This window comes from Emydura macquarii, unplaced genomic scaffold (genome assembly GCF_026122565.2).
Source record: "Emydura macquarii macquarii isolate MOO-44397 ecotype Brisbane River unplaced genomic scaffold, CSIRO-AGI_Emac_v2 contig_1790, whole genome shotgun sequence".
NCBI lineage: Eukaryota > Metazoa > Chordata > Testudines > Chelidae > Emydura > Emydura macquarii.
In genome coordinates, this window is record NW_027131927.1 from 6,680,070 (window position 1) to 6,797,799 (window position 117,730).

Sequence of the window (117,730 nt, forward strand, 5' to 3'; positions counted from 1 at the left end):
TGGCCTCCCCTCAGCTTTCCCAGTGCTCCCGCGTCATTTCTGCAGGGCGGGGCCCTGGCGGCACGCTGGCAGCCGCAGGGTAGCACAGACCCAGCAGAAGGCTGGCTGGACTTGCCCCAGGTGACAGGGACTCATCAGCACTGGCCCCCCCAGCAAGAATGCTGGGAACTGGAGCGGGGAGCAAGGGCGGTTCCATAAATCCTCGCGTCTCCACCTGCTAAAGTAAAGGGCTCCCCCGGCTTTATTTAATGGTCACTTCTTGCTTCCTCATCTCGCTGCTGCTCTAACCATCAGCCACACTCCCTCTCCTTGCAGGGAATGGAGCCCAGGAGTCCTGATTCCCAACCTCCATGGTGCTAGCGCCACAGTTGGGGCTAGAATCAGGAGCCAGACGTCCCAGCCCTGCCACTCTAACCATCCGATCCATTCCCCTCCTCGAGCTGGGGAGAGAACCCAGGAGTCCTGGCTCCCCGCCCCAGCCGCTCTAACCGCTAGACCCCACTCACTCCACAGAGCCAAAAAGAGAACCCAGGAGTCCTTTGCCTAAAACCACAAAGCCACCCCAAAACACTTCTATATCTCACTACCCCCATACACACCTCGCTCTCCAGCCAACTGAGCCAGACACTCACAGGCTTCCCTGTGTGATTCCCCGACTGCCTCCTGCACCCTCCCTTCCAGCTCACCTTGGCCTGCAGAAGCTGCCTATGGCTGAGTCGACCGGCCTGGAGGGTGAGCGGCTACAACCAGAAATACTCCCGTGAGCGCGGGGGTGGATCTTGATGGAGTCACTGAGTTACTGCTGGCCTGTGGAAAACATCTCAGCACTGGAGCCAGCCGGAAGGGGCAGCCACGGGGCTCAGTGCGCCTTCCCCCACCTCCCAGGAGCCTGGGCCTGGCTGCCACCGTCCCACCCGCCAGGGGGAACACCTGCCAGTAGAGCCGCAGCCCAGCCTGATGTGAAACACTTGCAGAGCACAAGGGACCCCTACACATCTAGCTGCCCCTCTGTATAGCCCAGGCCATTCCATCCCTGCTTTCCTCCCCTTTGTATAGCCCAGGCCATTCCATCACCCCACCACCCATGTATAGCCCAGGACATTCCATCCATCCTGTCGCCCTCTGTATCGTCCAGGCCATTCCATCCCCCCACTGCCCATGTATAGCCCAGGCAATCCCAGCCTCCCTGTAGAACCCAGGCCATTCCATTGCTTCCCCCCCGTATAGCTCAGGCCATGCCATCCCCCCCCCAGCCCTCCTGTACTGAGCTAAAGCAGCTTCCAGCCAAGCTGGATTTGGAGCCGTCAAGAGATGGAGAAGCCACCACTTTCCCGGGCAGCTTGTGCCACTGGTTTGTCACCCTCATCATTACAAATCAGGCCTGTATTTCTATTTGGTCTTTGTCTGGGTTACATGCCTACTACTAGACGTCAGTTGAGCGTTGGGGTTTGGGAACCCTGGCCGAGCTCCCTGGAGGGCAGGGTGGTGGAGTGGTCACAGCTAGGGGGGAATGAAAGCCCATAGATGTGGAGCATGGAGTGTGAAATGCAGCAGCGGTGGGCCAATAAGCTGTGGGTCTGGGGTCTAGTCCCAACTGGGCCTCAAGTCACTTTGGGTCACTCTTTTGACAAGTTATTTGTAAAAAGGAGGGGGCAGCTCATCTTCTAGGGAGCCGGGGCCAGGGCTGCTGATAGCGATAGTGAAAGGCAACCCCCACTCAGTAGAGGTGAGATATGAGCTTCTCACTTGTTAGAGTTTCTGCCCTGCAGGCTAGGAGGGGTATCCAGGGCTAGCTTTGTTCTGGGGGGCAGCTGGAAACACGGTGTCACAAGCACGTAATGTGCCAGCATCACGATGACAGTGCCCCATCAGAGCGGAACAAATCACCTCGGGAGGTGCGGGAATCTCCTTCACTGGAGAATTTTAAGAACAGACCCCTGCCAGGGATGGTCTTACGTGGTCTGCCTTGAGTGCGGGGGACTGAACTAGATGACCCACTGAGGTCCCTTCCGGGCCTATACTTCTATGACTCTGTGATATATTAAAAAAAATGGAAGAAAACCGAAGTAAATGAAAAACTGAAGGGTCCGCTGCTGCGAACTGGCATCTTCCTAATTATTAATAATAATCTCAGCTAGCGCTTTTCATCAATAGCTTTCAAAGTGCTTTACAAGCATCATTATCCCCATTGCAAAGCTGGGGAAACTGAAGCACAGGTCAGGGAAGTGAATTGTCCAAGGTCACCCCCCAAGCCAGGCCAGCACTCTATCCACTAGACCACTGTCCTCCTCTCTCTACACTGGTTCCCCGTAGAGGGGTCATGGGGCAGGGCCTGGGTATGGAGAAGAGCTGAAAGCGCTGGGGTGAGCCAGCTCTGCTCCTCTGGCCCAGTGGGACTCTCCACTGTCAAAGTGAAGCTTGTCTGTGTGGGAGCAGAGCGTCCTCAGGGGCCGGTCCCAGCCCATGGCATGAATTCCCCTAGGAGCTAAGAACCATCCCAGACCCCCACCTCTTGTTCCCAGGCATGCTCCTTCCACTGGCCTCCTCTGATATCCACACAGTGCAGTGTGTACATCTAAACCCAAGTACCCTAGCAAAACAACCCACTCCACAACACGCACAATTCTGCCCCTGGGATGGGAACAAACCCCCCAGGGCAGATGTCAGTCACATTGCTGACATTAATGATCTGGAGGATGGGGTAGATTGCACCCTCAGCAAGTTTGCAGATGACACTAAGCTGGGGGAGTGGTAGATACACTCACTGGAGGGCAGGGATAGGATACAGAGTGACCTAGACAAATTGGAGGATTGGGCCAAAAGAAATCTGATGAGGTTCAACAAGGACACGTGCAGAGTCCTGCACTTAGGACAGAAGAATCCCATGCACAGCTACAGACTGGGGACCGACTAGCTAGGCAGCAGTTCTGCAGAAAAGGACCTGGGGGTTACAGTGGACAAGAAGCTGGATATGAGTCAGCAGTGTGCCCTGGTTGCCAAGAAGACTAATAGCATATTGGGCTGCATTAGTAGGACCATTGCCAGCAGATCGAGGGAAGTGATTATTCCCCTCTATTCGGCACTAGTGAGGCCATATTTGGAGTATTGTGTCCAGATTTGGGGCATCCACTACAGGAAGGATGTGGACAAACTGGAAAGAGTCCAGCAGAGGGCAATGAAAATGATTAGGGGCTGGAGCACATGGCTTATGATCAGAGGCTGAGGGAACTAGGCTTGTTTAGTCTGCAAAAGAGAAGAATGAGGGGGTATTTGATAGCAGCCTTTAACTACCTGAAAGGGGGTTCCAGGGAGGATGGAGCTCGGCTGTTCTCAGTGGTGGCAGATGACAGAACTAGGAGCAATGGTCCCAAGTTGCAGTGGGGAAGGTCTAGGTTGGATATTAGGAAAAGCTTTTTCCCTAGGAGGGTGGTGAAGCACTGAAATGGGTTACCTAGGGAGGTGGTGGAATCTCCATCCTTAGAGGTTTTTAAGGCCCAGTTTGACAAAGTACTGGCTGAAAGGATTAGTTGGGGTTGGTCCTACTTTGAGTAGGGGTTGGAGTAGATGACCTCCTGAGGTCCCTTCCAACCCTCATCTTCTATGATTGCTCAGGGCATGACAGGGAGGCGCCCAGATGCTAGGATGATGGGGGATGCATAAGAACCTGGGAGAGCATGAAAGAAATTTAAGATAAAATTTAAGATTTTGCAAGAAAAATACAACAACCAGCCCCTGATTTATGAAGCCTCCTAGACAGCATTTGCTGGAGCGTTTTGCCTGCCGGTTGGGATTGCTATACCTAGAGTGGCAGGCATCTAATGCTGGGGTATCCCAGTGTAAAATGGACAAGAAATAGGAAGTGCCACTGACCAGCAAGCAGGTGCAGAGATGCTGCAATGTCTTGCTGATTCTCCTTTTAGTTACCAGTTCCGCCAGTGACTCCAGTAGAGTTACTCCAGATTCACACCTGGGTCAGTGAGAGGGGTAGCAGCCTCATTGTCTCCAACGAGGTTACTCTGCATTTACACCAGGTTGAATGAGAAGGCTCCAGTGGAGTTACTCCTGATTTATGCCGGGAGAGTGAGAGGAAACATGGAGGGCCAGGGCGGGGTTGACGGAAAACGGCTTTTCTGACCAAATGGAAATCTTCATTAATCACGTTTGGTTTTGCCAGAAATTTTTGATTTCTCGTCAAGAACTGAAAATATTGCAATGGCCCCGCCAGCCCTGCCACCAGCGGCCCACCTCCATGACACCAAGAGGTGTGTTCTGCCTGTCGTTTTACCCACCCTGGCTAGTCCAGGACTCCTACACCTTGCCCTACCATTGCAGGGAATCCAAGGCCATATTGGAGCCAATGGGACCACCCACTTGTCTGAAAGTGTTTCCTAAATCAAGCCCCAAACAGACACTAACAATACCTGAGATCGTTAAAAGGGAAAATCTACTAAAATCCAGTTCACTTCTCACAGTTAACACCCTTCATTTCCCTTTTCTTCTTTAGCATATCCTTGTTAACACCCATGAACTTTCCATACTAGTGTTTCATTCATACCCTCCTCTGTCACCTATAAAGGACCTATGCGTGTCCAGGTACTAACTTGATGACAGAGATACCAACCTTGCTTTCTAAAATCTACCAGACCATGCTGTGAAGCTGTTTGTCATTTTTTTCTCAGTGAAAGGGTTTCCCCATATTTTATTTCACCAGCCTATTGGTGTTGGAGAATCAGGACCATTCCAAAAGTGAGTTAACATACATCTGGCTACTAGCAGTGCTTGATCAGTTAGGCCTTTCCCATGTCAACAGCGTGTTTATGATCCGTTTCACCTACAGGGTCCTTATTACTGCAGGGCATGGGTGTCGGGCACTCCCAGGGATGGGTGTCCACACTTTTGGGGATGGGTGTCGGGCACTCCCGAGGATGGGTGTTGGGTACTCACAGGGATGGGCATCACACACTCCAGGGGATGGGTGTCGGGCACTGCTGGGGATGGGTATCCTCACTCCCGGGGGTGGGTGACGACCAGTCCACGGGATGGATATCAGGCATTCCCGGGAATGGGTGTCTTTACTCCCAGGGAGGTGTCCTCACTCTCAGAGTTGGGTGTCAGTTACTCCGAGGGATGGGTGTCGGGAACTCCCAGGGATGAGTGTTGGACACTCCCAGGGCTGGGTGTCAGGCATTCCTGGGGTTGGATGTCCTCTCTCCCAGGGATGGGTGTTGGGCACTCCAGGGGATGTGCATCCTCACTCCTGAGGATGGGTGTCAGGAACTGCAGGGGATGGGTGTCCTCAGTTTTAAGACATTGCTTTTCGCTGTTTTGGTTTGGTTTTTGTTTTTAAATCATAGAAATATTTTCTGCTAGGTCAAGATTCTATTAACAACATCAAAATATTTGGTGGCATGAAAGTTATCGAAACCCTCAATGTAGAGGAAGAACTACGCGAGGCATTGGATAGATAGATGGATAGATAGATCGATAGAAGAACTGTGTAATCTTGAAACATTGTCTCTCTCATCAACAGGTGTTGGTCCAATAAAAGATATTACCTCCTCCACCTCTCTAATATCCGGGGACCAAAATGGCTACAACAACATTGCAGAGATAGAGGAGGTGGAAAGAGGTGTATGAGGATGGATGGATAGGGATGTATGGTGATAGATAGATTGGGGTGTATAGAGAACGCATAGATGGACTGGGATGTTTTTGGTGGATAGATAGAATGGGGTGTATGAGGATGGATGGGTTGGGATGGGTGGCTGTTTGGGGTGTATATACGGGTGAGTTGGGCTGTATATGAGGGTGGGTGGGAAGGGGTGTACATAGGGATTGGTGGATGGTTGGGGTGCATATAGAGGTAGGTGGGTTGGGGTGTATTTTGGGGGAGCTGGGGTGCACATAGGGCTGGTGCATATTTTGGAGTAGGCTGGGGTGTATTTAGGGCTGGGTGGATGGTTGGGGTGATATTTTGTAGGTGGGTTGAGGTGTATTTTGGGGGTGGGTTGGGGTGTATTTTGGGGAAGATCAGGGTGTATTTTGTGGTGTATATGGGGTGGGTGGATGGCTGGGGTGTATATAGGCATAGGTGTATGGGGTGTATGGGGTGTATTTTGGGGAGAGTTGGGGTGTATTTTGGGGTGGGATGGGGTGTATATAGGGGTAGGTAGATTGGGGTCAGAGCTGTCCCTAGGGTACAGTGAATCAGAGTGACCGCCTGGGTCCTGCGCTTTGGGAGGACCTGAGCTTTGGGGGTCCCCATGCTTTGTGCCAGGACCGGTCGGGAAGTGAGCAGTTGCTGCCATGTAGGCTACAGCTGCCCTTCATCTTCACTGTAACTAGATTTCACCTGTATAAAAATGTTAAGGGTTCATACACAGTGTGATTTGCCCTGGGCCCCACATCCCACTAGGGACAGCCTTGGTTGGGGGTGTATTTTGGAGTGGATTGGGGTGTATATGGGGTAGGTGGGGATGCATTTAGGGGTAGATTGGGGTGTATTTAGAGCTGGGTGGATGGTTGGAGTGCATATAGGGTAGGTGGGTTGGGATGTATTTTGGGGGAGCTGGGGTGCATATAGGGCTGGTGTATATTTTGGGGTGGGTTGGGATGTATTACGGCTGGGTGGGGTGCATAGAGGGGTAGGTGGGTTGAGGTGTATTTTGGGAGTTGGTTGGGGTGTATTTTGGGGAAGATCAGGGTATATTCTGAGGTGTATACAGGGATGGGTGGATGGCTGAGGTGTATGTAGGGTAGGTGTGTTGATCTATTTTTGGGGTGGGTGGTTGGTTGGGGTGTAGATGGGGTAGTGGGTCAGGGTGTATTTTGGGGAGGGTTTGGCTGTTTTTTGGGGTGGGTGGTTGGTTGGGGTGTAGATGGGGTAGTGGGTCGGGGTGTGTTTTGGGGAGGGTTTGGCTGTTTTTTGGGGTGGTTGATTGGGGTGTAGATGGGGGTAGTGGGTCGGGGTGTATTTTGGGGAGAGCTGGGGTGTATTTAAGGGTACAGGGGGGTTGATGCCAGGCAGGGAGGAGAGAGGGATGTTTCGGGGCAGAGAGATGACAGCTGCCCACGCCCCAATATCCTATGCTCTTGCCCCCTGTCCCAGCCCAGCCCGGCCTGGCCCCCCCGACACTCCCCTCCGGCCCCCAGCCGCCTGCCCCAGCTCTGCGGCGCCCCGGACGGGCAGGGACTGTCCCGGCTCGGCCCCTCCGCAGCTGGGCCCGGCTGGCAGCCAATCGGCGGGGCGGGGCGGGGCGGGGGCGTCTCTCCGACGTCAGGCTGGGCTCGGCCGAGCCGAGCCGGCAGCTGGGGCGAGGATGCTGCGCTGGGGACCGGCGGCCGCGCTCTCCGCCTCCGGCTGCAGCGATCGGGAGGGATTTTAGCCCTTCGCATGTGCCCGCGGCCAGCCCCTTCGGCCCAGTCCCCTCCTGAGCTGCTCAACCCCTCCCCCGCCTTTCCCCCCGCCTGTCCCCGGGGGGCTGCCCCGTGAGCCCTCCTGCCTGGGGGAGCGGAGGGTCCTTTGCTCTCTTCCCCGCCGTCTCCATCCTTCCCGGCGCCCTTTGTGCTGTTCCTGCCCAGGCCCCCGCCGCCCACCTTGCAGGCCGGCCTTCCCTCGGGGAGGGGGCGGGAGGGAAGCGGGGGGACCCGGTGCCACCGCTCGTGAGCCCGCCGGCTGGAGCTGCCTCCTTTGTGCACTGCATCAGGAGACTCCTCCCCCCGTGCCCCCTCTGCCCCCCGGGACCCCCTTCTGCCCCCACCCCGTATCCCCCCTTCTGCCCCCCTGGGTCCCCTTCTGCCCCCGCCCTGTGTTCCCCCTTCTGCCCCCCGTTCACCCCCATACATCCCTCCTTTAGCCCCCCCATCCGTGCATCCCCCTCCCCCTCTCTTCTCTACTCCCCCCCCCGCCTGTGCATCCTCCCTCTTCCTCCTCCTCCTGCTGGCGAGCCGGCCGGACCCGGGTTCTCGACTCCGAGCAGGGAGATTTGTCTGAGGATGAAGATGATGGCAGGCGGCTCGGTGCACCAGAACGGCATCTTCTCCGCCTCCCACCAGCAGCCCCAGCAGCCGCCGCCCCCCCACATGGAATCGGACCCCCCCGACTCCAGGAAGAGGCCCCTGGAGACCCCCACCGAGGCCATCAGCACCAAGCGCAGCAACACGGGAGGTGAGCGGCCGGGGGGGGGGGGGGCGAAAGGGGGGTCTGCACCGCCCCACTTCCCACTGCGGAGCCCCCACCAGTGCTACCACAGCAGATTTGCAGCCGGGGGAGTTCTCCATCCCCCCAGCACCCCAACCTGCCCCCTACTGCTCCTTCCCCACCCCAAGGACAGGAGTTGCCTGCTTCTCTCCCCCCAACGTAATCTATCCCCCAACTGTCCCTCCGACCCGCCCACCTGGAGAGGGGGATTCCCACCCATCATCCTGCCCCCCGGGGATGTTGATACCTCCATCCTGCCCCCACCCAAGATGGGGATCCCACCCTCCATCCTGCGCCCGCGGGGATGGAGATTCCCCCCCATCCTGCCCCTCCACCCCATAGATGGAGATGTCCCTCTAGCATTTAAACCCTAATGCTCTGATTCCCCACCTGGAGCTGAGGCCCCTCTGGCCCCCTCCAATCCTAGCGTTAAAAATAATAATGCGGTTGCCCTGAAATGCTGGGTACAGGCAGAATCTGCAGCCTCCAAGCCAGGGGGAGAGATGTGGAATCCCACCCCTCCCCCCCCAAAAAAAATTGCAACAGACATATCTATCTCCAGCTGCAGTGTCAAAATGGAGGCGAAAATAACTGTCCATTTGATAGCGACTTGGTGGGGGAAGATGGGAGGGGGTCACACACACACACACACACAGGCAAAGCTGTCAGATCTCCCCAGCCTTTGCTGGAGGATGTGAAGGGGGCAGAGGGCAGGAAGGAAGCAGCATGGATGCTGGCAGCTGGGGTATTTGAAAGACACTGCGTGCGTGGGGGGGTGGAGAGGGAAGGATGGGCAAACAATACGTGTCCATCGAGAACATCGCTCTTTGGAAAGGGCCAAGGTGCCGGAGCTTTCGCTCTTCCCCCACCAGGGACACCGTGCAAACAGCAAGTGCCCCGCCGGGGAGCTGCAATTTAGCTCGCCACTAGCCCAACCCAAATAGCCCTTTCTCCAAAGCCACCCCGAGCAGGGCTCTTTCGAACATGTTTTCCAAAGCGAAGGAGGAAACTCTCGGGGTTTCTTTTGAAACCCGCTGCACTGGGCGAAGGATGGTGCTGAAATTTCAGGCCCTGCCAGCCTGAGTCGAAACCGAGGGTAATGTCGCTTGCCAGCATTGGGCCAGCACCAGATCCTTTAGATAATTGAGGTGTCTTTGTTGCATGGGATGGGGCAGGTCTTCGTGCGTGTGTGTGTGCGTGCGTGTGTGTCCATCTGTCTGTCTGTGTGTGATCACATCCACGCACACCCACCATAACCCTCATGATGTAATTAACATTTAGAGCTGTTTGCATTTGGCCTCTTGGCAGGGAGCGATAAATATTGCATCTGAACGCAGATTCCTCTAGGGACTCGGCCCGGCGTATTATCATCGCTGTACTGATGGGGCTAATGTGCTGGCAGGGAGGAGATTTCCCAAAGAGGGGCGTGAATTCTAGAGATAAAAGAACAGACACCAGGGTAAAAGAACTGGGGCATCTTGGCTCTGTGGGATGGGCTGGAATGACTGGAGGAGGAGGAAAACGAGACTTTAAGGAATGATCTGAGCTGTTCCCCGGATATTTGGCTGTTGGTTTTTCAGTCCATTTTGGGCTGGTTGCTCTGTTCTTTAGCCGAGGATGGATGTGGGGGGGTCGCATTGATCATGATGGTGCTGAGGGGAGGGAGGGGGGGCTCTTTGGGGATCTGTGATTGGGGGACGTGATGGAGAGAAGGGTGGGATTGTTAGAATCTGGCCTGCGTTGCCAAAAAGACACGGGTTGCCGGGGCAATGCGCAAGAGCGGAGGAGGGGGAGGGATCCCAGCCACGCAGCCAGGGTTAGCTCCCGCGTCAAGCCAGCTGGGATGGGGGTTGCAAGGACAGGTGGAGAGTCCTGGCTCTGAGTGGAAGATGGAGCTGGGAGAGCGGAAATTGGGGGAGGGAGGGTTTGGTATTGTAGAGCCTCGGCCTATTTGGGGAGAGGGCCCCTGCAAACTCAGCCGCTGTGGGGAGAGGGCCCCCCCTCAAAACCAAGTTCCGTTGTAGCTGAACCCCTCGAAGCTCCTGGGTGGCTCTTGGCCCTGGCTGCTGCCAGGCCGGGGGATGGGGAATCAGGATGCCTTCTCGCCCATGGGTCTTCGCTTCCGCAGGGTGGGCGGGGAAGCCATCTTTGCATGATGGGGAAGGGATATTGGCCTGGTTTGCAGTAAGGACATCATCTTGGGGGGCCAGGGCTGATAACAGGACCACAGCCAAAGGCAGGGCAATAAGCAAAGTAGGAGCAGGACCCTGGAGCCAGGATGAAGCAAGGATCCCACAGGCCAGCTGCTGCCCCAGAGGCCAGGAGCATTGGCCTCCTGCCACCCCTGGTGCTAAGGGATTAGCCAGGGCTCCTGGTTCCCATCCCCCAGAGCTAAGACCACTCGGCCGACAGAACAATTGTGGCAGCCTTGAACTTGGATCCATCCAGACTGACTGGGAGGTCCATGTGGCACAGCTGGGCTGGGAGCCAGGGCACAGGAATAGGGGGCTAGGAGCCTGGGGGGATGGGCCTGGTAGCCTGGTGGGGGGCAGCGGCTGGAAACTCAGGGGGGCAGAGTTCCCCCTGGAATGACCAGGATGTTCACCCACCTTGTTGGAAAATCCCTTCCTGACCAGAGGGGGTCCCCCTCAAATTAATTCTGGCTCAGGGATGGTCCCTTGCCTCTCGCCTGCCCCCCAGAGAGGCTCCAGGCATCTCACCGGAGGAGGTAACAGCTAGCTGGCAGCGTAGCGCTTGAGCTGGGATTTTATGGGGGGCAGCCGGCGGGAAGGATGGACGGACTGAGATGTCTGGTTTAGCAATCCGAGATCTGGGGAGAGGGAGCGTATGGCAATCAAAAGGGGCTACTATCAGACCTGCTGGGTACTGGTCCCTGTCCCCATCTTTGGGAACATCTGTGGCAGGGGTGCCAGGGGCTGGGGGACTCCAGTGGACCCAAACCTAACCTACTTACCACCCCCTTCCCTGAGCGGTGCCTGCATGAACCATTCCTTAAAGGAGCAAAATGCTGGGACTGGCAATGAAGAATCTGTGTTTCCAGCCCAGAGACCCCACAACAACAAATTGGAGCTCACAGGTGACTCTCCAATAATAAACTGAGGCTCACAAGACACCCCTAAGTTAACAAGCTGACAAGCAACCCTACCATAACAAACCATTGTGCCCAAACCAGAGCTTGGGAGCTAAACCAGAGGTTATGTGTCACCCTACAATAACAAACCAGTGTTTTCAGAATTTAGGAGCGACCCCGTGATAATAAATTGGAGCTCAGGGGTGATCCTACAATAACAAACCTGTGGGCGCGCCCCAGGAACACTACAATAATAAATCAGAGCTCGCCACTACAATGGAGGGGATAAAAGCCCTACTACTGCTGCAGTTAGTAGCGGAGAGTCCTCGTAAGGACAGACCCTGGGGCAGGAAGCAGAGCGTCATTTCTGTTGAAGGCCGTGGGAGGTGGGATGCAGGTCAGCTGACAGATGTACTGTCTGTGTGTCTTGCATAAAGCCAGGGACTGGTTACTAGGGGTTTTCGAAAGGAGCGCTCCTGAGTGACCCTACAATAACACACCGGTATCCAGGAGAGACTCTACAATTATAAACAGTGTGCATATGGAAAGGGACCATCGGACGTCAGTCTGAAAATGGATTTTGGGAATGGGATCGCAGGGGTCTGTGAGTTGGGATGGTGGGGCAGTGGCAAAACTGGGTGTGGGGAGCCCAGGGCTGGGGTAACAGGGGGCTGTGGGTCGGCATTGAAGGGCACCAGCAGAGCTGGGGCGGGAGTGACCTGGTGCTGCAGGTCAGGACTGAGACAGAAGCTTCCAGGGAATCATTATAAATGATCAGCTCCAAGGCAAACATTCCTTTAGCGCCTCGCAGCTGACACCGCAGGCACCTGAGGAGCTGGGGTTGGGGAGGTGATGGGGGCACCGGCCCCTCATGGGCATCTGTGCTGCTGGGCATGGGAACCCCCAGAGCCTGGTCTCCATCTGGGCAGGGACGTGGGGTTGAGTGATATAAATGCCGCGTTGGTGAAAGAAGTGGAGAGACACGAGAGCTCCCTCACCAGGGCAGGCTGGCTATTCACCTGCTGTGCCGGTGCCCCTCAGTCCTGACCTGCGGCCCCCTGCTAGCCCAGCGCTGCCCCCCCAGCTCTGCCGGTGCCCCTCAGTCCTGACCTGCGGCCCCCTGCTAGCCCAGCGCTGCCCCCCAGCTCTGCCGGTGCCCCTCAGTCCTGACCTGCAGCCCCCTGCTAGCCCAGCGCTGCCCCGCACCCATCCCAGCAGTGCCAGCGCCCATCAGTCCCAACTCACAGCCCCCTGCAAGCCCAGCCCTGAGTTTCTCCTATGCAGACCCTACCAGTCACCCTGAGGGGTGCTAAGCTGACAGCTGAGAATGGCAAATTCATTTCATTTGTGACTCTGCCTGGCATCTAGAGATGACTGGTCGATGCCGAGCCCTCAGACCCTGCACCCCTGGTCTGTTCTCTTCACCAGGGTCCCCAGCTCTGGGGAGGAACTGGGTGGAAGTCAGGATGGCTGGGTCTGTCAGTCTGTCCCAGTAGATAGCAGGGAGTGAGGAGGATCCTCAGGTGAAGATTTGTGGGGCCCTGATCTCTGTCACTGTGTGTCTGGGCAGCGCCCGGTGCGATGGGGTCCTGATCTCTAGGTTCTATTGTAATGGATCGAATTAATAATGAGCAGGAACCGCAGCCCACTGCCCCACATACGGATGCACTTTCCTCATGTGAGTGGAATGTGGGACCTTTGCTTACGACAAATTGAGAGGGGCTGAAAACTCTTAGGGTGGGAGGCAACCTGCACAGCGGCAGGGAATGGGAATAGGACCCTGGAGTTCTGACCTGAAAGTTGTTTCGCGGGATGTCCCTCGCTCACCCAGCAGGGTGCGGGCCCATACTTTCGGGGACATTAGCCCTGATCTGTCACCCCCGCCTCTAGGACTACGCACTGCCTTTCTTAAGGCCTCAGTGCTGAGTGTGGTTCTGAGGCCCTCCCACTGACTGGGCTGGTGTCTGTGCTTTCCATGGGGTCCCAACAATACTGACTTAGGATCCCTGACCCACCATGGCAGAACCCCGATCAGGAGGCCCCAAAGTCCTGGGAGGGATTCAGGTTCAAGTCTCCCAGCGATCAGGAACACAGAGTGGGGACCTGGCGGGGGTCTGGTCTGTGGTCAGGTCTGTAGCAGATGCTGATGCTTTGGGAGGATCAGCTTGGAATCCATTGCCTCCTGTAATGACTTAACTGGCTTAATCAACCCCAGAGGTGCCTCTTTAAGTGGATTTGGGCTGAGAAGCCTCCTTGTCAAGCCTGCTCCAAGGCAGCTCAGGGAGGCTGGAGCTGGAGACATGCCAGCATCTTAGGGTGGGGCATACACCCTGTTGGGAGATGGGCAACGTTGGTCTGCATCTGCTCCCGCCATGGGCACTGGAGTCCCAGCTCTGAGTGGCTTCCTGGACGGGGCTGATGTGAAGCAGCATGGGCCCTGCAGGTGGCTGGGAGATGGACAATCGCAGCCCTGGGGGCATCTGGGGCTCGGTAGAAGGGCTACGCCATTCTCCTGCTGCTTCCAAGTAGCAGAACTAGGAGGCACCGACCATATGAAGGGGAAAAATAGGGGTGACATCACAATAGGGGTTTACTATAGACCTCCAGATAAGGAAGAGGGGGTGGCTGTGGTGATTGTAGAACAAAGGACAGAAATATCCAATACACAAGACCAGGTGGTACGGGGGACTTTAACTACCCAGACATTTGCTGGGGAAGTCACGCTACAAAACTCAAACTCTCCAATAAATTTCTGGAGTGTAGTGGGGACAGCTTCTTGTTTCAGAAAGTGGAGTGCATCTATTTTGGACTGGATTCTGACCAACGGGGAGGAACTGGTAGCAAATCTGAAGCGTGGGTGAAAGTGACCATGAAACGAGAGATTTCATGATTCTAAGGAAGGCAGGGCAGGGAGTGAGAGTGGCAGAATAAGGACAATAAACTTCACAAAAGCAGACCTTAACCAGCACCGAGAACTGGTAGGTGAGATCCCTTGGGAAGTAAATCTAAGGGATAAAGGATTTCAGACGAGATGGCAGTTTCTCAAGGAGACAATATTAAAGGCACAACTGCCAACTACAGCTCTGTGAAGGGAAGATAGGAAGAACAGTAAGAAGCCAATATGGCTCTATCGGGAGTGCTTTAATGACCTGAAAATCAAAAAGGAAACCTACAAAAGGTGGGATTGCTAAGGATGAGTACGAAAGAATAGCACAAGCATGTGGGATAAAATCAGAAAGGCTGAGGTACAAAATGAGTTACACCTAGCAAGGGACGTAAGAGGCACGAAGAGGAAGTTCTTTAAATACATGAGGAGCAAGAGAAAGATGAAGGAAAGTGCAGGTCCTCTACTTAGAGAAGAAGGAGAGCTAGTATCTGATGACTGGTGGATGATGATGATGATGATGGGTGAGGTGTTTAATGCCTATTTTGCTTCCGTGTTCACTAAAAAGGTTAATCATGACCAGATACTCAACACAATTAATAAACCAATAGGGGGGAAGGTACACAAGTCAAAACAGGGAAAGAACAGGTTAAATAATATTTAGCTAAGTTAGATGTATTCAAGCTGGCAGGGCCTGATGAAATTCATCCTTGGGTAATTAAAGAACTAGCTGAAGCAATCTCAGAACTGTTGGCAATTATCTTAGAGAACTCCTGGAGGACGGGTGAGGTCCCAGAGGACGGGAGAAGGGCAAACATAGCACCTATCTTTAAAAAGGGGAACAAAGAGGATCCGGGGAATTATAGACCAATCAGTCTAGCTCTGAAAGATACTGGAACCAATTATTAAACAATAAGTTTGTTCAAACCCGGAGGATAATAGGGTAAGAAGGCACAGCCAGCATGGATTTGTCAAGAACAGATCATGCCAAACAAATCTAATTTTCTTCTTTGGCAGGGTTACTGGCCTAGCGGATGGGGGAAGAAATAGATGTGATATAGCTTGGTTGAATAAGGCTTTTGACACACTTCCTTCATGGCTTTCTCATAAGCAAACTAGGTCTAGATGAAATGACTATAAGGCGGGTGCATAACCGGTTGACGGATCATAGTTCGCTTCCAAACTGGGAAGGTGTATCTAATGGGGTTCCACAGGTATCTGTCCTGGGTCTGGTCTGGTACTAGTCAATATTTTCCTTACTGACTTGGATAATGGCATGATGAGGATGCTTATAAAATTTGCAATTGGCACCGAGCTGGGAGAGGTTGCAAGCACTTTGGAAGACAGGATTAGAATTCAAAATAATCTTGACAAATTGGAGAATTGGTCTGAAATGAACAACATGAAATTCAATCCAGACACATGCAAAGTACTTCACTTGGGAAGGAAAAATCAAATGCACAAATACAATTTGGGGAATAACTGGCTAGGGGACAGTATTGCTGGAAAGGTGCTGGGGTGATATGAGCCAACGATGTGATGCATCTGTGAAAAAGGTTAATATCATTCTGGGTGTATTAACAGGAGTGTCATATGTCAGACATGGGAGATAATTGTCCCGCCCTCCTCAGCACTGGTGAGGGCTCAGCTGCAGTACTGGATCCAGTTCTGGGTACTGCACTTCAGGTAAGATGTGGACAAATTGGAGAGAGTCCAGAGGAGAGCTAGGGCCAGGAGACCCTGGCAACAAAATGAGTGACCGGGCAACAAAATGGCAGATGAAATTCAATGTTGAGAAATGCAACGTAATGCCCATTGGACAACATCATCCGAACTATACATACAAATGATGGGGACTAAATTAGCTGTTACCACCCAAGAAAGAGATCTTGGAGTCATTGTGGATAGTTCTCTGAAAACATCCAGCAGCAGTCAAAAAAGCTAACAGACTGTTAGGAACCATTAGGAAAGGGATAGATGATAAGATAGAAAATATCATAATGCCACTAGATAAATTCATGATGTGCCCACACCTTGAATACTGCCTGCAGATCTGGGCACCCCATCACAAAAAATATATATGAGAATTGGAAAAGGTGCAGAAAAGGGCAACAAAAATTATTAGGGGGCTGGAACGGCTTCCATTTGAGGAGAGATTAAAAAGCCTGAGTCTGTTCAGCTTGGAAGAGAGATGATTAAGGGGGGATATGACAGAGGACTGTAAAATCCTGGCTGGTGTGGAGAGAGTGAAAAAAAAAAAGTGTTATTTACCCCTTCACATAACACGAGAGCCAGGGGTCACCCGATGAAATTCACAGACAGCAGGTTTAAAACAAACACAAGGCAGTAATTCTTCACCCAGCGCACAGTCAGCGTGGGGAACTCTTAGCCAGGGGATGTTGTGAAGGCCAAAACTGTAACAGGGTCCAAAAAGGAACGAGCTAAGTTCCTGGAGGACAGGTCCATCAAAGGCTGTTAGCTAGGATAGTCAGGGATGCAGCCCCCGCTCTGGGTATCCCTAAGCCTCTGACTGTCAGAAGCTGGGGCTGGAGGACGGGATGGATCGTGCAATAATTGCCCTGTTCCGTTCATTCCCTCTGAAGCACCTGACACCGGCCACTGTCAGAAGATAGGACACTGGGCTACGTGGCCCATTGGTCTGACCCACTATGGCCAACCTTATGTTCTAACTGGAGGCTCAGTGGGGCTAAGAGAACAACAGAGCTTTGACCTACCAGCTTGCAGCATGTGTCTCTGTCCATCTCTGTGTCCATCAGTCCTTCCCTCCCTCTATCTGTGGAGCTCCCTGCCACTGGATGCAGTTGGGGATAGGAGTGCGGCAGGATTCCAGATGTTGGTCTGGGTAATGGGAACAGTCCGAGTTTGGTTAATTGGGGAAAAGCCCATCCCTCTTCCTGGGGCATGAGCCCTGACCTGTATCTGACAGGGTTCAGGGTATCTCACAATTGCCCACTAGCTGCAGGTGGTGGCCACTGTGGGTGACAGGACGCCAAGCTAGATGGGCCTATGGCAGGCCATTGATTCCTGTACTCCCTGACAGTCCATTTTGGGTTTCAGTGGTTGTACTGGCGTGGCCGATGCCCAGGATCGCCACTGCTCCTGTAGCAGGCGCCCCACCACGCACTCACTGTGGTGGATGAGGCCTTGAATGAGCTTTGGGCCTGGATAGCCCAGACTTTAGCTGGAGTGTGGGCCTCATCTCCAAAGAGATGTCATGGTAGGCCACATGGCCGCGCCTCACCTGCCCTCCCATTGGTGGCCTCGTGGCAATATCCACTGTCCCGTTGGTGGATCTTATGGCCACATCTCCCCTCCCATGAGTTGTGGAGCGATTCCCTTACCTGAAGTGGCAGAGGGCCGTGTTGTGGCCCCCAAATTCGAAGCCTGCTGACGACTCGGAGGGGGAGAGGGGTCATTGTGCTAGCCTGGAATAGTAACGAGGAAATTATTTAATGTGTAGCTGGGATGATGGGTGTGGAGTTGGCACCATGGAAGCAGCCCACTCTGCCCAGGCCATCAGGTCTGGAAGCTGGGAGGATGCCCAGGCGGACCTGGGGGACAATGGCAGTCCTAGCTGTGTCGTGGGGCTGATGGGCCTCGTTAATGAGGAGTGCACCAGGCCGGCCACTCGGGGACTTTCCATTGTCCTAGGCCTCAAAGCTGAGCAGGGCCAAGCCCGGGACAGTGCTAGTCAATTGGATTGCACGGGCAGATGGCGACATCCTGACTGGGTCCCCAGTAGCCAATAATAGAGTTATGTGAAGTCAAGTAGCAAAATATGCAGATCTCTGCATTGTGATTGGCTCATCAGATGTCTTGTATAAAAATATACACACACAATGTACGCACAATATATCACACTCAATACACAGGTATACAATCACATGCAATGTACTCTCAGTATACACACCCTGCCCACACAATACACACAATCAAAACACACGTATACGATCACATGCAATATACACTCACCACCCACACACTCAGTACGCACACGCACACTCACTCAATACATATGCACACTCGTGCACTGAATACCCACATAGGCTGCAATTTCCCTTGAACTAGGAGAGTAACCCCACTACAGTGAATATGAATTGGAAGTTCAAATCCCTATGCTGCTTTGCAGAATTTGAATGCTAGATGCCAGGTGGCCTGCACCGGCTGTGTGTGGATGGGTTGTGGTCTGTGTTATAACTGACAATGGCAGAGTGGCTGGAGCTGAAGCGAAGGAAATTCAGACTGGAAATAAGATGCATCCTTTTTCCAGGGAGGGGAATTAACTATTGTAACAGCAGAACCAGGAACAGGGCGATTTCTCCATTGCTTGGAAGCTGGGTGTCTCTGCTGTGGCTCGACCAGCAGATTTGGGCTCAATGCAGGAATCACTGGCTGGATTCTCTGGCCTGCATAAAGCAGGTGATCAGATAAGATGATCCGAATGGTCCCTTTTGGTCTTCCAACCTATAATGACACCCCCAATATACACATGTGGGTATAACTGCATCATTTACAGCCACATGCTTATGTGATGAGAATACATCTGTGTATGTATTATACATCTCATCACACACACGTGCATTGCACACACAGTCTACAGGGGGGCTGCAAAAAAGAGAGTTATTTGCATGTGGCACCTCAGTCATTCGCCCCAGCACCAGCTGCCTCAGCAGCCTTGGATTTGCTGCTATTTAAGAGAGCCACATGGAAAAAAGCAACCATGGAGCAGCTAAGGCTGAAATGTTCACGAGCACAACGGCGAGGCAGGGACTGCGTCCAGTTCTGGTCCCCCGTGTTCAAGAGAGAGGAGTTCCAACTGGAGCATGTGCAGAGCAGGGCTGCTGGCTGAGCAGGGGAACAGAGAGCCGATCTCATGAAAGAAGACAGAAACAGCTGGACTTGTTTATCCTAAACACAGGCCAAAAGGGGATCGGGTTGCTCTCTAGAAATATATTGGGGGGCTGGTCTCGATGAATCATAGAATCATAGAAGAGGAGGGTTGGAAGGGACCTCAGGAGTCATCAAGTCCAACCCCCTGCTCAAAGCAGGACCAAACCCAGCTAAATCATCCCAGCCAGGGCTTTATCAAGGCAAGCCTTAAAAACCTCTAAGGATGGAGATTCCACCACCTCCCTAGGTAACCCATTCCAGTGCTTCACCACCCTCCTAGGGAAAAAGTTTTTCCTGATATCCAATTTAGACCTCCCCTGCTGCAACTTGAGACCATTGCTCCTAGTTCTGGAATCTTTTACCACTGAGAACAGCCTAGCTCCATCCTCCCTGGAACCCCCTTCAGGTAGTTAAAGGCTGCTATCAAATCCCTCCCCCCCATTCTTCTCTTCTGCAGACTAAACAAGTGTAATTCTCTGTCTCTCCTCTTAAGACGTGCTCCAGCCCCCTAATCATTTTTGTTGCCATCCGCTGGACTCTCTCCAATTTGTCCACATCCTTTCTGAGTGTGGGGCTCAAAATTGGAAACAATACTCCAAACTTTGCCTCACGAGTGCTGAACAGAGGAGAATAATCACTTCCCTCTATCTGCTGGCAATGCTCCTACTAATGCAGCCCAATACGCCGTTAGCCTTCTTTGCAACAAAGGCACACTGCTGACTCATATCCAGCTTCTTGTCCATTGTAACCCCCAGGTCCTTTTCTGCAGAATTGCTGCCTAGCCACTCAGTCCCCAGTCTGTAGCTGTGCATGGGATTCTTGTGTCCTAAGTGCAGGACCTCATCACTTGTCCCTGTTGAACCTCATCAGATTTCTTTTGGCCCAATCCTCCAATTTGTCTAGGTCACTCTGTATCCTGTCCCTGCCCTCCGGTGTATCTACCACTCCCCGCAGGCTAGTGTCATTTGCAAACTTGCTGATGCTGCAATCTACCCCATCTTCCAGATCATTAATGAAGATGTAGAACAAAACCATCCACAGGACTGATCCCTGGGGCACTCCGCTTGTTACCGGCTGCCCAGTTGATCACTACCCGTCGATCCTGATGATCCAGCAGGCTTTCTAGCCACCTTCTAGTCCATTCATCCAACTCATTCTTCTTTAATTTGCTGGCAAGAATATTGTGGAAGACCATATCAAAAGCTTTGGTAAAGTCAAGATATATCATATCAACCGCTTTCCCCACATCCGCAGAGCCAGTCATCTCATCATAGAAGGCAGTCAGGTTGGTCAGGCATGACCTGCCCTTGGTAAATCCATGCTGACTGTTCCTTATCATCTTCCTCTCTTCCAAGTGCCTCAAAATGGATTCCTTGAGGAACTGCTCCATGATTTTTCCGGGGACTGAGGTGAGGCTGCCCAGTCTGTAGTTCCCTGGATCTACCTTCTTCCCTTTTTTGAAGATGGGCACTAGATTTGCCTTTTTACAATGATCCGGAATCTCCCCCAATCACCACGAGTTTTCAAAGATAATGGCCAATGGCTCTGCAATCACATCAGCCAACTCCCTCAGCACCCTCGGATGCATTGCATCCAGCCCCATGGACCTGTGCATGTCCAGCCTTTCTAAATAGTCCTGATCCTGTTCTTTCAGCTCTGAGGGATGTTCACCTCCTCCCCATTCTGTACTGCCCAGTGCAGTAGTCTGGGAGCTGACCTTGTCTGTGAAGACAGAGGCAAAAAAAAGGCATTGAGTACCTCAGCTTTTTCCACATCCTCTCTCACTAGGTTGCCTCCCCCATTCTGTAAGGGGCCCACACTTTCCCTGACCTTCTTCTTGTTGCCAATATACCTGTAGAAACCCTTCTTGTTACCCTTCATGTCCCTTGCTATCTGCAACTCCAATTGTGCTTTGGCCTTCCCGATTTCACTCCTGCATGATCAAGCAGTATCTTTATACTCCTCCCTGGTCATCTGACCAAGCTTCCATTTCTTGTAAGCTTCCTTTTTGTGTTCAAGCTCACTGAAGATTTCTTTGTTAAGCCAAGCTGGTCACCTGCCATATTGCTATTCTTTCTGCACATGGGGATGACCCAGAAGGCCCCTTCCAGTTCTGTGTCCTAAATTCCTAGGTAGTTTTAGCTTTTTATTACATGTTGGTTTCATTTGTTTCCCCCACGTCCACCCCCTTTGTGTCCTTCATAAATGAGTCCCCATGCCTCAGTTTCCCCATCTCTACAATGCGGATGATTCTACTGACCTCCTTGTAAAGCAGTTTGAGATCTACTGATGAAAGAGCTAGGGATCGTATTCTGTACTTGGGATCATGCCCCACCCCCACACTGGGAAGCAGCACCTCTGTTTGTGATGTGTTTGTACAGCACTGAGTGAGATGACCAATCTTGGGCCCAAAGGCAACATGTGGGTTAAGTGCATGGGATATGTCTCCCACTAGTGACCAGGTGCTGCAACTGCATCTGTCTGCTGCTAACTGCTGGCTCCAGTAATGTCCATTCTATTCTTATCCAGCGCCCATTACTGTGACACCTGACCTTCCAGTTGTGCATTAAGTGGTGTGACTGACAGCTGTCACATGTAGTTCTTTCTCTCCCCTGGGGGTCATTGGATAAGGCCCTGGGGAGGTTTGAATAAGCCTGTCCATGTAACTCAGGCAATGTTTTTTCTTCTTAGCAGTGCAGCAGAGCCAAGGAGCCCCAGTCTTGGACCATGACCCCATTGTGTTGGGTGCTCTACAAACCCAGAAGAGGACTGGGAACCAGGACTCCTGGGTTCTTTCCCCAGCTCTGGGCGGGGAGTGGAGTCCAGTGGTTAGAGCAGCAGGGGCTTGGAGTCATGGCTCCTGGGTTCTCTCCCCAGGTCATGGAGGGGAGGGGAGTCTATTGATTAGAGCAGAGGAGTCTGGGACTCAAGGCATCTGGATTCTATCCCCAGCTCTACCACTGATTTTGGGCAGGTCCCTCCCGGTGGTCATGGTACTGTTGTTTCTTTGTGGAGTATTTTGCAATTGACAGATGAAAAGCCTGGGGAGGGACTAAGCACTGTTGGCATTATTACTCTAGTACTGCAGAGTAATGGCCTGATACTCTGCAGGGTCAGGCAGATGCTGCAATACCCTTTCAGGGAATACTCGGTGGGCAGGCTGGGAAAAATGAGGGGCCTCTAGAAGAGGTGGCTAGCCCCACAGAGCTCTGGTTGCAGTGCTAACTCCCTCCTCTTCCCCCCAATCCTGGCACGGCATTGCTAATGGGTCACTTATCTCCTTTCTGTCCTCCAGAAGAGGGCGAGTATTTCCTCAAGGTGCTGATCCCCAGCTATGCGGCCGGCTCCATCATCGGGAAAGGGGGGCAGACCATTGTCCAGCTGCAGAAAGAGACGGGCGCCACCATCAAGCTTTCCAAGTCTAAGGACTTCTACCCAGGTGAGACTGGCGAGGGGTTCACTCCCGCCTGCAGATCTGAGGGTTGATAACTGGTGGGGAGGAGGGAGGTCAAGACCTTCTCCCCCAATGATATTCCCCTGCTGTGGTGGCTGGATGGGGGAGGACCAGGTTTGCCTTGACGCCTAGGTTCTGGACCCTTGCAGTCTGTCCTGGGGAGATGGGCAAAGGGTGCTGGCCGGGGCAGACTCATGCCATCTGGGTGAGCAGCCTATGCCTGGATTTGGGAGGCCAGGGGGAAAATGCTGAGTACGTAACAGCCTAGCACAGGTCGTACATCTCGAGGCCAGGCTGCCAGTCGTGCTTGCAAGACAGGGGACTGCGTCCTGGCAAGACAGGGGACTGCGTCCTGGCAAGCAGCAGCTCTGGGAAGGGCTCAGGGTACTGGCGGAAGCAAGCTGAGTGTGACCTCCCAGTGTGATGCTGTAGCTACGAGGGGAATGTGGCCGTGGAGAATGTGATCAGGGGATGTCGAAGGGAGCAGGGCATGGCACTGCTGAGACTATTACTGGTTACTGCAGTCAGTTCTGGGATCCACCATTCTCCAAGGATTACGACATCTCGGCCAGGGGTCAGAAAAGGATGATAGGACCAAGCTGGGTGCTGAAAACCTGCCTCAGAGCCAGAGACTGAAGGAGCTGGCTCTAGTTCAGTTATCCCAGAGAAGGTTCAGAGGTGACTGGATCCCAGCACCGGCCTGGGGAAGAGGTTTCTGAGAGCAGAGGCAGATCAATAGCCAACGGCTGGAGCTGAGGCAAGAAATTCAGACTGGAAATAAGGTGCTGACGTTTGACAGGGCTGGGAATTAACCATTGGAATGACTGACCCAGGGATGGAGGTGGATTTCCCATCACTGGGAGTCTTTACACTGAGGTTGGACATCTCTGCTGTAACTTGACTGTCAGATCTGGGCTGCATGCAGGAACGACTGGGGGGATTCTCTGGCCTGAGCAACGCAGGAGGCCGGATTGGTCCCTCTGGCCTTATCATCTCTGACTCTCTGACCATTCAGCAGCTTGCGGGCAGCCAGGCTTGCATCCCCGCCCAGGTGATGGAGGCCCCTGGCCTTCCCCATTCATCCCCCTGCCATGAACGGGGCTCCCTAGTGTGCTGAGCAGCGGGATCCTGGCTGGAGTGCAGCAGGGCACATGGGATCCCCATGTTTGTGTGTGTCAAGGGCCCCCACACACTATGGGGAGGAGACCTCAGAAATGGAGGGCGGAGAGAGTAGTGCAGATGGTGGGAACGATGGCTAGGGACACGGCTGCTGGGTGGGAGGACGGGTGGATGGACAGATGGACAGACGGATGGATGGGAGGGATCAAGGATGCTGAGAAACCCAGCAGTCAAACCTGGAAAATAAATTGCGGTTCACCCTTAAGCTCCGCCTCCAAACCATGCCCCGTCCACTCATGAGGCTGAAAGGAGAAGCTCCTTTGGCCCAGATCCCTCTGAAACCCTCCTCTGTCGCCTTCTTTGTGTGATTTGATCCAGGGTGAGACAGTAAATAGTGTTGGCACAGAAATGGCTGTCGCAAGGCTCCAGAGATAACACCTCCCTCAGGAGAATGGGAGAATTCAGCCCCCTCGGAGCAATTGGCTCAGGCTCTCTGCAGACTCAGGCAGTGTCACTGTGTCAGATACACCTGGCACAGCCCCCCTCTCCCCCAGTGACAGGCTTGGGCTGGCTGTGGACTCAGGCAGTGTCGCTGCGTCAGATAAACCCAGCACAGCCCCTCCCCGACAGCGACAGACTCAGGCTCTCTGCAGACTCAGGCAGCGTTGTTGTCTGTCACAGTTGTAACCCAACCTGACCCTGCTGGGCACCCGTCCAACACTCAGCCACAGCTCATGCATGGCCTTTGGTGCTGGAGCCCATGGCACTGGAGGGATGGGATCACATCTCCTGGGCTCACCCAGCCTTCCCCTTTGCCAAAGCCTTTGGGATCACTAGTTTCTTATCAGGGTGGCAGGGGGCTTCACCAGTGCTGTGCCCCTTGGCCTGGCGCAGTCCTGGGCCCAAGTCCTGCTGTGGGGCCCAGTCCGTGGCTGAGGTGAGGCAAGAATGCTGAAGGAGGTGCAAGGAAGTGGCAACAGGACCCCACCCCAGGACAAGGTGTGAGCAGCCCCCACCTTCCCTCTGGTGGGGGGTGGGGTTAACCCTGGGTCAGCCCCCCGTGAGATACAGGAGGCTGTTTGGACAAGGGGATGAGGGAGCTGGACCTCCCCTCCACCTGGACCAGCATAGGACCACAGCCCCACAGCCAGGCCATATTGGGGTCAACCCCCTTTGGGGGTAGTGGGCCACCTCCCCCATATCTGACGGGGGCCTGCCCAACTGCCTTGCCCCACTGCCCACTGAGTGGGGGCGGGCTAATTCCTCCAGACCTATGATTCCTGGATTCTCCTTCTGGCTTTGGGAGGGGAGTGGTGTCTAGTTGTTAGAGCAAGGTGAGCTGGGAAGCAGGACTCCTGGTTCCATTCCGGGGTCTGGAAAGGGGACTTCATCCTGCCCCTGGGGGGGGCTCTGCTGGGAAGCAATGACATTAAAAAGAGACTTAGGGGTTGTGGTGGTTAATCAGCTGAACATGAATAACCCGTGTGACGCTGTGAGCAAAAGGGCTAACGCCATCCTGGGATGCATCCATAGGGGATCTCGAGGACGAGCAGAGAGGTTATTTTCCCTCTGGATTTGGTGCTGGCATGACCGGTGCTGGGATCCTGGGTCCAGGAGGATGTTGATAAATTGCCGAGAAGAGCCAGGAGAATGATCAATGGGTTAGAAAACCTGCCTTAGAGACACCAGGAGCTCAGTCTATTTAGCTTAACAAAGAGAAGGTGAAGGGGTGACCCATCTATCTGTACGGACATGGGGAACAAATATTTAATAACGGGCTCTTCAGTCTAGTAAAGGTCTAACACTGTCCAATGGCTGGGAGTTGAAGCTGGACAAATTCAGACTGGAAATAAGGCGTCAGTTTTTAATAGTGAGTATGATTAACCCTGGGAACTATTGACCGAGGGTCGTGGTGGATTCTCCAGCACTGGAAGCGTTTAAATCCAGATTGGATCTGTGCTAAAGATTTGCTCTAGTTCAAACAGGCATTGTTTCAGGGCAGCTCTCTGGCCTGTGGTATCCAGGAGGTCAGACTAGATGATCATGGCGGTCCCTTCTGGCCTTGTAATCTATAAATCTGCGAAGGGAGTGGTGTATAGTAGTTAGAGTGGGGTGGGAGGAGGGAGCCAAGACTCCTAGCTTTCTGTTCCCTGCTTTGGGAGGGGAGGGGGATGTAGTGGTTTCAGCAGCGCTGTGGGGAGCCAGGACTCCTGGGTTCTGTTCCGAGTTCTGGGAGAGGAGTGGGGTGTACTGCTTTCAGTGGGGGGCCAGGACGCCTAGGTTCTGTTCTGCAGCACTTAATCACAGCCCCTTTGCATGCACTGTGCCAGCCCTGATAGGTTTCATTTTCAGGTCAAGCAGGAAAGATTAGAGGGCGGTGCTGGGTGGCGGGCAGGGGGGCCGACAGCCGCGGCCCAGCCATAATCTGTGCCCTGATTGCGGGGCGTACAAAGCCAGACCGTTCTGGCTAATCCGCTTTTCTCTGCATTTCCCGCTCTTCACTGGGGGATTATTGGGTGGCAAATCCCCTGGAAAGCTGCTGCTGGGGGTGGGGGGCATGTTGCCAAGGGGCTGGGGAGGGCAGGGACCAGCTTTTCACTTGATAACTGTCCTGGGAGAAAAGGGGTTGGTCCAATCCCTCAGGAAAGGGAGAGGCAACATCCTCTGCCACTATGATGTGGAGGGAGGGGGAGTCTGGGGTCTGGGGCCCCAGGGTTTCCTAACCGTGAAGGCATGAAGGGCTTGATCAGGACTGCATAGAGAAGGCTGAGGCTCCTGGGACTGTGGGATGGCATCCTAGTGGTGAGAGGAGGGAGCGGGGGGCCTGGGACTCAGGACATCTGGGTTCTCTTCTCCGTTCTGGGAGCGGAGTGGGGTCTACTCATGAGAGCTGCCCGGGAGAAGCTGGGAGCTAGGACGCCTGGGTTCTCTCCCCAGTTCTGGGAGGGGAATGAGATCTAGCAGTTAGTGCTGCAGGGAATAGGGCTGTCTCCTCTCAGGTACAAAAATACCATGACATCCTGGGTGGTCTGAGCCTTGACACCTGGCCAGCTGGCTGCGTGCACTGAATAGCACAGCTAGTTCAACAAAGTGATGAGACCAGGAAAAGCTGGACAGGTGACAACCCTGACTGGGAGCCAGGGCTCCTGGGTTCTAGCCCTAGCTGTGGGAGGTGCATGGGGTCTAATGGTTAGAGTGGGAGCTGGGTCCCAGGACTCCTGGGTTTGATTCCCTATCAGTTAGCAATGGCTTCTTGCGAGTCACATCCAACAATTAAGCCTCGAGAACTGATCTCAAGAGATGGGACTTTTAACTGAATGAAGCCTGGTCCCCGATCTCGCACTAGAACTCTCCAATGCCAGGATTTCAGCAGAGGCTGAAAAAAACTCCTGACGTTTGAGAGTTTTTAGTTGAAAGTTGCTGTCAGCCCCGGGCTGCGGGCTCCCCAGATTGCTCAGCTTGCACCAGCACATCCTTCTCATTCCCCGGGATTTTCCTTCCTGCTCTGGGCATTGCTGTTGCTTCTGACCAGGAGCAAGGCAAAGCTAAGAATCCATCATCTTCCTTTGCACTCCCCAGTCCTGTGTGAGGGCTTCCTGCTGGGCAGCAGCTGGATATGAGGCAATCGTAGGGCACAAAAGGCATGGGGCATTCATTGACTTTGTGGGGGGGGGGGAAGGGTGGTAAAGTTTGTGCAGCTCCATGCGTGATGTTCCTCATCAGTGAGCGAGTCTGTGATGTTCTGTGTGGGGCTGCCCCCACCTCCCCCAAACAGTAGCAGGGGACCATATAGGGGAGACTAGTGACTTTCACACCGCTGCAAAATGTCCTGCACAGAGCTGCACAGACGTTGGAAGCTAGGGAAGAGGTGACTGCAATGCCTGCCTGCAGGCCCTGCTCCATAATGGCTCGCAGGTGAGAGAGCTCCTGCAGTGGGACCAGAATCCTTGTCCTCGTCCTTGCCACAGAGACGCAAGAGCCGCCAGCTCCGTACTAGTCACACCTGCGCCAGAAGGCGGCAGGGGGGATCAGAAATCAGAAGGTGACCTGAAAAATCAGGGGGTTAATCTTTTATAAGGATCTCATGAATTTTGAACTATTGGGATTGGCGCTGGTTACCACTATTGGTGGTACTGCACATCCTCGCCCGTTTCTTCACTGGGGTCATTGGCTGAACGCCCGGCCTGGCCTGCCCAGGATGCCTGCAGGGGGGGAAGGGCACTTCCAGGCCACTCAAAGGCTCACAGAGGGGGTGGCCATGTCCCCCTGCCTGCTCCCAGCTGTGGGGGGAGAGATCCCATAACCCCCTGGCAGGGGCTGGTGGGACTGATCCCAGGGGCCTGGAGATAGAGGAGAGAGCAACATGGACACCACAGCAGCTCTCTGCAGTCTGCAGGGCCCTGGGCGCCCCCCACCCTTGTGGCAGCTGCAGGGCTGCGGGAGGAAGCAGGAAGCTGGGCAGGGCTGAGCCAGGCTGAGAGGGAAACAGCTTCAATGGCAGGAAACGCTCCCCTTGATAAGTCAGGCCAGAGCTGCACAGGCTGGTCCTTCCCCCCTCCCCAGCTCTGTCCTGGGACTCCCTGCCCCAGCCCCCTGGCTCTGTCCTGGGACAAATGCCCAAACCTTCCCCCACTGATAGTCCTGTTGCACTGGCACAGCCCCCACACACACCTGCTTGTGCCCTGCTTACATTCCCAGAATCGAGTTTCAGCCTGTGGAAATGCCACGTCCCCTCGGACGCCTGCCCTCTGCCTCCCCAGCCCTTGTGCCCTGGCCCCCACACGCCTTCGTGGTCCCATGTGCTCCTGCTCCCTTGTGCAACCAGCGCTGTCATCCACCGCTGCCCGGGAACTCTCCGCTATGCTTCGCCCCCGCCCCGATCACAACCCCCTCCTGCTGGGGTAACCCCAGCTCGGCTGGGGGAGAGGGGAGCGTCTGCTACCAAGAAGGCAACAAACAGCCCCCTAGGATAGAACAAAGATTCCCAGAAGCAGCTCCCCAGCCCCATGCGGCTGCCTGTGAGCTCTGTCCCAGCCCCTGGCCAGGGGCCAGCAGTCCCCACACCCTTTCCTATTTATCTAGCGTTGATTAGGCCTTGGCTGGGACAAGCTCTATTGTTTTCAGGGAAGCCAGTGGGGCTTTGTCTCAGTCAGGGGAAGCCTGATCCTGGGGTGAGCCGAGCACTGAGGTGGGGGTGGGGACAGCGGGGGAGTGTGGTCTTCCCAAACCCCTGCCCGATGGACAGACTGTGGGATGGATGCTCCCAGCAGCTCATAAAGCCTTCCTCAGCCCCTTGAGCACCACAATGGCCCCCCTCCCTCATATGAGGCAGGGGAAGAGGTCATGACTGCAGCCACCTCTGGGATGGGACACAGCAGCTCTTTAACAACCTACAGCAACATTTTGCTTTAGAATAGGAAGTGAGAAGAGATACAATCTCCAGATGAAAGTGAAAATAGAACCCAGGAATCCTGACTCCTAGCTCTAAATGCTCCCATCAATACGTATGTAAGAAAAGCCATACTGGGTCAGACCAGTGGTCCATCTAGCCTGGTATCCTGCCGCTGACAGTGGTCAGAGCCAGGTGCTTCAGAGGGAATGAACAGAACAGGGCAATTATCGAGTGATCCATCCTCTGTCGTCCAGTCCCAGCTTTCAGCAGTCAGAGGTTTAGGGATGCCCGGGGAGTGGGGCTGCATCCCTGCCCATCCTGGCTAATAGCCATTGATGGACCTGTCCTCCAGGACCTCATTTAATTCTTTTTTGAGCCCAGTTATAGTTTTGGCCTTCACAACATCCCCAGGTAACAAGTTCCACAGGTTGATTGTGTAGTAGGTGAAAGAGTACTTCCTTTTGTTTGGTGTAAAACTGCTGCCTATTACTTTCTTTGCGCAACCTTGGTTCTTGTGTTATATGAAGTGGTAAATAACACTTCCTTCTTCACTTTCTCCACACCAGTCAGGATTTTATAGACCTCTATCATATCCCCCTTTAGTCATCTCTTTTCCAAGATGAACAGTCCCAGTCTTTCTAATCTCTCCTCACATGGAAACTGTTCATCCCCTTAATCATTTTTGTTGCCCTTCTCTGAACCTTTTCCAATTCTAATATATCTTTATTGAACTGGAGTGACCAGAACTGCATGCAGTATGCAAGGTGTGGGTGTGCCATGGATTTATCTAGTGGCATTATGATATTTATTGTCTTGTTATCTATCTCTTTCCTAATGGTTCCTAACATTGTTAGTTTTTTTGATTGCCACTGCACATTGAGTGGATGTTTTCAGAGAATTATCCACAATGGCTCCAAGCTCTCTTTCTTGATTGGTAACAGCTAATTTAGAACCCATCCTTTGTATGTATATTTGGGATTATATTTCCAAAGTGCATTACTTAGCACTTATCAATGTTGAATTTCATCAGCCATTTTGTTGCCCAGTCACCCAGTTTTGTGAGATCCCTTAAGTAAGTCTTCACAGTCAGCTTTGGACTTACCTAATTTGAAGAATTTAATACTGTCTGCAAGCTTTGCCACTTCATTGTTTACCACCCTTTCCAAATCATTTATGAATATGTTGAACAGCACTGGGCCCAGTACAGATCTTGGGTGGACTCCGCTGTTTACCTCTCTCCACTATGAAAATTGACCATTTATTCCTACCCTTTGTTTCCTGCCTTTTAACCAATTACTGATCCAGGAGAGGATCCTTCCCTCTTATACCATGATTGCTTACTTTGCTTAAGAGCCTTTGATGTGGGACCTTGTCAAAGGCTTTCTGAAATTCTAAGTACACTATAACCACTGGATCACCCTTGTTCACATTTGTTGACCCCATCAAAAGAATTCTAATAGATTGGTGAGGCATGTTTTCCCTTTACAAAATCTGTGTTGACTCTTCCCCAACATATTGTGTTCATCTGTGAGTCTGATAATTCTGTTCTTTACTAGAGTTTCAACAAATTTGCCTGGTATTGAAGTTAGGCTTACCTGGCCTGTAACTGCTGGGATTGGCTCTGGAGCCTTTTTAAAACATCAGCATTACATTAGTATCCCTCCAGTCATCTGATTCAGAGGCTGATTTAAGCCATAGGTTACATACCTGGGTTAGTAATTCTGTAATTTCATATCTGAGTTCCTTCATAACTCTGGGTAGATACCATCTGGACTTATTACTTTTTAATTTATCAGTTTGTTCCAAAACTTCCTCTACTGACACCTCAGTCTGGGACAGTTCCTCAGACTTGTCACCTAAAAGAATGGCTCAGGTGTGGGAATCTCCCTCACATCCTCCGCAGTGAAGACTGATGCAAAGAATTCATTTTGTTTCTCTGCAAACACCTTGTCTTCCTTGAGTGCCTCTTTAGCAACTCAGTCATCCAGTGACCCCACAGACTGTTCGGCAGGCTTCCTGCATCTGATGTACTTTAAAAAATGTTGCTGTTAATTTGTGTATTTTTTGTTAGTTGCTCTTCAAATTCTCTTTTGGCCTGCCTAATTATACTTTTACATTTGACTTCCCACAGTTTATGCTCCTCTCTATTTTACTCAGTAGGATTTGACTTCCAGTTTTGAACGGATGCCCTTTTGCCTCTAACTGCCTCTTTTATTCTGCTGTTTAGCCATGGTGATGTTAGTCCTACTGTTGGGTTTTTTTAAAATGTGGGCTACATCTTTCGTTTGAGCCTCTATTATGGTGTTTTAAAATAGTTTCCATGCAGTTTGCAGGCATTTCTCTCTTGTGACTGTTTGTTTTAATTTCCGTTTAACTAGCTTCCTTATTTTGGTCCAGTTCCCCCTTTTGAAGTTAAATGCTGCTATGGTGGCTTTCTTTAATATTTACCCCTCTACAAAGGTGTTAAATTTAATTACATTAGGGTCACTACTACCAAGTGGTTCAGTTATGTTCACCTCTTGGACCAGATCTTGTGTGCCACTTAGAACTAAATCAAGAATTGCCTCTTCCCTTGTGGGTTTCAGAACTAGCTGCTTCAAGAAGCAGTCATTAATAATGTATAGAAATTTTATTTCTGCATCCCATTCTGAGATGACATGTACCCAATCCCTATGGGGATAGTTGAAATCCTCCATTATTATTGGGGTTTCTGTTTTTGTAGTCTGTCTGATCTCCCTGAACATTTCACAGTCATCGTCACCGTCCTGGTCAGGTGGTTGATAATATATTCCTACTGCTATATTCTTATTATTCAAGCATGGCCTTTCTATCTATGGAGATTTGATTGTTCAGTTTGGTTCACATACGGTTTTTACTGTGTTTGACTCTATGCTTTCTTTCACATTAAGTGCTCCTCCCCCACCTGCATGACCTACTCTGTCATTCCTATATATTTTGTACCCTGGCATTACTGTGTCCCACTGATTATCATTGTTCCACCAAGTTTCTATGATGCCTATTATAGCAATATCCTCATTTAATGCCAGGTACTCTAGTTCACCATCTTAGTATTTAAATTTCTTGCATTTGTATATAAGCATTAATAACATTTGTCAGTATTTAGTTGTCTGCCTTCCTGTGTAATTGAATGGGGCTCTTTTTCATTTGACCGTTTCTCTACAGTTCCTGCCTATACTTTACCAGCTTCTACCCTCTCCTCTTTACTAGGCTAGAGTATCCCCTTTAGTAAATCCTCCCCTAAGGGAAGTCTCTATCCAAACTTTGTTCTCCTCTGTACCTGTTGGCCTTCCCCCAGCCCTTAGTTTAAAAACTCCTCTACGACCTTTCTAATTGTACATGCCAGCAATCTGGTTCTGTTTGGTTTAGGTCAGGGATGGGGAACCTTTTTTCTGCCAAGGGCCATTTGAATATTTATAACATCATTCGCGGGCCATACAAAATTATCAACTTAAAAATTAGCCTGATGGTGGTACGCGGAAGACAGCTGAGTGTCCGCCGCCAAATTCCCACCGGCCGCTGCCGCTGTGAAACCGCGCCGCCACCGAATTCCCCCCCACCGCCGAAAAGGGGCAAATGGCGGCAGGGTTTCGGCGGCAGGCACTGCCCCCTCCACGGAACCCCGCCACCGCCGTGAAACTGCGCCGCAGCCGAATTCCCACCTGCGGTTGCCTTGCCAGGGCCAGACCAAATGATTTCGCGGGCCTTAAACGGCCCGCGGGCCGGACGTTCCCCACCCCTGGTTTAGGTGGAGCCCATTCTTCCTGTATAAACGCCTCCTTTCCCAAAAGGTTCCTCAGTTTCTAATAAACCTAAATCCCTCCTCCTTGCACCATCATCTTATCCATGCATTGAGACCCTGTAGTACTGCCTGTCTAACTGGCCCTGCACATGGAACTGGAAGCATTTCGGAGAACGCTACTATGGAGGTCCTGGACTTCAACCTCTTACCTAGCAGCCTAAATTTGGCCTCCAGGATCTCTCTCCTACCATTCCCCATGTCATTGGTACCTACATGTACCATGACCACTGGCTCCTCTCCAGTACTGCACACAAGTCTGTTGAGATGTCTCATGAGATCTGAAATCTTCATACCCAGCTGGCAAATCAACATGCGGTTCTCCTGATTATCACAAACTCATCTGTCGATATTTCTAATAGTTGAATCCCCCATTACTATTACCTGGCTCCTCTTAATAACTGGGGTCCCCCAGGTCCAGTTCTGCAGAAAAGGACCTGTGGGTTACAGTGGACAAGAAGCTGGATATGAGTCAACAGTGTGCCCTTATTGCCAAGAAGGCTAATGGAATATTGGGCTGCATTAGTAGGAGCATTGCCAGCAGATCGAGGGAAGTGATTATTCCCCTCTATTCGGCACTGGTGAGGCCATATTTGGAGTATAGTGTCCAGTTTTGGGCCCCCCACTACAGAAAGAATGTGGACAAATTGGAAAGAGTTCAGCGGAGGGCAACGAAAATGATTAAGTGGCCGGAGCACATGGACTTCAGAAAAGCAGACTTTGACTCCCTCAGGGAGCTGATGGGCAGGATCTCCAGGAGGCTAATATGAGGGGGGAATGGATTCCAAGAAAGCTGGCTGCATTTTAAAGAAACCTTATTGAGGGTGTAGGAACAAACCAGCCTGATGTTCAGAAAGAATAGCAAATATGGCAGGCGACCAGCATGGCTTAACAAAGAAATCTTCAGTGAGCTTAAACACAAAAAGGAAGCTTACAAGAAGTGGAAGCTTGGACAGATGACTACGGAGGAGTATAAAGATACTGCTCAAGCATGCAGGAGTGAAATCAGGAAGGCCAAAGCACAATTGGAGTTGCAGCTAGCAAGAGATGTGAAGGGTAACAAGAAGTGTTTCTACAGGTATGTTAGTAACAGACTTGGGACCGACTAGCTAGGCAGCAGTTTGACAGAAAAGGACTGGGGGTTACAGTGGACAAGAAGCTGGTTATGAGTAAACTGTGTGCCCTTATTGCCAAGAAGGCTAATGGCATATTGGGCCACATTAGTAGGAGCATTGCCAGCAGATCGATGAACTTGTGAGGCCACATCTGGAGTATTGTGTCCAGTTTTGGGCCCCCCACTACAGGAAGGTTGTGAACAAATTGGAGAGAGTGCAGCGGAGGGCAACAAAAATGTTTTGAGGGCTGAAGCACGTGACTTATGAGGAAAGGCTGAGGGAACTAGGCTTGTTTAGTCTGCAGAAGAGAAGAGAGGGGAGATTTGATAGCAGCCTTTAACTACTTGAAGGGGGTTCCAGGGAGGATGGAGCTAGGCTGTTCTCAGTGGTTGCAGATGACAGAACAAGGAGCAATGGTCTCAAGTTGCAGTGGGGGAGGTTGAGGCTGGATATTAGGAAAAACTTTTTCCCTAGGAGGGTGGTGAAGCACTGGAATGGGTTACCTAGGGAGATGGTGGAATCTCCATCCTTAGAGGTTTTTAATTTGTGGTTTGACAAAGCCCTGGCTGAGATGATTTAGTTGGAGTTGGTCCTGCTTTGAGCATGAGGTTGGACTAGATGACCTCTTGAGGTCCCTTCCAGTCCTCATCTTCCATGATTCCCTTGCCCTGGAGGGGTCCCCTCAGTGCGAGAGGATACCATGACATCATCTGGAAGGAGAGTTCCCACAATGGGATCATTTCCTTCTACTCTGGCTTGATGTTCTCTTTCCCCGAGACTTTCATCCTCCCCAACATCACAGAGACTGTCAGACTGGGGTGAGACCCGCTCCACTGTGTCCCTGAAAGTCTCTACCTACCTCTCTGTCTCCCTTAGCGCTTCCGGTTCAGCCACGTTGGTCTCCAGAACCTGTATTTGGTTTTTGAGAGCCATGAGCTGTTTGCCCCGACCCCTATCTCCTCCCAGCACTGGGGAGAGAACCAGGAGTCCTGGCTCGCCTGCTCTAACCACTAGAGATGTGGGTTGACTCTGGCAGTTTGTGCGTTGGTGGAGGTGAAGAACTGTCGCGGTGTGTGGTGTTGGTGCTTTGAGGAGGGCAGTGGGCAGTGCTAGTGGCGGCTGGTGGTCTGTGCTCTGGTGCTTGGGGTGGATTGCAGGGCGGGGTGTGGTGTGGCAAAGGAGGGTTTGTGGTGCTCTGGGCTGTGATGCCATAGGCTTTGGTGTTGATGGTGTATTGAGCATGGGCTGTGGTTTGGCGAGCGTGGATTGTGTTTGGTGAGAGTGGGCCATGGTGCTGTGGGTGTGGGCTGCGGCATTGGTGAGCAGCAAGGGTGGGCCATGATGCCGTGGACCCTGAGCTGTGGTTGGTGAGGGTAGGTGTGGGCCATGGTGTTGGTGGGTGGTGAGGGTGGGCTGTGGTGCCATGGGCTGTGGTTGGTGAGGGTGGGTGTGGGCCGTGGGCCATGGTTGGTGAGGGTGAGCTGTGGTGCCATGGGCCGTGGCTGATCTCAGGCCTCCGGATTCCATGTGGGGCTAGTGGGACGGAAGTATGGGACTGAGCCTCATGCTGTGCCCTTCCATGCTAGGATCCTTGAGCCCTCATAGCCCCTGCCGCCAGGCCTCGGGGGGAGGGGCTCTCCTTGCTGCACTGGGCCCTTGCCATGGGGCAGCTGGAGTCCCCCTGCCAGCTCTCCCCCTCCCCTTCCCGCCTAGGGCCCCTTGTCCCAGCCGGGCGGTGGGCAGCTCATTGCCGGGGACAAAGGGTCCCTCATCGCCCAGGTAACCAGCGGATGGCACATAAGGGGGGTGCTGGTTGCCATGGCAACAGGCCTTTGAGCCCTCAGCTCCATCATGGCTGCTGGAGGGAGGGGGTTTGAAAACACTGCAGGTTGCCATGGTAACCCGGCTGGCCTGCATGGCTGAGGCAGCAGCTGAGGGGGATTGGAGGGACCACTGGGGGGGAGGGGCCATAGGAGGGGCAGAGGGATGTACGGGAAGGAAGGATACAGGGAGGGAGAAGGGGGAGCTGGTGAGGGGAATATGGGGAGAGGAGGGGGATGTGGGGAAGGGGAGCTGGAGATGGGGAATGAGGATATGTGGAGGGGAAGGAGATGTGGGAAGAGGAGACATGGGGGGAAGGGAGATATGGAGGGAGGTGGGAAGGAAAAAGACCAAAAGATTCCTCTCCCTCTTCTCCCCTCCCCCACACACTGCAATTCCCCTCCTCCTTCTCCCCTCCCCCACATGCTGCAGTTCCCCCATGCAGCCCAGCAACTTCTCTGGGCCACTGGGGGATCGGAGGTGTCATACCCGGGGTGGAGGCTCTGGACTTCTCTGTCTCCATGACGGACACCCCGGGGCTCAACAGATGGGGACAGGTCAGCATCCCTCCACCCCGAGGGCAGCACCTCCCAGCCCCATGGCCAGGATCAGCATCCCAGATGGGGAAACCAAGGCACTGGGTAGGACAGGGGCTGGCCTGGGGGAGGCCCAGCAACCATGGCCTTCCCCAGCATGTGGCACTAGGGTGCCACCCTGCCCTGCTCTGACACCAGCTGGGGTAGGGTGACCAGACAGTGAGTGTGAAAAACCGAGATGGGGTGTGGAGTAATAGGCACTCTTATGACAAAGCCCCGAATATCAGGACTGTGACCCCTAGCTGGGGGCATTTGCCCCACAGATCCATACCTCACATACCTGGGAATGAAACTCCCTGCCATGGGGAAGCCTCTGCAGGGGTTGAACCCAGAACCCCCATCCCCAAACCCCTCAACCCTGAGTTAAAAGGGGCACTCCAGGGTCTCTTCCCAGCTCGGGGAGCAGAGGGGGATCTACTGGTTAGAACAAGGGGGGATGGCAGTCTCAGGATTCCTGGGTTCAATCCCCAGCCCTGCCACAGACTCAGTGTGTAACCTTGGGGAGGGCAAGTCTCAACCCTCCTCTATTTTCCCATCAGCCGATAACCCCACAGAGAGATCACAGGGTGGAGGTCAAAGGTCTGCGTTGGAGGGAGATGGAGGGTGCTAAGAGCTCCCTTCCCTATCCTGTCCCATGGTTGAGGTCCTGGGGGGAGCAATGAGGGTGTGGGGCCCTCGTTGGCAGCTCTGCCAGCTAGGCAGCAGCTAGCAGGGCATGGCTGGAGCATGCTGGAGCTGGGGCATCAGGTTGAGAGCCCACTGGAGGCATTGGGGGCAGGAGTGGATGGGACATAGGCAACCGTTGGGCAATGGGCAGCCAAGGCATTGGTGGCTGGTCAACAGCTTCAGTGGGAGGGATCCCCAGGTGTAAATACAGCCACGCTGGTACACTCACTCTTCACTTGTACACACATTCTCCCGTTGCACACTCACTGCCTGCTTGCACACTTGTTCCTTTGCTATCAAACCCTGTGGGGGGTTTTCGCCTTTCTCTGCAGCATGGGGCACGGGTCACTTGCTGGTAGATTCTTTGTACCTTGACGTCTTTAAACCATGATTTGAGGACTTCAGTAACTCAGTCATAGGTTCGGGGTCTGCTACAGGAGTAGGTGTACAGGGTGAGGCCCTATGGCCTGTGTTGTGCAGGAGGTCAGACTAGATGATCGTAATGGTCCCTTCTGAGTCTATGAGTAAGTTGTTCTCTTGCACACTCACTTCCCACTCACACATTCATTCCTCTGCTATCAATTCCTCCCGACTTGCACACTCACCTTCCTCTTGCACACTCATTCCTTTGGCATCAGCTCCCTTGAACATACAGTCCCCATTTGCACACTTCCCTTTTGGTGTCAGTTGTTCCCTCTTGCACACTCATCCTCCTCTTGCATAATCCACCCTGTGGTATCAGTTGTTCTGTTGCACACACACTCCCCATTTGCACACCCATTTCTTTGGTATCAACTGTGCTCATCTTGTACACGTACTCCCCTTTTGTATGGTCCCTCCCTGTGAGCTCACATCAGCCCATCCCTCTCAGGTTTGGCACTTATTTGTGCCTGGCATCCTGGGTGCTAACCTGTCCATGCTCTCCTCTCCCCAGGCACCACGGAGCGGGTGTGCCTCGTGCAGGGCACGGCCGAGGCCCTCAACGCCGTCCACAACTTCATCGCCGAGAAGGTGCGTGAGATCCCCCAGTCTGTGGTGAAGCCAGAATCCGTCAACATCCTGCAGCCGCAAACCACCATGAACCCAGACCGTGCCAAGCAGGTGAGATCCGGGGCAGGATGGACCCTCCCACAGGGAGCAGCCAGGCCTCTGCTTAGGTGGCTGGACTCAGACAGACCCTGTGGTTGTCCTGAGCTCTGCAGCTCCTAGCCTGCACTGCCTGGTGTCGTCACATAGGGGCTCTCTGCAGCATGCACTGCCCTCAGCAGCCAGGGCAGGGGCAGTATACATCCTCTTGCACACCCACTGTAATTAGCTACGGTTCAGCTAATTAATCAGCTGATTAGCAGCAGCGCAGGCCTTGGGGTCTCTGTAGTGTGGGGCTAGGGCTAGGGGGTTAGTGCAGAGATTGCTGGGGCTCAAGGGAGTTTCACAGTCCGTCCCCAACCACCACCACTTGGGTTCTGAGTTCAGATCCTGCATCCAGTCACACATGATGTGAATTGGTTGGGTCTCTTTTTTTAGTGGGTGCTGCATGCTGGGATAGCCAGGGACCGTGGATTGGGATTGAGGGGCACCAGCAGAGCTGGGGGAAAGGAGGAGCCCAGGGCCAGGATTGTGGGTCAGGATCAAGTCTAGGGGTCTGGTCTAGCCTCCCTGTTGGTCACAAAGGCCTAATTATAGATTCTTCCTAAACCCCTCCCCCTCCCTCAGGTCTATGCGCATATGTGACACCATCCAGCACAGCAGCGTGAGGATGTGTTACATCCAGATTGGGGCACATGTGGGGTCCCCTCATGACAGCACTTGTCATTCCCAAAAAGAAAATGCACAGCAGTGATGTCATGTCTCATTTGGCATTATAGAATCATAGACTCGTAGGATCGGCAGAGACCTCGCAAGGTCATCTAGGCCAGACCCCTGCACTCACGGCTGGACCAGGCATTATCTAGACCATCCCTGACAGGGTTTTGTCTCACCTGCTCTTAAAAATCTCCGGTGACAGAGATTCCACAACCTCCTGAGGCAATTTGTTCCAGTGCTTACCTAACTACCCTGACCGTTAGGAACCTAAACTGCTCTGGTTGCAATTTAAGCTTGTCCTAGCCTCAGAGGTTAATTAGAGCAATTTTTCTCCCTCCTCCTTGTAATAACCTTTTATGTACTTCAAACCTGTTATCATATCCCCTCTCAGTCTTCTCTTCTCCAGACTAAACAAACCCAGTTCTTTCAAACTTCCCTTATAGCTCATGTTTTCTAGACCTTTAATCATTTTGTTGCAACTTTCTCCAATTTGTCCACATCTTTCCTCAAATATGGCATCCAGAACTGGACACAATACTCCAGTTGAGGCCCAATCAGCACAGAGCAAAGCTGAAGAATTACTTCTCGTGTCTTGCTTACAACACTCGTGCTCATGCACCCCAGAATGATGTTTGCTTTTTTTGCAACAGCGTTACACTGTTAATTCATATTTAGCTTGTGATCCACTCTGACCCCCAGAACCCTTTCTGCAGAACTCCTTTCTAGGGAGTCATTTCCCATTTTGTATGCATGCAACTGATTGTTACCTCCTAAGTGGAGTACTTTCCATTTGTCCTTATTGAATTTCATCCTATTTATTTCAGACCATTTCTCCAGATCATTTTGAATTTTAATTCTATCCTCCAAAGCACTTGTAACCCCTCCAAGCTTGGTATTGTCCCCAAACTGTATAAGTGTACTTTCCATGTCCCTATCTAAATCATTGATGAAGATATTGAACATAACCAGACCCAGAACTGATCCCTGCGGGATCCCACTTGATATGCCCTTCCAGCCTGACTGTGAACCACTGATAACCACTCTCTGGGAACCGTTTTCCAACCAGTTTTGCACGTACTTTATAGTAGCTCCATCTAGGTTGCATTTCCCTAGTTTGTTTCTGAGAAGATCATGGCAGACAGTATCAAAAACCTTACTAAAGTCAAAATATACCACATCTACCGCCTTCCCCCATCCACAAGGCTTGTTAGCAGGATTGTTTGACCTGATTTTTTTTTGATAAATCCAAGCTGACTGTTCCATATCACCTTAGTATCATACACAAGCTCGTACTGTCCATCCTTCATAGGGCCCGGGAGGGAACATCCCCTCAGTCCGTTCCCCCTGGGGAAGTGTGTTGTCCGCTTCAGGCCATTTCCCCATGGGCGGGGGAATCATTCCCTCCAGGCCATTCCCCCCAAAGTGCAATAGCTATTCTGGTCTGTTTCCCCATATACACAAGCCCAGCCATCGAGGTCAATAGGACTATAGCAAGATGGGAATTCTAGGGATTAGGACCAGGAGCTGGGGGCCAGGACTCCTGGGTTCTAACCCTCATGGGTGGCACGTGACTCCTGCCTTTGGGGAGGCTGGATATGGGGGGCACTGGTGCCTGGACTGTGACCCCTCCCCCTGCTCTGTCCCCGCTTGGCCTCCTCCCCCTGATGCCCTGCCCATGGACCACCCCAACTCTGCCCCAGGCCTGGCTCTCACTTGGCCCCTCCCCTGAGACCCCCCACCTGCTGCTCGTTTCTCTTCACCCCAACCCCTGAGGTCCGCCCCACGTGCCACTTTCACCTCTTCGCCCCTCTCCCGAGGTTCCCCTCACCTGTCACTTGCACCTTTTCACCCATCCCCTGAGGTCCCCCACTGCCAGGGTGAAGAGGTGGGCAGGGAGGGGCCTAGGGGGAGGAGGTAAGCAGGAGCACTCTCCTGAGTTGGAGCATGGGCGGCGCAGACACTGGAGGCGGAGCAGGGGTGGAGTGTGGGCGGGGCAGAGACTGGAGGTGGAGCAGCGGTGCTGCGTGGGGGGGGGGCAGAGACTAGCTGTGGAGCAGGTGGAGAGGGGGCGGGGCATAGACTGGAGGTGGAGCAGGGGTGGAGCGTGGGCAGGGCAGAGACTGGAGGCAGAGCAGGGTGCAGTGTGGGCAGGGCAGAGACTGGAGGCGGAGCAGAGGTGCAGCATGAGCGGGGCAGAGACTGGAGGTGGAACAGGGGTGGAGCGTGGGCGGGGCAGAGACTGGAGGCGAAGCAGGGGTAGAGCGTGGGCGGGGCAGAGACTGGAGGCGGAGCAGGGGTGGAGCGTGGGCAGGGCAGAGACTGGAGGCGGAGCAGGGGTGGAGCGTGGGCGGGGCAGAGACTGGAGGCGGAGCAGGGGTGGAGCGTGGGCGGGGCAGAGACTGGAGGCGGAGCAGGGGTGGAGCGTGGGCGGGGCAGAGACTGGAGACGGAGCAGGGGTGGAGCGTGGGCGGGGCAGAGACTGGAGGCGGAGCAGGGGTGGAGCGTGGGCGGGGCAGAGACTGGAGGCGGAGCAGGGGTGGAGCGTGGGCGGGGCAGAGGCTGGAGGCGGAGTAGGGGTGTCCAGCAGCAGCTTGTTGGGGAAGCTCCTGGTTTAGACTCCTCAAGCCTCTCATACCCACCACCCGCGCTAATCCTGACTCTTGGCTTAACGCCCCTACCCCTCCCGAAGGGAAAGGGATTGGCAGCCCTCCATGTCCTTGCTCCCCATAGCTCTCTGCAGGCAGCCAGGCCCCCTTCTCCCCATTCCATCCCCTCCCCATGCCTCTTTGCCCTCCTCTCTCACACCTGCAGCCTGTTGTCCCTCCTGTCTGCAGTAACAGGCTGAGGACTAAGCCTGGTCACAACCTACGCCCCGCACAGCACAGGGAGGGAGTTGTGGTGGCTCTGGGTCTGCACGCCCCTGTACAGGCCTTGTTGCCTAAAGGCAGCAGCACTCGCTCGACCTTCCCGATTGTGTTGCCGACACAGGGCAGGTCTGGGAATAAATCCGAAACCTCCCCCTTGCACAGCACACTCCTGCTCCCCGCCCCACAGCGCCCCCCACTGGGTAGGCTGGGGTAGCCGGGAGCTCCCTTCACCACCAGCGCCCTGCCCCGTGCCCCAAAGCGCCCCCTGCTGGGAGAGGCTGGGGGTGGAATAGCCGGGAGCTCCCTCCACAGCCAGCGCCCCTGGGTTCTAGTCCCAGCTGGGACTTAGCAAAGCTGGCGCCTTGGGGCACCTCCTGCTCCCCTCATGGAGCCCAGCCCGGAGGGATCAGTGAGGGGGGCAGTGGGAAGCTCTGGAAAGTCCCTGGACTCCATCAGGAGGAAGGAGGAAATGAGTGTTCAGAAGTTCTGAGAGGGAGTGGGGTCTAGTGGTTAGAGCAGGGAGCGGAAAGCCAGTACTCCTGGGTTCTATTTTCTGTGCCTTGGCTTCCAACTCAGCTGCCTGGCAGCAGAGGCCAGCCTGTGCCCAGATCAGGGGCTGGACCTGGTGGGGGGAGGGTGCCTTGCCGGGGCAGCGGGAGGTGGAACTGAGGCCAGGGCTCCAGCTTGTGGGAGGAGGCTGTTACCAGGGCATAGCCAGGATGTGGTGGCAGCTGGGAATGTGGAAGGAGGGTTGGGGTCTAAACCAGGAGCCAGGGGGTGCCCAGGAGTTGGTCTGGCCTAGGAGAGCAGCTCCCACCCCCGCAGGGTCCCCTTGCCATGGGGTGGGGGAGGCTCTGTGATGTGTCAGGCTTGTCTCCATTGTGCTGAGAGAGGGAGGGCTCTGGAGGGGGAGACGAGCTGGCAGCGATGAGGTCAGGGGTGGGGGGGCGCCACGGGCTCCGTCTTGGCTGATGGTCCTGAGCAGAGATTGTCTGGGTGCGGGCGATCGACACTCCAGCCATTCACCTTCGCCTCCCCTCCTGCCTGTCCCTCTCTGCCCCCTTCTCACTCTCCCCTCCTGCCCCGCGGAGGCTCTGTCACACCCAAACTGCCCCATGAGCCCCCAGAGGTTCTCGAGCTGGGTCCAGGGACACCCCATTCCCCCAGGGCAGGGGCCGGCTCCCATTGCATATGATCTCACAGCCCTGCACAAACATTCACAGACTGAGCCACACGCCCCAGTGAAGTGCGGAAATGGAGTCACAGGACAGGGCAGGGACTTGACCATGTTCACACAGCCAGGGAGTTGCAGAGCTGGGACCAGCACCCAGGCATTCTGGCTCCCAGCCCTCCTGTTCCCTCCTAGAGACTCCTATTCCCCCGCCCCCTGTGTAATCACTGGACACCACTCCCCTCCCATGCAGAAAAGGGAGCTGGGGGGCAGTTCCCCCCCAGCCAAAGGGGGGACAGATGGGGGTTCTGTTGTCTGCTGGTTGAGTTGCCATGTCAGCACAGAGGTGAGCTTGGAGGCTGGCATCATGGCACTGAGATCTGCCGGGGGGAGTGAATACTGTCAGGTTGCATGTGGGGGGGCTGCACAGGGGGACCCCCAGCTACACAGCCCCCATTACCCAGAGAGGGGAGGAGGCTGAGTCACTGCTAGGAAAGGAGCCCCCCTCCCCGCCAGTCACCCGTTCCAAACAGCACAACCCTGCCCTGACCCACTAACCCAGCATGAGGATCTTCCCGACCCGCAGCCCCCTGCTATCCCAGCTCTGGGCTCTCCTCCCTCCAGCTCTGCCGGCGTCCCTCTGTCCTGACCCGCAGCCCCCTGCTATCCCAGCCCTGGGCTCTCCACCCCTGGCTCTGCTGAAGACCCTGGTGTGGTGGGGAAGCCCAGGGCTGGGATAGCAACGGGCTACGGGTAAGGGCTGAGGGGCACTGCCAGAGCCAAGCTGCAGCTCTCTCCTGAGGGTTAATCTGGCCCAATGTCAGGGCCGGGGCCTGCCTTGGAGCTTGTTATACAAGAGATTTTCTCAGCTAAGTCTCTGTGGTGTTTTCCTTTGCTCCTGGGCTGCAGTTATATAATGGGGTGGGGAGGCTGCAGAGCCCTATTGTCTGCCTCCTAGACCCAGGCCGTGTCTATGCAGGTGACCTGATGGAGATCCTCCAGCCTCGGATAGTGCCCCTGGCCCTTCTGTTCCCTGATGCCCTCTTACATCAGGCTGTACCTAGGCCTGGATGTGCTGAGTGCTGAGTTTCCCGGGCCATTGGTGTTCTGGGTGCTGAGGGTGCCTAGGGCTGGGTGTACCAAACTCTGGGTGCATAGAAGGATGGTATGGGGGTGCTGGGTATACCAAGCTCTAGGTGTGTCAGATGCTGGGTGTACGGAGCTCTGAGTGTGCCTAGGACAGAGAATGCTTAGCTCTGGCTGTGCCACGTGCTGGATGTGCTGATTGCTGGATGTGCCTAGCACTGGGTATGTCTAGGGCTGGATGTGCCAAACTCTGGGTGTGCTGAGCTCTGGGTGTGCCGAGGGCTCGGTGTGCCAAACTCTGTGTACTGGGTGCGCCGAGCTCTAGGTTTGCTGAGCTCTGGTTGTGCTGGGTGTACCAAGCTCTGTGTGTGCCGGACGCTGGGTGTACTGAGCTTTGGGTGTGCCAGGTTCTGGGTGTGCTGGGTGCTGGGTGTACCGAGCTCTATGTGTGCTGGGAGCTTGGTGTCCTGAGCTATGGTTTGCCTAGGGCTGGGTGTACTGAGCTCTGGATGTGCTGAGCTCTAGGTGTGATGGGTGCTGGGCATAGCGAATTCTGAGGGTGCCTGGTGATGGGTGTACTGAGCACTGGGTGTGCTGAGTTCTGGGTGTACCAAGCCCTGAGGGTGTGGGGTGCTGGGTGTACTGAGCTCTTGCTGTGACAGGTGCTGGGTGTACCAAGCTCTGTGTGCACCAGGTGCTCGGTGTGCTGAGTTCTGGGGGAACTGGGTGCTGGCTGAACTGAGCTCTGGAAGTGCCAGGTGCTGGGTATACCAAGCTCTCGTTTTGCCTTGGGCTGGAGGTACTGAGCTTTGCGTGTACTGAGCTCTGGGTGTGCTGAGGTCTGGGGCACCAAGTGCTGGGTGTACTGAGCTCTGAGTGTTCCTCAGTCTGGGTGTACCGATCTACTGATGTGCCTAGGAAAGGTCGTACTGAGCTGGGGTGTGCAAGGTGCTTGGTGTATTGAGCTCTTTGTGTACTGGGTGCTGGGTGTAGCAAGCTCTGGGGGTGCTGGTTGTGCTGAGCAATTGGTGTGCTGGGTTCTGGGAGTACTGAGCTCTGGGTATGATGGGTGCTCGGTGTACTGAGCTCTGGGTGTGCCTTGGGCTGATTGTACTGAGCTCTTCATGTGCCAGTGCTCGGTGTACCAAGCCCTGGGTGTGACGAGTTCTGGGTATACCAAGCTTTGGGTTTTCCTACGGCTGGATGTACCAAGCTCTGCATATGCTGAGCTCTTGGTGTGCCAGGTGCTGGGTGTACCAAGCTCTGGGTGTGCCGGGTGTTGGGTGTATTGAGCTGTGCATAGGGCTTAGTGTATCAAGCGCTGCATGTGCTGGGCATGATGGACTTTCTGGCTTTTCCAGGTGCTGGGAGTGCTGAGCTCCAGATGTGCTGGGTGCTGGGTATACTAAGATCTGAGATTGCCTAAGACTGGGTGTACCAAGCTTTGCGTGTGCTGAGCTCTGGGTGTGATGGGTGCTGGGTGAGCCAGATGCTGGGTATAGTGAGATCTGTGTGTGCTGATCTCTGGGTGTGCTGGGTGCTGCGTGTGCCAATCTCTGGGTGTGCTGAGTGCTGAGTGTGCCGATCTCTGGGTGTGCCGGGTGTTGGGTGTGCCAGATGTTGGGTATACTGATCTCTGCTTGTGCCAGGTGCTGGGTGTACCGAGCTCTGGGTGTGCTTAGTGTTAGGTGTACTGAGCTCTTCATGTGCTGAGCTCTGGGTCTGCCAGGTGCTGGTTTTGCTGAGCTCTGGGTCTGCCAGGTGCTGGGTGTGCTGAGCTCTGGGTCTGCTGGGTGCTCTATGTACTGAGCTCTGTGATTGCCTAGGCCTGGGTTTACCGAGCTCTGTGTGTGCCAGGTGCTTGATGAACCGAACTCTTAGTGTACTGGGTGCTGGGTGTACGGAGCTCTGGGGGTGCTAGTTGTACCAATTTCTGGGTTGGCTGAGCTCTTGGGGTGCTGAGCTCTGGATCTGCCGGTTGCTGGGTGTACTGAGCTCTGGGTGTGCTGACTGCTGGGTTTACCAAGCTGTGTGTGTGCTGAGGTTCTGGGTGTGCTCATCTCTGGATGTGCTGGGTTCTGAATGTACCAATCTCTGGGACTGACAGGTGCCGGGCGTGCTGACCTCTGGGTATGGCAGGTGCTCGGTGTACCGTGCTCTGTGTGTGCCGGGTGCTGGGTGTATCGAGCTCTGGGTGTGTGTAAGGCTTGGTGTACCGAGCTCTGTGTCTGTTGAGCGTTCAATGTACTGAGCTTTCGGTGTGCTGGGTGCTGGTTTTACCGAGCTCTGTGTATGACACATGCCAGGTGTACCGAGCTCTGGATGTGTGTATAGATGGGTCTACCGAGCTCTGGGTGTGCCCGATGCTGGGTGCACCAAGCTTTGGGGGTGCTGTGTGCAGAGTGTGCAGAGCTCTGGGTGTGACGAGCGTTGGGTGTACCAAGCTCTATGTGTGCCTAAGGCCGCGTGTTCTGATCTCTATGCGTGCTGGGGGCTTGGTGTACCAAACTCTTTGTATACTAGATGCTGGGTGTACCTAGCTCTGGGCGTACTGGGGGTGCCTAGCTCTGGATGTGCTGAGCTCTGGGTGTGCTGGGTGCTGGGAGAACCGAGCTTTGGGTGTGCTGGGTGCTGTCTGTACAGAGCTCTGCGTGTGCTGAGCTCTGAATGTGCCAGGTTCTGGGTGTGCTGGGCTGTATGTGCAGGGTGCTGGTTGTGCTGGGTATGCTCATCTCTGGGTTTGCCTAGTGCTGGGTGTAACAAGCTCTGGGTGTGCTGAGCTCTAGATGTGACGCATAGTGGTGTAGCAGTTTCTGGGAGTGCTGGATGCTGTGTGTACTGAGCAATGGGTGTGCTGGTTTCTGGGTGTACAGAACTCTGGGTTTGGTGGGCGCTGGGTGAGCTGACCTCCGGCTGTGATAAGTGTTCAGTGTACCGAGCTCTGCGTGTGCCATGTGCTTGGTGTACCGATCTATGGGTAAGCTGAAATCTGGGTGCTCCAGGTGCTGGGTGTATCGAGCTCTGGGTGTGCCGGGTGCTGGGTGTGCTGGGTGTGCTGGGTGTACTGAGCTCTGGGCCGGCCTAGTGCTGGTTGTACCATGCTCTGGGTGTGCCTACGGCTAGGTGTACCGAGCTCTGTGTGTGCTGGGGGCTTGGTGTACTGAATTCTTTATGTTCTGGGTGTGCTCATCTCTGGGTATATTGGGTGCTGAGTGTTCCAAGGTCTGGGTTTGCTGAACTGAGGATGCTGGGTGCTTGGTGTACCGAAGTTTGGGTGTGCCACGTCCTGGGTGTATTGATCTCTGGGTATGCATACGGTTGGGTGTACCAAGCTCTGGATGTGTGGTTGCTCTGTATACCAAGCTCTTCATGTGCTAGGTGTTCTGGGTGTGCTGGGTACTAAGTGTATCAAGCTCCAGGTGTGCCAAATGCTGGGTGCACCGAGCTTTGGGGCTGCTAGGTGTGGTGAGCTCTGGGTGTGATGAGTGCTGTGTATTCTGAGCTCTGGGTGTGACAAGTGCTGGGTGTACTGAGCTCTGTGTCTGCTGGATATTCAGTGTACAGAACTTTAGGTGTGCTGGGTGCTGGTAGTACCGAGTTCTGGGTATGACGGATAATGGGTGTACCAACTCTGGGTATGCGTATGGCTGGGTGTATAGAGCTCTTGGTGTGAAGGTGTACTGAGCTCTTTGTGTGCTGAGTGCTGGATATACCAAGCTCAGGTTGTTCCAGATGCTGCGTTCACTGAGCTTTGGGAGTACTGGGGACAGTGTGTACAGATCTGTGTGTGTGCTGGGTGCTGTGTGTGCCGAGCTCTGGGTGTGACAGATGCTGGGTGTACCGAGCTCTATGTGTGCCGGTGGCTCAGTGTACCGAAATCTTTGTATACTGGGTGCTGGGCGGACCTAGCTCTGAGGATGCTGGGTGTGCCAAGCTCTGTGTGTGCTGGGTTCTGTGTGTGCCGAACTCTGGTTGTGACGGGTGCTGAATGTACCGAGCTCTGTGTGTGCCTAAGTCTGGGTGTGCTGACCTCTGGGTGTGTCCCATGTTGGGTGTACCAAGTTCTTGGTTTGCTGATGTCTGGTTGTGCTGGTTGCTGGGTGTACCAAGCTCTGGTTGTGCTGGGTACTGGGTCTGCTGAGCTCTGGGTTTGCTGGTCTCTGGGTGTGCTGCGGTGGATATGCCAGTATCTGGGTATGCTGGGTGCTATATGTTCCGAGGTCTGGGTGTGCCAGATGCTGGGTGTGCTGACCTTGGGTGTCTTGGGTTTTGCCTGTATTGAGATCTGGGTGTGCCTAGGCCTGGGTGTACTGAGCTCTGTATGTGCCAAGCGACTGGAGTACCGAGCTCTGGGGGTTCTGGGAGCAGGGCGTGCTAAACTCTGGGTTTGCCAGGTGCTGGGTGTGCTGAGCTCAGTGTGTGCTGTATGCTGGGTGTACCAATCTCTGGATGTGCCAGATGCTGGGTGTACCAATCTCGGCATGTGCTGTGCTCTGGGTGTGCCATTTTCTAGGTGTGCTGAGCTCTAGGTTTGCCGAAGGCTGGGTGTACCTGTCTCTGGTTGTGCTGAGCTCTGGCTGTGCTGGGGGCTTGGTGTTCTGATCTCAGCATGTGTCTGGTGCTGGCTGTACTGAGTGCTATGTATTCGGGGCGTTGAGTGTACTGAGCTCTGGGTGTGCCAGGTGCCGGGTGTACCGAGCTCTTGGTGTGCCTTAGGATGGGTGTACCGAGTGCTGCGTTTGCAGGGAACTTGGTGTTCTGAATTCTGGGTGTATTGGGTGCTGGTTGTACCAAGATCTGGGTTTGCTGAGCTGTGGGTCCGCTGGGTGCTTAGTGAACTGATTTCTAGGTGGGCCGAGGATTGGTTGTACTGACCTCTGTGTGTGCCGGGTGTTCAGTGTACCGAGCTCTGGGTGGGCTAGGTGCTGGTTGTACTGAGCTCTGGGTGTGATGGGTACTTAGTATACCGAGCTCTGGGTTTGCCTAGGGCTGGTTGAACCGACCTGAGGGTTCTGGATGCAGGGTGTGCTGAGTGTGCCAAGCTCTGGGTTTGCTGAGCTCTGGGTTTGCTGGGTACTCGGTGAGTTTTGGGTGTGCTAGGTTCTGGCTGTACTGAGCTCTGGGTGTGTCGGGTGCTGGGTATACTGAGCTCCAAGGCTGCTGGGTGTACTGTGTTGTGCGGGTCCTGGATGCAGGATGTGCTGAGATTTGGGTGTGTTGACCTCTGAGTTGGCTGAGCTCTGGGTGTGCTGGGTGCTGGGTTTACTGATTTCTGAGTGTGCCAGGTGCCGTGTGTACCAAGATCTGGGTGTGTTGAATAGAGGGGAACAATCACTTCCCTCGACCTGCTGGCAATGCTCCTACTAATGCAGCCCAATATGATGTTAGCCTTTTTGGCAATAAGGGCACACTGCTGACTCATATCCAGCTTCTTGTCCACTGTAACCCCCAGGTCCTTTTCTGCAGAACTGCTGCCTAGCCCGTCGGTCCCCAGTCTGTAGCTATGCATGGGATTCTTCCATCCTAAGTGCAGGACTTTGCACTTGCCCTTGCTGAAACTCATCAGATTTCTTTTGGCCCAATCCTCCAATTTGTCTAGGTCACTCGGTATCCTATCCCTACCCTCCAGGGTATCTACCACTCCCCCCAGCTTAGGGTCATCTGCAAACTTGCTGAGGGTGCAATCTACCCCATCCTCCAGCTCAATAATTAATATGTTGAACAAAACTGGCCCCACAACTAACCCCTGGGGCACTCTGCTTGTTACCGGAGGCCAACTACACATCGAGCCATTAATCACTACCCCTTGATCCCGATGATCTAGCCAACTTTCTATCCATCTTATGGTCCATTCATCCAACCCATACTTCTTTAACTTGCTGGCAAGAATACTGTGGAAGACCGTATCAAATGCTTTGCCAAAGTTAAGGTATATCACGTCCACTGCTTTCCCCACATCCACAGAGCCAGTCATCTCATCATAGAAGGCAGTCAGGTTAGTGAGGCATGACCTGCCCTTGGTGAATCCATGCTGACTGTTCCTTATCATCTTCCTCTCTTCTAAATGCCTTAAAATGGATTCCTTGAGGACCTGCTCCATGATCTTTCCAGGGACTGAGGTGAGGCTGACAGGTCTGTAGTTCCCCGGATCCTCCTTCTTTCCTTTTTTGAAGATGGGCACTAGATTTGCCTTTTCCAATTGTCCAGGACCTCCCCCAATCACCACGAGTTTTCAAAGATAATGGCCAATGGCTCTGCAATCACATCAGCCAACTCCCTCAGCACCCTCGGATGCATTGCATCCAGCCCCATGGACTTGTGCATGTCCAGCCTTTCTAAATAGTCCTGATCTTGTTCTTTCAGCACTCAGGGCTGCTCACTTCCTCCCCATTCTGTGCTGCCCAGTGCAGTAGCCTGGGAGGTGACCTTGTCTGTGACGACAGAGGCAAAAAAATATTGAGTACTTCAGCTTTTTCCACATCATCTCTCACTAGGTTGCCTCCCCCATTCTGTAAGGGGCCCACACTTTCCCTGACCTTCTTCTTGTTGCCAATATACCTGTAGAAACCCTTCTTGTTACCCTTCATGTCCCTTGCTAGCTGCAACTCCAATTGTGCTTTGGCCTTCCCGATTTCACGCCTGCAATCCCCCCCCTGCAATCTGGACTGGTGTGTAGCTGTGTCACTCCAGTTTCTCACTCCTGGGCCCCAACTTACTCCGCTTTGATGTGTGAACCACCCACTCCTGGATCAGCCCACGCCCAGCCTCCTGCGAGTACTCGGTTCCAGACCTAGTGAAAGAGCACTTCTGGACAGCCACTTATGGGATAGACTTCCAGCAAACACCCCCAGCCCCAGATGCATCCCCAGGAACTGCAGTCTTGCAGGGTTCAGAGCTGCACACTGCACCCTGCAAGCTCATTTACATTTGTCTGTTAGTTTATCAAAGAAATTGATATGCACCAGTTCTGTCACTCTGTGAGGTCTCTGCACACGCTCAATCCACATGCATTGTTTTAGATAAAACAAACAAATAAGTTTATTGACTACAGCACGATTTTAAGTGATTCTAAATCAGATTAATATAAATAAAGAGATTAATAAGAAGTCAAGGAGTTCGTCACAATCAACGAAAAGGTAATTCACATCCTAAACTACGATTAATATTTCAGTAATTTTCAGTCTATAACATTAGTTTACCCACAGCTGGTTGTGATGCCTCTTGCAACCAGCCTCCCTTCCCTCTCCCCCCCTCCCGTGGGTAGGTGCCAGTCCTTGATGCTGCTTCGAAGATGGATTCCAGGGAAGAGCCCTGAGACAAAGATGACAGCTTTTGTCTGTGCTCTGCTGTATTGCTCTTCCAGCAGATGTCAAGGTGATTGAAGTTCCCCCATCAGAACCAGGGCCTTTGATCTGGAAACTTTCATTAGTTTTCTGAAGAAAGCCTCATCTACCTCACCCTCCAGGTGTAGTGGTCTATAACAGACTCCCACCGTGACATCACCCTTTTTGCTTTCACCTCTAAACTTAACCCAGAGACTCTCAACAGGCTCTTCTCCAGTTTCATACTGGAGCTCTGAGCAGGCATACTGCTCTCTTACATACAGTGCAACTCCTCCACCTTTTCTCCCCTGCCTGTCCTTCCTGAACAGTTTATACCCATCCATGACAATGCTCCAGTCATGTGATGGGTATACCTGTTTGATGATTACCTGTTCTGTTCATTCCCCCTGAAGCGCCTGGCTTTGGCCAGTCGGAAGACAGGATACTGGGTCAGATGGACCATTGGTCTGACCCAGTGTGGTCATTCTTATGTTATTTGGTGCTGGGTTTATTAAGTTCTGTGTGTGCCGGTTGCGGGTAGGGCCGATGTCTGGGTGTGCCTAGGGCTGGGTGTACCGAGCTCTGTGTGTGCCTGGTGCTTGTCATGCGGGGTGCTGTCACTGCTCTCCATGGTGTTGAATGGGAACCCCACTTGGGCAGGCAGTGTCCGGGCAGCCCTTGTTCCCAGCTAAGCCCCGCTGCCGCTGGGAGTTGCCCAGCACTCTGGGTGGGTACGACACCCCCGCTAGGCCCCTCCGTGGAGACTGGAATGCACTATTCTCCATGGGGCACTAGGGGTCGACCTGCTGCAGGGAACAGCTGATCCTTGTATGACCTATTTAACCCCAGAGGAGCTGCAGCTCAGCCAGGTGGGAGGGCAATGGAAGCTGCTGGAGCGCATTCCCCCCCTCCCGCTAACACCCCACATCTCTTCCCCTTGGCAGGCCAAGCTGATCGTCCCCAACAGCACAGCCGGGCTGATCATCGGCAAAGGGGGTGCCACGGTGAAGGCCATCATGGAGCAGTCGGGGGCCTGGGTGCAGCTGAGCCAGAAGCCAGAGGGCATCAACCTGCAGGAGCGGGTGGTGACGGTCAGCGGGGAGCCTGAGCAAATCCGCAAGGCGGTGGACATCATTGTACAGAAGATCCAGGAGGACCCGCAGAGCAGCAGCTGCCTCAACATCAGCTACGCCAATATCACTGGCCCTGTGGCCAACTCCAACCCCACCGGCTCGCCCTATGCCAACTCCACGGACGTGCTGCCGGCCGCTGCCGCCGCCGCCACTGCCTCAGGCCTGCTGGGACATACCAGCCTGGCTGGCGTCGGGGCCTTCCCGGCGGCCCTGCCAGGCTTCTCCGGCAGCGACCTGCTGGCCATCAGCACGGCCCTCAACACCTTGGCCAGTTACGGATACAACACCAACTCGCTAGGGCTGGGGCTCAATTCTGCTGCTGCCTCTGGTGTGCTGGCTGCTGTGGCAGCCGGTGCCAATCCCGCCGCAGCTGCTGCCGCCAACCTCCTGGCGTCCTACGCCAGCGACGCCTCCACCAGCACCGGCACGCCGGCTGGCGCTGTGGGGGCCTTCACTCTGGGCTCCCTGGCAGCCGCCACCGGGGCGGCCAACGGCTACCTGGGCACGGCCTCACCGCTGGTGGCCAGTTCCTTCCTGGCCACAGAGAAGCTGGTGGAGAGTGCCAAGGATATGGTGGAGATCGCGGTGCCAGAGAATCTGGTGGGTGCCATCTTGGGCAAAGGGGGCAAGACGCTGGTGGAGTATCAGGAGCTGACGGGCGCCCGGATCCAGATCTCTAAAAAGGGAGAGTTTATCCCAGGCACCAGGAACCGTAAAGTCACCATCACCGGCACGCCAGCAGCCACGCAGGCCGCTCAGTATCTCATCAGCCAGCGAGTGACGTACGAGCAGGGAGTGCGTGCCACCAACCCGCAGAAAGTGGGGTAGGGCAGAGGGAGCCACGAAAGGGAGAAATCCGTTTTAAATTTCAAAAAAACAAACAGCCACCCCCACCCCACCCATCCCCTGCACGCCCCCAGACATGCACCCCCTCTAATAGGGAGGGTTCCCCCCCAGTCTAATGACCAGCTCCGATCCAGACATGCTCTCCGGATTGGCCCGCGGACCTTGCCGTGCGTTCTGTCTGATATGTATATATTGCACTTCTTTTTTTTTTTAATAGAAAAACAAAATGGGTCAAATTTTCTCTTATTTCCTTTCTTAACAAATTTTCTTTCTGGCCCCCCCAACCCCCACCCCCCCACCCCAGCACTCAAATTAGGGAGCGGATCACACTTTGGGAAGTGGATCCATTTAAGATGGGGGATGGGGGGCGTTGGATTTTGATCTGTAATTGGGGGTGGGGGGATTGGAGCTGATCTGGACCCATATTGAGACCATGGGGGGCAGGGAAGGGGGTCTTGGCATGAGCCATAGCTGCCGTGCGTCTCCCCCCCCTCGTGTGCCCGCTCTGTAGCTGGGTCTTATTGAACTTAAGCTGCGATGTGGCGTTTCACTGATGAGTTTTATTTTCTGTGTGAAGATAGTCAAATTCTGTTGAACTCAGGGGCGGGAGGGGGGTATTAAGTTAGGACTGGGGGTGGTGTTTATGGGCTGGGAGTAGTTACTCATATAGGGCATATCTTCAGCAAAAATGGGGGGACCCATTTCCCCTCTTCCTCCAGAAATAAAGCAACAGGTTTTTAAAATATCTCTAGGTGCGTAACTTGAAAGGTGGCTGTGTTGTCCCTGCGTGGGTGGGAGTGGGGATGGAGGTCTGTCCACAGAGTAGCCACAAGGCCAGGTTTTGTCATCTCGCTCAGCAGTGTCTGCCGAGCTGGGGGGATGAGGGCAGAACATGAAGTTGTGACAGCGTGCATGGCAGCCTGTGATGTCATGTGGCTTTGAAGGCTACTTCCTGTGATATCGCAAGAGTCTACCAGTGATGTAGTATGCTGCTACTTGTAGTGTAGGAGGCTACTCCCTGTGATGTCATAGGCTGCTTCATATGATGTCATAGGCTGCTTCCTGTGACAGACGGGGCCAAACCAGCTGTGTGTGATTTTATTTTCCTTCTGGGCTGTTCAGTAAATGCTGGCGTCACATCTGTCTAGGGAGGAATCATTCCCCCCCCCCCCCCCCCCCCCCCCCCCCACCATGGGAACACGAATGGCAGAGCCCCTCCCGCGTGTGCAGCAGCTGGCACGGCCAGGGGAGTGAATGAAGCACTAGGCAGCTGCCTCCCCGCAGCTACTGATCAGTATTAAAGCCCAGCTGGGGTGAGGGCTATTTTCTCTGCATGGGTGGGGGGGGCAGATAGTGGCATCTGCTCAAGCTGTTGACCTCATAACCCCCCACACACACATACACACACACTCCCATTGCTGCAGGGAAGGGACATTGCTCCTCTCCCTTTTTCTTAGACACCCCACCCCGCAGGACCCCTTGATGTGGCAGGCAGTATTATCACTGGTTGGTTTGGGGGAGTTCACGGGCTCCCCCTGCTGGCAGCACAGCCTGTGGGCAGCGTGCAAAGAATCTTGCTTCACATATCAGTGACTCAGGGCAGCGCCATGAGAGCCGGATGCCTAGTATCTCCTGGGCTAGCACTGGGGTCAGGCCCAGTAGCCCCGGGGCTTGCACCCGCCGGGGTGTCCAGTAGCTGTTCTTTGATCAAATCAGTGGGGCCATTTTCCCCACCCTGTTTACAGCTGCTCCCTTTTTAGTGCACCACTCTTGCCAGAGCCCCCCAGGGCTTCTGGAAACGGATGTTTTCCTTTCGATCAGCTCCCGCCCCCTGCTCTGGCTTATTGTCGTGGGCTCGCTCAGGTGCCTGGCTGCAGCCTGGCTTGTTATTGTGGGGTCTTTTGGAAGCTTTTGGCTGAACAGGTTCGTTCGTTATTGTAACGTCACTCTTGAGTGTCAGTCTCCTTACGTTGGTTTGTTGTTGTGGGGTTGTTCAGGAGCCCTGGGTTGTGTGCACTGGGCTGCTGTTGTAGGGTTGCTCAGAAGCCTGGGTTGTGTACACTGGTTGTTGTTGTGGGGTTGCTCAGGAGCCCTGGGCTGAACGTGCTGGCTTGTTTCTGGAGGGCTGGTTGCGAGCCTGGGGCTGCATGGGCTGTTTGTTAGCAGAGGGTGAGGGAGGAGTGGAATCTCCAGACCCTCAGCGGTGGGGCTGGCAGGCAGAGTGAGGAGTCAGGGTGAGCGGTTCTGTGCCATGTTGCACTCGGAAAGACCCCCTCAGCACCGGGACCCTGTGCCCAGGGGGAAGGGCCATCAGCTTGAGTGTTTTATAGGTCCAAATGCAATCACAGCCCCTAGAAGTCTCCTCCCCCATCTGACCCCAGCCTGGGACCCATTGCCCCCCTCAGTCCTAGGGACCCCTCCCCATCTGACCCCATCACCCCCCACTGCCTAAGGGAACCCCTCTGATTTGACTCTGTAACCCATCGCAGCTCCAAGGGGCTTTATCCCCAGTAAGCATCAGCACTTATCCCATTATCCATCCCATCTGACACTGGCACTTACCCCAAAACCCCCCACCCCAGAGCCCAAAGGAGCCCCATCCCCATGTGACAACCAGCATGGTCCCCGTTCACCCTGTGTGTCGTCCCTCCCCCCCCAGTGGCGAGCTGTGGATTTGTGCAATATTTTACCCTGGGAAGGAGAATCTCTTCCTGACCACCAACTGGCCGTCAGCCCTGGCACAGGCAGGTTGTTTTACATGGCACTTTTCAGGCTCCAGAACTCACCGGGAAGGTGCGGAACAGGCACCGGGAAGGCAGCTGTCTCCATGCCTGTCGCTCCGGCAGCTAGAGGGTCAGACAGGAATTGAGACAGATTATGGGGACGGGGCTAGCGGTGTGTGGGATTTGAGGGGTGGGGGAGTTGGGCTTCTCCATGTTAGGTAGCAGAGATCAATCATTTTCCGTTCATTAGCTGGGGGGCGGGAAAGGGGGGTTTGTAACCTTTTACACTAGGGGACAAAACAAATGTGAAAATATTTACTACTGACAAGGAAGCAATATTTAAGTAGCATCTTGCACTGATTCTCGGAGGTGGGACGAGAGGCAGAGGGCAAGGCTGGTAGAGCCGGTCTTTTACAGGTATTGGGCCGGATCCTGCACTGGGGTAAATCGGCTTTGCTCCATCCCGTGGAGCTCTGCCCAGTCCTGCCAGCTGTGGGAGCAGCCCGAATGGTTGTGGGAACTTTAGCGATGAACAAAACATGCTGCTGTAGTCTATGGCGGGGGTGTTGCATATCAGACTTTGCAAAGGGAGGCAGGAGCAGGGGTAAGAAGGTGTTTTTTGTGCCAAAATATTTGTCTGTCTTTTTAGATACATGCCTGCATAGAGGGATCACTTGATTCAACACCAAAACTACTGCAGTGGTTGTGCTCTCCTGGCCCACAGCTATGCAGTGGCAATGCTGGAAATGCCACCCCATTGCTGGGTAATACTGGGGTGTGTTTTAAATGGCATCCTCATTAAAAATACTGCAGTGATATCCAAAAATACAACAGTAACACCACCACAGTAACACAACGATAACCTGTAATGTTTTCATAAAGATGCCCATATAAAAGTACTACAGTAATAGCCTAAAATATTACTGTGACCGTACAAACTACTCTAGTATGATAAGTTAGGGTTTGTTTTCATAAATATACCCTTTAAAAGCACTGCAGCAATATCCTATAATACTACAGCACCCCAAAATACTTCAGTAACACCACGATAACCTGTAGTGTGTTCACACTGATACCTGTCGAAAAATACTACAGTAATACCCTAAAATACTGCAGTAGTATTAACCTGAGCTGTTAAGCTTTGAATCACTGTTGTGGAAGGATGTAAGGATACCCTTGTAAAGTGAAATGTTCCAGCATTCTTCAATACTCTTCTAAAATACTGTAATCAATAAAATCCCTCAGAGTTAGATAGAACCAAAAACCTGATTTAAAAAAAAAGTTTTTCACACAAAACCATTTTAGTTTTCTTGAAATGTCTAATTTTTTGGAGAATTTTTCTAAAGATATTTTTCACCAAAAAAAAAAGTCATTTTGGCTTGCCACGTGTTCATCCAGCCACTGTGGACTGACAGCTTCCTCGCAAGGCGGAATATATTACGCAGCATCAAAAACGTATTTTCTGAAAATTGCCCATTTTAAAAAACCCCCAGTGATGATGATGATTATTTATTAGATGTATTACGGTAGCACCAGGGAACCCCGGGACCCCATTGTGCCAGGCGCTGGACATTTTTATTGCTGTTGGTTGTTTTATGATAGCACCTGGGAGCCCCAGCCGTGGACCAGACCCCCCCTTGTGCCAGGTGCTGCCCAGACACAGAACAGAAAGACAGTCGCTGCCCCAATTAAAAAAACTACCCGGGCAATTAGGAAGATGAAAATTCTGTACGTTTCCAAACATGACAGGACCAAATACCTTCCAATTTTTCCAAATCCCAGTGAAATGTACATGAGATTTTTACCCCGCCGTTGGTGCTAACCCCACAGGGAGACTTAGCATTTGGGGCTCTTGGCCTCCAATGCTGTGGCGTTTTGGATGGTTCTTGAAGAATGCTAGGATCCCTGAATAAAAAATACTACAGCATCCTTCCCTAAGTGCCCCAAATACTGTAGTAATACTACTCTAACGGGGCACCATATTCGGACTTTAACTCGACGGTGCTGGAGTATTTTGGGTCGGCCCTGTAGAATGCTAGGAGGCCCTTATAAAAATACTGTAGCATTGTCCATTAACCTGGCAATAGGCTGGAGTAACAATACTATAGATGGTAGCACGCTAGGACTGTTGCCCTATGGTGCTGTAGTGTTTTGGATCATCAACAGACTGCTGTAAGTACACGCTCACACTTGTGCATCCCGCACATACTGACTGTAGTGACCCCACTGCACGATGTAGCTTTGGGTGCTATTACTCAACAATACTGGTGTACTTTGGGGTCTTTCCTCTCGAACGTCGTAAGATAACCTCATACAAGATTCCTGTTATAAATAATTACTACAGCAATCACCAGTAAAATCTCCAAATGCTGCAGTAACGTTGTTTTAAAGTGTGGCATTTGGAGGGGTTGTTCTGCAAACACTGAGGTCTTTGTGGCTCATCAGTAAAGGCAGGGATAGAGAATTGGAGTGGAACTGGGTTCTGTTCCTGGCTCAGCCTGCTGGGGGACCTTGGGCATTGCCTCTCTCTGCCTCAGTTTCCCCATTTGTATAATGGGGATAAAAAGCAGCACCTCTTTTGCAAAGCACTTTGAGATCTACAGATGAAATGGGCTCCATAAAAACTAGGTGGTATTATTGCTCAAAGCAAACCCTTCAAAAATACCAGTGTTTCCAAGGACTGCCATGAAATCCTGCAGCAAGGTTTAGCATCTTGGGGCTAATACTGGAGTATTCCAGGCCATTCCTAAGAGGTCCATTCCCTATGCGGCATCTCTCTGAAAAAGACCTGACTGCTTTTTTGAAGTGCCAAACTTTTTATTTATAGAGAACATGCAGCTATTAAAAAAAAAAAAGGGGGTGGGGTGGGGGGGAGAATGAAGTTTTTAGATGTTCTACAGGATTTTAAAAAAAAATTAAAAAGGGAAAAAAATAAAATAGAAAAAGTGACACATAAATAAACGAGATCTCATGTTAGTGGGTCTGAAGCCTGAGTCCTTTCTTAGTGGCTTTTAAAAAAATTAAATAAAATAATAAAAAATAGTATAATAAACTAAAAAGGAGAGTCCTAGGGCCAGGCTGTCCAAGGACTTTAGGCACCTAACGATGCAGATAGGCACCTGCACCTATATGCATCTTTAGGTGCCTAAATCCCTTGGACAGCCTGGCCCCAGGTCTCTGGGCTATAGCCTCGGCGACTAGGAAGTGAGACATCTCCGTTGACACCGGTTTGGTGGCCCTGCGGCCCAGGTGTCCTGCCTCGCGGCTCCATTGGGTGCCGCTGCAGTGTCTTGTACCCTCACCCCCCGCCTTGTGGAACAAGGGATTGGAAGATGGGCTGGCATTCTGCAGGCTGCACCTTCACCCTGGGTGTTGAGATGCGGGAGGGGATATGGGGCAACTTGAACCTATTCTGCGCCGGTGGGCGGCTCAAGGGCACGGGGATCTTGCAGCCCTGACCAGAGGAAGGAGGCCGAGGCTGTAATTTATGGGTGGGGGAGAAGAGCAAGAGGCCCTTGGAAATGAACCTCTCGCTGCTGTCAGTGCTGGGCAGGGGCTGCTTGGAAGCAGGAGAGCTGGCCTGCCTGCAGTGCGGAGGGACCCAGCTCCACTCGGTATGGTGCGAGTTCCTGGCTGCCCCTTTAATTTAGTCTTTGTCTAGCCCCGATGCCTCTGCATGCATCAAGGCCAGGGCTATAGGGGATTGGGGGCGGGTGGGATCCCAATTCCCTCTTGACATGTGGGGGGCCAAGAGATGCTTTGGGGAGATCAACCTTCCCGGCCCAACTGGTGCAGAAGCCGCCTCCTGCTTCTCCCCAGATCGCAGGCCAGATGCACTCCCGGTGGAGTGCCAGCCAGGAACGAGCTGGGCCCGGCCTGGATGTGGCCTCCTCTCCCTTTTCCCACCATCCCCATCTAAACAGCAGTGGTTCTTGATGTGATGGTTCCTCCTGGACCTGCTTCTCCCTGCCCGCCCCCCTCCGGCTCCGGGGAGCCTTTGCAGTGCCAAATGGAAGTTGTCTTTCCTCTTCCCGTCCCGCTTGGAAGGGCAGCAGCGGTGGAGGCAGAGCCAGGCTGTGCCCTGCTCCCTGGCCTTCACTCTCAGTGGAGCATGGGGAGCGCTCTCAGGGCAGGAGGGCAATTTGCTGAGCTCAGTCACCCCCCTCCTCACCCCTCCTGTATTTCAAGGCAATAAAGTCTGAGACTCAGACAGAAGGGGTGGGAATTCAGGGAGAAGCTCATGGGGATTTGCTCTGTGCCTGAACCAGGCTCCCCTGTGCTGTGCGTGAACTCCTTAGGACACTATCAGCCGTCTCTATCTGGGAGTGTACCTATAACCCACGCACCCTGGGAGGAGGGGAAGGATCTCAGCTGGGAGGTGGAGGACAGACACCCCTGTCTTGTTTCCATTTGCTCACCAGTACCTGTTCCCTTGCATTTACCATGTCACTGTTCGATCCCCCAGAGCTTGATATTGCCGAGAGCAGAAGGAGGCACCAACCCCTCTGTCACTGCCCCTGTGTTTGTCTCTCGTGTCTTCTCTCTCCAGTGCCGACCAGCTCCTGATCATCCCAACTCCCTTTTAATTTCTGTCCGGACATTCCTTCGGAGCACCCCTCCATACAGCGCTGAGTTCAGACACACTCGCAACACACAGCTATAGACATATATATAGGCAAACTATATATATCTATAGAGCAAAAAGCTAATCAGCGAGGGACTAAAGACACAGTAGCCGGCTACCTCGGGACTGCTTTTCTAAATCCACACTCATCTTCTCTGCATCAAGAACATTTCTAAGCTGGTTGCTTTTCAGAGACAACCTGTCACCAAACTCTGCCTCATCTGAACAGGATTCATCTCGAATTTTTGTCGCTGCTGCGGAAAGCCATCCTGTTTCAAACCACCGTCTCCTGAACTTCTGACCTCCACCCCTTCCTCATCTTGAACTTTTTAACGCACCACCCCTACCCCCCTTTTCTGTGTCCATCCAATCTGTTTTCTGGATATTTTCCCCCCATCTTCCATGTTAAAAAGACCAACAAAGCAATTCTATATCTGATAATTCTGATTCTAGAGCTACAGATATAGAAGGGAAGCAAAGCAAAGACTGTTGAATGGCTGCATGTAGGTTATTAACTTGGACGGTCAGAGATCATCTCATTTTTCCTGGGGATGAGGGGTGGGCAATGTTTTTTTTCTTCCCTTTAATCTCATCGCTTCATTGTAAATACTCAGTTTTGTTAAATTGTCAGGGGGGGAAACATTTTGTGTTCAACGTCCGAGAGGAGCTGGTGCATAAAAATGTTGGTGCTTGGATGGAGAGTGGAGGGCGAAGCTGTCTCAGAAGCTCTCAAGAGATAGAGGCTCCCGAGGGAAAGAAACCTCGGCCTCTGGTTCTGATCGCCAGTCCTGCGGCCATTTGTGCCTCAGCTGCAAATGGAATGACACCTATTTACACCAGCTGGGGAGCTGGCTGGGTGCACATCTAGGAGGGTCTCTCTAAACAGATGAAATTGGCTCCCTGGTGTAACTCTAGCAGCATCAATGAGCCAGATTCTCAGCTGGTGTAAATCCGGTGGTTCTGCTGATGTCCAGGGGGCCACTTACCAAATTCTGGTGATGAATTTATTCTGGAGAAGGCTGGTGGCCCAGGAAGAACAGCTGCTTTCATTTCTCGAGAGGACGGAGTGTGACTGGGAAGCGAGCTGCGCAGACATGAGGCGGGGACTGCAGAACTGGGCAGGCTGTGCTGACACATTGCCCAGGCTACAATTAAAGGGGGTGGTGTGAGCGGGGGACTCGGAGTCAGGATTTCTGGGTTCTGTTCCCAGCTCCAGGAGTTAAGGTAGTCTAGGCACTAGAACAGTGGGCACAGGAAGCCAGGTGTCTGGGGATCTGCTGCCTCTGGGAGGGGAGTGGAGTTTAGTAGTACTTAGAACAGGGGGAAGCTGAGAGTCAGGACTCCGGGTTCTGGTTCCCCAGTCTGCTGCTGGGTCACCACCCCGATAGCCATTTCAATGCCCATAAGCCGGACAACTTCTAGATCTAGATGCTTAAGGCAAACACAAGTTACTGGCTCCATAAAGGGGTGATAGTTAAGGGCCTGTGCTGTGGAGATCTGACAATCTCTTCTGGCTTTAAACGCCGTGAATTTTCCTTGGAGGGCAAAGCCACCCCAAGGAGACAGCTGATCGCTTCCCCACCCCTCAGCAGGAGCAGGCCATAAATTCTGGAAATCACCAAGCCCAACACATTTTATGAAACAGCCTCTGGTCATTTTTTCTCCCTCTCCATCAGTTCTCTCTTTAACGACCTATTTATTTGAATCATTCTTTATTATTTTTTCTGGGAGTGGGTGGGGGTGGGGGTGTGATCTGCTAAAGGGAAGGGTCGAGACTATATGTCATTGTTCTAAAGAGCCAAGGCCTCCATTCCGATGGCTAACTAAAGAAATCTGAGTGTTGCGGTAGGTTTGTGTGTGTAAAGTTGTGTATTAACTTGTGCTTAGTGGAGTCAGCATTTTTAGTGCTTAATACTATTAACTCATTTCTGTCATGATAAATGTTCATTCGCAGCATCACTTCCGTCTTCTGTTGTCGTTTTTTCTTTGCATTTCACGACACTTTTAACCCATTACTAATAGAGTGAGGCTGGCAGGGCTGGGGGGGGGGGGAAGGAGGGAGAGGGAGCCCCATCCCAGGCCAGGATGCACTGGAGGAAGAGGGATGGGGCAGAGGCAGGCAATGGGGAGGGGCAGAGCCCCACAGCAGTATTGGTAGCACTCTGGGACGGATTGATCAATGCGTTTAGTGCTGCTGATTGATGCCGTATTGAGGATCCTCCATGGGAGTGAATCAGCAGAGCGCCAGTGAAGTAGATGAATTAATGCTGATTGACACCAGCTGGGATCTGGCCCATTGACTCCAATGGAGCTATGGCCGACTGACACCAGCTCATATCCCTCTCACCCCAGCAAAAGCCCAGACAGCAGCAGGGCACCCGCCCCTGCCCCCATTCCCAGCCATGTGCCCCATGGGACCCCTGAGTCAGCTGCCTGCTCTGGGGCTGGGGCTTGGCTGTGGATACCTGCTGTGTCTTGGCCTTCGCTGAGACCCCCCCCCCCCCAGTGGCAGGGTTGGGCTCTGGGTCAGCGGAGAAGGTGGCTGTGGGTTTTGGTGCCATCCCAATGGGAGGGGCACAGAACAGGGAGGCAGGACTCTTGGGTTCTCTCCCCAGCTTTGGGAGAGGAGTGAGAGTAGGGTCCAAAGATAACGGCGAGGAGGGCTGGGACTCCTGGCTTCTATCCCTGGCTCTGGAAGGGGAGTGGGGTCTAGTGGCTAGAGCAGGGGGGCTGGGCACCAGGACTCCTGGGTTCTAACTCAGCTCTGCCACTGACTGCCCACGTGACTGTACCAAGTCCCTTCCCGTCTCTGGGCGGGGCGGGCGGAAGTCATCAGTGATGGTGCTGGGTGCAGGGGAGGCTAAGAGGGCGTTAAAAGCAATGGGGCAGTTGGCTCCAGTCTCACTAGGGCAGTGGGGGGCATGTCCAGCATGGCCATCCCCAGGCTGGAGCAAGGGGAGCATGGACTTTCATACCTCACAGGCTCCTCAGGAGTGGAGCTGCGAGACATGAGGGGCCAGGGCCTGGCCAAGGGCTCCCGAGGGAACACAGGTGGCAAGGACTCGAGCGAGAGGTACGGGGGCCCTGCCCCTTGCTGGTGCCACCATGTGCCATGTCCCAGAGCCCAGCAGGGTAGCTCAGCCTCCAGCCTGCTCTCCTCCTGGGGGCACTGCCTGGCCTAACCCGGCACCCCCGGACTTGGCAATGGCGCCATATCCAGTCTCCCTGGAGCACAAATGCCAGGGGAAGGAGGATTCCTCACCCACCGTGTCTCTGTCCGGTTGCACTTGCAGCTGTGCCAGCCCCCAGGGGCGGGGGATGATGGGGGATCCTACCCAGCCAGGTCAGTGTGGGTCTTGGTTTGGGGTTTCTGGCGGAGGGAATCCAGAGAAGGCAGCAGCCTGAGTGGGTGGGAAAGGCAGGACCTCCATTAATGGGGGAGGGGGCCCTCTAATCTGCACTGGGGTGAGAAGGGGGAGGAGAAACACCCCTTGGACGCCAGGCCCATTCCCTCCTGCCATTGCTCATGCTCATGAATACAGTCCTGACCAAGCCCCCTCCTGCCCCACCACCATCGTTTTCCATCCAGCATGCGAGGCAGCTCCAACCACACCACCCCTCCCCCTCTCTGCTGTCTGTGCGCCATCCCCCCACTCCCCTCCGGCTCCTCTTGTGGGTGCTTCTGTCAGCCCTGCCAAGGGGCCGGGGGATCTGCAACCAGCTCCACAGCTCCTGCTGGCTGGCGCCCCCGCTGGGCTCTTCAAGCCACCAGTGGCTTCCACTGCCGTGCAGAATTGCCCCCAGCTAGTGCCGTGTCGCCCCCTGCAGGGCAGAAGGGGAAGAAACCCACGATGGGGTGAGTAAAGGGGCCATGGGGGATGTGGGGTATGAAGCCACCAGGCCAATCCAGGCCTGGAGAAAGCCGTGGGGCAGGGGTCGGTTTGGAGATGGCAGTGTTGCGTGGGTGGCTTGTTTGGATGCCCGGGTGCCAGGAAGCTCTTGGGGAGCGAATGAGTCACAGACTGCATCAGGCCAACCGCCCCGGGGCTGGGGGCCCCAGCAGTGAAGGGCCACAGGCCAGCTGTGCCAGCAGGTGAGTGAACGCAAGGTACGTCCAGGGCGCTGCACGTCCAGAGCAGGTTCCAGCTGCCGCCGGGTGCAGCCCAGGCAGCGGCACAAGGCCAGCATTTGCCCTTAGTCACCATAAGGAGCCCCTGGATTATACGGATGGTGACGGGCTCAGAAGCCTCCAGCTCTGTCCTGAAAGGCAGCGCTGGGCCAGAAGCCCTGGGGGGGGTCACAGCTCCCAGCGCTCTGCACCAACGCGCTCCCAGGCAGCCCTGCCACTCGGAGCTGGCCCCTCCCCTCTTGGATTACTCCTCCCCCCAGCAGCTCTGGGCTATTGCACCGCAGGCCAATGAGGCAGCCCAGGGCTCGCTGAGGTCAGGGTTATCCAGGGGCCAAGGAGAGTCTCACCCAGTGCTGCCATCCTGGGGGGTGTATGGAGGGAGGCGGGTGGCTCCAGCCGTGCCCCTGCCCTCATTCATGCAGCTGCTTTGAAGGGGAGGCCCTGTTTCCCCTTGAAGGCCCTGCATGCCGCAGGGAGCCCAGATCACACCTGGGAAGAAGCGGGGGCTGAGAGACACCGCACAGTGCCAGCCTGGATCCCCCAGGACCCATCTTCAGCAATGAGCCTGCCACCCGGGCGCCAGGCTGCCCAGCAACGGGGGAGGGAGCAAATGACGTGGACTCTGCTAATCAGAGCACCCCAGGTCTTCAGCCGGTGTAAGCGGGCCCAGCTCCACTGACTGCAGTGGAGCGATGCCCATTGACCCCGGCTGGGATCTGGCCCATTGACTCCAATGGAGCTACAGCTGACTGACACCGGCTGGGATCTGACCCATTGACTCCAATGGAGTTACGGCTGACTGACACCGGCTGGGATCTGACCCATTTTGGCGACTGACACCGGCTGGGATCTGAGTCCTGAATGGTTGGGATTTGGCTCAGTGGTATCAGGTCGCAACCTTCTCATAGCAGTCGGGAGAGACCCCTTCCCCCTCTCTCTGCCCCTGAAATCAATGGGGTGGATGGGGTGCGGGCCATTGTAGGATGGGCCAGTTTGGGTGGGAAGGTGACGCTTGCTGCCCCCTAGTGGTGTTGCTGCACATGGGCAAGGCCCAAGTGTTTAGGGGCTGCTACCTCCCTGTTTTGGGGGGGAGGCTGGGCTGCAGAGGGGGAGCCCCATGTCCTGCTAGTGGGGAGGGGGGCAGGAAGGCAGTCAAACCCCAGGGCTGAGCTAGCCCATTTGGACAGCCATGGGACTGGTGGGGCTGGGAATGGGCCTGGGAAGGCCCTGGGCAGCCTGGTTCTCACTTGGCCGGCTGCCTCCATGCAATGAATTCACTGGGGCTCAGCCCAAAAGCCCCTGGGTGGCTGCTCCCCCTGCCAGTGATTGCAGTAGGATTTGGGGGGGTCCCCCAGGCCTTGGGGCTGGATTGAGAATCCTGGACACTGACTCCTCTCTGTGTCCCCTGACACGCTCCTCTGCCGGGGAACCCCTCCAGCGGGGGGGAAAGGTCTGTTAGGGGAGGGATCCCTGTCCTTGGGCTGAGAAACCCCCAACATCGCTTTGTGTATGGGGGTACCAAGGGGGCTGCCCCCCAGAACCCTTCACTGCCCCTGCTTTTTAACTCCTCCCCCTCCTGCTCTGCCTCCCCCGCTGCCCCCATCCCCTGGTGCCTCCTCCCCTTCTCCTCCTCCTCCCCTTTCCCCCACTCAGCCTCCCTCTTGCTCCCCCTCCATGTCTTCTCTGTCTCCATATGGGGCTGCCCCATCACCAATGCCTCCCCCAATGGGGCAGCTCCCCACAACTCCCCGTCACCTCCTTCCCACCAACTGCCAGGCGTGCCCCCTGGTGCCCCAATCACACAGCTGCACTGAGGCCCATTGCCCCTACCTCCAGCAGGGGAGGGGAAGCTCCCTCTGGCAGAGTGCATGGGGGGGATCCTTGGGAGAGAATGGGGGTGTGGGGGGTGGAGGGTGATGAGAAGGGGAGACAAATGGAGGAAGCACACCTGCATACACATACTCACTCACATACATAGAGGCACGCCCATATGCGTGCACACACACATCCCGCCCACATGCATGCACACACCCTTGTGCACACCCTCCCACATGTGCACACAGACACACAGACACACACACACTCCCCCATGTGTGCACCCCCTTCATGCACGCACACTCCCCCCATGTGCACCCCTCCCTTGTGCACACACACACACACACACACACAATCTCAGCTTTAGTTGGGCCCAGGGTCTGGCCAGTTAGCAGTACTGGAGGCCTCCAGTGAGAACCACCAGCCACAAGACCCCTCTGGTTGCCCTATGACATAATGGATGACATCGCAAGGGAAGGAACCTTCAGCGGTGGCCCTGGATGCAGAGGGCGACCAAGCAGAGGGGCTGGGCCAGGCTGGTGGAAGCTCGGTGGCCAGGTAACGAACTGTCTTACAGGCACGTCTGGGCCTGGGGAGAGGTTTCCTGGGAGCCCCATTGCCTGGGTTTTCAGCCCCAGGATGGGCACCGCCTTGGGGAACAGCCTGTCAGGGACAATTCTGCCCCGGGGGGGTGGGCTAGTGACCCTAATGGGGTGTCTCCCTCATTCATTGGGAAGAGGCTAACGGGGAGGACTCAAGGCAGATGGGGCAGCATGGCCCAATAGGATGCCCCACTCTTGACATCCTTGCTTCGGTCGGTCTCAGACGGCACTCACTGATGGATGCTGGTCTCGGTGACACGGACAGCTGGGCCATGGGGTACTGGCCCGAGACTCACCTACGTCATGCCATAGGAGTGGCCAAACGGGTCCCTCGTGGGCTGGGGCCAAGCCAGCAGCCTAAGGATGTAGAGTCCTGTCCCCAGCCGCAGATCCAGCTGCTTTCCCATCCTGCAGGAGCTGAGTCCTGGGGGCAAAACGCTGCGTGATTGAATCGTAAGAGATAACCTGAGGCTGCAGGGGAGAAAACAGCGCTGGCAGGGGGTGGGGGTCATGCGCCCACTACTGACTTCAAGAGGAAAGCACCCCTGGCTCACTCCCATTCCTGGCAGCCCGCTCAACAAGCACAAGATCTGCTCAATTAGGCACAGCACCTGGCTTTCCCCTTGAGGTCTCTCATCCAACTGCTGACCCAGCCAGGCTCTGCTGAGCTTGAGAACTTGGAAGGCACCACTAGGTAGTGAGCTACTGAGACAAAATCAGAGTGAGCACTTCACCTTGAGCTTCCAACACCTGCCTGTGGTGGGCAACCTGGATGAGGCCCTGCCTGTTTGCTGAATGATATGGGGAGATGAGTTCACAGCAGAATAATTGGGTGGGTTCAGGGCTGATCTATCCTCCCACCACTGTTCTGCACAGCGCTCCGGCATGGCGGGGAGGGGCAACAGCAGGATGATCTCCTTGGAGCGGCGCAATCAGGCCCTAGTGAGTATCTCCCCTCCTGCTCCGGATCCACTGGTGTCACGCCGGATCTCCGAGGGACAGGATCCTGCCGGGGCAGGGGAGTTCTGGTGGAATGAGCGCTGACCCAAACCTTCCCCCCAAATCTGTGCCCCCAAATGGGAAGCAGCCCCCCCAAATTCCTTTACCCCAAATGTAAGCTGACCTCCCAAACTTTGCTTAAAACTCAGATCAACCCCCCTGAACCTTTGATCCAAATCTCAAACTGCTCCCTCTGAATTGCTGCCCCTTGACTGGGAGGCCCCAACTCTTGCCTCTCAGTGATCCCAAACCTTCACTCCACAACCTAACCTGAACCCCCCACCTTCACTTTAAACTCTGATCCCCCCAGACCCTCAGAACCTTTCCCCACACTCCCCTCCTCCCCCATACGTTCACATCCAGGCTCACCTGAACCAACCCCCCCCCCCAAAAATCTCAAAACTCCGGGTTAGCCTTACCCCAAGTTCACAGCCCCTGCCAAAACACACACCCAGGGGTCTCATTTGTGTGATTGCTGAGGAATCTGCTGTTTCTGGATCTAACCCCCCATTATTGAATCCAGATTTCCCTGTGAATGGTACATTTGGGGTTCAATGAGGTGCACAGGAGCCATGGCACAGGGTATCCCAAATTCCCAGCACATTATATAATACAGCAGGGTCCACCCCGCCCCCCAACACTGGATGCTGCCCTGAAGTAGCTAGGAGCCCCCAGGTACAAATAGTCTCTTAATCGAACTTGTGAATAGATGTGGACGTGTGTCCTGAGTACACGATGGGGCGTCAGGACTCCTGGGGTCTGTTCCTAATGCTCTGACTGAGCTTGGGAAAATCACCTCTTCACGCTGCATGCCTCAGTTTCCCCTTCTGGCGATAATGGCTCAACCTCACCAGATAGTGGAGAAGGGAGTTCTAGGGGAACTTTTTAACGCTGCTTCCCAGACAGCCCTTCTTAACTCTGGTCTCTCGCTTCTGGACGACCATCCCCCAAGATGGAGAAGATTAAATCCCTGCAAGTAGCCAACGCCAACCTGCGGTACATGGTGAGTGCTCTGGCCTTGTGTACGCCCCGTCTCTGCTCTGGGAGCCACCCCTGGGGGCAGCCCACGCTCCCCACACCCTGCTGGAGGTGGGGTGGGCTATGGTGGGCTCTGGGCTGGTGGCTTTAATTAATATGCCTGAATTGCAGCCCCACAGAGTCAACGGCCAGGCAGCCCCGCCCTCAGAGCCCCTTGGCCAATGCCCAGAGACCCTCAGCCCCCAAAGTCCCCTGGCCAACTCCCTGGCTGGGGGAGGCCCCACCCCCAGAGCCCCATGGCCAATAACCAGGCTGGGGTCAGACCTGCGGGAGACCCTGGCCAATCCCCGGGCTGAGGGCCGACCCCACCAGAGCCAGGCACTCTTGGAGGCAGGTAGCAAACGCGCTGGCTGTTCATCCTGGAGCTAAGCCGGACTGTCTGCCCTCTGTCCCCACAGAATTTGCAGCTGAAGGAGGAGAATGAAGGTGAGAGGATGTGGCGCATCGAGGTTTCCTGGGCCTGGCTGAGGCCTCTGGGTTGGCATGATCAGTGGGCAATGGCCCCATCTGGGGTGAGAGACAGCATTGGTCTCTAACCAGGGCACTAGATTTCTCTCTGCCTGCCTCCTCGGCCCTCTGGGTTGCTATCTACCAGCACCCACCTAGTGCAGAGACCTAGAGACCAGACTCCAATGCTGGGCTTGTGGGACTACTGTGGGAGCTACCCTGGGCTTGGGTGACGGTAACCCTCTGGTGAGGGTTGGTGCACGGCACCCTCTGTGCTGATCCCCAGAGGCTGGGAGTCTGTCGCCCCTCCTGGCTTGCTTGCGCATTTAGCTTTGGGAGTTCCTGGGTCAAACTCTGCTGTGTCGGCCATGATGGTAGCTATCATATTACTACTCAAGGGCCTGAATAACCTTAACTCTGCCCTGGGCTACTATTTTTGGGGCCTACACAACCTTAACTACAGTTATGTCTATAAGTTTACAATCGATAAGTATCTACACGAGGAACAAATATTTACTAACGGGCTCTTCAGTCTAGCAGATAAAGGTCTATTGCAATCTAATGGCCAGAAGTTGTAGCTAGACAAATTCAGAGTGGAAATAAGGCATCAGTTTTTAACAGTGAGTGTGATTAACCCTTGGAACAATTTACCAAGGGTCGTTGTGGATTCTCCAGCACTGGCAATGTTGAAATCAAGACTGGAGAGATATGGTGGGGGAGGTAATATCTGTTATTGGACCAGAATGGTCTCTCTAATATCTGGGGACCAATATGGCTACAATACTATGTAAATCAAGACTGGATGTTTTTCTAAAAGATCTGCTCTGGGAATTATTGTGGGGCAGGTCTCTGTAGAAGGGGTCGGACTAGATGATCACAGGGGGCCCTTCTGGCCTTGGAATCTCTGAACAAAAGACAGGCTGGCCAGGAGACCTGTTCTGCTTGTGTAGCAGGGGGAGCTGAGACAAAACTGCTCGTGGATCTTAGCCATGCGACCAGCACTGGGGTGCTGAATGCAGCTGGTTCTGTACACTATCACACATGTTTGTAACAGCGTCACTCTTTCATCCCTTGCCCCAGTCTTCAAGTCAACCGAGGAAATCCTTCTCAGGTACGTGACCCTGCTAACTCTGACCCCGCCCCCAATCCCTGGGCCAGATCCCCCCGGTTTCACTCATTTACCCCAGATCAGGGTCTGGTCTCCATCTCTAAAAGTGCCTGAACATTACAGAGATTATTGGACTGAGACTCAAGGGACCTGGCTCTGCCTCTGGCCTCCTGGGCAACCTTGGGCAAGTCATGTCCTCTCTCTGTGCCTCAGTGTTTCCACCTGGAAAATGGGGATAATGATAGTGCCCTCTTTGGAAAGCCCTAGGTTAGAGCTAGGGATTGTCATTATTTAAGGCTCAGAGGCAGTGGAATACATATGATATCCAGGGGCCAAGTTAGTGTGTTTCAGAGATGTGAGGAGCCTAGTGGTTAGGGTGGCCGGAGATGGGAGCCAGGACTCCTGGGTTCTATCCAAGCTCGGGGGAGTGCGGTCTAGTGGTTAGAGCAGGGGACAGGCATTCTGACATTGATGGAAGCTGAGCCAGGAGTGTGACAACACCCTGGACACCATGTCAAGGGAGGAATGGGGGTAGCAGTGGTTGCCCTTGCCCGAGGTGTAGAGCATCGCAGGAGGTGCTGCAGCTATGCAGGCCCAGAAGCACTGACTGTGAGGGGAGAGCACCCCCTGCTGGCTCCCTGCAGCATAGCGCCCCCTAGCGCTGCAGTGGGATCAGCGCGGACTGAGAGGGAGAAGCGCCCCCTACTTATCCCCCCCCACCCTGCTCCCTGTAGCGCAGCACCCCCTACAGTAGTGCTGGGGTCAGCACTGACCGCGTGAAGCGGGTGCCCGCCCCCAGCAGCACAGGGGCACCCCGCGTGGGGAGCAGGCGGGACGTGACTTCGGTCGTTTGCACTGAATTGCAGAGACAACGACAAGATCAAGCAGAAGATCATCCACCTGAAGGAGCTGCAGGAGAGGCTGGTGAGTGTGCTGGCGGGGCTCTGTGGATGGCTGGAGGGTCTGCTCCTGGGCCCAGCCCAGCTGGGAGGCTGCATAGCCTGGGCCAGCTCAATCCATCGCAGTCTGTTATCCCACCCCCCAGGCCCGATCCTGCCGCCCCTAATGCCCCATTCCCTTGCCCTCAGCTCTGCTCACCCCCAGCCCCACTGGCCTGGGTCTGCTGCCCTGGATGAGCCCATCACGCCTCGACTTCTGCCACCACCCGCCTCCCACCAGTTCTGCAACAATCAGCGTGGGAGGGGAGGGAGAGATTGTATACCGCCGCTGTGTGCCTGCCCCTTTAAATGCCCCTTCTGGCCATGCCTAGGGGGGTTCCTTGCACCTCACGGTTCCTGCTTGAGGACCCCGGATGTAGCCCCTGCCCTCCATGCGGCTCCCTGCCCCCTCTGGTAGCGGCAGGGTCACGTAGCGCAGCTGATGAGTGCGTCGGAGCAGTGCCTTTCAGCTCAGGTCGTGAGGGGCTCGTGATTTTAGACAGGGAGCTCCCAGCTTCTCCCCCACCCCCACAGGGGGCTCTGCTCTCCACGTGCCATTGACTGGGACACACTGGAGGGCCAGAGAACGCAGGTGCATAGAAAAGACCCTTAAAGCCCACTTGTGGGTTTGGTTGTAACAGTAGCGTCTCCTCCTCCTCCTTCTCTTTCAGCAAGATGACATTTACATCCTGGAAGAGCAGCTGTGTAAGTACCCACTGTGGGGTGACTGACAGCCCCTCTGGGGACTGTGGGCCAGGTCCCCGGCTGCTGAAACTCAGAGGAGCACTGAAGGCAGGGGACTCGGCCCAGTCACACCGGTTGTGGACCTGACCTGCTATCTCCCACCAGGGTGAAGCGGGGCGGCGGGAGCAATGGGTTGGATGTTGTGAACCTTTCTTAAACGTCAGAGACTTTTCAGTTTGCTCGGTTTCACGTGAAAACGTTCTGGGGGCAGGCTGAGTATTTGGTGGAGGGCAAAATTCAATTGACAGGTCCAGCAGGAGTCAGATTTTGAAATTAATTTATTCCCAGAAGTAGGATCACTTGCCTTTTTGGGCCGGGCGCTGCCCAGACACACAGTGACCGAGATCAGGGCCCCATCGCACCTGGTGCTGCAGACACACATGGTAGCCAAATCAAGGCTCTGTCATGCCAGGCGCTGCCCAGACATAGTAACTGAGATTGGGGCCCTGTTGTGTCAGGCACTGCACAGATCCATGGGCCTGCTTTATGCATATATTTGGTCCATGTGTAACTACATGGGTTAAGGGTGTGATTTTTTTTTTTACCCATCTTGTTATCCTGATACAACCCCTTTTATAGACACAGTGAGGTCTGGCCTACACTTAACATTGAGATCAACATAGCTACATTGCTCACCCCTAAACGCTGTAGCTGTGCTTAGCTAACCCCCAGTGTAGACATGGCTAGGTCCATGGGAGAATGCTTCTGTTGACCTAGCGACTGTCTCTTCGTGAGGTGGATTTCCTATAGCCATGGAAAAGCTCCTTCTGCTGCAGCACTATCGTGGAGCACCTACAGCACTGGAGCTGTCATGTAGACAAGCCCTTACACTGGTATTCCTTATACCCAGATCACTTATTTCTGTATGGAGATAGCTGTCCTGGCAGAAGCACATTTATAGCAGTGTAACTAGGGAGATTGTAGTCCTTGAACGCTGTCAGGAGAGGTAAAGCCGTACAACTTCAGTGTGTAAACAAGGTCACAGTGAGAGCCAGGCCCTGTCCCAAAGAGCTTGCAGTCCAAATAGAGAGCGAGCGGGGTGGGGAAACTGAGGCACAGAGCATGGAAGTGGTTTCTGCATGGTGTGGGGCAGATCTGGGTCTCCCGAGTCTCAATGCAGTGACCGATCCAAGACTTGGACACTTTGCCTCCCTTAGTCTACTTTATGTTGATGCTGGCCAGGCATCGTGCCCCTCCCTCAAGTGTTGGGCATACCCCATGCAAGGGGGCCCACTGACTCCAGCGCCAAGCCCCATGGACTGAACCCCAGAGGCTGTGACGTTGGGGCTGCAGGCCCCAGAGCCGCTGAAGTGATCTCAGGCCAAAACGTTGCCATTTGAATGTTAAAGCTCAATCCATGCTACAGAAGAGTTTCCAGTTGGTTTTGGGTTTCCTGAACCTGGGCTAGTTGGTGAGCCGTGGCCACAGAGCCCAGAAGTGACACAGAAGGCCAGAGCATGGCATCGATTTTGCTGGTGTCAGTCAGGGACAGCGGGACAGATCCACATTCACTGCTGGGGTAAATGTGCATTACGCTATGGACTCCAGCAGGATGGCGCCAGTGTACACTGGCTGGGGATCTGGCCCTAGGAAAGTTGCAGGGCTGCTTGGGAGAGGCCAGGTGCAGATTGGAGGAATGGGGCAGGTAGGGGGACAAGGTAGCTCTGATGGGGGGGAGGGAGGGGAGGAGAGGTTATAGGAATGGGGGGAAGGGACAGGGAGCTGGGGAAGGAGGCTGTACATCACCCAGCTCCCTGCAGCCAGCTGACCCCTTCTGTTGTGTGTGTCCTTTTCCAGGTGCCTGCACTTGCCGTGAAGGAAAAAGGTTTGGATTCCCCATTCAACTCTCCCCACCCAGCACTGAGCAGGCAGCAGCCTCATCCCCTCTATTTCCATCCCCCCCGCCTTCTCCCAGTCCAGCTCCACAGCACCCTGGCACCCCCGTGCACCGCCTCCTAGGGGCGGGAGGGTGGGAGCGCAATCCAGAGGCCCCAAAGAAGCAGCCCTGCGTACATTTGTGCCAGCTGGGCGACTCGGAGCTGGAATTTCCAGACGAGCAATGAGGGTTACGAGCTGAAAAGCGTCTCCCCAGCTCAAAAACACCACATCCGATTAGCATCAAATTCCCCCTTGAATCCTCTGCCAGCCCCCAGGAGTCCTCACAGCCGTGCTCTGCAGGCTGGCACGAGCTTTTCCCAAAGGCGTGGCCACAGTTGGCTTCATAGAGGCAAACTTCTGGGACTCCCTAGTTAAACTTCCCTGTGAGGGATATGAAGGGATCACTTTCTCATCACAGAAATGCAGCCAAATCAGGGGTGGGGCGCAGCTGCTGTTTATACAGGGATCCCTTGCTCCGTACTAAGATGCAGCCACCTCTGGGGTGGGGCGCAGCATCTGTTTAACAGCCACACCATGCTTTAGGACAGGAAGTGCAGAATCCTGTGTCCAAGTGAAACTGTAAGAGGGTGGATTTGGACTCACCCAAAGTGAGAGTGTATTGCCAGGTAGTGCCATGGCCGCAGTGGGAAGAACATATGTTTGCCCGGGCAGATCTGCAGCTGGTGTAAATTGGAACATCATCATCAGCTGGGGCTCTGGTTCTATGCCACACTGGGGCATGGAGTGCCAGTGCAGAGCGCCCCCTACTGAGCCCTCTCCTGCTCCCTGCAGCACAGCGCCCCCTGGTGCCACGCTGGGGCATGGGGCCAGAACTGACTGCGAGGGGAGAACGCCCCCTGCTGTCTCTTTTAGATACTGCACAAGACCTATGTTACTAGCCCCAGTGCGGCCTACAGGCCCCGCTGGCCGCTGCAGCGGAACAGGCACAACTTGGGTGAGGGCTGCCGGGGGTGTCCCCAGCCAGCTCTTGACCCTTGTCCCCGTCTCCCCATGTTCCCCCCTGTTTCTCTGCAGAGAAGACAATATTGAGCCTTTCCGCACATGAGCCGGGCGCCGCCTGCCGAGGGAGCTGGGAGTGATGGACGAAGCCAGCCGGTGCTGCAGCCTGTTTGACCAGCCAGGCCGGAATAAACTCCCCCCCGCCTGCCATCATTTCTGACGTGCAGGATGTGATTTGCGGGGCCGCTCATTGTGGGGCGTCACCCGTTCGTGTGCCAGACCCCAAGGGTCTCCTGGCTTTCCAGGGCAGGCCACACAGCTGCAACACCTCGGAGACTGGGCCTTTGGGCTGCAGTGCCCCCTGCTGCTCGCCAGGAGCTGCTGCAGCAAGGCTGACCCAGTTCAGACTCCTCCGGGGAGTAATGCTACCCCGTTTCCACAGGGACGCCACGCAGCCTTTTCCAGACCAGGCAGCCAGCTGGCTACGGCACTGGAGATTCCTTCAGGCTGCCCGGAGAAGTCAAGCTTCAGCCAGAGTCCCGCTGGTCCTTGCCTCCATGTCTTACTGCAAGCCAGCCTGCAGCTCTGGGTCGGTCTGCACATCCGACTTCCCCCGGCGTAGCTCTGCTGGGCAAGCCCCAGTGCAGCTGACCTAGCTACCGGTGTTTGGGGAGGTGGGGTGCCTGCCCCAGCAGACAAACTCCTTCTACACTGGGGGGCTCGCCGGCCTGGCTAGCCCAGCATAGGCTCTGTAGTGTAGACATAGTCTCGTCTCTGGGGATGTCCCCCAGCAGCTAGGAGGGTGATGCCTAGCTGGGGCAGATGGAGTAGGCAGCAGTGTGGCCATGGGCAGGGGGACGGGCCATCTCCCTGCGCACATGCCTTGAGTCTCTGGTGGGTTCATACTCAGGGCGGCTAGCTGCTCCTGCTCCTTTAGTATCTAAAACGAAAGGTTTATTATAAAAGAAAAGAAATAGACAAGAAGAGAGATATTAAATGATCAAAGCAATCAGATACATACATATGACTTTATAGTCCATATATCAGGTTCATAGCAGTATTGGTCAGTTTGCTGGCTTGTAAATTTCCTCTGGAGCACATCCAGTATCTGGATGTGTCTTTTCGTCCTTTGTTCAGATGTAGAAGAAGAGTTGATCCAGAGCAGGAATGAAGATGACAAGATGCAGAGGTTGCAGCTGCCTTTTATATCATTTGCCATGTGGCTTGTCCCAAACACAAGCTCACAGCACATGGGCATAGAAAAGCACTTGGAGTCCCCTGTCCACAGGCATGTCCCTAGATAGCTTGCTGACTCATAGGCATAGCCCCTGGCTTCTCTCAGTTGGTCCATTGTATAGTTGATTGCCTGGGATGGGCCATCAAGCAGGCTGGATTGGATAGTTCTGATGCTAATCTGTCTGGGGGTATCACTCGGATGCAATGCACAAGTTTGAGGTCATAGAATCATAGAAGATTAGAGTTGGAAGGGACCTCAGGAGGTATCTAGTCCAACCCCCTGCTCAAAGCAGGATTAACCTCAGCTAAATCATCCCAGCCAGGGCTTTGTCAAGCCACAGCTATCAATATACCACACATATCTATAAGACACAGTACAAAGATGATATACACATATAAACAATATTATCATATTTAGCAAATTATAACTTTTCCAGTAATACCTTCTGTGGCATAGCTTGTAATATTCATTGCAGTTTTGTAATATTGGGATCAGTAATATTATAAATGATCATCCAGACTTCATACATCATCACATGAGTGTCATACATCAAGGAGGCTGAGCGTCTATCCTGACCTACCCCTGTTCCCTCCCTGTGAAGGAGGAGCCTCGCACTGACCTGAAGTTCATCCCGCAGCAGTGATAGCCCAGGATCTCCGGCAGCAAGGCCTCAGCAGATGCTGAAGGAAGGCAGGCCAGCAAATCAGAAGCCAGGTGCAGGAACATCTGGGCCAGGAGGGGGTGGGTCTTAGCAATAAGCTAGTAGGGATGCACAGTCCCCAGAGGAGCCTATGCACCTCCTACTGTGATGCAGAGAACATGACCCAGCAGGGGAGTTGACTATGACTTGCGGCAGAGAACCAGGCCAGGGGTGGCTGCATGCCTGGGAGGTAAAGTCGGAGGGGTGCTGAGAGCTTGGCTGCCCCAAAAAGAGAGAGGTGTGAGGCGGGGTGAGCTCTTGAGGAAGACTTTTGAGAGGTGATGGGGTCTCTGCAAGGATGATAGAGCAGATCACAATGGGGCCAAATTCAAAGTTGTGTCTTTTAAGGGAATTGTCATCAAACCTGAGGTATTTCCCTAGCAAATTTCCTAGATACTGTGCTGGGCACGGTGAAGCTGGGACATCCTTGTGTGTGACAGAGATGCAGGGAATGGGATGGTGGGGGAGCAAAGTGGTGGTAGCTCTTTCAAGCTCCGCCCACAAGCTTACATTCTGCCCAGTCACTCACAGCGCACAGTGCTGATCTGTATGGTATGCAGATTAGATCAGCATTGCAACAGCTAAGAGCTATGACCTTTTACGGTTCTGTCACTAGGTTTCAGGGTTAACAACCCCCAGAGGAGAACAGGGCTGGTCACAGCGCTCCCAGAGCGCCTGTTTCAGGCTGGCTGCAGACTTAGGCATCCATGACCCATTGTGAAGATGTCCTTGTAACCAGGAAGGCGAGAGGCTTGTTACTAATGAAAGCTCAGCCCTCTTAGCACACACTAGGCCCATGCTGGGGAAAAAGTGCTGCCTGGCTTAGCTGACTCTGTGCTTCCCTGGGAATGGGAACTCCCACCCCGGAACCCCTTCTCCTTGGGGTTTGCTAGCTGGGGAGGGGTGGTGGCGCCATATTTTACCCTGTGCCCAGGCTGATACTCTGATCCTGCCTTGCTTCCCCGCCTAGGGAGCCCGGGGATTAGAGAGAGGAGCCACCCCACGCGTAGCTCGAACTGACAATGCCGCGCACCGCGCGTCCGCCTAGAGCTACAGGGGCCACCCTGGGCGCAATGCGCCGAGCAGCCACTAGAGGGAGCCTGGGTCGCGCTCGCTCTACGGCTTCTCGCTCCCGTCACCCCCACCCCCCCCTCGACCAGGCGGAGCTACATGATGACTGACGGCGCAAGACAGCCAATGGATGGGCTGATCTGCATGAAAAAGGCGGGTTCTGAGTGGACGGAAGTGTGATGGGGATTGACAGCCAGTGGGGACCCAATGGCAACTCCGCTGAAGGCGGGGGGGCGGGAAGGCCCGGCGGTGGATGGACGGCCGCGGAAAACCAATGGCTGAACTCGGTTGGTCTGAGGAGGCGGGCCTTGCTTATGAGCGGCTCCTTACGGGTGACAGGCAGAGTCTTGGAGCCAATGGTCCGCCGGTGGCGGTTGATCGGCAGCCAATGGGAGCGGAGCGCTTAGAGGCGGTGGCGGTTGGGCTGAGCCGGTAGCCGACGCGGTGAGTGACCCGCCCGTGACCCTTCCCGAGGGGCTCCCCATCCCCGAGTCTGCGCCCGCCCCGGTACCCCCCGGGGACCCTGTGACCCCCCCCGCCCGTGACCCGGCATCGCTGCCTGCAGCAGTGTCCTTCCTGCGCTGCCCGGGCAGGGGCTCCCAGGCCCCGCTTTCATGTAGTCCTGCCCACGGGGCTGCCCCCCGCTGCTCCCCTCCCCCCCGGGGCTGCCCCCCGCGTGCCAGCACCCCCGCCACGTGACTGGGGCTTGGGGCAGCCGGGGGGCGGGGTCGGCCACCTGCCACCGCTGGGACTTCTCCTGGGAGCGCGGCTCCCCGAGAGCTCAGCCCGCGTCAGTCTCGCCACTCGGGGGCCGGCAGCCGAGCTACGCCGAGCTGAGCGGACCCGGCGCGGGCAGCGGGTGCAGGGCGCGCCGCACAGCGAGGCTGTAGGTGCTGCACGGCGGCACCGATCCCGCGCACTGATCCCCGCATTCAGCGCCGAGCTCCGGGGCTGGGCTGGTTACTCGTGAGCAGCCACTCCCGCTCCAGCCTGCCGCGGCCGGGTTCATCTCCTCCAGGGCTGAGCCCCGCTGTTCCTGCATAGCTTACCGGGGACAGGCCTCGTGACTCCGGCTGACTGCTGGTCACACCCTGGTTACACCTTCACCTTCCCGGTTATGGCCACGGAGAAATGAGGTCTTGCTTCTCGCCAAGTTGCTTATGCCCAGTCAGGCCTCCAGCCCTGTAGGCCAGGATGGTGCTGTGTGTGTCTAACGTGGGGGATCTCCTCTGTGGGGTGGGAGTTGGGCGGTAGCCTTGTAGCAGCAGCTCTGCCCTTTCCATGGTGGCATTTGACTTCCTCTCCCCCTAGTGGTGGGGCAGCAGCAGCCTGGCTTGCCGCTGCTGCACAAGTAAGTCCTGCACCGGGTGTTCAGGGTCGGAGCAGCCATCATGGCTACAGCTTTGGCACGTATGTGGCCAGCCAGTTCTCAGCTGTGAGAAGCTGCAAGCAGCTTCCTCCAAGGATTGCCCTCCTGGGAGCACAGGCAGCGAGGGGTTGGGAACCCTGGCCCTTGCTGTACTGGGAAATGGGAGGGTGGATCCTGGTATGGAAAAAGTTGAGGACCTCTGGTTAGTCCTGTCAGTGCTGCTGCTCCCCCAAGTGGACAGCTGCCCCAGCAACCACCCAACCACTCCCTCTGCCTACCTAGAGCATTGCGCCCCTGTGGCTTGTATCCGTGCAACTGCACCAGGCTGTGTTGCAGTGGTGTGTTGTGGCCGCAGTAGGAGAACCTGCAGGACCAGTGCTGGGAGCTGTGGCACAGACAGTCAGACCACATAGTTAGAAAAACACCTGAGCCCCATCTGTGCTACAGTGCTCGACACTGGTGGGGTGACCCCATCAGGGAATTCTGCTCCCCAGTGTGTATGCACACGTTGTCTCTGCACCTGCTCAGAGGCTTGGCCTGTGCTTCCTCCTAGTAAACAGAATTGTAGATTTTTGTTATGGCCAGAAGGGACCATTCTGATCATCCAGTGTGAATGCCTGCAGAGCCCTGGCCAGAGCATCACATCCCCAATAATCTCTGCATCAAGCCCACCCCTTCTGTGTGAGCTACAGCAGATCTTTCAAGAAGATCCCCACTCTTGATTAAAAGACCCCAAGTGATGGAAATCTCACCTGTCCCTGGGTCAGTTGACCTGGAGACTAGTTAACCTACTTTTTAAAAAATTGTGCCTTATTTCTAGCTTGAATTTGTCCAGTTTTGGCTTCCGCCACTGGTTCTTGCTCTGCCTTTATCTACTGGATTAAAGAGCTACCTACTCTTAGAGATCTCCCGTTGGAGGTGCCGACTGCCAGAATCAAGTCACCACTTAATCTTGAGTTAAATAGATCGAGTTTCCTTTGGGCTTGTCTGCACTTGAAAAATTTACCGAAAGAGCAATTCTGAAGTAGTGACTTTGGTGTAAATCCCCACGTGGATGCTCGTATTCTGGAATAAGAGAGGATTAAGCTAAATTGGAAAAAGGCTCTTGTATTCTGGAATAAAAGTGTCCATGGGGAGACGTATGTTGTACTAATTACACCAGAACAGCTATTTTGGTGCATTTCCCTGTGTAAAGAATCCATTAGTTAGTCTCTTGCGATGAGGCAGGTTCCCCAGATTTGGAATCAGTCCAGCAGCCCTCTTCTGAACCCTCTCCAATTTGTGTACATCCTTTTGGTCTCACTCAAACTATAGCCAGAGGGGACATAGACTCAAACTTTAAGGTCAGAAGAGACCATTATGATCATGTAGTCTGACCTCCTGCACAACGCAGGCCACAGAGCCTCACCCACCCCCTCCTGTAACAGACCCCAACCTATGATTGAGTTACAAAGTCCTCAGGTTATGCTTTAAAGATTTCAAGATACAGCGAATCCACCAGCAAGTGACGTACCCCATGCTTCAGAGGAAGGCAAAAAAACCCCAGGGGCTCTGCCAATCTGCCCTTGGGGAAAATTCCTTCCTGACCCCAAATATGGCGATCAGCTAAACCCTGAGCATGTGGGCAAGACTCACCAGCCAGACACCCAGCGAGAATTCTCTGTAGTAATTCAGAACCCACCTATCTTAACATCCTGTCACAGGCCATTGGGCATATTTACCGCTAATAGTCAAAGATCAGTTAATTGCCAAATTAGGCTGTCCCATCATACCATCCCCTCCATAAACTTATCAAACTCAGTCTTGAAGCTGGCTAGGTTTTTGCCCCCACTGCTCCCCTTGGACATCACCTCTCTACACCTTGCTTTTCCTCTGCTTATGTCTGCCTTGTTACTGAGTAGGCTCCGCATACCCACTGACAGGACAATCCAGGGCTTGTGTGTGTGATCTGAACAGCCCGGGTCAATGTGGAAAGGCCTCTGGAGCTGAAGGGCTGGAGTTCCCCAGCAGGGGTGCTGTGTCATGGGTGGCTGGAGCAAGTCCTGAACTAACAGAGGAGGTAGACAGGCACACTTCTGCAGCACGCCCTGAAATCTGTTCAGTTCCCACGGTCTAGAGGAGCTGGCTGTGTGGTGCTGTATGGGACTCTGCTGCTCATTCCCGTCCTGTTCCCTCACTCAATCACTGCGATTTCAGCCCCCTCCAGCTCTGACAATGTCCCACAGCCCTAACCTGCAGTCTCCTGGGCTCTCTCCACACACAGCCTTCTCAAGGCCCCTCAGTCCTGACCGCAGCCCCCCTGCTATCCCAGCCCTGGGCTTCCCCGACAGCTCTGCGGGAGCCCTTCAGTCCCAACCCACAGCCCCTGCTATCTGAGCCTGGGCACCTCCCTGTTCTGCTGACCTGACCTCAGGCCTGACCTGCAGCCACCTATGCCCCAAGCCCTGAGCTCCACACACAGCTTTCCTGTGCCCTATCTTAACCCATATTTCCTCCCACTGTCCCAGCCCTGTGCTCCCTAGATGTACAGCTTTGACAATGTTTCTCAGTCTTGACTCTGCCTTGGGCTTTGTTTCCTTGCTCTGCTGATGCTTCTCATTCCCACCCACAGCCCCGGGCTCCTGAGTGTCAATCCCAGTGCCTGTGAACGCCCTCTCCTGCTGCAAGGTTGCCTGGGGACGCAGGGCCAGAGTGCTGAGGGCTCGCCATGGCCAAGCTGCAGGGGCTTCAGGCTGACTACATCTTCCGCGGCACAGAGCATGTTGTGAGGATGACCGTGAATGAGAACGTGCTGGAGGTGGAGGTGGAGGACCGGCTCACCACAGATCAGTGGAGAGGAGAATTCGATGCCACCTGTGAGCATCCTGCCAACCCCCTTACATGGGTCACCTCCCCTGTGAGGGCTGTATCAGCTAAGGGAGGGAGCAGCAGGGTCTGGTGGTTAGCTGGAGATTGGGAGTCCAGGACTCCTGGGTTCTGTCCTCAGATATGGGAGGGGAGTGGGGTCTAGTGGGTAGAGCAGAGGAGAGACTAGGACTTCTGGGTTTCCTTCCAGTTCCCAGCAGAAGTACAGGCCGGTGATAAGCTCAGGGGGCTGGGAGTCCCAGACTCTTGGGGGGAGCTGAGCCTGACCTTGCCTGACAAGGGTCTCTCCCTGTTTTGTTTGCTCCCAGTCATTGAAGATTTAACTCACAAGACGGGGAACTTCAAGCAGTTTGGGATCTTCTGCAGCATGCTGGAGTCTGCCCTGAGCCAGGTGAGGCTGCACTGCTCACAGCTAACAGGGCATCGCTCACATGCGCCTGGCCCAAGAGCAAAGGGGCATCTGGGCTGCCTTGGGCCTCACTGGGCAGATTGCCAGGAGCCCAGGGTCCCTCCTGTTCTGTGGAAAAATGGAGCTGGTTGTAACAACACTTGCCTCTTAAGGGCCCACAGGTGCCTTCCTGTGGTGCTCCAGCAAGCTGGACTGCTGTCACTCGTGTTAGTGCAGAATGGCATGCTGGGAGCTGTAGTCTTTAGGGGCATCCCCGTGGCCAGCCACACACTCTCACCTCCTCCCTCGTTGTGGAGAGCAGCGTGAAGGGCTGAGCTGGCGTCTCCCTCTGAGTCAGCGCGTCTCCCCCCAGAGCAGCGAGTCGGTAACCTTGGACCTCCTCACCTACACTGACCTGGAGGCGCTGAGGAGCCGGAAGATTGGGGTGGGCCCGAGGCACGCGCCTTCTGCCTCCAAGTCCTCGCTGCTGAGCTCCAAGCGCTACCTCATCCTCATCTACTCCGTCGAGTTCGACAGGTAAGGGCAGCTCGGAGCTGGGGTGGGCTAGGAAGGTAGCAGCTTGGGGGTCGTGGTGGATAATGAGCTGAAGGCATCTCCCAGTGCAGTGCCATGGCCAAAAGGGCAAATGCGATCCTGGGATGCATCAACGGGAATCTCAAGTAGGAGCAGCGAGGTTATTTTCCCTCTGGATTTCGGACTGGTGCAACCGTTGCTTGGATCCTGTGTCCAGTTCTGGTGCCCACAACTCAAGAAGCATGTTAATAAAATTGGAGACAGGTCAGAGAAGAGCCACCAGAATGATTGGCTTAGAAAACCTGCCTTATAGTGAGAGACTCCAGGAGCTCAGTCGGTTTAGCCTAACAAAGAGAAGGTGAAGGGGTGACTTGATTCCAGTCTGTCAGTTCCTACCTGGGAACAAGCATTTGCTCATGACTCTTCAATGTAGCAGACACAAGATCTAATGGCTGGAAGCTGAAATTAGACAAATTTAAGCTGGAAATAAGGCTCAAATTGTTAACAATAATTAGCCATTGGAACAATTTAGCAAGGGTCATGGTGGATTCTCCATCACTGGCAATTTTAAATCACCATTGGATGTTTTTCAACAAGATTTGCTCTAGCTCAAACAGAAATTAATTCAGGACACTTCTCTGGCTGGGTTATCCTGGAGGTCAGACTAGATCACAATGGTCCCTGCTGGCTTTATAAGCTATTAACCTAACTGGAGGGGAGGGCAGATATGGGGGGATGTGTAGCCATGTGGCTGTAGCAACCTCAGGGCCTGTGCTGATCCCAGCTGCCTCTGCCTCTCGCTTTTCTGTAGGATCCACTATCCCCTCCCGCTGCCCTACGTGGGCAAGCCAGACCCCGTAGTACTGCAGAAGGTCATCAGGGAGCTGAAGGAGGAGCTGGCTGTGCTGAAGGCCAGACCAGGCAGGGATTTCCGGGACACGGAGATCCGCCGGCTGCGGGACGAGTGAGTGAGGGAGGGGCTGCGTGACGGAAACCTTGGCATTAAGCTGATTCCTCCCCCTGGGCTGCCTCAAACATCTGGACTGTGTGGGATGCAGTCAGCTGTCCCAGCCGGTACATTGTGCAAATGGGAATACCAGCTTCATGCTTCGCACTGATGCTGAGGGAGGAGTGAGGTCTGGGTATTATTACAGGGGGTCTGGAAGTCAGGACTCCTGGGTTCTCTTCCAGGTTCTGCCACTGACTCACTGGGTGATCTTGAGTAAACCACTTCTCTGTGACTCAGTTTTCCCCTCTGTAAAACAGGTTTATCCTCCCATCTCAGGGGGTCTAAGTATGAATTAATGTTTGTCCAGTGCTCTGAGGTCCTCTGCCATAAGGGGATTCTCTATACAATAAGCGCCATGTGTCACAGCACTTCCGACTGGCAGTGCTGATCCCCTGCGCCCCGTCTCTGTCCTGCCTCTCTGCGCTGTGAGCTGCTGTGACCCCCCCAACCCTTGCCTCTGCATGTGTCTGCCTCCCCAGGCTGGGCCGGGTGCTGGAGGAGAAGCAGGAAATGGAGTCGGCCCTGCTTGGGCTGCAGGAGGAGGTGAAGCTCTGCAGCAAGAGCAGTGCTGGAAAGGAGGTGAAGATCCTGAAGAAGATTGTGCAGAGCCTGGAGGAGGAGCTGCTGAAGGAGCGAACCAAGCACCAGCGAGCGGCCAGCAAGCGTCTGCAGGAGAACCGGCAGCTGGCTGATGAGGTGGGGTAATGGACCCTCCCATCCCCCGACTAGCCCCTGGCACCACTGTACCCCCCCTCATCAGGGGATGGGGCAACTGAATCCCCCAGGGGGGGACCCTACCCAGCAGGTGGTGATATAACAGCCTCTCCACATGCACCTGGTGGGGCATGGTACTGGTGCAATAGCCCCTTTTCATTTCCTCCTATCCCCCCCAGTCTGTGTAATGTTGCCCCCCAAGGACAAGAAGCTAGGACTCTGGATTTCTCAGCTGTGGAGCTAGATCATCTTAAAGACAGATTCAGATTAAATCTGAAGGAGAGAAAAACCTTGGTGGAAGCAGCAGGGGAGGAGGGGTAGGGTCTAGTGGTTAGAGCAGGGGGCTGGGAGCTAGGGCTCCTGGGTTCTGTATCTGACTCTGCCACTGACTCATTGCGTGACTTTAGGCAAGTTGCCACTCCTGTCTGTGCCTCAGTTTCACCATTTGTGCAATGGGGATAATTGCCACTTCAGGGGCTGGTGGGGCTGTGAGGCTGAATTCTTAGAGCTGATTTTAAAAAGGTGAATCATGTCAACTGTTGCCATTTTTTTATTTGAGTTTTGAAATCTTAGTATGAGCAGCTTTGACAGCTGTGTAAATGGAGTGAAGGCTGAAAAATGCAGCGAGACCCTAGGCTGGAAGGTGCTAGAGAAGGGCCAATACCATAATTTCTAGGTAATAATTATTAACGTGAGGTTTTGCATAGCACCGTCCACTCAAAGATTCTAAAGCACTCGACTTGCTATACAGAGCTCACTTTCCCACCGCTGGAATGCAGCCACCTCTGGGCTGGAACATGACAGCTGTTTAACATAACACCATGGCACCGCAGTTCAGGACAGGAAGTGAAGGGGAATGCTGTTGGCAATCATGCAGCCCTGCCCAGATTCTGCTGTCTGGCAAGGCTGCGAGACTGCCTCCTGGGCTGAGGTGAGGGGGTGTTTCCTGGGCCCATTTCCAAGCCTCTCCAGCAGCTGAAGGAACGAGCTTTCTTCCTCTTCCTTGCAGCTGGCGGAGGTGAAAGCATCAGAGCGGAGCCTCCGGGTCCGAGTGAAGAATCTGACCAATGAGCTGGCCTTATACAAGAAAGGGTGAGTGGCACCAGCTGCTCTAGGCTGGATCAATGCCCGGTGCAGGGCAAGTTTCCTGCTCAGCACACCCACTGCCTCTTCCGAAGCTCGTGTGGCCCTGGCTGCAGCTGGGTTGAAGCAGCCGCTTTTCATTCTCCCATCTAAGGATCCCAGTCCCCCTGCTGGTACTCGAGCCAAGGATTTGCCCGTTGGCCTTTAAATACTGGTCCCCTGGTATTAGCAGATAGCCGATGCTTCAGAGTTCAACACCCCATAATGCATCTGGCCAGTTGTGCGATGCCAGAAGATTCCTTCCCGCACCCTGCAGGGATTGTAGTATGTCGTGAGCATGAGATCTCCTGCTAGGGGACAGGGTAAGGAGGATGGGGGACATCAGGCCTTAACCACGCCTGTCTTGAAGGGTCAGTGGAGCTTCCACAGGGCAGAGCCAGTCCTGAGGGCTGCATCTTTTTGATGTAGGTCCCAACTTATGAGCTGGGGGACTGTATCCTGGAATGCAATGACTCTGAAAAGCATCAAGGGGTTGTGGTGGGAGCCAGCTAAGCATGAGCATGGGGCTAAGCAGCGAGCATGACCTGTGGGGGATATTGAGTAGGAGTGGGGTGTCACTGCTATGTCTATATTCAGCATTAATGAGCCCATCACTGGGGCCAGTTCTGGTGTCCGCACTTCCAAAAGGATTCTACAAAATCGGACGTGATTCAGAAAGAGCTACAAGGGCTGGAAACCCTGCCTATGAGCATGAGCCTGAAAATGCTAGATCTGTTTAGTTCAGTAGTCCCCACACTTTTTAGGTCATGCCTTTCTCTGTCCTCCCTCCCCACCACCTGGAGCTGGGAGCGGAGCCAGGGCTAGGAACGGGGCTGCAGCGGCTAGGGGTGCCGGGGACTGAGCGGGGAGCAGCGGCGGGGGGCCGAGCCTGGAACCATGGCCGGGGCCGGAGCAGGAGCCACGGCTGGGGGTGTGGCTGGAGCAGAGCTCAGGACAGAGCAGGGCGGGGTGGCGCTCCCTCCATGCCCCCATGGGAGCTGTCCCAAGCCCTGTTGTGCCCCCCCCCCAAATGTCTAGGGGGGCATGCCCCACAGTTTGGGGACCTCCAGTTTAGTTTATCTCAGAGAAGGTTCAGAGGTGACGCAATCCTGGTTTGTCAGCACCTCCCTGGGCAGTGCCCAGAACTGTGAGTTGTTGTGATACCCCTCTCAGCTCAGCAAGTGGGAGTTTTGCTGCTGCTAATCTGTGTTAGCTCTCTGCCTCACCAGCGTGTCTGCCCTGCCAGCAAACTCACCCATGCTCTGCCAGTCCAAACCGCCCTAGCAGCTAATCGTGACCCCCACCCTTCCCAAGTTCCTCAGACCCGTCTCTCTGCAGCGCCCCATTCCTTCTTACTGTAACACTCACAAACCTCTCCAGGTTCGCTGCTACTTTAAAGACCCGTGCACAGCTGCTTATTACCGTACTGGGTTACCAAACCCTCTATTTCAGTCCAGGCTCTGAGCTGGTTTATGGGACAAGTAAAACAGGTTTATTAACACAAGAACACAGGTTTAAGTGATACTAAGGCAAAGGTGTAAAGACAGAAATGGTTACAAACAAACAGAAGAATACGCTTTGATGAAAGCAACTAGTGTTCTTTGTTCAAAGACGTTTTCTCACCCGTCTTCCTTCCAGCGTGCTCGGTGTCTTCGTCCCCTCAGGCGAAGGGTAACGTAGAGCCTAGCAACGCTTGGAAGTGTGTTCTAGGAGAAGTGAGCCCAGATAAAGTTTCTCTGCTGGATGTAGGTGTCAGGCTGTCTTCTTCCCTGCTTGTTAGCGCAGTAGCGTTGTTTATCTTCTATGTAAATGCACCTTCATGGTCTCTGCCTGGCCACTAGGCTGGTCAGACAAGCAAATACATGTTCCTTTGTCTAGGGCAGACTTGGCTTATGCATTGCTTGCCGAGTACATTTTAGGACCATAATTCTAGCATGTATTGATAACCCTTTGCACACACCCACCCCATAGTGATTTTCAGGACCAGCGTGATACCAGTTTGTACAGGATACCTTTCACAACACCCTGGTCTATGCAGTGAGTTTGTCAGGCCTGGAAAGAGCTGCCGGCATGGAGCAGTGAACCACCCAGGGGCCTGTGAGGCACAGGGGGAGGTTTCTGAGACTGGAGGCTCCTCAATCCAGCAGACGAGCTCAATGGCTGGAGCTGAAGCAAGACAGATGCCAATGTTTGACAGGGAGGGGCATTAGCCATTGGAACGACTGACCCCGCGATGGGGGTAGGGAGTGCTCCATCGCTTGGAGTCATTCACTGAGGATGGACAGCTCCACTCTAGCTCCACCATCAGATCTGGGCTGGATTCAGGGATGACTGGGGATTTTCCGTGATGTAAGAGGCCAGATTGGATGACCCAAATGGGCCCTTCTGGCCTTCACATCTAGAATTCTGACTGTTCCCTCCTGTTTGTGCAGGCGCTTGACCCCCACCGGCCCGTCCCCTCAGAACCGATCAGCATCCTCCCGCAACTTCAGTCACGTGGCCCCAGGCCGGAGCAGCACTGTGGCTGCAGCCCGAGAGGAGCGGCGCTCCACCTCCGAGGAGCGCTCCAACTCCCGGGAGCGTGGCGGGGCCTGGCCGGTGAACCGGCCACGCTCCACGTCCAGAGAGGGCCAGACCCGCCTCTCTCGCCAGTCACCATCACCCACAGGTGAGGGAGTGGGAGAGGAGCCATCAGGCGGGTCTCCTACCCAGATCACAGGACATGGGGACCTAGGTTGGCCTTGAGCGCTCTGGGAATCCTCCCTCACCCCTGCAGTTGAATCCTGAGCAGTCTGGAGGGGCAGGGAAGGGTCTACACAGCCCTTCACCTTCAAGTGGCTGGTTCAGAGTTAGTTCTCATGGTGCTGACCAGGGTGCTGGGCCTTGGTCCCATGTGAGATGAGTTTGGGGAGCCTGGGGTCTCAGCCCAGTTCCTAGCCAGCCCAGGTGGGGTCCACGTCAGGCAGCCTCTGATCAGCAGCTTCAGCCGAGAATAGAGCAGGGGACCAAACTCCCCGCTTGCCCTGTCAAGGAGGCGACTGTGTTAGGAAGGGATGGGGGAGTTGGTCCTGCTGTTCCCTGTGCTGTACCTGTTCTGGGAATGGAAACCATCCATCCCTAGGGCTCTTGTTCAGTCACCCCTGCACTGCGAGGTGATCAGTTCAGCAGCACCCCGCCCTTGACACGCCACCCCCCTCTTGGATCCCAGGCGTGGCAGCAGTAGCCCTCCCACCCATCTCAGATCCCAGGTGACCCCACTGCTCGTCTCCCCTTTCCCAGGCACCCGGCCGCCGCGCTTCGACCCCACAGCCTTTGTGAAGGCCAAAGAGCGGAAGCAGAAGGAGGCTGAACTGAAAAAGTAAGTATCCCCCCCACCCCAACAGATCAGGGCATCCCTGGGGCGGTGGATGTGTTCGGTGCAACGTGTTCCCACCTCCAGCTGCTGCGTTGGGTGGCCACTGTGCTGTCTGGAAGTGCCAGTGGGGACCAGCACCTCCCCCCAGAAACTGAGCCCTTCCCCCATGCTTAGGGAATGCAGGGCATGCCAACCTCCCTGCTGGCATGCGAGGGTTAATCAGGGTGCATTGACAGGGCTGCAGTAACAGGAACGCCAGGTGGCATCTGAGTCTTGGAGCCCCAGGGCCCATTTAAGGATGCAGACTCATTTCTCCAGAGCAGAGACATTGGTCTCGGAGTCCCTCCAGTCCCCCTGTGGTGTCCCTTCCTTCCTGCCACGAGCCATGTGGCTATTGTGCCACACCCCAGAGGTGGCTACATTTGAGGATGGGCCAAGGAAGCTTCAGGTCGTGAGATGCTGGTTGTTGTGCATAACCCTCTTTCTTGCGTGCAGCCAGCGACGGATCCGGCGGGGCGCAGGTGATGCGCCGCCCGGCAGCTGGGGCCGCTCCCACTCCAGGGGTCTGGCAGCCTTCACTGGAGACAGCTTGGGGAGGAGCCGCGGACGCAGCTCGTCTGGTATGTTCTGGGGCCGGGGTCGCCCAAGGCGGATTACTGCACTGGGCTCGCCACCCCCTGGGAGCCCCATGGCCACCTGCCCCTTTCTCCAGCTCTCTGGGGCCCAGCTGATCAAGGCTGGAGCAGGTGTTGAGAGCATCTTGGGCCCAGTGGGGGCTTCACCCTGAGGTGCATTGCAGGCAGCTGAAGCTCCGTGCTGTGGTTTGTGTGTGGGAGGGTTTGGGGGGCAGGGATGGTGGCTCTTGGAAGCTCCCCCCACAGGACTGAGCCCCCCGTTACCGTCTCTCACTCCCCCAGTGGAGAGCTTCCGCAGCCGGCGCTCTTCAGCAAGCTCGGGCAGCGAGGCGGACGATTACTCCGAGCCCATACCCCGAAGGTAATGAAATCACAATCCGTTTCTGGGACCGGGAGAGTGGGGGCTGGGAGTCAGGACTCTCCTAGGTTCTATCCCCAGCTCAGGGAGAGGAGTAGGGACTAGTGGTTAGAGCGGGGGCTGGGAGCCGGCACTCCTGGATTCCAGCCCAGTTCTGCCACTTCCTTGCTTTGGCAAGTCATTTTGACCCCGTTTTCAGAAGCGATTTCTGCTTTCGGGCCTGATGATTGGAGGGTCGAGCCCTGCGGCTCCCACTGCCTCCTGCTGGAGCACAGGCCTCTCAGCCCTTAGGCACGCCATACCCAGGGGCTCAGGCTGGGCACCTGCAGCTGGAGGCCTCTCTTGGAGGGTGGGTCTCCCTCTGTGTGCCAAGCCCTCCTGCGGGTGAGGGGTGGCTGAAGAGCTGCGGGGACTCCTGGGGTGGCAGAGACTCGAGAGTGACTCGTGGGGGCATGGGAGCTGGCTAACGGCTTCTCTGAGACGAGCTCCTGTGCGTTAGCCTAAAACCCAAATCCCGGAGCTCCCCTGGTGAGGCCTGGTGCCACCCAGGGAGATGTCTGAGGGGCACGACTCCCCTCGGGGGTGCGTGCCCAGCCTCCCCAGCCAGCCACGGGAGCAGGGATCAGAGCCGGCGGCTGCCCAGAGCGCTGCCCGTCACTGCTGCCGTGTTTCCTTTCTCCGGCAGGGGAAGGCGGCGAGCGGCCAGAGGCAGGAAGCCCTTGAGTTCTTCATCCTGGAATGGCCCCAGTGGGGTAAGTGGGTGGGAGGTTAACCGGGGATCGGAGAGGGGCTGTACTGCCGCTGGGGGGCACTGGCCGCTCTGTGCTGTCCTAGCCATGCTGCATCCCACATGCCCTCCAGGCAGCAGGCATCCTGCTCTGTATCCCTTTGTGAATCAGACAAAGGTGGGTGCCCCCAGGGTTGGTGTGGCCTGTTCGCCATGGGGGCAGAGCCCATCCTGTAGCCCATGAGTCTTTCCCCACTGAGCTGAGGACACGATTCCTCTCACAGCTCCGTGGTGTGCTCCAGCCAGAGCAGAGCGACACTGAGACAGGGGGTTCCCTTTCTCTCCTGCAGGAATCAGCTCAGTCGCCACTGGTTGGGAGAGGCTGGAGTTGTGGGGGGCGCTGAGGTGTTCTATCTCGCCAGGTGCCAGAAGATAGCGCCTCTGAGCCATCAGTGCTAAATAACCTGGAGTAGGTCAGAGAGCACGGGACGAGTCAGATGCTTTCTGGGAAATGGAGACCGAGGGGGAGGAGCAGTGATGAGGAAAAGATCTAGTGGTTAGAGCAGGAGTTGTTTGTCCTGACTTCTGGGGTCTGTCCCCAGCTCTGGGAAGGGAGTGGGGTCTAGAGGTTAGAGCAGGGGCTGGGAGCCAGGACTCCTGGGGTCTGTTCCCAGCTCTGCCACTGAGGTGCTGTAGTCCAGAGTCCATGTGTCACATTTTCCCTGCATCCTGTGAATAAATGTGTAGTCCGGGAACAGGGCTCTCTCCTAGTCAGGTTGGTTTTGTCTTGGATGGCCCTGGTAATTCCTGGCTGAAGTGTGGTGCTGGCTGGGAGTGGGAGCAGGATGCAGGGGACCCAGCTAGGAAGCCCAGAGGAGATGATCCTGTAGCTTTCTCCTCTCCCTGCAGGTTCCTCGAGCTGATGCTGGCCGCAGGAAACGCCTCGTCAGCACCCCCACCGCGAGCAAGCGAGCAGATAAAGGTGAGGAGGCTGAAGCTCAGCAGGGGCACTCTCCCCTCACTTTCAGTGCTGGTCCCAATGCGGTGCTAGGGGCACTGTGGGGCAGGGTGTGGGCTCAGCAGGAGGCGCTCTCCTCTCCCTATCAGCACTGATCCCAGTGCCCCATTGTGGCACTAGTGGGTGCTGTGCTGCTAGCTGTTCTGTCCTCTGGATGCCCCATGTCACTCAGTTTGTTCCCACCCTGGTTACTGAGGCCCTTGTCCCTTTTTCCATGAATAAGGCTCCTAACCGCACTATGCTGCCAAATTCCATTTGCCTTGTAGCTTCAACTGGAGAAGTTACTTTCACTCCCGGTGCCGATATAAATAGCTGCCACACTCAACCCCAGAGGTGGCTGCATTTCAGCAGCCTGCAGATCCTCCTGGAGCTGCCCAGGGTTCTCTATAGACTGTGTGCAGGGACTGAAGGCACCACATTCCTCCTCTTCCTCCCAAATCTGTCCTCCCTCAGAATCCTCAGCACATTCCCATCCATACCCAGGCCTGGCAGCTCCCCTCCCCCTGGTCACAAGCCCTGAGCCCCTGATACTGCTCATGGAGATGGAGAGGTTCTCTGCTGAGCAGCTCCCCACGCCTGTGGCTGTGGCGCTTGCAGTCCCAGCTGGCCCAGTGATAACAGGGCCCTGCCAACGAATGCTTGTCTCCTCTGACAGAGAACCTGTACGATGAGCCGTCGGCCGACCTATCCGAGATCGATGCCCGGCTGCAGGCCCTGCAGGAGTACATGAACAACCTGGACACCAGAACGTAGCCAGGGGAGTCTGGGAGGGGGAGGGCGGGCATGTGGCCCAGGCTTGGAGCCCTCCCTGCCGCTCCCATGAGGCCGAGCGCCATCCCTGCAGCCACAGGGACGAGGAGAGAGCTGCTCATGGGGGCCTGTTCTGTCCCTAACAGCCTGTTTAACCCTGGCCCTGCTGTCTCTGGGCAAGGACAGGGCTCTGCACCATGCTGGGCAATGGATTAGCAAGGTGGATATTTGGGGGAGGGGGCCCAGGATTTTAGTTCCTCCATAGGCTTGTTCCCATCCGAAATCCCCCACCCCCAGGGGCTGGACAGCCAGCAGGTGGTAGGAGCAAAGGATCATGGGACATTTCCTCCTGGGAGCGACTCCCTTAGCATTGGTGGCGGCTGGGGGGCACCTACCCCCCTAGGGCTTGAGGATCTCTGACCCTTGGGGAAGGGGGAGGCCACTGCAGAGTGGAGGGGTCCCAGGGAGATCTCTGAACTCAACAGGCTGGGTGGGGCCCTCTCCAGCCCTGCCCCCATCTCTCTCTCCTGGTTAGCTCAGATTTAGCTGCTGCCTTAGCAGGAGCTCCGGGGTTGAAGGAGAAAGAGGCAGGGGGCAGTGGAGGAGTTTTACCCCCTGGGCTGGCCTTTGCTTCTCAATGTGGACAGCGCGGATCTGGCATGAGAGGATCCTCTGGGCCCCCGGGACTCGCCCTCAGGTGGCTGACACCACTGGGCAGATCCCAGCCCTTTGCAGCTGCAGCCTCGCCCCTGGCTGCAGAAATGCTGCTGAATTACAGTTACTTGCCCTCGGAGCCTGACCACCCACCACGCGCGGCTTCCCGCTGTTTGAACCTCACAACAGAGCCCTCCGGCGGCTGTAATCCTGCCCTCAGTGGAGGGCAAGGGGGCAGCCTCTGCACACAGGCCAAGCCAGCCCCAGACGGGGGCGGCACTTCCCCAGAAGATGTAGCATGGTCTGATCTTGCCAAGTTCTCTCCCTGCACCAGCTGCTCCAGGCTAACCCTGTCCCACCAGGGCAGCCGAGGAGGTAGGACGCCCTGCGGCTGGTTTGCCTGCCCAGGCGTGCCGGCAGCCCTGTGCTCGATTCCCCTGCTCTGAGCACCCCGGAGAGGCATGGCAGGGAAATGCATCAGCCTCCGGCTACTTCAGCTCAAGGCTGAGCCGTCGTGCCTGGAGGCAGCGAGACACATGAGCTGGTTTTCAGTCTCTGGCCGTTCCAGCCGCTTGAACCACTTTTAATGTTTGTGTGTGAAATCTCCCATGTCTTAGCGTTCCCCCTCACCTGGTTTCCATGGCAACGCATGGACTTCGGAGGACATTTGGACATTGGTCCATCAGCTGCTCTAAGCCCCTGCCTCCTTGATGGGCCTGGAGGAGCCTCTCAAACCAGCTCAGCACTGGGCATTCGGCAGTTGGTGCTAAAAGCCCCATGCCCAGAGTCTGTCTCAGCAGCCCTGTCTGCTCTGGGATCAGTTCACTCCAAGGTGAAGCCAGTAGCTGCACCGCAGTTAATCCGGCAGAGCTGGCCCCTGCGCAGTGTCCGGTTCCTCTCAGCACCCCCGTGGACAGCAGGTGTTTGTGTTGTGATCGTGTGTGCGTTCTTCCCCCCCTGCGACGTTTTCTGCTGTGTTGTGTGATGATCCCTCCTGTAAATAAACCTTTCTACTGTCCTGCCGCCGTCTGCTGATCCCTTCCTCAGTGTCTGCTCTGCCGTGCAGCATCAGAGGTAGAACTTGGCTCATGCCACCAAAGCCCCGTCCCTTGAGCCAAAGGAGAATTGCCATCAGCCGGGAGCAGTATAGGCACTGGGACACACAGCAGGCTAGGTCTCATTCCACCTAAGTGTCTAGAGAGAATGTGAGGGATAGTGAAAGTTAAAGGCCCTTGAGCCCAAAACAAAATGAGCTTCCAACCGGTGCCCTCCAGCTTATCTCAGCCAGTCCTGGGGGAATGTAGGTCAGACCCCAGAGCTGTGGTTTTTGTGATAGGAATGCAGGCTTTGAACCACTATCCGCTAGCTTGGCTCCATGTTACTGGGCTTGAGGTCTGGGAAACCTGCCTCCTCACAAGAGACCAAAGAAGCTCAATTGCTTTAGTTCAGCGGTTCTCAACCTTTTTTTACACAGTACCACTCAGGTCAGGTACACTCAGGTCAAGTACCGCTTCACCTGACTGTGCCTGGCCCGAGTAGGACTCGGTAAAATAGCGGGGTTGCATGGAGGGATCGATGCCCTCCGCCGAAGCCCTGCCGCTGTTTCATGGTTTCCGGCGGCAGAGAGGATGGCACTTTCGGCGGTAAGGGAGGAGTGGGGGGCGGCGGCGCGGTTTCTCTGCGGCGGCAAATGGCGGGGAATCGGCGGCACGTGGGTTTCGCAGCGGGTGGGGTCAATTTGGCGGCAGAGAGCTTTTTCGGCGGCAGCTGGGGGAAAGATTCGGCGTCGGCAAGGTTTCTCGCCGGTCGAAGGGGGGGGTTCGGCGGTGGCGGGCTTTCTCGCCGGTCGAAGGGGGGGGTTCGGCGGTGGCGGGCTTTCTCGGTGGCGGCAAGGGGGGGAATTCGGCGGCGGCAGGGTTTATTGGCAGCGGTGAGGGGGGGGATTCGGCGGCGGAATCGGCGGCGAGTTTTGCCTCGCGTACCACCGAGCCGTCTTCCGTGTACCACTGGTGGTACGCGTACCACCAGTTGAGAACCCCTGCTTTAGTTTATCCAAGGGAAGGTTCAGAGGTGACTTGATCTCCTGATTTGGAGACACCTCCATGGGACAGAGATTTCTGACAGTAGAGAGCTCTTCAACCCAGCAGACAAAGGCAAAATGGGATCCAATGCCTGGGAGCTGCCATAAAACAAATTCAGACTGGAACTAAGGCACAAATTTTTAACAAGGAGGCTGATTAACCAGTGCGGCAGTTGCTCCAGGGATGGGGGACGGGAATTTCTCCATCACTTGGATTATCTCCATCAAGACAATTCTAAAAACTCCACCCTAGCTCAACCACCAGCTATGGGCTGGATGCTGGAATGGCTGGATTGGGACCTGTGCTTTGCAGGAGTTCAGAGTGGGTGATCACTCTCTCTCTTCTGGTCTTGGTCTGTGAGCTCCTTTGTTTCAGATACTGCACAGCCGCATTGGCCGGGGGCTGGAGACAGCTGGGCTCGGCCAGCTGTAAGGACCAAGAAGGCAGCAGGGGATGGATCTCGGGTATGGAGGGCCATGGCCTTGCTGGGCGAAGGTGGGCTAACCCATCCTTCCCAGGGTGCTGTGAGTGCATTAACAGCATGCTTCTGGCTGTACACACATGCAGCATTATTGACCGATCCCAGAGACCTCTCCTAGCCTGCTAGAAGAGTGTGGGTTATCCACTCCTGAGGCACTTGCAGTGGCTGGATTTAGCACTTTGCCCTCTAGGCTCTTCCGTCAGGGTTGGATTCACCTTTTCTACCCAGCACATCCCTGGGCTGTGACTAGCATCTGCATGGATTCTCTCCCGCTCAGTGTCATCATATAACAGCGTGGTTGTTGCCAGAGTAGGAATATGGGTGATAAGAGTCAGGAGGCTGAATCAACAGTGGGAGGGGTGGTACGGTGGTGGCTGCAAGTCCCAGTCGTAGAGCAGGATCCCATTGCACTAAGCTCTGCACCTGCACAAACAGTCCCAAAGACCACACGCTCAGGCTGGGTGGGAAACAGATCTGTGCTGAGAAAACTTGTGAGGTTTCAAAAATGCTTGCCTGTCCCAAATCACGAAGAGAAGTTGAAATTTTGAAAAACTTTGCCAAACAAAAATACGGGGAAAAATTCCATTGAAGTCAAGCGACATATAGATTATTTAATTTAAAAAAAAAATATTTGTACTTACCCATGCTACAGTACATTAAGTTTACAGAATGCTTCCCAGACAGTCGTTAATCCTCACTACAGCTGTGTGAGGTATGCCCTTGTAACTATTATTCTCTGCACTTCACAGGTGGGGAGACAAGGATGCCCTTTGTTGAGATTTTTTTTCTATAAATTAAAAGTCATTTTGAACCCAAAAAAAGGAACTTTTCACAGTGAGAATGCTGTTCTGAGGTGCTTTGAGAAGTTTGAAGCATTTTTCAAAAAAAGTTTTGAGACAAAATTAGTCAAAACCAGACAGACACTGTGACTGTGGAGTGCAAAGTCATTTAAAATTAAAGATCTCTCTTTCTTTGCACAATGCAGGGTGACAACCGTTGTTGCCTGACCCGTTTCCAACCAGAGTGATTCTATCCTACCTTTTAACTCCACCGTGCAGCTTCACAGCTGGTATTTTTCACTTCCTGTCCTAAGATGCTGTGTCATGTGCTTCTTATACAGCTGCCACATCCCACCTTAGAGTTGGCTGCATTTTGGTGTTGGGTAACAGTGAATCCTGCTTATTGAAGGTCATGCAGGCAGGAGATTTTGCAAAGGCTTTTCCAATGAAAGATGCTAAGTGAAGAGTGGCTGATCTGCTGTGAGAGTAGATTATCTGAGCTGTGCGATCTAGTGAGGTTTAAAGTCTAACTGATTTCTGGTTGGGCTTGGAAGGATTACATTTTTACTGGTAAGTGTAGATTTGAGCGTACACATGCAAACCCACAAAAAAACCATTTGCACTGATGCAAATTGAAGTTTAAAGGCAAATTAAGAATAATTCTGCTTGAGAACTTGAGTCCCACCTTAATGTGATAAAACACTGTCAGTAAATAATTAGTGTCCAACAGCCCTGCCCCCACCCGCACAATGTTTGGCAACTGAAAATCTAAATTGATAAAAATATTTAAAAATGCTTAAAAGTAAATATCTGTCTTATCTGTTCAAGTTATTTGAACAAAATGGTATTCTGTCAAGCCCTATTTTATAGAATCAGAGAAGATGAGGGTTGGATGGGACCTCAGGAGGTCATCTAGTCCAACCCCTGCTCAAAGCAGGACTAACCTCAGCTAAATCATCCCAGCCAGGGCTTTGTCAAGCCGCAGCTTAAAAACCTCTAAAGATGGAAATTCCACCACCTCCCTAGGTAACCCATTCCAGTGCTTCACCATCCTGCTAGGGAAAAAGTTTTTCCTATTATCTAGCCTCAACCTCCCCCACTGCAACTTGAGACCATTGCTCCTTGTTCCATCATCTGCCGCCACTGAGAACAGCTAAGCTAGGGTCGGCAACCTATGGCAGGTGTGCCAAACGTGGCACTCGAGATGATTTTGAGTGACGCGTCAGGGTTGTATAATTTTGGTGGTGCTGGGACCATGTCACATGGGAGTGTGTGGGGGGGGGGGGAATGTGGCCAGACGGGGGGAGCAGCCACCATGTGGCGCGGCGTGGAGCCAGGAGTGACTCCTGGCCAGCGCTCTGGGCCCATGTCACATGGCAGAGGGACTGAGAGAAGACTTGGCCAGCCGCTTCCCGAAGGTTGCCAACCCCTGAACTCCATCCTCCCTGGAACCCCCTTCAGGTAGTTGAAGGCCCCATCAAATCCCCCCTCACTCTTCTCTTCTGCAGACTAAAGAAGCCCAGTTCCCTCAGCCTCTCCTCATAAGTCCTGTGCCCCAGCCCCCTAATCATTTTCATTGCCCTCACAGAAACCACAGAAAAAGATCATCATAGACCTGAACCTAGCAAACATTTTGGCACTAGAGCCCCCCTGTGAGTAGTTTGTCCAGCTGTTATCTGAAGGAAGGAAGAACTGGATGAATTTGCCTGATATTCCCAAACTCAGCCCAACCTAGGAATGAAAGACAGGTTAAAGAAAAGGGACCTATGGGGAGTACTTGGAATGGGAGGAGCAGTTCTTAACAGTATTAATGAGGACCTGCTAGCAAACAGAAGGAATGCAACGGGAGCTCACACAAAAGATTTAGCAACACCTAGCATGGTGTCATTCGACCAGTCAAGCTCTCTATAGTATCAGGTGGCACATAACCAAGAAGAATGGGAGCAATCCCAAGAGAAAGATCACCTCTGTCACCTCTTGCAGGCTGTCGGGACCCTTCAGGCTAACACTTCTTTGGCAATGGCATGTATGCAAATGCACATGCGGGTAATGGATGTGATAGAAGATATGATGCATGGTGATATGAGTGGGGTACTCCCAGTAGAAGTCAGAAAAATTATTTGGGAAAATTCTACCAAAATAGATTTACGAGCCTGGTGGAAAATGGTAAATTTTGCTTATAGGAAGGAGTCAGGAGAGATCACGGTCTTTGTTTTACTAAAATCAGAAGCAGAAATAAAATGAGTCTCCCCTATTGTGGCTTTAGGCCTCAGTATTAATCAGACTGTATTGGATCCCATAATCATAAAATGTGGGTGGTAAAAGATGACCAGGAATGGAAAACAGTGGAATTAAGAGCCTGTCTGGAGGAACCGGGCATTGGATACGAAGATAACAAAAGTCCTCCAGGCACAGGATGCATGTTTGGAACCCACCAAATGCTACAATGCTATTAACCCTTTTGCCACTAATAACTATGTTTGTGCATAGAGGTGATCACTGTGTGTGTCTCAGAAGCTGGTGTCCTATGCTTCTTGTTAAGATTGTACCTGAACTAGATTATAATCCTCATAAAAATAGATGTTTTTATCATGTTTGGGGGATGTGATTTTGAATTCTGAGTGCTGAAACTTAGATATAATCAGTTAAAAGTGACGTATACTTCCTATTCTGCTGTGAAGCCTGTACCACTTGGAATGAATTTGACTTTGACAGTGCAGCTGTCAGGATGTACAAGCAACATTTGTAAAACAGGAAGGGTGCAGAATCATGGTTATTGTGCCTCAGTATCAATGAAATTAACACATCTTGTTTTAATTAAGAATCTGGCAACCTTTGGTCTAGCTTGAAACATTCAGTCCCACAAGTGTTTTTTTTTTTTTTTTTTGTTCTTCTTGACATGTTATTGTCTACAAACAAGGATAAATAGGGGAGAGAGGCTTCAACTCTTTGGAAGACCCAGAAGCTGTGTCCTAGAAGAGATCCCCCATGACAGCTGGAAGATCAGGCCAATTGGAAAGCCGTTAGTGTTTCCTCTTGAAGCTACCCCAGACTTTGATAATTATACTGTTTGTACTGGTTCACCTATGGGCTGGATGGCTGTGTCTCCACTGGGCTTATTTCCTCGCACAAAGTAAAGTTACCACGAGCTTCTGGCTGGCAGAACCCTGGGTAACAGAAAGAAAGGAACTCAGCACCTGGAGTCACTCTTCTGGAGCCAACCTTCTGCTGGGAGAACACACCACTCCTGGCCAGAGAGAGATGAGCAGCTCCTGAAAATGGGGACTGTCTACCTCAGAGCCACAGGTAGTAACGACCCTTTTCTTCCAAGGCGCAGCCAATGGAATGTCCCTGCCTGGTGCACTGTGATGACCAGAGAGTCCTCACCAATCCTGACATTTATCTCAGTGACAGTGACGGCTGTTCAGCTCCCAGCTAGACGGGTCTAGCGGGTTCACACAGGGCCCTCCAGTTGCTGAGATTCCCTGCGCCCAGAAACCACTCAGAGACCTTGGCTTCGTGTTCCCACCAGTACAATTTGTTTACAGGTCGCTTGCCCATCACCTTCTGTGTACAAACAGTCCAGCTTAGCAACCTAAGTGACCTTGCAGTCTCAGCCACCAGCCAAGAGGAGCTCACCCTCCTCCTTACTCTGGGGCTTCTCCCTTCCTGGATTTTCTGCCCCCTGCACTTCCTTCCTGTGAGCCTTTCATAGCCCCTGGCTAACGAGCCCAGCAGCTGCTCCTTATTGGCCCACTAAGTGCAGGCTCATTCAGCAAGCTCAAATTCTCCCTCCGAAATTGTGGCTCACGTGACAAAGGGCTGGCTCAGCTTTCCTTTGCCTAGGATCCTGTCACAACTGGTCTTGCCTGGAATCAACAATGGCCGTGCTTTTGCTGCCCTCACTCACTTTTCACCTCACAACGGGCCTAGACTCTGACCCTCGACTTCTGTTCCCTGGGAACTAAATACAACAGAAGGGGGAAAAACAAAAAAGTAGTCAGAGCCTGCAATGCCAGGTATGTTCTTCTCACATCTCCCACATCCCAGGGCTCTGCCCTTAACCCCGTTTCCCATTACCCTGTCATCGCTACAGTTAAAAAGCCTCCCATTGCACCCGCCCCCAAAATAGTCACTCTGCACAGGAGACTGTTGTCTCTTCTCCTGGGCTTAATCTCACAGAGCCCCGTTCCCAACGAAGATGCTCGTGGCTTCTGAAGAAATCTAGAGGGGATACTGATGAGGAACACAGTGCAACGACTGCTGACTCTCAGCCAACAATGTGAAAGGCAGAAGGCAGAGGACTGCTCATCTCAGATTAGATGGATGTCCCAGCTGCGCAGATGTACTTCTTCCATCTTCTCCTCCAGCTGGGCCTCATGGACGATTCCTCTGCAAGCACAGTGAATGAGCCAAGCATGAACCATCATTGCCCAAAGCTCAATTGGTGCATGAGATCCTGCCCTCCCTGCCTCCCTCTGCTCTACATCAGCCCCAATGGATGAAAACGGATGGAGAACACAGATGGGTTTCTTGGCTGGTCACCCCATCCCTGTGCACCAAGCACCCAACGTGATTCTCGTTCCCTCCTACAAGTTAGCAACTCTGGAGAAAAAGTCTCTGGGGATGCAGACCTAGCCCATCTGCCCTTGTCCTATGAAGACAAATGGTAAAAAGGAGAGGCAAGCAGACAGGGAGACTGTGTTGGCCAACCCACTAGAGATGATCCAGAGAGAGAGAGAAAGAGGAGGAAGGAAAGGAACTCAGCACTTGGAGTCATGCTCCTGGATTCAACCTTCTGCTGGGAGGACTACAGCACCTCTCTCATTGCATGCAGGTCTTCCTCCTTCCCATTTAGTCATGGGGGGAGAAAGGGACAATACCAGACAAATACTAACTGAAAACCTGGCTCTACCTTGCCCTGGACTCATTCCATGGAAAAAGACGGTGGCTTACCTGTAGTAACTGTTCTTCAAGATGTGTTACTCATGTCCATTCTATTCTAGCTGTGTGCGCACCTATGCGCACAGGGACTGCAATTTTTGTCCCTTAGCAGTGTCTGTAGGGCCGGCTCCAGCACCCGTTAGCGCCGTGCACTTAGGCAAGCCACCAATCCCACGCCCCTCAGTTCCTTCTTGCTGACAACTGCAATGACAGGGACGGAGGGAGGGTCATGGAATGGATGTGAGCAACACATCTCAAAAAACAGTTACGACAGGTAAGCAACCATCTCTTCTTCATGCGCTTGCTCATGTCAATTCCATTCTAGGCAACTCACCAGCAGTGCTGTCGGAGGGGGGCTCAGAGTTCACGGATGTGCTGACTGTAAAACCGACCCCAACCCTAAACCTCTAACCCCACCCATTAACCATTAACTGTACCCCTGAACTCTAAACCCTAGCCCTACCCCAAGCTGAACTCTCAACACTAACCCTGCCCCCTCCAACCCTAAACACCAACACCAACCCTAAACCCACCCCTAGCTTTGACCCTAAAGCCCTAACCCCTTGGCCCCTGGCTCTTAGCCCTCACCCTAAGACTCCAACCCTTAAAACCTAAACCCTAGCCCAAGCCTTAACCCTTCACCCTAATCACTAACCTCTAACTCCACCCCTGACCCCAGCCCCCAACTCTTTAGCCCTCTAACTCCCTAACCCCAAACCTCTAACCCCACTCCCAACCCCCCAAGCCCTCACCCTTGACCCTAAGGCACCCCAACACTTAACCCTAACCCCAAAACCTAGACCTCTCCTCCCCCCGCATAGACTCTCATTATGCAGCAATCTCCCCCCTCAGGGACTTTCTGCAGAGGGTGAAACCCCTTCCACTGGGGAGATGGCAGCGAGATGATTTCATAGAAGGGTCACATGACCCACTTCCAGACGGGTCATCTGGTGCCCCCTACCGCCTATTGCTGACAGGTGAGCTTCTCACTAATAAACTGCCTCCAGCCTAAACCTCCCTGTTTGCAGCTTGATTAGCTGATTGGGCCCACCTGGCCCAATTCAGTTCTTGCTGGGCTAGTGGGGGATCACACCCACCACAGTGTCTCTACTAAGTGTCATAGCTGGTGTTAAACCCAGGCGCCTGCAATTATGTTTATGCAAGAACCACGGATTTCATTTGCAAGTGGAGCTACAGGACCCATTGAAGCTACAGGGTAGATTAGCGTAGTAGAGTTTAATTACCCCAGCAGGAATGTTGTCAGAACACTGATGCTGACATGCTTACGATCACCCCTTCTCTTATTGCCAATTGATCCAAAGGCAGGAGGTTGTGCAGTAGAGGTGCGGGAGACTGACTGGCGTTGCTGTGAGAAGCTGGGCCAGAAATGAACACAAAGGCGGAGAACAGCTGTAGTTTGTAATTCTAGATACAATACCCTTGAAAGTGTATATTTGGGCATTGTGAACAGCGTATAAAGAGTTTAGAGGGTCAGGATTGGGGGGAAAAATAGAGTTAGTATAAAGAGAGATGTCAAATTAGTTGAGTTTAGGTAAAGGTCAGGGGCTAGATGTCAATAGAATAGAGATTAATGGTTTAAAAAATGGTTTCCATGTGTTTCACCACCCCATTTTCTGTGTATTGTCTATTCAAGCCCTATTCCTGCAAAGAGATCTTCGGGTATGGCCCTTACACAAATGTAAATTCTCATTGAAGACAAGGGGATTCCACATGAGTTTAAGTGCCCATGTTGCAAGATACCTTTGCAGGACTGAAGCCTTCAGTTTTCTGCACTGGGAATAGGGATTCTTGCTGTGAAGCTGGTCTATATGCCATGCACAGAGTCATCTACACCAGGGTATTCTCCTGGCATATGTTTATGCCTGACCTATAGTCCCAGCAGCTTAGCTGGTGCAAAAGTGCGATACTGCAATGATAAATTTTGCCCAGTGAGAGTTGGATCAGGCTCTTAAGGAAAGGTGATTATAACAAGCTGGAATTTGGCCAGACGCTAGAATTAACCACTCTACTATTACAAAAAATATCACGGGAACTTATGACCACAGATGGTCGTGACCTCACTTTTACAAGTCATATCTAAAGTGCACATGATTTATAATGTTGAGCAGAAGTAAATGCTTTGCCTGACCAGTTAATGCTCTGCACATATCAAAGAGAATAAAGAACCTGGTACATTTAACTTGAAAAACCAGAGCGCCAAATCTATAGGCAATGACAAAAATTCCCACTAGATGGAGCTATTACAACAAATTATGTAGCATTCCGCCACCATAATTCCTAAGTGATACACTAATTACAAGTGATGTAAAATGTATTTTATTCTCAGTTAAAATTTAGCAATCTTATAATTTTAGTTAGGCTGTATGTATTTCCACAAATTTTTCATGCAAGAATATATATTTCCAAGATCTTAATTTTCTCTGGAGGAGTTTAAGCCAATAATAAACCATCACATATTTTATGTATATTTTATGCCAACCTCAAGTATTCAAGCTCAGTGTGGATGGGTGTCTGGATCCACCCCTCAAACTGAGATAAGGGTGCAGGGCCACTGCACAGCACCCCCTCCTCCCCACACTGCTATTCCAGCATACAGGCTGGAATAGTGATCATAGCCCTCACAGCCCATAAAACTTGGGCAGAAGGGATATGAGACCTCTGAAAACATGGGTCTGTGTTCCTCTCCTCTTGCCTATTCCTGGCCCAACCCTATGTGGCCTCAAGTAGCAGTATATGCAGGGAAACCTGTAGGGGTGCCCTTTCTGCAGTGTGTAATGGGTACCCTTTAATGGCTGCTTTACCTACTGCTACCAAGTGCAGCCTTATGTGGGGTTTCTAAATGGTGCCTTGCTTAGACCCATCACACCACATGTGAATTTCACCACAGGTCATTTACAAAGGAAGTAAAATAATGAGCCATAACAAAAGATGCCAAAGGCTGAAGTATCCCTAAATTCTGATATTAAAAGGAGTAAAAAGTTTAAACAGAACTAAAATAGACCTGCTATGAATTATGTGGCTTATTTCTGCCATGAAGAAGCTTAAAGTTTATTTTCCTATCCTTTTTTCCCCCTCCTTGTCTTGCCAGCTATGTTGAGTGAATTAAAAAATTCCAATCAGAAAAGAAATCCATCCCAACCCTCAAGCACATACATACTTCACTCAGAGCACTCAACTTCAGCGGGTTCCTCACTGAGTCAAGTTAAGCACATGCATTGATTGGTGCTTCAGTGTGAGGAATCCCTTCTGAATTGAATTGCCAGCAGACTAGTTCTGTAGATCAGCTTTTGTTAACCTAGTGCCACATTTTGGCTGGCATCTGCAAAGAGTCATAATGACCCCCCAGATAGCTATATTCTAGAGCTGAATAGATGGCAAAAAATGAATATTCAAAATTTAAAATAATTCCATCATGTTTGAGATCTTTCCATGTTCACTTGAAGTGTTCAGGCTTTATGAATATTGGTACAAAAAGCAAATTTTAATCTTAGATCCTTGAATTTTTGCTGAAAGCAGATTTCTATTTGTATATTCATTTGTAATTGAAAGTTTGCGCAGTGTTGGTTAATTACATAAGTTGCGGAACCCAGCAACAAAAATACCACGACTTGTATAGCTAAAGAATGGAGTGTGAATTTTGAAATCTGAAAACTGAATATTTGCAGCAAATGCAATTGATCATCCAGGGAATAAAACTGCAAGGAAATTCATAATTTTGAATAATGAATAACTTCAGGAGTTTGGAGGTGGCTTAGACATTGTGAAGAATTTTTTTTAGTTCTTGATGAATACTTAGTGATAAATTAACGCAGCAATCCTGATGTGCTGCAAACTGAGAATTTATATGCATCTATATTCTGTCCAAGACCAGCTCTCCGACACAGCCCCCTCACAATCTTTACTTACTAAGGGCCTGATTCAGGAAAGCACATGGTTCTGCCCATCCATGCTCAGGAAAGCACTTAGAGATATGTTTAAAGTTAAGCAAATGCTTAAGTGCTGTTCTGGTTAAGGGTGCCCTTCCTGATTTGGGACCTAAAAGCAGGAATAATCTGCAGGGGGTTTAGAAACCTATGTTCGCTGTTGGGACAGAATAAGCATGTGCGCATGTGCACAAACCCCCTACCTTTATCCCCTGAATCCCAGATTAGCCCTTTCCTGGCTCCTGCCTTTTGTGGTTCTGTGATACAATCCTTCTGAGACATTTCAAACAGCAAAACTGCTGTCTCGTGTCTAGTCAATAGCTATAGGTTTTCCAGCATGGGTATATTTTAAGTGCCAACCAAAATGTTCCACTTAATGTATAAGGAATAATAATTTGATACAACTTCTCACATGCCATCCAATTCCATGACATGGGCCAAATTCTACTCAGTTACACTGAGTAATCCAGGGTAAATTAAAAATCTAGCACTGCTGTTCCAGATGTTAGTTTGTAAAATCTCTGTTTCTTGAGAACCTTCTAAAACTTTTTTAAACTTAATCTACACCAATTGTCTGGCCATACATAAAACAAAACCCAGTTGACATTCCTTAATATGTCATACTTAATATGAACTAAGAAAGCCAGCTCTTTGCTTTAAGAATTCATCTGTTACAAGGAAAATCTACTTGAGTAATTTTCTGCAAGATTTAGTCTGAATGTTCCAAGTGCAGCCCTGTCAGAGCCCTGACGTGAGGGAAAGTGCTGAAATGTGATTTTCTTCTTCTAGTGCTTGCTTATGTCCATTCCACCATAGATGTGTGCACGCCTCTGGGCACGGTTACTCGGAACTTTTTTTCCCCTTAGCAAAATCCTATAGGGCTGGCTCTGGCGCCCCCTGGAGCCCTGTGCACATGCCACGGTATATGAGGCGGTGCTGGCCCTACGGCCCCCCCAGTTCCTTCTTTCCGCCCGTGACGGTTGCTGGAACTAGCCTTGTCTCTGCAAATACTATTCCCCTTGTTTGGACTTGGTTGAAATTCTAAGTTAGTTAAGTAGTTAAGTGTTGTTTAGAGTAGTTAGAGACAAGGCAAGTCCCTGCAGGGACTTAGAGTGGCTGGGCCATGCCCCGCTCACCAGGATTCAAGCCGTGTGCCTCCTGCGGGAAGGCCTTCCCGCTCAGTGACCCCCACAACCGCTGCCTTAAGTGCTTGGGGGAAGCACACAGGAAAGAGAAGTGTAAGATCTGCAGGGCTTTTAAACCGAGGACTCAAAATGACCGAGAGATCCGGTTGAAAGCCCTGTTGATGGAGACAGCGCTCCACCACAGCACCAAGCGTGACCTCGGTACAGAGCAGACCGCCGGCACCTCCCTTGACTCGGCCTGGCACAACATCGCCTGCACCGAAGAGGAAGAAGCAGTGTGCGGAGCGCAGACACTCCCCTGCACCGTCGCTATGGGCAGAGTCGAGTGCGGAGATGCACCGAACCGGCCCGTTGAGTCTTCTCCGGTGCCTGCATCTTCGGTCAGGGAGCCTCCCCCGCCTCCTGGGAGTGGGAGCGTGCCCCTGCTGACACCATCGACACCAGAGGCTTTTCAGGCAGCAAGATCCTGGTTGGCCTTGCCTATGCCACCTCTGCTCCCCCTCTGCTGAGGGAGAAAGGGCCAGTGTCATGGGGGAAGCCCGCATTGGGTCCCCCTGAATGGTGGTGGAGATCCCTGCTATGGGGAGGAAGATCTCCCACTGGATGGTCCCCGAGGGTAGAGCAGAGTCGTTCCCCCAGTAGTTGCTGGAGGTCAGCGTCATTGAGCCGACCTGCACTGACACAGGACGTGGAGTCCCTCTCTCGGCGCGGACGTCAATGCCCAGCACTGGAGGCAGCACATGCCAGGAGGCAGCACTGGTCGAGGTCCGCCAGGCGGTGCTCGGACAGCTCCCGTTCCAGCTCCCCGGCACCGAGGAGTTCGCCTGTACCAAGATGGTGCAGAACCCGGTCGCTGTTGGAGGACCCGGCCTTGTGCAGTCCATGACATGGAACCAGGTCACTAGAGTCCAGCTTAGCACTGAGGAGCTGGGAGCGGTGCCGACCTCAGTCACCGAAGGTATCTGCAGGACCCCAAGGCAAGCGGCAGCAAAAATCATCGGTACCGAGATGACGCTCCGCTACCTCTAGCTCTTTGGAGCGCACCTCTGTTCTTCGGCACCATTCGCGGTGACGGAGGCAGTCCTCGTCATCGTCCAGGTTGGACGTGTCAAGAGGTCAGGCCCCAGCACAGAAGGGTGCCCAGGACCGAGGACATACACAGTCCAGGGCCTCTGACTATGAGAATGGCTCGGTGTCTCCCAGGGGGGGACAGTCGTCGGGAGAGCCAATGCCCCCACAAAGCATCACAGCCAGTGGTGCAGTCAGCCCCAGGTTGGCCCCAGGGACAATGGCCACAACAATGGCCTTATTGGGCGCCACTGGATATCCAGGTGGGGCCTGTGTCCCAACCCATTATGTCATCAGGGATGCAGTCCGTGCCTCCGGCACAGGAGAAGGCTCATAGATACCACTCCTCGGATGAGGAGTCGGACCCTATGGAGGGACCCTCAACGGGTGCAACCCTTCACCAGGAGGGGGCGCACCTGCAGGATGTACCTCAGCAGTCTTCTTCCTCCTCACCTGACAAGCCAGTCTCCCAGGACCACTTGGCACCACTAGAGGATTTCAGGGCACACCAGGAGCTGCTTAAGAGGGTGGCCTCCAACTTGGGGCTGGAGGTGAAGGAGTTAAAAAAGGCGGAAGACAGCCTCTTTAATGTGCTGGCGGCGGCCGCCCCAGCAAGAGTGGCCCTCCCAGTCCACGAAAGGGTCCTTAAGATTGTAAAGGTCCTGTGGCAAACCCCTTCCTTGGTTGCCCCTACGTCAAAAGTGGCCAAGAAAAGATTTATGTCCCGGCCGAAGGGTTTGAGTTTTTATTCACTCACCCTGCCCCGGGAACCCTGGTAGTAGATGCGACTAACCAGCGAGACAGGCAAGGTCAGCCAGGGTCCACACCCGAAAACCAAGGACAATAAGAAGCTAGACTTGTTTGGGAGAAAGTGTTATTCCACAGCAAGCCTGCACTTCAGGATTGCCAACCATCCGGCCCTCCTGGGCAGATATAATTTCAACCTGTGGGACTTCCTCAGGCGGTTCGCTGAGGCTCTACCCCAGGACCAGGCTGTAGACTTTAGCACCATTGTGGAGGAAGGAACCACGATAGCTAGGGCAGCGCTCCAGACGTCCTGTGATGCTGCTGACTCAGCTGGCAGGGCCATAGCCTCTGCCATCTGTATGAGAAGGTGCTCGTGGCTGCAATCCTCGGGCCTGTCCCAGGAGGTGCAGCAGTCTATTCAGGACCTCCCCTTTGATGGGTCAGCCCTATTCTCCGACCAGACTGATGTGAAGTTGCATGGTCTGAAGGACTCCAGGGCCATGCTTCGCTTCCTGGGCCTTTACACGCCCCAGTTTTCCAGGTGTCAGTCACAGCCCCAGGCGCAGCAGAAGCTAAGGCCTGCACCTAGGCCTTTTCAACCCTATAGGAATAGGGATAGGAATAGGGGATTTAGAAGGAGAAACCAGCCCCTCAGCTCGTCCTCAGCTCCCAGCAGGGCCCCCCAGGAGGCTGGGCAACCAAAGGAGACAATTTTGATGGTGCACCCAAGGGTGGCGCCCTGACTGCTCTCCTGGATCCGCCCCACCCCTTTCAAAACAGGTTAAGGCCTTTCTATCCCGAATGGGCAAAGATCACTTCAGACCGTTGGGTCCTTGGGATAGTCTCAGGGGGCTATGCCCTACAGTTTACATCTATCCGCCCCTCCGTTCCTCTTCAGGGACCCCTCTCATGAGCAACTCCTCTTGCAGAAGGTGGACACCCTCCTCAGCCTGGGAGCGGTGGAAATGGTCCCTCAAGACAGAAGGGGGAAGGGGTTCTATTCAAGGTACTTCCTCATCCCCAAGGCAAAGGGGGGTCTGAGACCCATATTAGACCTGTGTCATCTAAACAAATATGTCAAACGACTCAGGTTTCGCATGGTCTCCCTAGCTTCCATGATTCCTTCCTTGGATCCAGGAGACTGGTATGCTGCCCTCAATCTCAAGGACGCATACTTCCATGTGTCTATCCTCCCCAGCCACAGGCGCTTTCTTCGCTTCACGGTGGCTGGTTCCCATTACCAATTTACAGCCCTGCCCTTTGACCTATCTTCGGCTTCAAGGGTGTTCACCAAGTGCATGGCGGTAGTGGCTGTACACCTAAGATGAAAGGGTGTGTACATTTTTCCTTACCTGGATGATTGGCTGATCAGGGGCAGGTCCAGGTCCCAAGTGCAGGAAAGCGTGACCCTCACTTGCTCCATGTGCAGCAGGCTGGGACTACTCAAACGAACAGAAGTCCACACTAACCCCAGAGCAATGCATTAAATTCATTGGGGCCACCCTGGATGCTTCCCAGGCCAGAGCCTTCCTGCCTCAGCCACCGATGCCCCATGACAACAGCCAGGCACTGCATACAGCTGTTAGGCCACATAGCAGCCTGCACGTACGTAGTGAGACTAGCTCACCTGAGGCCAAACCCTTCAGGCATGGTTGGCCTCGGTATATGGGCTGAGCAGACACCTATTGGACTGGGTGGTCACAGTTTCCCCACTTGTCTTAGCCTCCCTAAACTGGTGGCAGACTCCCAAGGCAGTGATGAAGGGCGTTCTGTTCAGGGAACTGATCCCGTTGGTCACCCTAATTTCTGATGTGTCGGATGTAGGATGGGGAGCCGACATGAGCACCAGCCGAGGCACTCAGGGGCTCTGGTCCGGGGAGGAGAGGCTCCTGCACATCAACGTGAAGGAGCGGAGGGCCATTCACCTAGCATGCAAGGTGTTCCTCTTATTCTTGACAGGCAGAGTGGTGCAGGTGCTGACGGACAACCACAGCCATGTTTTACATAAACAGGCAGTGGGGAGTGTGCTCCTCAGCCCTCTGCGAGGAAGCTACCCATCTGTGGAACTTTGCCATGAGGCACGATTTCCACTTGACTGCCTCTCACCTCCCGGGAGTGAGGAACGACGAGGCGGATGGCCTCAGCAAGTCATTTCTACCCCGCCACAACTGGTCGTTGCACCCAGAGGTGGTGGCTATGATCTTCCAGAAGTGGGGTGTTCCCCAACTGGACCTATTTGCATCAGCCTGGAACACAAAGTGTCCAAGGTTCTGCTTGCTCCAGGGTCGCGAGACTGGATTGATTTCCAAGGCGTTCCTCATGGACTGGACGGGGACCCTCGTGTATGCGTTTCCGCCCATTCCACTCCTACCCAAGGTCCTGCTGAAAATAAAGAGGGACAGGGCAAACGTTATACTCATCACTCTGGCCTGGCCGAGACAGCACTGGTTCAGCATGCTGCTGGACCTATCGATCACCCCATCCCTGGAGGTGTGGAGGCAGCACAACCTTCTATCCCAGGACCACGGTCGCCTGTTGCACCCAGACGTGGACTTCCTGCACCTCACGGCCTGGAGACTCTGTGGCTGATGGAGGGAGAGAGAGCCTGCTCGGTGCAGGTCCAGCAAGTCCTGCTTGGAAGCAGGAAACCTTCCACACAGGTCATGTATCAGGCTAAGTGGAGGCAGTTTACCTGTTGGGCGGAGTCCCGGGATATTCTACCCAGCCTCTCGCCTATACAGGCGATCCTGGAGTACCTGCTCCAGCTAAAGCTCCAGGTCTGGTGCTGGCCTCATTGAAGGTTCACCTGGCGGCCATTTCAGCCTTCCATCAGCCACTAGAGGGGAGATCCCTGTTCTTCCATCCCATGTCAATCAGGTTCCTCAAAGGGGTGGAGAGGCTTTATCCACAGGTCCATGACCTGGTGCCTCCCTGGGATCTCAACCTGGTCCTGTCGAGACTCACGGGGCCCCCCTTCGAACCCATGGCTTCATGCCCCCTGCTCATGCTTTCATGGAAGGTAGCCTTCCTGGTGGCCATTACCTCAGCCAGAAGGGTCTCCGAGATTAGGGCCTTGACCTCGGAGCCCCCTTATACAGTATTCTATAAGGACAAGGTTCAGCTGAGGCTGCATCCGGCCTTCCTGCCCAAGGTGGTTTCCCAATTTCATTGTAACCAAGATATTTTTCTCCCCATGTTTTTCCCCAAACCGCACGGTTCAAAGGAGGAGAGGAGATGGCAATCCCTGGAAAAATCATGGAGCAGGTCCTTAAGGAATCCATTTTAAGGCACTTGGAAGAGAGGAAGGTGATTCGCTGACCAACCTGATTGCTTTCTATGATGAGGTGACTGGCTCTGTGGCTGTAGGGTTACGTGAGACAGGCCCTGGCCTAGTTTCATAAAAGCATAGGGCTCAACGGTAGTGATCAATGGCTCCAGTTCCGGTCACAAGCGGAGTTCCCCAAAGGTTCTCCACTTAGGAAGGAAGGATCCCATGCACAGCTATAGACTGGGGACCGACGAACTGGGCAGCAGCTCTGCAGAAAGGGACCTGGGGGTAATGGTGGATAAAAAGCTGGATATGAGTCAGACAGGCCCTGGCCTACTCTTCGATTGGTACATTTGGAAATTGTGTCCAGTTTTCAAAAAGGATGTGGACAAGTTGGAGAGAGTGCGCGGAGGGCAACAAAAATGATTCTTCATCGCAGAACTGGGCTTGACCAGATGAAAGGCTCACCTGTCTCCACCCAGTGCATCTCCTTGTGGATTACATTATGCATCAAGTTCTGCTATGAGCAGGCAAAGGAGCCGCTTCTGGGAACCATCACAGCACACTCAACCAGAGCTCAAGCCTTCTCTGTGGCCTTCCTGGAGAGAGTGCCCCTGCAGGGCATCTGCAAAGCTGCCACCTGGTTGTCGGTGCACACCTTCATGTCCTACTATGCCATCGTCCAGCAGGTGAGGGAGGACCTGGGATTCGGCAGGGCCGTGCTGAGGGCAGCTCACCGGTAACTCCTACCTACCTCCAAGGTATTGCTTGTTAGTCACCTGTAGTGGAATGGACATGAGCAAGCACTCGAAGGAGAAAACAAGGTTACTTACCAGTAACTGATGCTCTTCAAGATGTGTTGCTCATGTCCATTCCACAACCCATCCCCCGCCCCCGCTGCCGGAGTTGGCAGGAAGAAGGGACTGAGGGGGCGTAGGGCCGGCAGCACCTCATATACTGCGGCATGTGCATGGAGCTCCAGGGGGCGCCGGAGCTGGCCCTACGGGATCTGCTAAGAAAAAAAAGTTCTGGGTAACCGTGCACGGAGGTGTGCAAACACCTATAGTGGAATGGACGTGAGCAACACATCTTGAAGAATCGGTTATTGGTAAGTAACCGTTTTTTTAAATAAAAAAGTGCACATGAGATCTGCTTCTCTGTTCCCCCCCCCCCATTAGATCATCAATTTAATTATTTCTAGTTGCCTGACACTGGGCCACACCATGTCAACAACTTCTAAGCAGAATTCTCCATTGATTTTGATGGGTGTCTGCTTAAAGATTGATGGCAAGATACAGCCTGCTAACAAAAAAGTTCAAGGTAAGTTAATTAAATTACAGTATTTTTACTGCTAATGTGAAACCAATATAACCAGATTAGTTCTGGGCTAAAATATCTAATATTCTTGTTTATGAAGTTTGCACATATAATCAAGGCTAGCATATAGGCCCCTATCCATAATTACATCCAGGCAGGCAGACTCCTTTACCTATGCAGTGCCTTGAAGGTAATATGCCTGTGTGGATGCAATTGCTAGGTGGTAACTGGTAGGTTTATGCTAAATTCAAATTAATGCTCTGTAATTAAAATGTTCCATATTTAAGCCCCAAATTTGTGGGAATATATGGTGTAACAGTTTCTGCAGAGGAGTTTCCCCATGAAAAGAGTCACTGTAGAAGTTAACCTTGGAAAGACCAGCATTTTCCAGCTTTATAGCCAAATGAATACTTGAAAGGACATATCAACATGCTCTGCCCATGTTATGCTGAAAGCATGCATGCAACACCATGATCATTGCTAGCAGGTTTCTAGCATGGCTTCCCTGATCATTATGGAGAAGAATATTGTTCTTATAGTTGTGTTAGAACCCTGTTAGGTAGATGACTTATCTACGTCTAGGAGAGGCTATAGCATGGTTTTATAACAGAACCATAACAAATATGCTTGTCCGCATTGCTTACGTAAACCACACTAGATCTTTATTAGTAACTGAGCCTCATTCACATTTACACGAAGGTTTCTTGTATAAAGGGACCTTAGTATGAAGGAGAATCAGGCCCAGTTGTGTTTAAATAGACAGAAGTAGGCTGGAAAGATCCTCATACATAATCAAGTCCAACCACCAAATCAAATACTGGTTCCCTTCTTGGTATTCACAACCCAAACAGTTCAAAAGTCATGAGTCACTAATGATTCACTAAATGAATGAAGTGGTCTTTAAAAAAAAAAATCACAAGATTTTCAATAAATTTAGGGTTCTCTGTATTTACCTCCTGGCTTTTGAGAAGTTATGATCCATGTTTTCAAGCTATTCTGTGCAATCAGGACAATTAGAAATTTACTTATTTTTTAAAAAGAAAAGATGAGATTCTCATGTCATTCCAAGGACTGGGATTTTAAGAGCTAAAGATGATAAATTGGGAGAATTGCTGTCATGGGGTCCACTCACCTCATGCCCGTGCCTCCTCCTGGCTATCTTCTCCATCCATAATCTTTTACCTCGCAGCCCCTCTCACTCCTGCAGCTATAGCTCCCTGTTCTTGGCTAGGCCCTCTGGCCAGGTCCCTAAGGTCCTCCCCTTGCAGATGTCAGAGTTCTTTTGGACCAATTGTCCATCTGGCATCACCAATGCCCTGCACCACTTCCCAGTGGCTGGTAAGGGAACCCATGCCCACCCTCTAGAACCCAGGGATCCTATCACAAGTAGCCAAAGTCTGTATGGTCCTATCCTTAACTGCTCTTTCCCCAGGCTTCTTCCTACTTACCTGGCTTCTCCTGCTCCCTGGGTTTGCCAGCCTAAGCTCCCACCTGCTAGGCAGTGACTGTAGATTACTTCCTTACAATCTCTTGCTACTCACAGCTCTTGGGCTTTATACAGGCCCCTCCAGCTCCTGCCCAGGGGAGTCAATTTCCCCATTAGTGGCCTGTTACCTGTCTCCTTCAGGTGCAGCCTGGTCAGTTAAGTGGCCTGCCTAGTTACTTTGAACCTCTACCAGGCCTTGTGTGGAAGGTGGCCACTTTCACTGGCAGTTCCCCCTCACACCTATAGCCCTCAGAGGGGTGGTGAAATTATATAATCAATCAGCAATTGTGTGACCATTGTATGCAAAGATGATGGGTATATAAGCTGGAGAACAAGATGGTATTTCTTGCCATGCTTGGGCCCACAGACCATGCCTCTCCTGTTGAAGTTTACCCCACAGGAGGCCCATGTTTTCTTGGCCCTCCATAGCACTTCTGAATCTTTCCCTGTGAAACGCCAGGTCTCTTCAGCTCTTTGCGGGGCCTGCTCGGCAGCTACCAGTTTCTCCTTTACTTGCCCCATAGGATCCCCCCCCCTTTCATTCAGGGTCTGAGTCCCCAAAGTAGGCTGCTCCTGCATTCACCCCCACATCTGTCTGGGCCCTCTGTCCCAGTCATCTTAATGATGAGCTCCTCCCTAGCCACTACTGCGTGTGTGGGTTGACCACCTGCCAGGTCCATGGTCATCGCCACCACATCTACCCTGACAGCCTCTACCATACTACCATCCCCAGATACCGCCTCCTTTTACCTATCTCTTTGGGGCCTGTGCCTGCCTCTTTGCTACCCTACTCTTTTAGGGAAGGGCAGTACCTTTTTATATGGTCAACCTCATAGTACCTGAAACAAACCCTTTGCCTTTTCATGTCGTTAGGCTATTCTTCAGCCTTCTCTTGTCTAACCCCCTCTCTTGGGCTGGCTTTACCCTCACAACTTACAAATGGACATCCCCTTCTCAGGTTCTTCTCATCCCCTTTGCTGACAACAGGCAGAACATGCCCCTCCCTTTCCTGTTCTCCCCACAGGCTGGAATCTTCTGGGCTTTGTTCCCCTGCCTTCTGGGTGCAGCTTCTCATCCCTATACTGGTAGGGGCACTCACTGTCACCTGAAGGCATAGCACTCCTTTGGCTAGGCCTCTGGCCTCCTGCCCCTGATACCTCTTTTCCCACCTCGCTCTCTGCAGCCTCTGCCTATTTCTTCCTACAGGAGCTTAAAATAGATACAGCTGCTGTTCAGCCAGCTGTGTCCAATAATCTTGCTGATACACCTCTCTCCCGGCCCCATCTGCTGGTTTTGTCACACCCCTCCCTGTTCTTTGTCACACCACACACACGGAGTCCATCAGCGACTCTGGAATCCAGCCGGAAGGGTATAAGGGCCTGCTTAGAAGGCTTCTGCGTACTGCAGCTCATTATCTCTTTTCCTTTTTCCTGCCGTGGCCTTTCCACTCCCCTTGTATTAGGTGTGACCACCTTATGCTGTCCTTTATACTCCACCGCAGTCTCTCAACCTCCCCTTGTATCAGGAACAGCTCTGTGCACACATTCTCCATCCCATGTCACAGAGTTCACTCACCACTGGTAGCACCTCCTTGTGGCCATCCTCTCTACCGATCATCTCTTTCACCCTGCAGCCCCTCTCACTCCCAGAGCTGCAGCTTCCTGTTTGTGGCTTGGTCCTCTGGCCAGGTGACCAAGGTCCTCCCCTTCTGGGGAAATCAAAATCCTTCTAGACCAGCTGTTGTCTCCAACGCTCTGTGCCACTTACTAGTGGGTCCTCTACACTGGGTTCCAGCCCAAGGACCCTTTAATAATCAGCCAAGGTCTACACACTCCTACCACTCGCTCCTGTTTCCCTAGGCATTTTCCTACTTATCTTGCTTCACACCTTTTCCTGGATTTACCAGCCCAAACACTTCCCCCTCAAGGAATGACAATAGACTGCTACTGGGCAGCCCCCAACTTCTGGGCTTTATACATGCCCCTCCTGTTCCTGCCCAGCTGAGCTCATTTCCAGTGAGTAGCCTATTTCCTGCCCTCTTCTTCTTCAGGTGCAGCCTGGGCAGTTAATTTCCTCCAAACACACACACACACATGCTATATTGGTCACCTTAGGTTATCATTTAAACTTCTTTCCTAAGTTTCCAGCAAAACGAAGAGACATTATATTTTAACTGATTATTTTTATACCAACTGCAGGACTACGGAGAAGTGTTTTAATACAGACCAGGTGAAACTAAAGATGGAAATATTTCTGAGGCTGCAATCAGTACTAGCATGAAGGACCCTGTGTATTAATGAAACAATTAACATGTACATGTTGTGCATGTTATACTCTACTTATGTTAGATAAACAGAGTCTTGATAAGCAGTAATACCACAGTTATTGCTACCCCAGTTTCAACCACTGTGTGAGCAAGGCCTGAATGTCTGCAGCCTCCAAAAGATTAACAATGGTTTTAATGAGCTAAATGTGTTGTAATGGGAAATGAGCCAGGATTTCAGATTAGGAATGTGTAACTATTCGGATTGAAGAGAAATAAAAAATAGTCTTAGGTATATTTTCTTCAACAGTCTTTCCATTTCTTTTTTCTTTGTTTTAGACTTTTTAGAAGCACAGGAGTGTTTGTAGCTATGATTCCGATTTCTGCGTATGACAACTTTAA

General features: G+C 53.7%; 2 protein-coding genes across 4 annotated transcripts; both read left to right on the plus strand.

Annotated features, from left to right (window-relative positions):
- The first annotated feature begins 7,952 nt into the window (after nt 1-7,952).
- NOVA2 (NOVA alternative splicing regulator 2) lies at nt 7,953-54,440 on the plus strand. The gene is made up of 4 exons (XM_067556818.1): nt 7,953-8,167; nt 22,382-22,525; nt 38,001-38,167; nt 52,260-54,440. The coding sequence occupies exons 1-4, from the start codon at nt 7,996-7,998 to the stop codon at nt 53,274-53,276; spliced, it is 1,500 nt and encodes a 499-aa protein (XP_067412919.1). The 5' UTR covers nt 7,953-7,995; the 3' UTR covers nt 53,277-54,440.
- Nucleotides 54,441-78,658: 24,218 nt separating this feature from the next.
- CCDC61 (coiled-coil domain containing 61) lies at nt 78,659-95,366 on the plus strand. 3 transcript variants are annotated; one of them, XM_067556819.1, is made up of 14 exons: nt 78,659-78,751; nt 82,288-82,531; nt 82,850-82,932; nt 83,303-83,466; nt 84,275-84,427; nt 84,952-85,168; nt 86,196-86,278; nt 88,741-88,976; nt 89,588-89,666; nt 90,159-90,283; nt 90,581-90,659; nt 91,342-91,408; nt 92,293-92,365; nt 93,057-95,366. In XM_067556819.1, exons 2-14 carry the CDS (start codon nt 82,384-82,386, stop codon nt 93,152-93,154), a joined length of 1,605 nt encoding a protein of 534 aa, XP_067412920.1. In that variant the 5' UTR covers nt 78,659-78,751; nt 82,288-82,383; the 3' UTR covers nt 93,155-95,366. The 3 variants fall into 3 exon arrangements, with proteins under 3 accessions (XP_067412920.1, XP_067412922.1, XP_067412921.1); XM_067556821.1 differs by lacking the exon at nt 84,275-84,427; XM_067556820.1 differs by lacking the exons at nt 92,293-92,365; nt 93,057-95,366 and adding an exon at nt 91,734-91,925.
- The last annotated feature ends 22,364 nt before the right edge of the window (nt 95,367-117,730 follow it).

What these genes read in the sequence shown, in the direction of transcription:
- NOVA2 (XM_067556818.1), top strand. Translation starts at nt 7,996, where the DNA reads ATGAAGATGATGGCAGGCGGCTCGGTGCACCAGAACGGCATCTTCTCC. An exon ending in CAAGCGCAGCAACACGGGAG is followed by an intron (nt 8,168 to 22,381) that starts GTGAGCGGCCGG and finishes TCTGTCCTCCAG; the next exon opens with AAGAGGGCGAGTATTTCCTC. An exon ending in ACCCAGACCGTGCCAAGCAG is followed by an intron (nt 38,168 to 52,259) that starts GTGAGATCCGGG and finishes TCCCCTTGGCAG; the next exon opens with GCCAAGCTGATCGTCCCCAA.
- CCDC61 (XM_067556819.1), top strand. Translation starts at nt 82,384, where the DNA reads ATGGCCAAGCTGCAGGGGCTTCAGGCTGACTACATCTTCCGCGGCACA. An exon ending in AGGAGAATTCGATGCCACCT is followed by an intron (nt 82,532 to 82,849) that starts GTGAGCATCCTG and finishes GTTTGCTCCCAG; the next exon opens with TCATTGAAGATTTAACTCAC. An exon ending in CTGGCCTTATACAAGAAAGG is followed by an intron (nt 86,279 to 88,740) that starts GTGAGTGGCACC and finishes CTGTTTGTGCAG; the next exon opens with GCGCTTGACCCCCACCGGCC.